Source organism: Salvia hispanica, chromosome 2 (genome assembly GCF_029641045.1).
Source record: "Salvia hispanica isolate PSC_SH4W2 chromosome 2, Shi_PSC_v1, whole genome shotgun sequence".
Classification (NCBI taxonomy): Eukaryota; Viridiplantae; Streptophyta; class Magnoliopsida; order Lamiales; family Lamiaceae; genus Salvia; species Salvia hispanica.
In genome coordinates, this window is record NC_142693.1 from 53,532,562 (window position 1) to 53,676,740 (window position 144,179).

The 144,179-nt window shown below is 37.4% G+C and overlaps 7 protein-coding genes, 1 long non-coding RNA gene and 1 pseudogene across 15 annotated transcripts in view; 5 read left to right on the plus strand and 4 right to left on the minus strand.

Moving 5' to 3' along the window:
• Positions 1-49,938: 49,938 nt before the first annotated feature.
• Positions 49,939-54,687, plus strand: LOC125205898 (tRNAse Z TRZ4, mitochondrial-like). Its single transcript, XM_089064134.1, is given in 13 exon segments — positions 49,939-50,160; positions 50,982-51,071; positions 51,136-51,180; positions 51,564-51,627; positions 51,730-51,773; positions 51,857-52,249; positions 52,342-52,482; positions 52,484-52,614; positions 52,723-52,867; positions 52,959-52,982; positions 53,115-53,479; positions 53,565-54,084; positions 54,305-54,687. Coding segments are annotated over 13 exon segments (2,367 nt in total). The 5' UTR covers positions 49,939-50,028; the 3' UTR covers positions 54,578-54,687.
• Positions 54,688-61,124: 6,437 nt separating this feature from the next.
• LOC148932638 (uncharacterized) lies at positions 61,125-65,850 on the minus strand. Its single transcript, XR_016135236.1, has 3 exons — positions 65,560-65,850; positions 62,147-62,871; positions 61,125-61,405 (listed from the first exon to the last, which is right to left on the minus strand). It is a non-coding gene; the product is annotated as an uncharacterized LOC148932638 (long non-coding RNA).
• On the plus strand, positions 63,779-65,259 carry LOC125197329 (UDP-glucuronate 4-epimerase 3 pseudogene; annotated as a pseudogene).
• Positions 65,851-68,117: 2,267 nt separating the features above from the next.
• On the plus strand, positions 68,118-110,968 carry LOC125217599 (protein TIC236, chloroplastic-like). 4 transcript variants are annotated; one of them, XM_089066230.1, is made up of 24 exons: positions 68,118-68,622; positions 93,784-95,288; positions 95,657-95,855; positions 95,969-96,028; positions 97,972-98,076; positions 99,001-99,141; positions 99,320-99,382; positions 101,241-101,471; positions 101,572-101,655; positions 101,743-101,900; positions 102,026-102,539; positions 103,341-103,508; positions 103,626-103,685; positions 104,059-104,181; positions 104,950-105,225; positions 106,157-106,222; positions 106,361-106,492; positions 107,461-108,285; positions 108,373-108,653; positions 108,774-109,030; positions 109,374-109,612; positions 109,749-109,940; positions 110,269-110,541; positions 110,635-110,968. In XM_089066230.1, the coding sequence occupies exons 1-24, from the start codon at positions 68,608-68,610 to the stop codon at positions 110,779-110,781; spliced, it is 6,114 nt and encodes a 2,037-aa protein (XP_088922356.1). In that variant the 5' UTR covers positions 68,118-68,607; the 3' UTR covers positions 110,782-110,968. The 4 variants fall into 4 exon arrangements, with proteins under 4 accessions (XP_088922356.1, XP_088922355.1, XP_047975087.1 ...); XM_089066229.1 differs by having other exon boundaries at positions 68,118-68,325; XM_048119130.2 differs by lacking the exon at positions 68,118-68,622 and having other exon boundaries at positions 92,993-95,288; positions 110,635-110,788; positions 110,821-110,968.
• A 1,171-nt stretch (positions 110,969-112,139) lies between these two features.
• Positions 112,140-115,335, minus strand: LOC125213067 (glycolipid transfer protein 1-like). Of its 2 annotated transcripts, none has more exons than XM_048113434.2 (7): positions 115,206-115,335; positions 114,534-114,663; positions 113,479-113,534; positions 113,246-113,376; positions 112,926-113,061; positions 112,476-112,607; positions 112,140-112,371 (listed from the first exon to the last, which is right to left on the minus strand). In XM_048113434.2, the coding sequence occupies exons 2-7, from the start codon at positions 114,649-114,651 to the stop codon at positions 112,336-112,338; spliced, it is 609 nt and encodes a 202-aa protein (XP_047969391.1). In that variant the 5' UTR covers positions 114,652-114,663; positions 115,206-115,335; the 3' UTR covers positions 112,140-112,335. The 2 variants fall into 2 exon arrangements, with proteins under 2 accessions (XP_047969391.1, XP_047969382.1); XM_048113425.2 differs by lacking the exon at positions 115,206-115,335 and adding an exon at positions 114,993-115,108.
• A 4,609-nt stretch (positions 115,336-119,944) lies between these two features.
• LOC125214038 (rab GTPase-activating protein 22-like) lies at positions 119,945-127,166 on the minus strand. 3 transcript variants are annotated; one of them, XM_048114893.2, is made up of 12 exons: positions 126,963-127,166; positions 126,608-126,710; positions 126,032-126,127; positions 125,035-125,138; positions 122,784-122,980; positions 122,410-122,532; positions 122,235-122,323; positions 121,427-121,532; positions 120,807-120,904; positions 120,410-120,673; positions 120,240-120,323; positions 119,945-120,152 (listed from the first exon to the last, which is right to left on the minus strand). In XM_048114893.2, the coding sequence occupies exons 2-12, from the start codon at positions 126,701-126,703 to the stop codon at positions 120,138-120,140; spliced, it is 1,272 nt and encodes a 423-aa protein (XP_047970850.1). In that variant the 5' UTR covers positions 126,704-126,710; positions 126,963-127,166; the 3' UTR covers positions 119,945-120,137. The 3 variants fall into 3 exon arrangements, with proteins under 3 accessions (XP_047970850.1, XP_088919561.1, XP_088919560.1); XM_089063435.1 differs by lacking the exon at positions 126,963-127,166 and adding an exon at positions 126,788-126,894 and having other exon boundaries at positions 122,410-122,516; positions 122,783-122,980; XM_089063434.1 differs by lacking the exon at positions 126,963-127,166 and adding an exon at positions 126,788-126,890.
• Positions 127,167-131,389: 4,223 nt separating this feature from the next.
• On the plus strand, positions 131,390-134,240 carry LOC125201700 (tRNA(His) guanylyltransferase 1-like). Its single transcript, XM_048099917.2, has 13 exons — positions 131,390-131,534; positions 131,599-131,730; positions 131,799-131,843; positions 131,954-132,114; positions 132,208-132,266; positions 132,348-132,410; positions 132,607-132,872; positions 132,960-133,091; positions 133,172-133,216; positions 133,284-133,450; positions 133,577-133,662; positions 133,824-133,937; positions 134,011-134,240. The coding sequence occupies exons 1-13, from the start codon at positions 131,431-131,433 to the stop codon at positions 134,188-134,190; spliced, it is 1,554 nt and encodes a 517-aa protein (XP_047955874.1). The 5' UTR covers positions 131,390-131,430; the 3' UTR covers positions 134,191-134,240.
• A 7,269-nt stretch (positions 134,241-141,509) lies between these two features.
• Positions 141,510-143,171, plus strand: LOC125206137 (large ribosomal subunit protein eL14y-like). The gene is made up of 5 exons (XM_048105432.1): positions 141,510-141,634; positions 141,712-141,813; positions 142,353-142,482; positions 142,564-142,676; positions 142,946-143,171. Exons 1-5 carry the CDS (start codon positions 141,632-141,634, stop codon positions 143,000-143,002), a joined length of 405 nt encoding a protein of 134 aa, XP_047961389.1. The 5' UTR covers positions 141,510-141,631; the 3' UTR covers positions 143,003-143,171.
• Positions 143,172-143,863: 692 nt separating this feature from the next.
• Positions 143,864-144,179, minus strand: part of LOC125201061 (casein kinase 1-like protein 11) — a 7,642-nt gene continuing 7,326 nt past the window's right edge. For both annotated transcript variants that reach the window (XM_048098954.2, XM_048098952.2), the window contains exon 14: positions 143,864-144,179. This exon is cut by the window's right edge and continues 125 nt beyond it. In XM_048098954.2, the coding sequence (XP_047954911.1) occupies positions 144,044-144,179 (136 nt within the window). In that variant the 3' untranslated portion in view covers positions 143,864-144,043.

Below are 144,179 nucleotides of genomic sequence, written 5' to 3' on the forward strand. Positions count from 1 at the left end.
CATAGAACTCAAGAAGTCTTGAAATGCTAGAGGATTGAGAGAGAAGTGAGAGTTTGTGTGGAAGAGTTAAAAAAAATGAGCAAATATAGTGTATAAATAGAAAACCAAAAAAAAAAAAAAAAAAAAGAAATTCGGTGGGGACTTGCGGCTCGGCCCGAACACAATTAACGCCGGGACGGGCCGCAACCGATGCGGCCCGGGCATGGATAACGCCGGCCGGGACGTGACGGAGGGAGAGGCCCCGGGACGCAACTGCGTCCTCGGGACCGGCCCGGGCCGAGCCGCAACACCATCCAACGCTGAACACGGGCCGGGACTCGCGAGTTGCGGCCCGGCCCCTATGCATTATTCATGCTCTTACATCTCCATCAATGAAGTGGTAAAAATTTATAATTATCATATTTGCCTTGGTTTTATGAAAAATCATTCGTCAAAGGGGAAGATATTTGAGAAAGTATTACACTTTATGTTTTAGAATGCATTTTGTATTATTTTATTTTTAAAAATCATTTACCTTTAACACGTACTACTTACTTTTTTCCCTTTGCAATATGTTACTTTTTGAAAAAATATATTTCACCTTTTGAGAAAGTAAATAGATGATATACCTCTTTCATTATTTACCTCACATGCAATTCGTGTACCCTTTTCACCTACATACTTTCTCTGTCTAATCTATTTTTATTAATTAAAACTAATTTTCATCTCTCATATCTTGAAACAAATATACTAGTACCAAATAAAAAATATTTAAATTTTCTTATTTAGATTAAAAATTGTTTTTTAACAAATACCCGTACTGCATGGGGATTCCATTTCCGGGTCTTACATTCCTCGCTGCCAATTTGGTTTTTACCCTTTTACTTTTCCATTTTCACCTTGTCTTACTCTGTTTCACAATTTTGTCTTGCTTCACTCAAATTTTAGAAGTTTAGCTTTTTATTTATTCTGAAAGAGGGCAGAGGGGATTTTTTTTAACCGGGTGAAAAACTTTGGTAAGTTTTATGTGAATTAACATTTTCCTATACTTGTATAGCTAGATTCCAGTGAAGATCTAACTTGCCTTTTTTCTTTTCCTTAATAAAAGAAATAGTTCAAATTTAATTCCGATCTCTTCTTTCTTTCTTTGTTGGGTTACTTGTCATATTCATTTTCCAACATTTCAGATGCTGCAATAATATCAGTCTTTCAGTTTACCGAAAATTTTCAATTTTCAATTTTCAATCATTTGAAATTTACAAAGTAGTGATAAATCATGTAATAATGACAAATAATCATTAATCTTTTTTTTTTTTTATCTCCACCAAATGTATTTTGTAATTTTATTTCGACTCAATCACAATGCATAGGAAAACGGTAATAGGATTAACTAATTTCTAGAGTGATTATATCTTTCACTACTTACCTCAAACTAAGCATACAAATAGTTTCATTTTGTGTACGTTTATGTTCTGTATATTGTGGTTAGCACAAAGATCCAAATTTATTACTATAATTAAAATTGAGATGAAGAAAGAGAGAATATGAAGAAAAGGCATAGTGGAGTATTATGTAGAAAGATAAATTTAGCCATATTTCCCTCATCTTTCGGATGGTGATTTAATTTTACCTAGAGTTAATTTTGTAAATAAAGTTTGTCTTACTACACATTCTGATTCGGGATGTGGTGGATTATTATTTTGTAATCGACAGGATCTTCTTATTCGAATGTTCCTTTTTTAACCTTCTCAAATAAGAACTCCAAACAACGCCTTTAATTTTACTATAACAGGTTCTACTCAAATCTGGAAATGATAATACTATTAATTTGTGAATTGAGATAGTGAAAGTTTATATGTAGAACACAGAAGTCACATTTTGAGTGAATAACACCATGGATTATAAAGTGCACTTGACAATTAGAAATAAATATAGGAGATGAGATTACAATTAAGGGAAATTTGGTCAAATTTTAGTTCAATCTTGTGAAAATCAGTTGAAATTTTTATAAAAAAAAATTTAGCTGATTTTCAAAGAGGGGGGGATACATCAAAAGACTAAACTACACAATTTTGTAGCAACTTGACCAAATAATAATTTGTAGTACCATGTGAGCATCAAAAAGTGGTCATATATAAATAAATATCTATTTTATTTTAAAAATTATAATTAAATTATGTTAACAAAGTTAATATTATTGGGCGCCCCAAAATGAGCACCATGTGAGTGTCCCTTGTCTTCCACGTTGTCTCCTTTTATGTTATCTCACTTATTTTAAAGAGTGAATTACATAACTGGTATCTGATCTTTCACTTTTGTACAAAAATGGTACCTGATCTTTATTTTATATCATTTTTGGTACCCCATGACAAAAATAATCCTAGATACTAAACATGTGATTTTTTTTGTTATGGAGAATATTTTTGGAAATTTCAATTAAATAGAATCAAATTTGTGATTTTTTTCCTTCCTTTCTTATTTCTTTTTTTCTTCTTTAGTTTATTTTTCTTTCTTTTTTCTTCATTTTCTTCTTTCTTTTTAGTATTTTATCTTCCTTTCTTCTTTCTTTTTTTTTTCCTTAGTTTATGTTTTGTCTTTTTTCTTTTCTCTTCTTTTTCTCCTTTCTTTTTAGTGTTTTATACATACATCTAATTGCATTCATAATATAAATCAATAACAAAACACCTAATTAAATTAATTATTAAAGTAATTAAATCAATTGAATGTTTTTAATTAAATTATTTATACTTATTTTAGGATTGAAACACCTAACTAAAAATATTCAACTCTTTATCATATGAATACAATTCACAATTTTAGATTTTGATTAAGTCTCTATTGAATAGTTATTAATTTAATATAAAATAATACTTAATTATTATTTATTAATTACTACTAGTTTTTACTATTATAATAATAATATTATTATAATAATTAAATATAATTATAACTATAAAGATTAAATAAATTTAAATGAAATTAAAAAATAAATAAATTATTAATTTATAACATTAAAATAATAATAATAATATTAATTAATAATAATAATATAAAGAGTGAGAAGACTGAGAGAAGGTATTATAATATCACTTTTGGTACTAGTTTTGTCAATGTCCAAAATACTCTTTATGACATAAATGGAAAAATGAAGTTGTTTAGAGGGTATTTTGAGGTGAAAATTGCATCAGGTACCAAAAATGTGATTAATAGGTACCAAAAACGATATAAAATAAAGATCAGATACCATTTATGTGCGAAAATGAAAGATCAGGTATAATCGTTTATGTAGTTCACTCTTTTAGTAATTAAACGGTTTTATGATATGTGTAATTCATTTGATAAGACGATTTGAGTTTTATTGTGATTGTAATTAAAAATCATACAAATTATTCAATTTAATAACCAATCAAAAAATACAAATTATTTAATTATCATAGTAGCTACTGATCATTTTGTATTTTACCTACGAGATGTACATTAAAAAGGATTCATTAAATACATCTACTGTACAATTAAAATACTTGATGGTACTTAATAGTTATTGCAACGTGATTTAAAATTCACTTTGAATAGTTGTTTACTAGAAGTAATAGCTATGAAAAATGGACAAAAGAATACGTGACCTAACATGTTTTACATTTAATTTTTATAAAGAATTTATAAAGAATTGAATAATAAAAGCGGTCAAATGTATACGAGTCATAGCGTGTTTTTGGTTCAATTCTCTTAATAATTACTCCCTCCGTCCCGGCTAAGATGACACATTGCTTAGCCGACACGAGATTTTAGAAGTTATTGGTTAAAGTGTTTAATTGGAGAGAGAGAATGTGGGTGTAAGTATTAAAGTAGAGAGATAAAGAAAGATGAATATTTTAATAGGAGTGAGAAAAAGTGATTGAGTGTATTAATTGGAGAGAGAAAGTTACCAAAAAAGGAAATGTGTCATCTTAGTTGGGACAAACTAAAAAGGAAAACGTGTCATCTTAAGCGGGACAGAGGGATAATATATGTTTCAATATGATTTCCATATGATTGATTTGTAGCATAAATTATTTCACTCGGTGTACTTATATAGTTATTATAGTAGATAAAAAGAAATGATATATGCCCTAACATGTTTTTCATGTCAATTTTCAAGAATTGTTTAGTAGAAGTCATAGCTATATAAATGCACCTTCTTCTTCCACACAATTCTACTACAACTGCAAATATCAAAAAGACTTCTTTATTCACTCATAATCTCTTCATATATGCTAAGTTTGCTCCAAATGTTGAAGAGGAATAACATGGCAGCATCCGCAGCAGCACATAGGCATCATAGTACTTAAACTTTCCAAACCGAACACATCGTCCAAGCTCATGCCGCTGGTCATCGTGCGGCTGTTGTTCTGGTAGATGCCGGCAAATATGTAGACGACAGACCTTATCCTTTCCCATTGTTTCCAGAGTTCCTCGGACTTGTGATTCTTCGTACCATCCGGCTTAAATACTTCGTAGCTCGTCAGGATGCGAGCCCACATGCTGTCGGTGCTCTGATTAACCGAATGGGATCATCTACGACCGAGACCCAAGCCTTTGCCAGAGCAGTGCACTCCTCCGGTTTCCAAACCGACCTCCGTCCCTCAACATCCTCCCCCTCCTCAGCCGCCTGCGATGACTCACCCTCAACCCTCTTGCCCTTTCTCTTCTCCCTTCTCGCCGAACAACTCCCCATTCCCCTAGTATCACTCTCCCTTCCCCGCCGCCCTACCGTCGGTTCCCTCCCAGTGGGCTGAGGAGTCTGTTCCATCATCGGAGAAAGACCCAACTCTTCCAGTGAGAAAGAGTTGATGTCGGTGTACTGAGCCTCCGGTGGAGTAGGGTCCTCCCAACCACCGGTCAAGTGATCCAAACTGGGCTGATAGACATTGTCCCCAAACGGCGATTGGGGGACCCCCGGTCTACTGCCTCAGGCAATCACCGGGCATGCCACCCATGCCCATTCCCATGCAGCCCCCTGTTACGGTCACAAATTATAGAGAGGAGAAGAAGCTCGGGTCAATCGGCTCAATTGATATGCCAGCTGGAGGACTACGTCAGCTTAAACAGAAATGTGAGAGAAAGAAAGTTGAAGGGTCTAAATGCAAATGAGAGAGAAGGAAAACAGATTAGGTGTTGTGTGCGCTGAGCGCTTGGGCTAGGATCATAGATCCAATGCATTATCTTAGTTTAATTTTCGTCATTGTTCTCCTTATCGTTTCCTTTACGTAGAGTACTCATTGCTCTTCGTGATTATATCCATATTAAGCTCAATTTATGCAATTGGGTGTTCCTGATTTGTGTTCTTATAACTTATGTTATAGTATTGGGTTTTGCTGTGTTGATTGGGTGTTGATTTGTGCGGATTGGTCTTGTTGTGGTGTGAATTGTGGAGTTGTTGTGTCAATTACGCGGTGGATTGTGCGTATGTGTGATTGAGCTTGCGATTTCAGTTCTTCCATAACTAAAATCGCAACACCCCCCATCGCATCCCCCCATCCCGCTGGGCATGCCGGGCATCCCTCCGAAACCCCACGAGTAAACCCCCCGTAGTACCCTGGATATCCACCCATACCCATTCCCATGCCGCTCGGCATGCCACCCATCCCGCCCATTTCGCAGGGTCCCCCATCCCCTGGCAATATCGCCGCCCGTTCCACCGGCGTTTTCCCCACCTCCACTGGGGAACGACGATGGTGTTTGTGATTCGCCAGTGATGGGAGAGTCACTGTCGCGATCAATTATTTTCTAAAGAAATGAGAGTAGAGGAAGAGATACTCGTTAAAACAAGTGGTGTGAATGAAATGAAGTGCAACCAACCCTATATATAGAGTTGAAATAAAATAAAAAAATGCTGGACGTTAGCCAATCGCTCGCCGCATAATAGGCGGTTAGCAATCGGCGAGCAATCGGCTAACGCTTATTGTCCGCTGATTACCACTCGTCCATCTTCCGGACGTCCGTCAGGTTCCCTGCACCCAATAGCGGACGTCCGCCACGCCCTTCCCACTAGCCAGTGGCTAGGGCGTGCGGACGCCCCTTATTATGGATGCTCTTAAAGTATGATAAATGTTTGTTGATATATTTTACATTCAAACATATTAATGCTTAAATTTGTTTTCATAATCATATTGAAATTTTATAGCTAATGGGTTGGAATCCAATAAGAATCCGATGATTTTGGATTAAGTTAAGATTTGGGTTTTTTTTTAGTTAAGGTTTGAGTTTAGGTTTTTATTGGGTTAGACTCTTGGGTTAGGGTGTTGGGTTTGTGAAAGGTACGGTTTATGTTCGTAGTGTGTTCAGAAGGAAATAACAGTTTCCCTAGGTCCAGCAAATCCACTAGATCACGCGGTCTAGGAACTCATTGGTCGCAGGAAATCCTGGTCGTCGGACACACAGAGCACTTCTTTCAAAAAAACCCTCAACCACTTTACTAAACCTAGTATAGGGAAGTAGGGATCGATCCCACAGAGAAGGATGCGTAATACTCATGTTCAAAGATTTGGATGTGTTTTTGGTGTTGGCTGCTGCCACGCATTTTTTCTTGGGTTGAGGAAAACAAATTAAACTTGACTTGGGAATTTTAAAACTCCTACGCTAATAACTAGACCTAGGCGAAATAACAAGAGAACGTTACGAGAAAATAACTGCTCAAGCACTAGATCTAAGAAAACTACTCCACTTACCTAGACCTAGGAAACAAACTGACTGTGGGGACCATGACTGAAAAAAGCAGAGTACGGACGAAAAGCTGGCAAAATAACTATCTCTCGTACTAACTAACAGCGACATCATCTTCTACAATCAAATTGCGTAAAAACTCATAAGGAAATCAACATGAACGAAATCAAAACAGAGCAACTAATTCTAAGTCAAATTAATGCATAATCAACGAAGAACTGAACAGATCTGCAGACGCTAGACGAAGTAAAACAGAAAACAAGAAGAAAACTCAAATCCATCTAACAACTTTCTTTTCTCACTTCGAATCCAACCTCAGACGCTAAATCCACTCCGGATCCAAGCGTCCAACACGAACTCCAACCAACAGAAACACTTCATCACTTCAGATTCGAACAACAACCTCCAAACAGTCAATAAACCACAGATCTATCTCCAAATTCCCATATCAAACACCACAATATCAAAATAAAACAGAGATCGACATAATACTTGTAAAAATAAACTTCCAGCAGCGAGATCTACGTAAATCAACTTGAAATTTAACAACTAAACGCAAATCAACCAAAGCGAAAAGGTAACGAGTAACATCAACATCCAAGTCGACTCCCAAAAGTGAAGTTCGACAGCAAAAAGAGTAAAACAACTGAAATTAAATGAGATTGTATCTTCGTCCACACTCGGACGGTGTTGCAACTGCGAAACTTCTAAAGAAAAGTAACCCTTCGTACCCGACTACCCCAGATCTCCCATTCCCAAGTGTGTGTAATGTGTGTGAGCTAAGAAGAGAGTGAAAAAGTGATATGATGTGCGTTGCATGCTCTTCTATATATAGGCGTTGGAGTGGGCCCAGCGAGGTATAGATAGACTTTGATGCCCTCAGCTATTGACTTCCTCTGTCACGCCTTCTTTTCTTTTAAATCCTGCTCACTTTACTTCATTCCTTCGCTAGACCATCTCCTTCAGTGTTTCCTCGATCTAGCAATTTTTCTTCACACACCTGGCTTAGGAAACATGTTAGACCCAGCAAATTATAACGCTTTTCACCCTATAACCCTATAACCGATGCATGAAATTAGCCTTATCAAACTGCTCACACTTAAACCATACTTGTCCTCAAGTATAAAGACAAGAAAAGAAAAAGAATAAGGCGAATTTCGTGCAAGGTTATCTCTTGACCGACTCCTAGACCTAGACACAAAGAAAAACTTAAAAAGTCTAATAAAAACATACAAACACATAAACACATATACATGAGCTAGCTTCAACTTTTAGGCATCCGTCCCCACAAGATTAAGGTCAATTCAATAGGTTGCACTCCTCCAAATAGGCCCTTTCCCTTCCTTTACCTAGCCAATCTGTCAGCTTGTCAAGATAGCCTTCTACTTACCCGATTGTTGGATTCACTCGATCACTCATTCCTCACCAGGGATGTTAGGATCGATTCTCTCTTAAGTTAATGCTACACCACTGAAGCGTCGGGTTATGAGAGTTCCTCCTTTCTTGGGTCAGGCTACTATCTTTCCTGCCTTCTCCCTCTGGACTTCGTCCAGCTTATTCCTCCTTTTTTTTATATTTTATTATTTTTTCCCCCTTTTTTTTCCTGGACTTCGTCCAGCTTATTCCTCCATTTCTTCTCTTTTCTGGACTTCGTCCAGCTTATAACGCCTTACCCTGGACTTCGTCCAGCTTATAACGCCTTACCCTGGACTTCGTCCAATTTATACCTTCATAACCCAATTCCCATTTTTTTTCTCCTTCACGGCTCTTCTCCCTAAGCATTCAGTGGTGGCCCTTAATCATGTGTTAGCTCGAAGTTAATTAAGGCTTATAACTCACTATTATAGTAGGACTTCACAACTAAGTAAGTAGAGGCATCCTCCATCGTTCTCGCTTCACTCAGATTAACTAGGCTTATTTAAGGAAAAAGCTTCTAAGTTGAAATGCCTCTTATTGTATTCACTGGCTCATGCGACAACACTTAGACTTACAGACTTTTAATATGCAGACAAAGTAATGCATTGACTCCTCTCCCCCTCCCACTTCACTCAAGCTTGTCCCCAAGCTATCGTTGTGAAGGGGGGAACAGAGAGATCAATGCAAAATAACAAAACAGGTTACAAAAACAGAAACTTCTCACACTTAGACCAAGCATTGGGCTAAGTGGGAGAAAAACACAATAAAACAGAAAACACAAGAAAAGCACAACAAAACAGAAAATATAAACTTCTCACACTTAGACCACGCAGTGGGCTAAGTGGGAGAAGACACAACAATTATAAAACACACGTAGATAACAGGAATAAAAAAAACCAAAGGAACGAAAAATAAAAGTTACTTGGTCAAGAGATGGTGGTTCACTTCTAGGGCTGGCTCCCTCGAGAGCCAGACTGGGGCGGGATTTCGGGTCGGGTCACTCTTACTTTCTTCTTTGCTGGCTGCTCCAGCTCTTCTTCCTCCTGTGCTGCTTGTTCGGGTACTAGCTTCCTCACTATAGACTTCGGTTTAGATGGGGCTGGAACTTGTTTGGGAACGGCCGGGGGAATCAACTGCTTGAGCGATTGCCTGACGGAGGGACTGCTCTAAGTGGGCTGCTTGAATTCACTGCTGGACCCAGGAGTTGTCCTCGACTGGGTCAAGGGGAGCGTCTGCTGCATCCACTTTAACATCTTCATTGAAAGCTCCACCGCTTCCGTCATTCGCTCATTCTGTTTGGCGCACTTCACCGCCAAATCAGCAATGTTGCCCCTCAGGGTCTTCACTTCCTCCCGATTCCCCAAAAATTCCTTCCTTATCCCACCAAGCTCCTTAATCATTTCTCTCCTCATCGACTGCATTTCCTTCTTCACGTCCTGGACTTCCTTGCGTAGCTCTTCAATCTCTTCACTTGGCATGGCTTCCTCGGCTTCCTCCGGCTCTGCTTTCACCTTATCTCCCAACGAGTAGAAGAGAGTCTTGGTGCCGTGAGTCTGCAGTAACCCCTTGTTGAAAAAATAATCAACACTGAACACTTCTGGGGGTTCGCACATGACTACCAACGGAGCGGCCTTGGCAATTTTCATTTATATGTTCCTCTGGAGGTAAGCGCCGATGAGGTGGCAGGTGTACATATGACGCGCAGGGTTGCTCGTCATTTGGTGGCACACTGGCGCCAGCCAATATCCTAGGTGCACCTTTACGCCTTTCGCCATGCACCATGTAAAGTAGAGGTCGGTAGTGGTGAGAGCTGAATTCGCGGCACCCATCAAGTTATAACTGACAAATGTCTGAGCAAAGCGGAGAATCCGGTCTTCAATGTGGGAGGCCTTGGAGTAGCTGGACTTAAACGTCCCTGACTTGGGGTGCGTGATCAGTTCCCATGCCGTCTGTACCTTGAAACCAGGTGTGTTCTTCGGCAGTCCAACCATCCTATCATTCCACGCCCACTCTTCATCCTCGGCTTGGGTAAACAACCCCATCCGCAGAGACCACTCCCGAATGCTCATCTCATACTCCTCATTAAAAAGCCTGAATGTGATAGAATCCGCGTCGAGATCAGTGGTATTCTTCAAACGAAAGGTGGAGAAAAACTCCCTTGCTAGATCCACTGGCACCCTCTCCTGACTGTGCTGTAACAGCCACTCAAATCCTATCGATTGGATACAGGCGCGGAATTCCTTATCACATGCAATCATTTTAAGCTCCCTCGAGTTGTACTGCTTCCCTGACTTGGCCATCTTCCCGGCGCTACATCTTTCCTTGTACACTGCGATCCTCTTTTGGTCGTCGAACTGCCTCATCTGCTCTAACAACTCTTTAGTCAGCCAGACTTTCGGACGTCCTGGAATCGGTTCTTCTTCAGCTTCCTCAGAGTCATAGATGGGTTCAGGGATGGGCTCGTCTTGTTCCTCGACAGAGGGTTCCTCGGTTATAGGGGAAAGGGTCTCCTCGACCTCCTGGACGAAGGGAGCTTTCCTAGACCGGGTGGATGAGGTCGCAGTCGCCTTTCCTTTCCTCGCCCTTTCCTTGGTCAAGCGGCGCTCCTCTGCCTCTGCTACGTCAGGAACTAAGTCATCGACTTCATCGAGGAGGCTCCTCCTGGTGCGCCTCCTTTCTGCCCTCTCATCAATCTTCGGTTCATCTTCATCCTGGTCGCCTACCAGGTCCACAATCAGTTTCAGCCCCACCTCGGGCTCCGGTGTTCAGTCGTGAGTAGATCTGCTTCTTCCAATAGCTTTTCTGGGGTTACCCCCTCTTCCACGAACTCAGAGGTCGCACCCTTGAAATCAACTGGGGTCTCATCCCCAGTTTCCATAGGGGTTTCCCCCTCAACAACTTTCTCTAAAATAGGGGTTTCCCCCTCAATCACACTATCCACAATAGGGGTTACCCCCTCCACAATTTCATCTAACACAGGAGTTTCCCCCTCACGAACTTCATCAGAAATAGGGGTTTCCCCCTCACAAACTTCCCTACCCTCAAGATTAGGGTTCTCAGTTTCTTGCCTTTCTGTCTCCACCATGGTTTCGTCGTTCGTTGATCCGTCACCCTCCGGTCGTTCGTGTGTTGCCTCCTCTTCCTCCACCTTTTGTGAAGCGGTTTCTGCATGTTGAGATGTAAAATCTTGCGGTCCTTCTTCAGGAAGATTTGCCGGTTGTGCAACCGAGTCTGCCGGAATCGTCAGTGGTGGTACGACCGACGCAGATGGCATCAGGCTAGCGGCGAATAAGGCATACACCTCCTTTGCTTTCTTGACGCTTCCCAATTTCTGCGTCAATTCCGCCAACAAGGTTGGGTCGTACACCGTGCTTTGTGAACTTCTGGTGCGTTGGGTAGAATCCATCGGTGCAGATCTGAAAAATGAGAGAAAAAACTGGTCGAATTTGGTTAGGGTTTAGTTTCTAGAGAGAGATAGAGCAAAAGTAGAGAGAAGGGAGAGTAAATCAGATTTTCGTCGATTTGGGATAATTGGAGAGAGAAGGGCGACGGTTGCTTTTCTGATGAAAAGATGGTGCGGTTGCAGGCATGATGTAAGCAACCGTACAACTTCCATAATTATCGGCCAGATTTTGAAATTCAAAATATCTTTTTCCCTCCTTGACCCCTTCCTCCAGGCTTCCCTTGACTTCTCCCTTTAGATTCTTCTCTAGCTGATTCCCTTGACCATATCCTATATAAAAAAAAGGAATGAAGGTTCCAGACTCCTAGGTCAAGGTTAGAGTATAAACTATCGGTCCCCTTCGGAGTCTGGTGCTTCGAAAATATTTTTGGATTTTCCAAGTTTGAAAAGCAATTAAACTATTTACACACTTTTTGTATTCCCGAGATTCCCTGGTTCAGTTTGTATTTTCAAAATTGTTAACTTACTCCTTGACCCATGAATTCATCGGGAATATCCCCCCGTCTGTTTAGGCGATAGTAGGGAGTGCATGTAGTGGAACTTCTGTTGGTTCACGCAGCGGAAGAGCATGTAAATAAATCACATAATAATCAGATCTATTTAGCAGATTATTTAGACAAAATCTATTCGCGTAATTATCACATGTATCATGCTCATAACTTGAATTAATCATGCTTTAAGAATATTGAAAACCTAAAACATGCTTTTCTACGGAGTAGAATAATACCTAATTAATTCTCCAAAGAATTGAAGATGGCTAGCGACTTCTCCACGTGTAGCTTTAAGTACTAGACCACAAATCTTCTCTCTGGTTCCCGAACTGTACTCTAATATCAGTGTGGGCTGATCTTACTAGAATACTAGGACTTAAATAAAGAAGACAGAAGAAATCCTTTTTGGAATAGGACTCAAATTCGAAATCTCCTACAGCTGGGAGAGATCGAAATTTTCGAAAATTGCAATATGAGATATTGTGTATTTTCTGTCTCCTTTATTCTCCTATTTATATTAAGTTCCTTTTGGGCCCAGACAGGGATCTATGGAAGGCTTTGGATATGGGCTCATCCAATTTACTTTTTACTAATTAAATTGAACCCACAATTTAATATAAGTTATAATTGGAATATTACGAGCAGCCACTACAGAAGTAATATTGAACTCTCCCCATCCAAATCCGAAATTATAAGTAATCCGGGTTTCCGTTTATCTTTCATTTCCCGTGCTTAAGATTAATATGTCCATTAATTAATTAATGTCTGCTATTGACTTAATTAATTAACTTCTTATTAATTCCAAGAGTGGACTTAGCATGAAACACTCATTTATTATTCATAGAGTAATCATACTCCAACTAGCTAGGTTCCGAATAATAAAACTTAGTTTCGCGCTCCTCTTGAGGACATTATCAAACGAGACTCACCTCGTGCACGATTCAATATAATAGCAATCCTAGCACCGCTAGATATCGATCACCACTGCCCAATATATCAGGATAATTGGGCTACGAAAAACCCGCACCATTTGATAAGTCAAAGCAATGCATAATCAATACCGTATGCTCAATGCTAACCTACATTGATTAAGAAATAAATATTTATCAAGACCTCGCCTTTCAGTAGATAGCCCAAGGCAAGTCTTGCTGTTAGATCCGTTCAGTGCTATACCACACCAATGTCATCTTATTTCAGTAAGGCTTAGAAATATACGGACTGACATTGCAACCTTTCTCGATGGGTAGTCTAATTCCATCTAGGTTGTGAAATTCATATTTTTCTTTGTTTAGAACTGACCGTATTACCTTAAAGTGGACGACGCCCACAACCGGTCTACTAAAACAAAGACTTAGACTTTGTTAAGTTAACTTATACATTTAAACATGCATTAACATCCATTAAATGTAAAACATAACAACATCATGACAAAAATAATCTGTTTTATTCATTGGAAAATAAAATAAGAGTTTTACAGTATTCAATCACTCGAAACGTGATTTCTAGTATACAAACTCTAACAATCTCCCACTTATACTCAAAACACTTTCGAGTATACAAAATGTGCTAACGTCTAAATCTCCCACTTATACTGAAAGCGGATTGAGGTCTTGAATTAGTCGAACTCCCATTCCTTCAACATGGCTTTCATACGGCTTTACCGCTAACGCCTTCGTGAAAGGATCTGCCAGGTTGTTTTCTGACTCAATCTTGACCACTTGTATGTCTCCTCTCTGCACTATATCTCGAATGATATGATACTTCCTCTCTATGTGCTTGCTCGCCTTATGAGCCCGTGGTTCCCTCGAATTTGCCACAGCACCAGAGTTATCACAATAAACGGTGATGCGCTTGGGCATATTCGTAACCACACCTAAGTCCAGAAGGAAGTTCTTAAGCCATACAGCCTCCTTTGCAGCCTCCGAAGCGGCTACATACTCGGCTTCCATGGTAGAGTCTGCAATGCATTTCTGCTTTACACTCTTCCAAACTATAGCTCCACCTCCTAAGGTAAACACATATCCGGAAGTTGATTTTCTCGAATCCAGATCAGCCTGAAAGTCTGAATCTGTATATCCTAAAGGACAGAGCTCGGCTGCATTGTAAACTAGAACATAGTCCTTAGTCCGATTAAGGTACTTGAGTATGTTCTTTACGGCAGTCCAATGTCCTTGGCCGGGATTTGATTGATATCTTGCTACCATGCCAACAGCAAAGCAGATATCGGGTCTAGTACAAAGCATAGCATACATGAGACTACCAACTGCCGAGGCATATGGTATTCTTCTCATCTCTGCTATCTCAGATGCTGTCTTAGGACACATCTCTTGAGACAACTGGATGCCATGTCTAAAAGGTAGGAAACCTTTCTTGGCATCTTGCATGCTAAAGCGTCTAAGTACCGTTTCGATGTAAGATTCTTGGGATAAGCACAACATTTTCTTACCTCGGTTCCTAAGAACCTTGATACCGAGAATGTGTCCCGCATCACCCATATCTTTCATCTCGAACTGGCTGGACAACCAAGTTCGCACTGATGACAACATCTTTTTATTGTTTCCAATTAGAAGAATGTCATCTACATACAAAACTAAGAACACAACATTTCCTTTTTCAACCTTCTTATACACGCAGCTTTCATTAGGGCATTTTTCGAATCCAAACTTTTGAACAGTTTGATCGAAACACTGGTTCCATGATCTAGATGCTTGCTTGAGACCATAAATGGCCTTCTTAAGCTTCCAAACCATGTGTTCCTTGCCCTTCACTACATAGCCTTCGGGTTGTTCCATGTAGATGGTCTCCTCAAGACTCCCGTTTAGAAACGCAGTCTTAACGTCCATCTGCCATACTTCCCAATCCATGTAAGCTGCTATAGACAAAAGTATACGGATCGATTTGAGCATGGCCACTGGGGAGAAGGTCTCATCGTAATCGATACCTTCCTTTTGGGTATACCCCTTAGCCACTAGTCTTGCCTTGAAGACTTTAACTCGTCCATCGGGTCCACGTTTACGTTTGTATATCCACTTGCTCCCAATGGCAGTACAGCCTTCGGGTAGGACAGACAAATCGTAGACGTCTTTGTCTAACATAGATTGTAGTTCCGAGTCCATTGCTTTCACCCATTCGCAATGATCGACATCAGCCTGCGCCTCTGCAAAATTCCAGGGATCCAGTACATTGCTGTCCGAGGAGTGATCCATACACTCACCCAAACCAATGTATCTATCGGGCTCATGAGAGACCCTCCCACTGCGGCGCGGCACTACAATATCTGGAGTATTAGTTGAAGTTTCTGGAATTGTTGTTACACTTGGTAATTGTTCTTGGTTAATGGAAGTTGAAACTTGAGTTAGCTCTTCTAGAGCAATCTCACTGCTGGACTTATGATTCATTACATAGTCTTCCTCTAAGAATGTGGCATGAGTGCTCACAATCACTTTCTGATCTCTGAGACTATAGAATTCATAAGCTTTCGTTCCTCTAGGGTATCCTATAAACACGCAAACCTCAGTCCTAGATTCCAGCTTAGTTGGATCCTTTTCCAATACATGAGCCGGACACCCCCATACTCTGAGATGTTCTAGATTGGGCTTACGCCCATTCCACAACTCATATGGGGTAGTAGGAACAGATTTAGAAGGTAAGACGTCTAAGAGATAGTTTGCAGAAAGCAAAGCATGACCCCAAAACGAAACAGGTAACCGTGCATAACTCATCATCGATCTGACCATATTTAATAAGGTCCTATTCCTTCTTTCAGCCACGCCATTCTGCTGGGGTGTGCCCGGCGCAGTCGTTTGGGATTCAATCCCAGCTACCGATAAATAGTCCAAAAACTCGGCACTTAGGTATTCGCCTCCGCGATCAGATCGCAGGCATTTGATACTCTTACCATGTTGCGTCTCTACTTTAGCCTTAAACTCCTTGAACTTGTCAAAAGTTTCAGACTTGTAGCGCATCAAATAGATGTATCCGATTTTCGAGTAGTCATCTGTAAAGGTGACGAAATATCGAAAACCGCCCCTTGCCTCGGTTGACATTGGTCCACACACATCAGTATGAATGAGCTCAAGTACTTCTTTGGCCCTATTCCCCTTTGATCTAAAAGATCTCTTAGTCATCTTGCCTTCGAGACAGGACTCACACTTCGAAAACGGTTCCTTCTCAAGACCTTTAATAAGATCTTGATCAACCATCGCATGAATCCTTCTTTCGTTGGCATGACCAAGTCTAAGGTGCCATAAGTACGTTTCATTCATTGAAGTTGAAGGTTCTTTTCTTTTCTTAGAAATTTTCGATGTAGCATTGAGTTCTGATTTACGTTGATTAAATTGTGTAGAAGTGATCGTGTACAGATTGTTTTCCATGATACCGCGACAGATATAAGAACCATCTTTCTTAATAACGCAATTGTCATTAAAAGAAATCGAATATCCATCATAAGACAATTTAGAAACTGAAATTAAATTTCTTCTAAAAGAGGGTATCAACAAAACATTCTTCAAAATCAAAAATCTATCACTAGAAAAACGTAAATAAACGTCTCCCACTGCAACGGCCGCCACTTTCGTAGCGTCGCCCAGCTGGACCTCTATCTCACGATCATGTAGCCGTCTTGTCACCTGTAGCCTTGCCCTTTTTAGGACAATCTGGCTTCCAATGACCTTTCTCTCCACACTTGAAGCATTTTCCAGTTTGCTTCTTGTCACCCCGCTGTTTCTTCTTTCCCTTAGCATTGTTGACTGCTACTTGGTTCGGTGCCTTTTTCTTTCCTCTTCTAGCCTTAGAGCCAGAGGAATTAGGCGCGATACTCATCATAGCTACTTTAGCTTGAACCATAAGGTCCTCCGCCGACTGAAGTTCAGTCAGCAACTCTGCTAAAGTATAATTCCGTTTGTTCATCTCAAAGTTGAGCTTGAACTGCTGGAAGCTAGGGGGAAGACTCTGAAGGATTATAGTAACCTGGGACTCGGGATCGATCGTCCCTCCCAATACCTCAATCTGGTTGAGGTGACTCATCATCTCGAGGACGTGTTGCCTCACAGACGAGCCTTCCTTCATAGACTTCGTCATGATACTCCGAAAGGCTTGAGACTTAGCCGTTCGATTCTGAGTACCAAAAAGATTTGCGAGATTTGTCATGATCTCGGCGGCAGTTTCCATGGCAGAATGCTGATGCTTGAGTACTGATGACATAGAAGCCAACATGTAGCACTTAGCCATCTCATTCGCCTTATGCCACCGTCTATGCGCATCTCGCAATGCTTGGCTGGCACTAGCAGCCGGGACAGCTGGGCGTGGAGTAGTGAGTACGAACTTGTACTCTTCTGCTGTGAGAACGATATCCAAGTTTTGTTTCCATTCGATGTAATTTTGGCCTTCGAGTTTGTTTTCTTTGAGAATGGCAGAAAGAGGATTAAAAGACATCTTGACGAATTTTATTGCACTGCAAACAGAAGATTTTACTATTTGTCATAAACTTATGTAAGGAAATTGAGTAGATTAACCATAAAACTTTTCAAAATCTTACAACAGCAAAATTAATAAATTGTATCCTCCTCAGGAGGTTAATACGCATTAAAATTTCGACAATTTACTGGTCACAACACCGACATATCAATAGCTTCCTCCTCTGGAGGTTGACATGTCAAATGCTTCCTAAGCACGACCACCTGGTTTAGCATTACAGTATTTTATTTCTACAACACACTCCCATAACAATGTTCATGTGTTGATAACAAAATCAAGCTATCTCATAAATTCCGATTGAACCCTGAAACTCGCAATTCCTTAGGATTATTGTCCCTACTCTGTAGGTGGCGATAATATTAGGAATCACTTTCTAGTTCACTCTATTCATTATTTGAGAAGTCCGCCCTTATGAACTTACTGTTTTCGTAGGATTATTGTCCCTACTCTGTAGGTGGCGATAATATTAGAAAATCAGCTTCACAAAATTTGGCAGTCCAACCGATGGAGACCATATATAAACCATTAGTTCATAATTATCGCTTAGATATTTGGGTTATGGTTTTAATTAATTATCCTTTAGCCTTAAGGCAGATTAAGACTAATTAAATTCTGTTGGTATTTAATTTACTGGATAATTAAATCTTTTATAATCTTTAATATCTTAATATAGAAACTATTAATCTAGAATTTAATTCTCATTCATGTCTTACTATAAGATATATCTAAAATAAAATACATTATTTATAATCTTAATTAGACATGAAAAATCAAATTCATATAATTTCCAAGTTCAAGATTAGGAAGAATATCAATTATATTATTTAATGTATTCTTATATATATCATATCTTATAATAGATTCTAGATATATATTATAATTAGGAAACTATTAAATTATTCTTATCTATATCATCTAGGATATAAAATATTCATAGATATAGAAAATAATCCAAATATTCCTAAAATCTAGGGAAATCTTCCCAAAATGTTTTATTTCATTAAATAATATTATTTTTAATGATATCTATTAATTAAACAATTAAATAATCATTAAAATAATCTTTCGTCAATCTCTAGAGATTCGAGGTTGGCACGAATCTACACAACGAAGATACGAAGATATCCCCGGAGATTCTCGCCGGGACGGCGTGTTCGCCCCCCGACGACCGCCGGAAAACCCGCGCCTTACGGCGCGCTCTTCCTTCTCCCTTCTTCCTCCCGGCGGACAACCGCCGAGATTTCACCCTCCGTCGTCGTCGAGCCAGAAGGCGCAGCCAGAGCCACGACCTCCCGGCGATCTCCCACTGCCCGACGAGCTCGCGCGCACCAGCAGCCGGCGGCTGCTCTCGGTTGCGCCTCGCTAGGGCTGGGTCGGCTAGGGTTTCGGTATTAGGGTTAGGGTTAGGGTTTTGCGAAGAAGACCGGCGCCTCGGTGGTTCTCGGACGAGCCACCGTGCCAGGCTTCCTCCGTCCGACGCGTCTGGTGCCGCCTGGGCTCGCGGTCTCGATCGGCGGCGCGCGCGAGCCCCTGCTCGCATGCGCGTCGCCGCGTGATCGCACGTCCTCGGCTCCTGTCGCGTCGCATCGCGTTTGATCGGGGCCGGCTAGGGTTTGGCGGGCTTGGCCGGTGGCGCGCGCGAGCCCTTGCTCGCCGGCGCGTCGCCCCATGCCCGTCGCCCTCGGCTCCCACTCGATTGGCAACCCTCTTCGATCGATCATAGCGCAATTCGTCCCGGCGCAAGCGCCGACGAATCGCACATCTAGTTCGTTCGAATAATTCAAGTTCTATGATTCGAATGTTCTTGAGTTCAACATGCATAAACATAAAAAATAAAAACACAAGAACATGCTTCGTAATCAATCAAGACATGCATACATGAATTTCGCGAAATTTAAATCCAAATAATCAGAGCCAAAGACTGGCTCTGATACCAATTGTTGGTTCACGCAGCGGAAGAGCATGTAAATAAATCACATAATAATCAGATCTATTTAGCAGATTATTTAGACAAAATCTATTCGCGTAATTATCACATGTATCATGCTCATAACTTGAATTAATCATGCTTTAAGAATATTGAAAACCTAAAACATGCTTTTCTACGGAGTAGAATAATACCTAATTAATTCTCCAAAGAATTGAAGATGGCTAGCGACTTCTCCACGTGTAGCTTTAAGTACTAGACCACAAATCTTCTCTCTGGTTCCCGAACTGTACTCTAATATCAGTGTGGGCTGATCTTACTAGAATACTAGGACTTAAATAAAGAAGACAGAAGAAATCCTTTTTGGAATAGGACTCAAATTCGAAATCTCCTACAGCTGGGAGAGATCGAAATTTTCGAAAATTGCAATATGAGATATTGTGTATTTTCTGTCTCCTTTATTCTCCTATTTATATTAAGTTCCTTTTGGGCCCAGACAGGGATCTATGGAAGGCTTTGGATATGGGCTCATCCAATTTACTTTTTACTAATTAAATTGAACCCACAATTTAATATAAGTTATAATTGGAATATTACGAGCAGCCACTACAGAAGTAATATTGAACTCTCCCCATCCAAATCCGAAATTATAAGTAATCCGGGTTTCCGTTTATCTTTCATTTCCCGTGCTTAAGATTAATATGTCCATTAATTAATTAATGTCTGCTATTGACTTAATTAATTAACTTCTTATTAATTCCAAGAGTGGACTTAGCATGAAACACTCATTTATTATTCATAGAGTAATCATACTCCAACTAGCTAGGTTCCGAATAATAAAACTTAGTTTCGCGCTCCTCTTGAGGACATTATCAAACGAGACTCACCTCGTGCACGATTCAATATAATAGCAATCCTAGCACCGCTAGATATCGATCACCACTGCCCAATATATCAGGATAATTGGGCTACGAAAAACCCGCACCATTTGATAAGTCAAAGCAATGCATAATCAATACCGTATGCTCAATGCTAACCTACATTGATTAAGAAATAAATATTTATCAAGACCTCGCCTTTCAGTAGATAGCCCAAGGCAAGTCTTGCTGTTAGATCCGTTCAGTGCTATACCACACCAATGTCATCTTATTTCAGTAAGGCTTAGAAATATACGGACTGACATTGCAACCTTTCTCGATGGGTAGTCTAATTCCATCTAGGTTGTGAAATTCATATTTTTCTTTGTTTAGAACTGACCGTATTACCTTAAAGTGGACGACGCCCACAACCGGTCTACTAAAACAAAGACTTAGACTTTGTTAAGTTAACTTATACATTTAAACATGCATTAACATCCATTAAATGTAAAACATAACAACATCATGACAAAAATAATCTGTTTTATTCATTGGAAAATAAAATAAGAGTTTTACAGTATTCAATCACTCGAAACGTGATTTCTAGTATACAAACTCTAACAACTTCGTCCACAACACACAACTCAGAATTATCCCTATAGACTTTCACTCTATGACCATTGACAAGGAAAGGAACAGAGTTCGGAGCACTTCCCTGGATCTCCACTGCTCCATTTGCTCGGATGCCGATGATGGTATATGGGCCGATCCATTTAGACTTCAGTTTTCCTGGCATTAGCTTGAGTCGAGACTGAAAAAGGAGCACCTTCTGTCCCACATGAAGTTCCTTGACCCGGAGATTTTTATCATGCCATAACTTCGTTCTTTCTTTGTACCACATGGCAGACTCAAATGACTCCAGCCGAAGTTCCTCCAATTCTTGCAATTGTAACTTCCTTTCTTCTTCGCAAGCTATCGGCTTTATGTTCATTTCTTTCACTGCCCAGTACGCCTTGTGCTCAATACCAACAGGTAAGTGACACATCTTGCCAAACATAAGTCTGTAAGGCGACATCCCAATAGGCGTTTTAAAAGCAGTTCTGTAAGCCCACAATGCGTCTCCGAGTCTCTTGCTCCAGTCCTTCCTTGACGGATTAACTGTTTTCTCCCATATCGCCTTGATCTCGCGATTAGAAATCTCTGTCTGGCCATTAGACTGAGGATGGTATGGAGTCGACACTCTATGGTGAACACCATATTTCTTCATCAAAGCCTCGATGGTGCGATTACAGAAATGAGTCCCTTGATCCGAGACGATGGCCCGAGGAACTCCATATCTGTTGAAAATATTGGCCTTCAAGAATTTTGCCACCTCCTTCGATTCGCATGTTATGGTGGCCTTAGCTTCTATCCACTTAGACACATAGTCCACTGCAACCAATATATATGTATTTCCATAGACGATGGGAACGGTCCCATAAAGTCCATTCCCCACACATAAAAAATTTCGCACACGATCACCGGGACCTGAGGCATCTCGTCTCTCCTTGAAATTCCCCCCGTCTGCTGGCACCTCTCACAACATTGGCAGAATTCAAAAGCATCCCTATTTAGCGTTGGCCAACAAAAAACCGTTGTCCAAGACTTTCCTCGCTGTCTTCATTGGTCCAAAGTGGCCTCGACATGCTAACGTGGGGCAATGAATTAACACATCTCTTTGTTCCCATTCGGGAATGCAGCATCTAATCACTTGATCTGAGCACATTTTCCACAGGTAAGGATCGTCCCAAAAGTAATATTTAGCTTCACTTCTAATCTTCATCCTCTGGGCCCGGGAAACTTCGTCTGAATTTGGCATCTCTCCTGTGACCAAGTAGTTCTGCTCAAGTGATCAGCCACTCTATTTTCCGTTCCTTTCTTGTCTCTTACTTCCCAATCAAACTCCTGCAAGAGTAACACCCAACGGATTAATCTCGGCTTAGACTCTTTCTTAGCCAGCAAGTACTTAATCGCTGCGTGGTCCGTGAAAACTACAACCCTTGACCCAAGGAGATAGGGTCGGAATTTTTCAAACGCGTATACGACAGCCAACATTTCCTTCTCCGTGGTGTCATAATTTTTCTGAGCCTGATTCAGCGTCTTGGAAGCATAGAAGATCACATAACTTTTTCCATCAATTTTCTGTCCTAGGACAGCTCCCACAGTGAAATCGCTCGCATCACACATTATCTCGAAAGGATGGCTCCAGTCTGGTGCTCTGATAATTGGTGCTGATACTAACATGTCCTTAAGCAACTGGAACGCCCTTTCGCATCCTTCGTCAAAGACGAATTCAACATCATTATGTAGCAACCGAGTGAGTGGTTGCACGATTTTTGCAAAATCCTTGATAAACCTCCTATAGAACCCTGCATGGCCTAGGAAGCCTCTCACCTCTTTTTGGTTCGTAGGGTATGGTAATTTTGATATCACATCCACCTTTGCTTTGTCCACTTGAATACCCCTCTCAGAAACCACGTGACCCAGGACAATGCCTTCAGTCACCATGAAGTGGCATTTCTCGAAATTCAACACTAAATGCTTCTCTTGGCATCTCTGTAACACTAGATCAAGGCTGGCTAAACAAGTATCAAATGAGTTCCCATATACCGTGAAATCGTCCATGAATATCTCAATGCATACTTCCAACAGATCCGAGAAAACGCTCATCATACACCGTTGGAAAGTTCCCGGTGCATTACACAATCCAAACGGCATTCTTCGGTATGCATATGTACCAAAGGGACACGTGAATGTGGTTTTCCCTTGGTCCTCTGGATTAACGTAGATTTGGAAGTAGCTGCTGTATCCATCAAGGAAACAAAAGTACTGTTTGCCTGCCAGTCTCTCCAGCATCTGATCAATGAAAGGTAAGGGAAAATGATCCTTCTTTGTGGCTTCGTTCAACTTCCTGTAGTCGATGCACATCCTCCATCCTGTCACTAATCTGGTGGGTACCAACTCATTCTTTTCATTCTTAACAACCTGTATTCCAGATTTTTTTGGTACCATATGGACAGGACTGACCCACTAGCTGTCAGAAATGGAGTAGATGATCCCTAGAGCAAGCAATTTTAACACCTCCTTTAGGACCTCCTCTCGCATGTTCGGGTTCAGTTTCCGTTGTGCATCTCGATGAGCCTTCGCACTTTCTTCTAAACGAATGTGGTGCATACAAAGATCCGGACGTATTCCCACCAAATCTGAGAGAGTCCATCCTATTGCTTTCTTGTTTCTTTTGATGACTTCCAATAACTCCTTCTCTTGCTCCTTGGTCAAGTTGCTGTTGACTATTACCGGAAATGTCTCATCTTCCTCCAAGTAAGCGTACTTGAGGCCCGGTGGAAGTGTCTTCAGCTCCTTTTTTGTTCCATTCGTCTCCTGGGGCAAGGGATTTTTGTCTTTAATTTCTGGTAAGGTCTCCTTCCCAGACCCAAGAGATTTTTCCAGACTAGCCACATAAGCTGATCCCTTAGATCTAGCTGACTCAAGGCTTCTGCAGAATTCCATAATGGCCTCTGTGAGTTCTTCATCTGTCAATTCTGCTGTGTTCATTGCTGCACACCATCCTACAACTTCTCTGTCAATCGAATGGCTCAACTCCGAGTTGTCGATTTGTTCCTGTATCAATTCCGTCTCAAGATATTCTTGGACTAAAGGGTTAATAACATCAATAGCATAGAGATTCTCAACATCTAAAGGCCTTTTCCCTCATCTATGCTAAAGGTATACTTTTCCCCGTTATAATCCAAGCAAATTGTTCCATCAAAGACGTCGATTATGGTCTTAGCAGTACGCAAAAATGGTCTCCCTAAAAGTACCCCACTGGACTCAGCAGACTCATTATCATTCATCTTGATCACATAAAAATCAGCAGGATATAGAAAATCATGCACCTTGACTATAACATTTTCCAACACTCCTTCAGGGCAAATGCAAGTTCTATCTGCTAACTGGATCACTACCTTGGTAGCAACCATTGATTTGGATCCATGTATTTTGTGATCCATTTCCCAAGGATTTACCCAATTTGTAGGTGATTGATCTAATATTTTTGTGAAGTAGATTTTCTATTGTATCAATAAAGGCAATCCAACAAAAAATAAGGCAACTAAGATGAACAAAGAAGGAAATAACATTGGATAGGGTGGAAATTGTGATACATAGTCATTGATGAAGCAAGCTAAGGCAGTTACAACATAACTAACATGCATCCATGGCTAGATCTTCTAGGGAACCACAAACCTCAAAGCATACCTCTACTTGATCCATGCTTGAACTAGCAATTGATGGAAATCCCATGCTTGAACTAGCAATTGATAGATTCAAGCAACCTAAATCTAGGAATTGGATAGAAACCCTCTCCAAGAGAAAACAAAGCTCTCAAGCATCTAATTTCATCAAAGTCTTAGGAAAATAAATGACATCAAGAGGTATTTATACTATGGGTCCAAAAATAGAAAGTTGGCCCACAAAATCTTAAAAATCGGCATAATCGCCCGGTCGGGCATTTTTCACATGCCAAAATGCCCGGCCCGGGCGTTTACCCTGTCCCCGGGCGATTTTCACAAGCGAAACGCCCGGTCGGGCGTTTTTCCCGAAGCTCCCGGCCTTCTCTGCGCGACTTCCGTAAAACCGCCATAACTCCCTCATTCGGACTCCGATTGGGATGTGCAAGATACCCACGCGAAGCCGTTTCCAAGACGAAGACAATGGTGGTAGTTTAATAGCTTTCGGATGTCATCTCAATAGGACGATTTCCAGTTGAATCCAAGTGTAGTTGAAATCCTTGATGCACGGCTTCCATGATCGTATCATCCTCCCCTTCTTGGTAAGGATTTGTCCTCAAATCCGAGCCGTATCTATTCATTGCCTCATCGGGAATCCCTCTAGCTTTGTTGGACCATTGGCTTGTCTTCTCTTTCATCCTTGGGCCCCAAGCAACCCATGGCTCACGCCGAAATGAAGACCCTTGACGTCGAGCACCCGTGGTCATATCAACCATCCTCACCCCAGTCAACTTCTTATAGATCGAAAGTGGTAAAACATTTATTGACGCCCCTAGATCACACATAGCATGCTCAACCTTGATATCCCCTAGAGAGATGGGTAATGTGAACATACCTGGATCGGTGCATTTTGAGGGCATCCTTCTCTTTTGTATCACAGCAGACACAGTCTCCCCGATCAAAATCTTCCCATCTGGCTTGGTCTTCCCTGCAATAAACTCCTTGATAAACTTACTGAAGGCAGGCATTTTTAAGGCTTGCAAGAAGGGCAGGTTGATTTCCAACTTGCTAAAAATCTCCATGAGATCCTCTGTATCATCCTTTTTCTTCTTCGCCTCCCCGCGATATGGAAATGGTTTTGCTCGCTTTACTGCATTTGTGGAAGTCCCAGCCTGGGTTTCATCAACTCCCTTGTTTCCTTCCTTACTCACTTCCTCAGGTTCGGGGTCTAGGAAGAACGGGTCCCTTGGTCGAGGTAGGGATCCCCCTAAATCTCCCTTCTGGAGGTCTTCCTGAACAAGGATTTCCCTGGGTCTAGCGCCTTCCTCTTGATGCAGTTGACTCTGTTTCCCTTCGTTATTCTGCATAGGTACTTCCTCATCAATTTCAAACGTCGGCCCTTCATAACCCCGCCAGACCTCAAGGTGATTTGACTAATGTTTGCTCGGTCCGGCGGTTTGACGGTAGCAGGAAGTTTTCCTTCATTCCCTCGCATCTCATTCAAGGAAACTGCGATCTGAGAAAGTTGTTTTTCCATCATGTCCATGGCGGCTTTATGTTCAGACTGAGCATCTTGTAACTTGTGCACCATGTCATTGTTGGAGTGTAGGTTACCTTGCATGAACTGCTGTGAATTCACTAGATCATGGACCATGTCATCCAAACTCCGCTGTGGTCTGGAGTTGAATTGACCAGAATTTGGTCCTTGACCTTGGTTCTGACGATAGTTGCCTTGATGATTGTTGTATTGGTTGTTCGACCCTTGATTTCCCTGATGGTTATTGTACTGGCTACCAGACCCTTGATGATTTGGTTGGGAATTCTGGTAGTTTCCTTGGTTGTTTCTCTGATGAGGTGGCACATAGGAGCTTCCTGAGTTGTTCTGATTCCTATTTCCCCAATTAGTCTAGACCTGATTCCTGTACCCCAGCTGCAATGGCCCTTCTTAACCTTTCCCTAACCAGTTGGACTGCCTCTCCGGAGGGTGTGCATAATTCGTGAGCTGAAGTGGAGGTGGCTGGCCTTGATCATGGTCAGTCCATCTGAAGTTTGGGTGAGTCCTCCATGGAGCGTCCCTCTGTCTTCCTTAATTCCAACTTCCATCGGGATTCCAACTTCCCATCGAATTTGCCTGAGCTTGACACTCCCCTTCGCAGGGCTGACTGTAGTACGGTTGAAGTTGCCTTTCCTCCTGACCAGGGGGTTTCTCAATTTCCACTGGAGCATGCGGATTGTACTTCTCAATTGCAATTAGCAAGGCCTTTTCCAGTTTATCGATCCTATCTTCCACCTTCTTGTCTTCTTGTTCCATTACTGCATTAGCTGATCCTCTCCTCAGTATGCTTCGCGGGTTATCATAAGCCTTCTTCGCCTCGATCAGCCTACCCAAGGTTTCCCGAGCTTCACTTGCCTTATTTTTGGTAAAATTTCCCCCGCTCGAGGAGTTCATCAAGTCCTTTGATTCAGGGTTTGCACCTTCGTAGAACAGATAGTAAGTCTCCGCTTCTATCATCCTGTGGTTCGGACAAGCATCCAACAGCCCCTTGAAACGGGACCAATAAGAACTCAGAGACTCATCGTATTCTTGTTTGCACTCCTGAATCTCCTTCTTCAAGGCATTCGTCTTGTTGGATGGAAAAAAGTAATCCAGAAATTCTAGTTTAAAATCCTTCCACGTGTTGATCGAATCCGGTGGAAGCATTAGCAACCAAGTGTTTGCCTCCCCTTTGAGAGCAAACGGAATTGCTCGAAGACGGTAGTCCTCCTCTGTTGCCTCGTTGGGTCGCTTTTGAATGCTGCATAGTTTACTGAACTCGTTCAAAAATTCATAGGGGCATTCGTTCCTATGCCCAGAGAAAGTAGGTAGAACTCCAAGTACATTCGTCTTGATATTGATCGACCTCCGTCGTGGGTTCGAGACTATAGCATGAGCGGGTTCACCGTCAAGATGTGCGGTGAGCGACCCCTATTTTCGGATCGGGATCTAGCAGATGAGCCATATTTGGGTTCTCCTCCTCCTCGGTCTCGGAATGCTCTGGTTCTGTTGACGACCCTGGGTTCTCATCTGTCGACGAGTTCCACTCCTTTTCACTTTCTGACTCGAACGGGAATGGATCCTCCGTCCTCAATCCTGATCTGGTGGTGATGGTAGATGTAGATTCCTTGACTCGCCACTTGTATTTGCCACTCCCTGATCCAGATGAGCTTGCCCAACTTCCAGATTGGAAGCCTGCTTTCATAAACTGTCAAGGAGAAAGAAAATAACAGAAATTAAAATATTTACTCCAAATCCTTAAACGAAATAACAACAAACGCCATTCATCCCCGGCAACGGCGCCATTTGAAAGGTACGGTTTATGTTCGTAGTGTGTTCAGAAGGAAATAACAGTTTCCCTAGGTCCAGCAAATCCACTAGATCACGCGGTCTAGGAACTCGTTGGTCGCAGGAAATCCTGGTCTTCGGACACACAGAGCACTTCTTTCAAAAAAACCCTCAACCACTTTACTAAACCTAGTATAGGGAAGTAGGGATCGATCCCACAGAGAAGGATGCGTAATACTCATGTTCAAAGATTTGGATGTGTTTTTGGTGTTGGCTGCTACCACGCATTTTTTCTTGGGTTGAGGAAAACAAATTAAACTTGACTTGGGAATTTTAAAACTCCTACGCTAATAACTAGACCTAGGCGAAATAACAAGAGAACGTTACGAGAAAATAACTGCTCAAGCACTAGATCTAAGAAAACTACTCCACTTACCTAGACCTAGGAAACAAACTGACTGTGGGGACCATGACTGAAAAAAGCAGAGTACGGACGAAAAGCTGGCAGAATAACTAACTCTCGTACTAACTAACAGCGACATCATCTTCTACAACCAAATTGCGTAAAAACTCATAAGGAAATCAACATGAACGAAATCAAAACAGAGCAACTAATTCTAAGTCAAATTAATGCATAATCAACGAATAACTAAACAGATCTGCAGACGCTAGACGAAGTAAAACAGAAAACAAGAAGAAAACTCAAATCCATCTAACAACTTTCTTTTCTCACTTCGAATCCAACCTCAGACGCTAAATCCACTCCGGATCCAAGTGTCCAACACGAACTCCAACCAACAGAAACACTTAATTACTTCAGATTCGAACAACAACCTCCAAACAGTCAATAAACCACAGATCTATCACCAAATTCCCATATCAAACACCACAATATCAAAATAAAACAGAGATCGACATAATACTTGTAAAAATAAACTTCCAGCAGCGAGATCTACGTAAATCAACTTGAAATTTAACAACTAAACGCAAATCAACCAAAGCGAAAAGGTAACGAGTAACATCAACAACCAAGTCGACTCCCAAAAGTGAAGTTCGACAGCAAAAAGAGTAAAACAACTGAAATTAAATGAGATTGTATCTTCGTCCACACTCGGAAGGTGTTGCAACTGCGAAACTTCTAAAGAAAAGTAACCCTCCGTACCCGACTACCCCAGATCTCCCATTCCCAAGTGTGTGTAATGTGTGTGAGCTAAGAAGAGAGTTAAAAAGTGATATGATGTGCTTTGCATGCTCTTCTATATATAGGCGTTAGAGTGGGCCCAGCGAGGTATAGATAGACTTTGATGCCCTCAGCTATTGACTTCCTCTGTCACGCCTTCTTTTCTTTTAAATCCTGCTCACTTTACTTCATTCCTTCGCTAGACCATCTCCTTCAGTGTTTCCTCGATCTAGCGATTTTTCTTCACACACATGGCTTAGGAAACGTGTTAGACCCAGCAAATTATAATGCTTTTCACCCTATAACCGATGCATGAAATTAGCCTTATCAGTTTGGTATGCTGAAAAGCATGTTTCGAGCAAGTTTCGCTCGAATAGAATCTTGCTTGTATACGTAAAACTCTATAATCCACTTTTAACCCGATTCAATTTTATTCGAGCAGTTTCGCACGAATAGAATCAGTATATTATTACATTGTGTTTGTTTGTGAATTTATAAGATATTTTATAAACATTTAAATATATAAGAAGCAAACAAAGTCAAGTCTTTTGCTTTGTAGACTGGTTGTGGGCGTCGTCCACATTAAGGTAACACAGTCGGTTCTATGCAATGATGATTTGCAAAAGAGAAAGAAGAATTTCATAACCCAGATAGGCTTAGACTACCTATCGTGAAAGGTTGCAATGTCAGTCCGATTATTTCTAAGCCTTTCTGAAATAAGATGACGTTGGTGTGGTATAGCACTAAATGGATCTAACAGCAAGACGTGTCTTTATGCTATCTACTGAGAGATTAGGACTTGATAAAATACTATTTCTTAATCTACATATGTTAGTATTGAGCATACGGTATTGATTATGCACTACTTTGACTTATCAAATGGTGCGGATTTTTCGCAACTCAATAATCTTGATATATTGGGTAGTGATGATTAATATCTAACGGTGTTAGGATTGCTATTATGTTGAAACATGCGCGAGGTGAGTCTCGTTTGATAATGTCCTCAAGAGGAGCTCGAACTAGGTTTTATTATTCAGAAAACTGGCCAGTTGGAGTTTTATCGCTATATGAATAATAATTAAGTGTTTCTTGCTAAGTCCACTCTTGGAATTAATAAGATGTCAGACATTAATTAATGGACATTTATATCTTAAGTGCGGGAAATAAATAATAAACAAAGTGGAAACCCGGATTACTTGTAATTTCGGATTTGGATTGGGAGAGTTCAATATTACTTCTGTAGTGGCTGCTCGTAATATTCCAATATAAGCTTGTATTAAATTGTGGGTTCAATTTAAATAGTAAAAAGCTAATTGGGGGAGCCCATATCCAAAACCTTCCATAGATCCCTGTCTGGACCCAAAAGGAACTTAATATAAATAGGAGAATAAAAGAGATAGAATAATTAATTATTGAGGGAGAAAAACTGCGTCCACTCCTTTTAGAGTAGGGACGATTTTTTCTTTTATTTCTCCTCCGTGAGATTCTCAGCTCCTCCTCCCTGAGGAATTTTCTGTCTTCTTTATTCGAGTCCTAGTGTTTTGATGAGATCAGCCCACCCTGATATCGAGGTACATTTCGGGAACCAGAGAGAAGATCTGTGGTCTAGTATTGAAGATCATCACGTGGAGCAGGCGCGAGCAATCGACGATTCTTTGGAGAATCAAATCGGTAACTCTAAACCGTAGTATTCATGTTTGAGATTTACTTTCTATGAGCATTGAAGAGGCCCTCTTGTCAGGTTTTCGTATGTAATTTGGAATGTATCCAACTGATCAGGAAGAGATTCCCGACCCAGCTGAGTCGTTGGTACGACAACCGGGACCTGGTTTCAAACAAGTTTCCTCAACCCACTTCTACTGATTAGTATAGTGGAGGTAAGGGTCGAATCCCACAAGGATGGACACGTTCGGATAACTGCGGTGACTTTCCTAGGTGTTTTTGGTTAGCTACCACACTTGGGTTGAGATTTTATCTAGGCAAGAAATAAAGGTGGTACTCTACTGACTAGTAGGCGTGAAAATAACAGGCATGTGGTGGTGTTCGTGAAAATAGGAGACAAGGTGTCTCAGAGGCATATGAAAAGTAGACAGTTACTAAAAGAGGAAATTTAGACAACAAGGGTATATCTGGTGGCTAGGTGGCTCTCTGACAGGTCTGGACAGTACAACTGAAAAGTAGGGAATAAAAGCAAAAGTAACTTAAAAGTAAAGTGGACCAAACTAAAGTTGATTTTGACGTTTTCTTCTTCACCAAGTATTAACAAAAATCATATGAACACAAACACCATAACTAAACTCAGATTCATAACTTCAAACTCAAGATCCATTGATTAAAATGCTCAAACTTAAAATGAACGGTGAAACTGCTGTTTTACTTCTACTGACTAACATGCAAGGTGGTGATCACAGCGCAGAACAGAAAGCTCATGCACGAAAATTAGAATGGAAACATGACTACAACTTCAGATCAACAATTCTAGACAAGGAAACACTTAGAAATTAAAAGCAGCAACTAGATCTAACTTTCCTAGGCAAAATGAAGCAAACTCAAACCAAAGGGACATTCGGAATAGAAATTTCATAGCTTAAACGTTTGTTCACCAAGTACTTCAAAAGGCAACAAAGATAAATGTTTGCGACAAATCCAACGACGAAAACAGGTAAAGATTAAACTAGAAAGCAAAATAACGATTGTTTTGCCACTTCGGGCGATGATACTGCTATACTACTACGGCAAACTGGCTGGAACGGTGGATTGATGACTTCTCCGGCAGACTCTTGGACGTCAAGTGACCATAGCTGTGGCGAGGAACGAGAGATTGGACAATGCTGAAGGACTGATCTTCTAGAGAGAATTCTACTAAGTGTGTTTGAGAATCGAGAACTTAGAACTCCTAACCGAACTCTAAAGAACCAACTCTTTTCTCTCTCTCCAAGTGGCTTCTTTTATAGGGAGGCTTGCCCTTGCTTTTAGGGTAGACTTCCTTCACGTTTTGACTTTTCTGCCCTTGTTAATGATCATCCCAGCTATCCTTCTCCTCCATCTCGAGCCTTTTCTCTGGCATGCATCATGGTCAGTATTGCACCCTTCTGGCGCCCTTTTCACTTGCGTCACCTGAATCATCTCCTACTGACTTGGATCCTTTAATCCTGCACACTTGAGCAACTGTTTTGTAGATAATACATGCATTTCATGACATACTGACCAGTAACCAAGGCTTAGAATACGACTTATCAAACTGCTCACACTTACCACATATTTTTCCTCAAGCGTGAAGACAAACAAAAAGAAATAAGTCGAATTCGAGCCTGGTTACTCCGCCTGACCGACTTTACCTAACTAACAACGACACAAACACATAACACATATAGTTAACTTAAACATATAGAACAGGCTATATTTTCAACCACCCTTCCCCTCGAGATCAGGTGCAATCCGGCCTTAGGCAGCCTTGAACTTCCGCCGCCCCCCTTTTCCTCCCCAGTCAGTATATCTGCTTGTCAGGACCACCCAATCCTAGGCCAAACACTGGGTTCAGTCAGTCACTCATTCCTCACATGGGATGTTAGGACTGTTTTCTCTCAATGCTAAACCACAGATGTTTCGGACTCAGATCTCACGTGCAGCTCCTGAAGGTCTTTAAGGCTTGTAACGGGGCTATTGGTTTGAAATGCTTGGGGTAGTTGTCCCTAAGGCTCTAGGGATCAAAAACTAACTACTTATTTGATGAGGGAGAACTGTGTGCATTCGGGCTTCTGGCTAGGGCTTCTTCTTTGGCTGGGCAATTTCTGACATTGGCTTCCAACTGGTCAGTAGCTTCCTTGTGGCTTCGCCACCCTTATTCCTTCTTCCTCCTTTCTCTTTTTGTGGTCAAGTATCTGCGACCATTTTCTTCGGTTTTCTTTCCTGTGGCTTTGCCACCCTTATACCTTCTTCTATTTTTTTGGATCTGGAATTTTTCAGATCGATTTTCTCCTTCTTTCTTTTCTTTTCTTTTCTTCAGCTGGTTTCTTTTGTATGTCCTCCTGGGCAGTTACCTCCTTGCCTTATGCCTTGCACACACACAGTTCCAGTGGTTGATGGGTCATTTCGGGGTATAGATCAGGTTAGAAAATGGGGTTCTAAGGATAGGGTTTTTTTTTTGGGGGGGGGGGGGGGGGGGTTTCCTACTTCCTTCAGGGTTTGCTACACGCGGTCACCTTGCCCTAGACATCATGTGGTAGCCACTCTTTTTTTTTTTCAGTGTTTAGTGGAAAGCAGTTCCACTTTGGGGCTTCTAACTCACCTTTTAAGAGGGCTTTCGTGTCTGACCTAAGGGATGGGTTTTTCCTTCATACTTGCATCATCTATACTGACTAGGGGTTACTGGAGGGGGTGGTTTCTGTTTTCCGGCATGCCTTATCTCCCTCAATTCCCCTCACCGTTAGTTCGAGGCAGTTGAGTTTTAAGCCCATTCATTAAAAAAAACATAACACATAATTCCTAGACCTAAACAAATCCTAAGAAAAAAACTAACATGCACTGACTCAAATAACACATATATACTTGTCATACTGGCCATTTGCTCCCCCCTCTCTCTTCACAAGTGTCTGCCCCAGAAACGGGTTGTGAAGTGAAAAATGGGAATGGTTAGTATGACAGACACACATTTATAACAAACACATACTATATCTAAAAACTTCTCACACTTAGACTATGCAATAGGCTAAGTGGGAGAGCTTCAGATATATACATAGATTTACAAAACAGAGCAAAATATTTACAAAACGTGATATATAAACATATAAACTCCTCACACTTAGACTACGCAGTAGGCTAAGTGTGAGGTAACATGCTTATGACATAACACAAAAAAAATATAACAAAACACATGCACTGAAGTAGCAAACCCTCTACTTCTCACACTTAGACTATTGAATAGGCTAAGTGTTATGAATGGGGTTTGCTCACATTTAATACACATAAGTCTACCCATTTAACAGAAGTAAGAAAACAGAAATAAAAGAAAACTAAAAATAAAAAAGAAAACTAACTGGTCAGTTTGGGGGGGGGGGTCGATCAAACGTTCCTCCTGCTCCTCCTTGGCGCAGGGGTCTGTGCAGGTGGTTCCTTTGGTTCTTCTTCAGTGGATTACGGTTGGTTGTCATCTGCCTCCTCTTGTTCATCACCTTCTTCTTCCTCATGTCCGGTGGTTTCCTCGTTCTGTCCTCTATGTCCACTTGTTCCAGCTCCAGTGCTTTTCTTTCCTCTCGCCAATTCCTTTAGGATGCTCTCCATCAGGGTTGTCAGCTTTGCCATCTCTGCCCGTGATTGTCCATTCTCCTCCGCTAGCTCAGTTACTGCCCTCTTCAGATTTTCTTGCCTCAGCCTTTGCGCTTGGTCGATCTACCCAGCTTGCCCCTCTTGGACCTGTTGTGCCCTTCCACCAGGGGCTTCTCCCATCGGGTAGAATTGGGGCACTCCTTCTCTGTAGTATACCAAGTTGGTGCGGACGAAGAAGGGTATATCGAATAGGCCAGGAACGTCGACCATGTACATCGGAGATAGGTCTTCTGCCTCTGTTATGATGATGTTGTTGCGCACGAAGGCTCCTAGTATGTGGCAGAGGGACAAGTTCCTAGTTGGGTGGGTGGCTATCAGGTGGCATTGGTAGGCTGTCCAAAATCTCAAATGCAGCCTCCTACCGCGATTAGCGCACCATACCATGTACAATTCAGTCATGGACGTCTTGGCAGCTGAATTACTCTGTCCCAGTAAGTTGTAGCCCAAGTAGAGTTGCACTAGTCTCAGCATGGAATTGTTGAAATGGGTGGATCTGGATGTAGTGGAGGCGAACTGACCAGCATCAGGGTGAATTAGCTCCTCCCAGGCTTCCTGGGGCTCAAAGTCTATGTGTCTCCTCGGTACCCCCCTCTCTCGACTTCTCCATTCTGGTCCTATAGCCTCCTCCAGGCTACACATTCCCATTCGCACGGTCCACTCGATCAGACTCATGGACAGCTCTCCACCGAATATCCTGAAGGAAATTGACACCTCGTCTAGGTCAATTGTGACTTGGAACCTAAACGTGGTGAAGAACTCCTTTGCTAATCTCACAGATATCTCCGGGTCCCTATTCTCTAACAGCCACTCAAAACCCAATGCTTCCATACTGGCCAGGAAGGAATCACGAACATATAACTCATCTAAAGAGGGTATGTGGAGTACCTTTCCGCATTTGACCTGCTTGCTACTATCTTCCTTGTCGTCAAATGCGTCTTGAAGCTTTTTGGTGTCGTAGTGCTTCATGTCCTCCATAAGCTCATCAGTGAGCTCTACCCTCCACCGTCGGTACTCGATCCTCTCTACCGGAGGGGGGACTAGTCATGGTGGTTGTCGGGGAGCTGCTGCTCATGGTATTCTTCCCGTTCTAGAGAGATATCACTCTCCGAGTGAGAATCCTCGCTGGAAGTGTAGTCGCTGTCGCTTAATCTCCCTATCCCTTCCGGCTCTCTGATCACTATGCTGGCATTGGCAGTGCGCTGTTTCTTTACGGCTTGTTTCTTCTTGGCAGGGGCTTTCCCTTTTCTCTTTCTTTCTTGGATGTACTTGGCTTCTTCAATTTCCATTGCCTCTGCTTCTTCGTCTGCTTGTGTTGAAACGTCTTCCTGGGTGGTAGGCTCGGTCACCACACGGGTACTAGTATCACTTCTTGTCGCCTCCTCCCGACCTACTGACTCTGATGCGAGGTCCAGACCCTCAGCCACCCTGTCAGCCTTCTCCTTCTGGTCAGTCGGCATTGATGATACTGTCCCTATTGCCATTTGGGTGTCCTTCTGGCTAGCTTTCGAAGTCTCCTCCCCAGGTTTTGTAGGAGTAGTCTTCTCGTCTTCGCTAGAGACCTCCATTGCATCTGTTGCTGTGTTTGCTCCTGCCTTGTTGGACTTCCACTTTCCTAAGCATCTCTGTGACACTCTTTGGGGTTTCTGCCTTTCTGCCTTGGGGTCGTTCTTCAACACTAGCCTCCTCTTTACTGGCTTTGGTTAGTTACCACTGAGGTTTCCTCTTGATGTGTTTCTGGTTCTTTCCTCTCCTCCTCAAGTTGCTCAGCATTCTCCGGTTGTTCTTCTATCGTCTCCTCCACGGATTGTTGGACTACCCTCTCCGACTCATCTGCTTCCATGGTTGTTTCCCCCCTTTCTACTGCTTGGGATGCGAGGTTCAGTACCTCAGCCACCCCTTCAGGGTTTACCACGATCCTATCTCCCTTGCTCAAAACCGCTTGGAACTCATCATCCGTCATTAACCCTTGCTTCTTGGCCATTTCGTTCAGGTCTATCTCCTCCTTCTCTGCTTCATCCTTCTAGCCCTCGCTTACTCCCCCTCCGCTCTCCTTTTCCAATGTTTCTCCCCAGTTGGGATCTTGATAGGCGGAAAGAGGGCTAACTTCGAGCGGCTCTGTTTGTTGGTGTATGGGAAAAGGGTGGGAGGGTTCTGATTGTGCAGTTACTGTTGGGGAGGTCTTTTCGGATGTCGGATTTGAGGTTTTTGGGGTGGTGGTGGGTGGGTTTACTGTGGTGGCAGTTGGGGTAGGGTATGGTGTCGCCGGCATTCCTCCGGTCGGGCTAAATTCGGCCAGGGTCGCTGTCCAATCTTTGTTCGGGTCTTGTTGCCTTAGATACGCTGCCAGTGCATCTAAAGGAACCATTGTCGGAATTTGTGTCGTCGGCGTTGGCTGTGATCGTTGTGGACTTGGCGTCTGCGATTCGGATGTCGCTCGGACTTCTGGCGGGTCTTCGCCGGTGGTAGATGCTGGGTTATCGGTTGCTCTTCTCTTTGCCATGGCTTGTATCGGTGGTGGTTCTCTTTTTCCGGTAGTGATTCACGGTGGTTTTCGTAGTGGGGTGGTAGTTTTCGGAGTGGGGTGGTGGTTGTGGGTGAGAGAATGCAGGTAAGGGTTTGTAAAGTGAAGGGGGGTAGGCGGTTCGGTATTTTATAATGGGGTGGGCAGTTGAGGGTTTTGACCGGTTGTGGGCGGTTGCCAGGTTGCGACGCTTCGGGTGGGAGGCGGTTGAGCATTCTCGCAGCTGATTGGACGTCTTCTGTCACGTCTCTGCTCCACGCGCCCTCCCAGTCTCTGCACTCGCCTGCAAAGCTGCAACACCCAAAAAGTCAAACTTCACTCATCTCCCCCTTTTCAATTAGCTAGAAATAGAAATAAAGCAAATAAATGGCTCTTAAATATAATTCAGAGTTTCACCCAAGTGGTATCCTCGTGGTCAGTACGGACTCTGAATTAATATTTAAGATCCGAAAATCTTTTTGGTGTTTTTCCTTCTTGACTTAAGTTAAATTACTAAATATTCACAATATTTACATAGGGTATTTAAAGTTTTACCTGGTCAATAAGCACAAATCATATTACGTTGACCAGGTGGAACTCTAAACCCCTTTTCTACTGGTCATTTAGATGCTATTGAGATGTAGTGGAATTTCTTCCACTACACACATCTCTTCATTTTCTCTATATGTTTTTAATCTATGCCCATTAACGACAAAAGGTTTAGAGTTGGAGATACTCCCTGAAATCTCGACCGCTCCATTAGCACGTCGTGCAGTGATAATGTAAGGTCCTGCCCATTTTGACTTGAGTTTCCCAGGCATTAGCTTCAATCTTGACTGGAAGAGTAGTACTTTCTGACCAACTTGGAGATCCTTGGTTCTCAGATTTTTGTCGTGCCACATCTTTGTTTTCTCCTTGTACCACATGGCTGAGTCAAACGACTCCAATCTGAGTTCTTCCAGCTCTTGTAGTTGTAGCTTCCTTTCCTCTTCACAGGCCTTAGCATCCACGTTAACCTACTGAACTGCCAGTACACTCGGTGTTCAATTCCTACTGGCAAGTGGCACATCTTCCCAAAGACGATGCGATAAGGGGACATCCCGATAGGAGTTTTGTAGGCTGTCCGATATGCCCACAGAGCATCCTCCAACCTTGTGCTCCAATCTTTTCTGGAGGGGTTGACTGTCTTCTCTAAAATGCTCTTTATTTCCCTGTTTGAGATCTCTGCTTGCCCGTTGGCTTGAGGGTGGTAAGGACTAGATAGGCGGTGATGAACTCCGTACTTCTTCATCAATGCTTCAACCGTTCGGTTGCAGAAGTGAGTCCCTTGATCGGAGATGATTGCCCTTGGTATCCCAAATCGGCTGAATATATGACTCTTGAGGAACTTGGTAACTTCTTTAGATTCACAAGTGGTTGTGGCTTTGGCTTCTATCCACTTTGATACATAGTCAACTGCCAGCAGGATGTAGGAGTTCCCATAAGATGAGGGAAAAGGACCCATGAAGTCCATACCCCAGATGTCGAACACCTCACAAACAATTACTGGAACTTCCGGCATTTAGTCCCTCGCGGAGATCCCACCGGTCAGTTGGCAACGGTAACAGCCTTTGCAGAACTCGTATGCATCTCTGTTCAGGGTTGGCCAGTAGAATCCGCTATCCAGCACCTTTCTGGCAGTCTTCCATGACCCGAAATGTCCTCCACATGCCAAGGAGTGGCAGTGCGTTAGTACATCCCGTTGCTCCCAGTCAGGAACACATCTCCTTATGACCTGGTTGGTTCCTGCCTTCCACAAGTATGGGTCGTCCCAGAAATAATACTTTGCTTCGGCTCTTGATCTTCATCCTTTGAGCCTTTGTCACGTTTGGCACTATTGGTAGCTCTCCCGTCACTAGGTAGTTGGCCAAGTCCGCATACCAGGGTTCCTGTCCTACTTTCTCCTTGCCCTTGGTTGTTGCGTCCTGCCCAGTAAGCCTCATCACTTCTTCCCAATCGATCTTCCTTGCGGAGAAAATCACTTCACACAAATGCTCTTCCGGGAATCGATCTCTCACGTCCTCACTGTTCCCTTCTTGTATTATTCTGCTCAAGTGGTCTGCTACTTTGTTTTCAATCCCATTTTTGTCTTCTACTTCCCAACACCCATCTGATCAGTCGGGTTTTGACTCCTTCTTCGCAATGAGATACTTAATTGCCGCATGATCAGTATAGACGATGACTCTGGATCCCAGTAGGAACTGCCTGAACTTTTCGAATGAATAGACAACCGCCAACATCTCCTTCTTGGTGGTGTCATAATTCCATTGGGCTTGATTCAAGGTCTTAGATGCATAGAATATCACGTACCTTTTCCCATCGATCTTCTGACCCAGTACGGCCCACACTGCATAGTCACTAGCATCGCACATCACCTCGAAGGGGTGATCCCAGTTAGGAGCCTGAATAATCGGTGCAGAAATCAATTTTTCCTTAAGGAGGTTGAAAGCAGCCTTGCAATGCTCGTCGAAAATGAACTCCACCTCGTTCTGGAGAAGTCTGGTAAAGGGTCGGGCAATCTTGGCGAAATCCTTGATAAATCTTCGATAAAATCCAGCATGGCCAGAAAATCTCTTATTCATTTCTGATCAGTAGGGAAGGGTAGTTTGGATATGACATCCACCTTAGCTTGATCCACCTGGATTCCCTTTTCTGACACCACGTGTCCTAAGACAATTCCTTCTGTAACCATAAAGTTGCATTTCTCAAAATTTAAAACCAGACTCTTTGCTTGGCACCTTTCTAGCACCACATCCAAATGTTGCAAGCACGAGTCGAAAGAGTCTCTGTAGACAGTGAAATCATCCATAAAGATCTCTATACAATCTTCAATCAAATCCGAGAATATGCTCATCATGCACCGTTGGAAGGTACCGGGGGCGTTGCATAAGCCAAATGGCATACGCCTATACGCATAGGTTCCAAACGGACAGGTGAACGTGGTCTTTTCCTGGTCCTCCGGGTTAACGTAGATTTGAAAGTAACCACTGTACCCATCCAAAAAGCAGAAGTACTTCCTCCCAGCCAGTCGCTTCAGCATTTGATCGATGAATGGTAGGGGGAAATGGTCCTTCCTGGTTGCAGTGTTCAGCTTTCGGTAATCTATACACATTCGCCATCCAGTGACTAGTCTGGTGGGCACTAGCTCATTCCTCTCATTCTTAACCACCTGGATCCCTGATTTCTTGGGGACCATATGGATAGGGCTGACCCATTCACTATCTGGTACCGAGTATATAATACCCAGTGAGAGTAACTTCAAGATTTCCTTCAGTATCTCTTCCCGCATGTTTGGGTTCACCTTTCTTTGAGAATCTCTATGTGCCTTGGCTCCCTCCTCCAGCCTAATGTGGTGCATGCAGACGTCCGGGCTTATCCCCACCAGGTCCGTAAGGCTCCATCCAATAGCCTTCTTGTTTTTGCTCAGCACAGTTAGTAGTCTTGCCTCTTGCTCTTCAGTCAGCCCGCTATTGATGATTACAGGGAACGAGTCTTCCTCCCCGAGGTAGGCATACTTAAGGTTCGCTGGCAACTTTTTCAACTCCACTTGCGGGGGTAGTGTGTCTGTAGGTAGAGGGTTCTTTTTTGAATCCTCCTCTTGCTCTTGTTCAGCATTTGATTTTTTCTCCATACTGGCCAGTAGCAAGGCCCCTACGGATCCTGCTAGTTCTGACTTCTGACAAAATTCCGTAATTGCTTCTTCGATCTCCTCGTCAGTCAACCCTCGGCTACTGATCAGATCACACCATGCAGCTGCTTCCACATCAGCCTGGGCATACACATCCAAGGCTTGGAGCTTTTTCTGCAATAATTCGGTCTCAAGAAATTCTTGGACTAAGGGGTCAATTACATCAACATAACATAGATTTTCAGAATCTATTGGTTTTTTCATGGCTTCATTGATGTCAAAAACAAATTTCTCACCATTAAAGTCAATGCAGATTGTCCCCTCAGCCATATCCACAATTGTCTTAGTCGTTCTTAAAAATGGTCTTCCTAACAATATCCCGCTAGACTCCCTAGCTGCTGGTTCACTCATTTTAATTGCATACAAATCAGCGGGATAAGTAACGTTTTGTATCCTGACCAACACATTTTCTAACACACCCTCAGGATTTATACATGACTTATCAGCCAGTTGGATCAACACCCTAGTTTTGACAACTTTACCCCCTTCAACCGATTATAAATGGATAACGGCATAACATTGATAGATGCTCCTAAATCACACATTGCATGCTCGATTTTTACATCTCCAATTGTAATGGGTAAAGTAAACATACATGGGTCGGCTCTCTTGGGTGGTAGTTTCTCCTGTACAATAGCTGACGCTATCCCTTCCACCATGATTTTTCCATCCTCATGGGCCTTTCCGGCTATGAACTCCTTTATAAACTTCCCCAGAGGGGGCAGTCTCACGGCTTGTAGGAATGGTATGGTGACATCCAGCTTTCCAAAAATCGACATGAAATCCACAGGGTTTTCTTTCTTCCTCTTCGTCACAAACCGATATGGAAACGGTTTTTCTCCTTTAGCCTCTCCAGTTAGTCCTTGTGGACTTTCCCTTGGTGCCTCCTGGTTTGAGGTTCCGATGTGGGCATTGCTCCTTCCGGTTGTGTTTCTCCCTCCTTTCCTTCCGCAGTAGGCTTCTCGTTTAGAAAAAACGGATCCTCCATCTGAGGCTGAGGCCTCTTGAGTTCTTCCGCTGAGATGGTGTCGCTCAGCACCCTTTCTCTACTAGACTTCCCAATAGGGTTCTTGAGTTGAGGTCCATTATAGGCTGTTCCGGACCGCAGTGTAATCTTACTCACATTTGCCTTTTCAGGTATATGGACTGTAGATGGGAGTTTCCCTGAGTTCCCTTTCATTTCGCCCACCGAGTTAGCGAGCTGGGCCAACTGCCTGTTCATCATATCCATATTTGCCCTATGCTCCTTCTGGGCACTTTGCATTCCTTGCATTGTTTCATTACTGGACTGCAAGTCGCTTTTAATGCTCTGCTGCGAAGCAAACATCTCTCCCATCATGTCTTCCATAGACCTCCTCGACCTGTTTGGGTGATGGAATTGGTTTGAGCTCTGGTGCTGGTTATACTGGGGTGGTGGGTTTGACTGGTAGCCCGAGAAATTTTGTTGGTTTTGGTTCTGTGGGTACTGATTATACTAGGCAAGAGGGTTGTACTGGTCGTGGTTGTTCTGGTACTGATTTTGGTTTTGGTTGTGGCTGTTATGTTGAGGCCCTGGGTTAAATTGGTTCTGGTTTTGGTTCTGGTTGTTTCGCTGATGGGGTGGCACATAGGCAGGGTTCGGGTTCTGGTTTTGAGGATTTTGGTTCTGAGGATGCTGGTTTCTTCCTACCCAGTTAGACTGGTAGTCAGGGTTTGTTGGGCCACGGTTGGAATTTTGATTCGGGTGGGGGTTGGGTTGATTTTGAGCCTGATTTTGGTTCTGATTCTGATTTCCATCTCCCCATCGGAAGTTTTGGTGGTCCCTCCAAGGTGCATCCCTCTGCCTTCCAGGAATCCAATTGCCGTTGGAATTGTAGTATCCTGCGGCATTTGCTTGCTCCACATCTGGCGAGTTGTTCGGCTGATCATATGGTAGTTCCGGGGCCTCTTTGCCTCCAGTCGGAGAAGGTGGTGGAGTGCTCTGCTTGATTGCAGTCAGCAACTCCTTCTTTAATTCCTCCATCTTCAAATCCATCCGTTCCTCCTGGTCAGTAGCCGAAGCACTTGCTACCCTTTCTCTGCTGTACCCATCCTTTGCGTTGTCGTACGTCTTCTTCGCATTCAATAGCTTGCGTAACACCTTTTTGGCTTCACTGACTCTCAACTGGTTGAAATCGCCTCCGGATGATGAATTCGCCAGATCCTTGGTCTCCTTGTTCATCCCCTCATAGAAGGTGTGGTGCACCTCTATCTCCTTCATGCGATGATTGGGGCATGACTCCAGAAGACTCATGTACTTCTCCCAGTACTCGCTCAGGGTTTCATCATATTCTTGCCTTAAGCACGATATTTTCCTCTTCAATGCACTTGTCTTTGAAGACGGGAAGAACTCCGCTAGGAAAACTGACTTGAAATCGGCCCATGTATTGATGGAGTCGGCTGGCAGGCGCATGAACCAGGTGTTGGCCTCTCCCTTTAGGACAAAAGGTAGGCCCTTCAGTTTGTAATCGTCCTAGCTTGCTCCTGTTGGCCGCCTCTGCGCCTTACAGATCTTGCAGAACTCATTTAAGAATTCGTAGGGTCCCTCGTAACTCTTCCCACAGTACGTCGGTAGGATTGCAATCACGTGGGGTTTCACATCACAGGCGGTCTGGCCTGGGGTGACCACTATGGCTTGTGGGGGATCTCCGTCGGCGTGTGCAGTAAGTGTTGCAAGCTCGGGATCGTCCTCACCTTGGTCAGCCATTCTCACTAGTGTTCTTACTGGTTGGGGTGGAAGCTCCGGGAGTTGGTACTCTAGATCTTCTTTCTCCTCGTCGCTGCTCGTGCCTAGGTCGGACAGTGCTGTCGACAGGCCAGAACGAGTGGTAACGAGTATTGTTCCTCGGGGAAGTATCCTTGGTCTCCACTGGCCAGGAGCCGAGCCACTTCTCATAAACTGAAAACAAAAAGAAAAGGAAAATTATAAGCAGTATGTACACCAAAAAGATCACACACAATAACAGGTATGAACGCCATCCATCCCCGGCAACGGCGCCATTTTGAAGAGGTCCTCTTGTCAGGTTTTCGTATGTAATTTGGAATGTATCCAACTGATCAGGAAGAGATTCCCGACCCAGCTGAGTCGTTGGTACGACAACCGGGACCTGGTTTCAAACAAGTTTCCTCAACCCACTTCTCCTGATTAGTATAGTGGAGGTAAGGATCGAATCCCACAAGGATGGACACGTTCGGATAACTGCAGTGACTTTCCTGGGTGTTTTTGGTTAGCTACCACGCTTGGGTTGAGATTTTACCTAGGCAAGAAATAAAGATGGTACTCTACTGACTAGTAGGCGTGAAAATAACAGGCATGTGGTGGTGTTCGTGAAAATAGGGGACAAGGTGTCTCAGAGGCATATGAAAAGTAGACAGTTACTAAAAGAGGAAATTTAGACAACAAGGGTATATCTGGTGGCTGGGTGGCTCTCTGACAGGTCTGGACAGTACAACTGAAAAGTAGGGAACAAAAGCAAAAGTAACTTAAAAGTAAAGTGGACCAAACTAAAGTTGATTTTGACGTTTTCTTCTTCACCAAGTATTAACAAAAATCATATGAACACAAACACCATAACTAAACTCAGATTCATAACTTCAAACTCAAGATCCATTGATTAAAATGCTCAAACTTAAAATGAACGGTGAAACTGCTGTTTTACTTCTACTGACTAACATGCGAGGTGGTGATCACAACGCAGAACAGAAAACTCATGCACGAAAATTAGAATGGAAACATGGCTACAACTTCAAATCAACAATTCCAGACAATGAAACACTTAGAAATTAAAAGCAACGACTAGATCTAACTTTCCTAGGCAAAATGAAGCAAACTCAAACCAAAGGGACATTCAGAATAGAAATTTCATAGCTAAAACGTTTGGATCTTCACCAAATACTTCAAAAGGCAACAAAGATAAATGTTTGCGACAAATCCAACGACGAAAACAGGTAAAGATTAAACTAGAAAGCAAAATAACGATTGTTTTGCCATTCCGGGCGATGATACTGCTATACTACTACGGCAAACTGGCTGGAACGGTGGATTGATGACTTCTCCAGCAGACTCTTGGACGTCAAGTGACCATAGCTGTGGCGAGGAACGAGAGATTGGACAATGCTGAAGGACTGATCTTCTAAAGAGAATTCTACTAAGTGTGTTTGAGAACCGAGAACTTAGAACTCCTAACCGAACTCTAAAGAACCAACTCTTTTCTCTCTCTCCGAGTGGCTTCTTTTATAGGGAGGCTTGCCCTTACTTTTAGGGTAGACTTCCTTCACGTTTTGACTTTTCTGCCCTTGTTAATGATCATCCCAGCTATCCTTCTTCTCCGTCTCGAGCCTTTTCTCTGGCATGCATCCTGGTCAGTATTGCACCCTTTTGGCGCCCTTTTCACTTGCGTCACCTGAATCGTCTCCTACTGACTTGGATCCTTTAATCCTGCACACTTGAGCAACTGTTTTGCAGATAATACATGCATTTCATGACATACTGACCAGTAACCAAGGCTTAGAATACGACTTATCAAGCATGGAGTGGTCTAGTTCATAGCAGACATTAATTAATTAATGAACATTTATATCCTAAGCGCGGGAAATAAATAATAAACAAAGTGGAAACCCGGATTACTTGTAATTTCGGATTTGGATGGGGAGATTTCAATATTACTTCTGTAGTGGCTGCTCATAATATTCCAATATAAGCTTGTATTAAATTGTGGGTTCAATTTAATTAGTAAAAAACTAATTGGGGGAGCCCATATCCAAAACCTTCCATGTCTGGGCCCAAAAGGAACTTAATATAAATAGGAGAATAAAGGAGACAGAATCATTCATTAATTTCTCTACAAAATTTCGTTCCTTTCTCTCTATAGAAGGAAGCGAATTTTTCTTGATTTTCTCCTCTGTGAGAATATCAGCTCCTCCAGCGTGAGGAATTTTTCTGTCTTCTTTATTCGAGTCCTAGTATTTTGATAAGATCGGCCCACCCTGATATCGAGATACAGTTCAGGAACCAGAGAGAAGATCCGTGGTCTAGTATTGAAGATCATCGTGGAGAAAACGCGAGCAATCGACGATTCTTTGGAGAATCAAATCGGTAACTCTAAACCGTAGAAATCATGTTTTAGGATTTATATTTTTCTAAGCATGAATTATTTGTGTTCCAGCATGCAATTATCTATTTAACATGTGAATTGATTAATCGCATAATCGGTCAAATAGATCCGTGTCGGATTTATTTGTTTTGTACATGTCTTCCGATGTGCAAGGGGCACCAAATCCCAGCATAGGGTTTAGATTTAAGGTTTAGGAACTAATTATATGTTGTTGATGTGTGTTTGCAATTTTCGTATTAGATATCAACATGACTATAATTAAATATATTAATTATAATAAATAATTTTTCATTCAATATTTGTGATGCATAGTAATTTGATACTCCCTCTATCCCATACTACTTGTCACATTTCTTTTCTGCACTCATTTTGGGAAAATGATAGTTAAAGTTGAGAGAGAATAAATTGAGTGGGAGAACAATGTATCTTCTCTACATTTTCTCCAACTTAATTTATTATCCTCCCACTTTGAAACGAGTGCAGAAAATAAATGTGTCGAATTTCCTAGGAACGGAGGTGGTATTACTTTAGAAGAAAATACAATGTGACATGTATCGCACAAGGCAATGATACTACTAGAATTTAGAATCAATAAACCAAACTACAATATTCTACTTTATACTATATACTTCTAAATAATAAATAAAGTTTATAGACTAATAAAATGGTAAAAACAAATAATGTGATGTACAAAATAAAATTGGACGTACAAATATTCCAAAGAATAGATGAAAGAAAAAGTGTTGTAAAAAATGTAGCTAACATAATTACGAATTTAATGCATAAAACTCCTATCAAATGTTTGTTATGTCAACAAATTATTGGAAATTCCATTTTATTTCAACTATCATTACAGGTTAGTACTCCCTATGTCTCATTAAAGAAGATTCATTCTCCTTTTTAATTTGTCTTAATTAAGATGACTTATTATTAAAAATTAGAACATCTTTCTCTCTACTTCATTCTCTCTTTCTTATTTTACTCTCTCCACTTCATACATAAAATAAAGTTTGCATAAATTCTCGTGCCGTCCAAGGAAGAGAACATCTTCCTTGGAACCGAAGAAGTACAATTTTATTTTGTAAGCTCAATATTAGACGGAAGAGCCTCAATTAATTTCTCACCAGAAAATCAATACTTATGGCAAATATGTACTAGTAATTGTATATTTCAAATTGTAAATTTTAATTCAGTTTACAAATTACAAGTAATACATACATACATATATGTATGTAAAGGGGAGCGTTAGGGTGCTACCACCTCTTAAAATAACACCATACCATCATTCTTAGTTAATTATTTGTACACGTGGACGAATAATAAGCTGCCATGTGGAAAAAAAAGGTAAAAACACGGCCATCAATATGCAACACTGTATATAGCAATTTTTCTCGGCCAGCAATATCCAACACGCTATACAACAATCTATAGATTGTTGTGTAACGTTTATATTATTGTTGTGTAGCGTTTATAATATTGTTGTGTAGCGTTTATAATATTGCTATATATGTGGTGTCACGGTGTCACTTTAAGAGGTGTTGCCATTTTAACACAAACCTGTATGTAAATTCAAATCTTTATTAGCATAAAATTAAGAGGGTTGTGAAAGATTTGGAGGATACTCCCTCCGTCCACGAATATGAGTCTCATTTTTCCATTTTAGTTCGTCCACGAATAGGAGTTCCGGTTCATAATTACCATAAATGGTAAAAAGGCTCCACATTCCACTGACTCATTCCACTCATATATCATTTAAAACTAATATGTACAAGTGAGACTCCTATTCCAATAACTTTCTTCTACCCACTTTTCTTAACATTTCTTAAAATCCATGCCGAAAAGATATGTGACTCTTATTCATGGACAGAGGGAGTATTAATTAGCTATCCTCGTTAGACTTGGCTTGACTGATCATGTATACCTCTTTTCACCTTCTTCAAAATCTCTTCTTTTCTGCCGCCTCTCCTTTTAAGAGTATCTCACCAAATTCAAAATCATTTTAATATAAATATCACACTAAATATTGATTTTACTCAAACCATTTACACTAAACTCAAACCCAAAGAATATCTCACCCACTTACTTTTTATTATTTTCAATCATACCAATATATTTATAAAAATTTACACACTAACCTCATAGCACTTTATCAATAACTTAAACTAAATTAATTAATAATTATATATGAAATCTATTATTTATTAATTAATAAATTATTTAGAAATAGTATTTATTTAACTAATGAATATGTACGTGGAGTTGTGATTAATGTTAAAATATTAAAGACCCAACTAGAGACCAAATTAGGGTCATTAGATCTAGGTTTATTACTTCATTCTGGTACGTATTACCTTGAAACTACAATATATTTTTACTTGCTTCTAGTAAATTTTGAAATGATTCAACACATGCTTCATTCGAATTCATTGAATTAATATTTTACTTTATTCACTTTAAAAATACAATATATTCCAGTGGGTTTATTGTTTCATTGAAAAACGTTATTATTTCATTGGACAAAGTTTTTACTTCATTCCAATAGGACTTCAAATGCTTCTGCACATATTTCATTCAAATAGTTTATTACATCATTCTATGTGCTCATTACACCATTCAATAAGACTATCATTCCATTTTGTTGCCAGCGTTGTGATGGCAGTGGTGATAGACATTACAGAGAAAGAACGGCACGCGACAGGAAAACCGCATGTACGTACTTGAATGAAGTAATAATTCTATTGAAATGAAGTAATATATATTCTGGAATGAAGTTAAATCCTCCTAATATATTATGACTTATTTGCTATGGGTTGAAGTAAAATAGGTTCGTTATGAAGGCGAAAATAATTTATACATCATCTCATCCATAAAAACTAGATCTAAAAACTCTAATTTAATATAGTTATCTGATTTTGTAATAAGGAATGAGTTTGCATATAACGAGACTCCATGTACGTGAGTATTAATTCAACTAATAAAACAATAGTCTTTATATTTACATATCTACATGAGGTATTATTAATTTAACTAATAAAATTGGATTATATATTTTTGGGAGCAAAACACCGTTAGTTTATTTAGTAAAAAAATACTCCATAGATAAACTTTTTCCATATATTGAATAATATTAATTAATAACTAATTAAATATCAATAAATTAGGTTATTGTTTCATATCTTCTTCTTTTCCACTAGCATTCTTAATTTCTTCATGTTTGGTTGACGGAAAAGTAAAGTTGCAAAGGAAAAAAATAATTTCTAGAAAAATGAATCCCGAGAATATGATTTCTAGTAACTTTACTTTACTGTGTTTGGAAAATATCAAGATTTTAAATTTATATTTAATTTAAATACCAAACTAAAAATATACTTATTATTTTTTATTTATAAAAAAGAATAATAATATAAAATTCTTAATAAATTATTAATTATAAATAATAATTATTATTATTATTATATTATTATATTTATTATTAGAATAGATAGTTTAAATATGGATTATCCATCATAATATACACTAATATAATTATAATTATAGTATGAAATATTATACTCATTTATTATAATAATAATAATAATAATTGGTATTATAATTATAATATTTACGGATATTATAAATGAATAGATTTAATAAATTAAAATTGCACTATGACTTTATTAATTTATTATACTGAAATTAAGTATGATTTATAATTTTAAATTAATTTTAAAATATTCTAATTAATAATATTAATAATAATAAAACTGTACTATATTGCATTAAATATGTAAGAATCCTAAAACTGAGAAAATGAATAACTAAGAAAAGCTAGGATTTAGAATCATGGAAAGTTGTATTAATTTTCCTTGTTCTCGAATTCTGATTACTTTCCTAGTTTAATTAAAAACCGAAACAAACACAAGAATTTAAAATTTAAGGAATCGGATTACTTTCCCAAACAGAATCCTGACAACATGACCATTAATAGAATTGGTTTTGTACTTATCAGAGATAAAATTTTCCATATATTGAATAATAGTATTAACTAATTAAATATTAATAGAATTAAATTAGGTTATTGTTCCACATCGTCGTCTTCTTCTTCACCACGACAACATATGCAATGCATGCTTTCTTCAAAAACCTATAATAGAATTGGTTTTGTTAAGTTTTATTGGAGATGGTCTAACCTCCTCAAAATCTCTCCCTTTCCGCATCTTTCCCCTTTTCGCTCAAAAAACGAATTTAGCAGGAACAAAAGTGGTTAAGAGAGAGCATTAAGAAGATGAAGGGTGGAAGTGAAAAAGGCGGAATCTTGGCGATGGGCTTTAATAGGAAGAGGGCTGAAGGAAGGGATGAGAGCGCTAGGCCGAAAAAGCTGCAGCTCAATCCTTTTAATACCACTGCTTATGTGCAGGTAAAGCCAAATCGATTCCATTTTTTGTTCTTTCTGTTTAATTGATTTTGCTAATGGACTTAATTTATGTTTTATCATCACTTTATTGGAGTGAAAGTTTCAATGATGATTAATTTGCATTTGCAGTTAAAGTTTAATGCTTGCTAAATTTGACTAGGATTTTGTTTGTTTTCTTGGAGCAGCTATGAATAGTGGAAAGACATACTGTAGTATATTTGGTTTCTGGTGTTCCATCATGGATACTTTGAAATATGAAAATTGATCGGGGAAACTGGGACAAATTGTAGGATATTTAGTTGTATATGTGCTAAGATTTTGTTGCTTTAAGGAATGCTTAAATACATGCATAAGAATCATTAATTAAGCTATAGTATAACTGTCATCCCACAATCCCAATGAGCACCGAGTTTGAGATGTTTCTTCTCTCAATCTATATAAGAGGTATCTTTGCAGCCGAAAAGAACAGGTAGCTATGAATGTGGGAGAGGATGGACATTACGGTATATGAACGAGTTTTCATGATTTTTTCCCAGTTTTTGGAAGGTTTATCTATGAAGTTCCTTTGTACAAACTAAAGGTCAACAAGAGAGCAAAATGTGTCTAACCCTGATGAGCTAGTCACGGAGAAGGACTATTTATTTTTCTCCTTTAATGCATTTTAACCTATATCATGAAAGTCCAGTTACATTATATTATACTTCAGCCATACGTTTTTACTTGTGTGTGTCACGGTGCACTTAGATTTAATAGTATGGTCTACTTTTTTTGATAAATAGAGTATTATGCTTTCATATCGATCAATTTGTCCATTTATCTTGCAGATCCTTGGAAACGGAATGGATACACAAGACACATCCCCAACAGTCCTGCTGTTTCTTCAACATAAAAGATTTATATTTAATGCTGGAGAAGTGAGCTTGTTTAAATTCTTGTATTGCGTAAAATAATTCCCATGTATCTTATACTTGTTTACAGGGATTTGAACGCTTCAGCACTGAGCATAAGATCGGATTCTCGCAGGTATCTTTTGAATAAACATTTACGTAGCTTCTTCTCTTTTTAGCAATTCTACAGATCCTTATGTGTCAGTCAAATTTCTCCAGATTAGTACTCCCTCCGTCCCGCTTTAGGAGTCCCGGTTGATCAATTTTGGGCGTCCCGCTTTAGGAGTCCCGGTTGAGATAAATTAATTAAAAATGCCTACAAAGTGTTAAAAGTGGGTCCCAACATCCACTAAAACTAATAAAAAAGTGTTAAAAGTGGGTCCCAACATCCACTATAACATTTATTTATTGGACACTCAATTAAAAGTGAGTCCCAACATCCACTACAATATCTATTTACTACACACTCAAACACTCTTTTCTTAAAACATGTGCCCGACTCAACCGGGACTCCTAAAGCGGGACGGAGGGAGTAACATATTTCTCTCACGTGTCTGCTCAGAAACAGCTGGTGGACTTCCAGGTAACTAGCTACTGTATTTCGTATTGTACAGATACATGTGATTCTACACCAACTACTTTCCGTGCTAGAACCATCGTGACAACGTTTACTCTTTCACTACAGGTTTCTTATTGACCCGGGTGGGCTTGGGAGTCATTGGAATGCCTGTAAGTATTATTTCTTGTGGAGTATTAAACTTAGTTAAATCGTGACTGTGGAGATTTAACTGTAATTGTTCTTTGCGCCAAAGGTCAAGTTGTGGGGCCCCTCCAACTTTGAATATTTGATTGATGCTATGCAATCGTTCATCCCCAAGGATGCCAATGTTAGTTCGCATAGCTTTGGGCCATCACCGAGTATGGTGGTGCAGAACTTGGATAATCCTTTTGTTCTGATCGACCACGAAGAGATCATAATATCCGCAGTACTCTTGAGACCGAATTATGAAGAACCAAGTTCTCCTGAGCCTATTAAAAATGTGACGAAGCCGGGTGATCTCTCTGTTATTTATATTTGTGACTTGCGAAAGCTTAATGGAGAATTTGACCCTGAAAGGGCCGCTGCTCTCGGATTAAGACCCGGCCCAAAATGCGACTCGCTGGTAGATGGGAATCCTGTAATGTCAGATAGTCAAGATATTATGGTAGATATTGCTTATATCTTGTATCTTTTTAGTTTTCTGCTTCCAATCTTCTGCATATTTCAGCCTCGTGCCCAATGTGGTTTGATATTCAGGTACACCTAAGTGACGTAATAATGGGTCCGTCTGTTCCTGGTCCTATTGTCCTTTTGGTCGACTGCCCAACATTGTTGCATTTCCGGGATCTGCTGACCGTGCAATGCCTCGCTCCGTATTATGTAGATTCAGCGCACGATGTAATAGAGGGATTCCAAGATTGTGAATTGCGTAATTCATCTGACTCCTCTGAGCGTCGCTCGGACAGATGATTATCGAACGTGGATGTCAAAATTCGGAGCAGCTGAGCATATAATGGCAGGACATCAAATGTTGGTTTCTCTAAATATTGAACCTTTCCTGACTTTCTGGATTTTTGTTGCTTTTTCGACTGCTTCTTCGTGTTTGATCTCTTGGAGCTGATGCATTCGTCTCTGCAGGAACAATATACAGGTGCCGATTTTGAAAGCTAGTACTAGGCTCGCAGCTCGTCTTAACTATTTGAGCCCTCAGTTTTTCCCGTCTTTGGGTTGCTGGACACCGCCGAACATGGATTTACCATCTGAGACTGAGGCATCACATGAGGTACGCATGACAATATTTTCAAATCATGCGATTGTTTCCTAATTAGACTATTCTCTGTTGTTTACTCGTTATCTCGGTTCTATTCAAACAGATTTCGGCTGAGAATCTTCTCAAGGTATGCGAAATCTCTACGACGACACCCTTTTTTTTATTGCGTTGGATAGATGGTTTTTGCCATATAAAGTGAAGCAATTATAGCTCATTTCTACTTGTTGATGATGGCTCTGTACCCTTGCTATATAAGTAGTTTAATCTGCTTCCCTACGAGAATATGGGGCTCGACAGATCAAGTATACCGAAACTAACATCTCACTCCGAGATCATTCAAGAGCTATTGTCAGAAATTCCGGAGGCTAGAGACGCCTCCGAGAATGTGACCCGTTTATTGTCGGATTGTGCGAGTGTGACCGAGGAACCATGGTTGCTCGAAGATGCTGTCCCTAGCTGTCTCGAAGATATAACCAGAGAAGACATGGAGATTGTTCTTCTTGGTACCGGTTCTTCGCAACCCTCAAAGTATCGAAACGTTAGTTCGATTTTCATCAATTTATTTTCCAAAGGAAGCATACTCTTAGATTGTGGTGATGGAAGCTTGGGACAGCTAAAGAGAAGGTTAACACTGCACCCCTTTTCTGCATTTGAGATTTTTTTATCCCGGATCGTCTTTCTCTTACCCCGTGTCATTGATATGTTGCAGATTCGGAGTCCAAGGTGCGGACGAAGCTATAAAAGGTTTGAAATGCATCTGGATTTCGAACTTCAACGCAGATCACCACACGGGCCTTGCAAGTATCCTTGCTCGACGACGTGATCTGTTGAAGGGATCACCACATGAGCCCGCCCTCGTCGTTGGCCCGTATCAGCTCAATTGGTTTCTGAGCGCCTACCAGAAGGTCGAGGATCTGGACATGCGGTTTCTCGACTGCTCTCATACAACTGAAGATGCATTGGAGGCTTTTGATTCGAACAAAGGGAACCCGAGCAAGGGCGTCGATTCATCTCTGTGCAAGATTCTCGGAGAACTTGGATTAGAAGCGCTGGTGAGCTTCTCCGTCAATCATTGTCCTGGAGCTCATGGCGTCGTGCTGCAGGCTGCGAGCAGGATCAACAGCGCCGGTAAAACCATTCCCGGCTGGAAAGTCGTCTACTCAGGCGTCACCAGACCCTGCCCGAAACTTGTTTGGGCTGCCCGCCACGCGACCGTGCTCATTCACGAGGCAAGTCATGACACTACTACTATTACTACAACATGGCAAATACTTACATACATCCGAGCACATTAGTCTCTAATTAGAAATTAGTAGTTAAGATGGATGTATGGTGCACATTATTCTCTAATTAGAAATTAGTGGACTCATTAGTCTCTAATAATTGTGTGAAGGCGAAAGTGTGTCTATTTCAGTATGCTCTCTGTGATCTCGGTTCACCATTTTGCAGGCGACCTGCGAAGACGGGATGATGTACGATGCGGTGGCTCGGAAACACAGCACGACGACAGAGGCAGTGGAATTGGGGAATTATGCGGGTGCGTATAGGATCATACTGACTCATTTCAACCAGAGATACCCGAAGATCCCGGAGTTCGATGAAGCAGGGCATATGCACAAAACGTGCGTCGCGTTCGACATGATGAGTGTCAACTTAGCGGATGTTCATGCACTGCCAAGAGTGCTGCCATATCTCAAAGTTCTGTTTAGAGGTGAAATGTAACATCCCAAAATTTCGAACCCTAATTTTAGAGCCGTAAAATTCTTATTGATGACGTGGGAGACGTGAATTAATTGATGAATGAATTTATTGCATGAGTTCTTATAACCAAGTTGTGTCTAGGGTTGAGGTTTGGGTTGAAAAGTCAAACTCGTTGAGTATATGACGTGGCTTGTGAATAATTGAATTAAAGGTGAAATTATGTGGTGAATTATTTGTTTAAGGATGAGTGAGATTTTTAGGATATTTCCATAAATAATATAACCACTTTTATTCTTTTTGAAATTTTCGAACCCCTTCATTTTATTGGAGAAAATCCTATTTTTCCGGATTTAATTTAATTCTTGGGATATTTATCCAAATTAAATCCAAAATCCAATTATTCTCTATTTCCTAATGAGAAAAATGGACACCCTAATTATTCTAGGTGATTTTAGAAAATCACCTATTTTTGGGAAGGAGGAATTATTTTATTTGTTTAAATTGATCCCTTATTGGTTTCCTTCCATACCTAAAATTAAATATTCTAGTAAATCTTACCATACCTCAAGGAGATCTTGCCATATCTTATTTTAGTTAATATTTAAAATCCATTCCTTATGAGAGAGCCAAATTACACGCCTATTTCCAATCTTAGGTGGGAGAATTATTATTTTATTTTGCTCCATGATATTTTATTCTACTCCGAAAAATATACCAAACAAAATCTTGGCTAAATAAAAGCCATAATTTCTGAAAATTCCAAGCCTTGAAACCCTAGTTCACGTTTTTTTTATTTCTTCTTCTCTACTCCACAATATTTGTTTTATTAAATTGTGGAGAATCAAATCTTCCCAAATATTCTATTTAATTACCTAAAGATTTTATTTAACCCTATAAATAAGAGCAAAACCTAACCCTAGCCCCCAAAGAAATCGCCCCCCACCCCCAAACCACACGCCACTCCCTCTATCTCTCAATTTTCTTCTATAATTCTTCATCTTTTGAGAAGAGTTAGAGTTTGAGCCTCAAGATTTTTTAAGAATCAAGTCTCTACTTTGTTTCTACCGTTCGTTTTGACAAGAAAAGGTACCTATATATTAATCTTTCTTCATCTAACCGATTAATCAGTATTCTTGAAACCCCATGCATCTAGATTGAGTGAAAGTGGGTTAAATGGTATATGGAAAATGTGTGTGCGCGTGTGTGTGTGTGTGTGACACGGGAACGACCCTCATGTGTGACATAAGTTGATGTTAGATCTAGGATTGTGGAGTGAATAAACATATATGATGAATATGTCTTGGTTTGAATGATAAACGTAAACTGGATCGGTGGGAAAAAGGGGAAGCGTTGAGACATGCATGATTTAAGAGTTGATGTTGAAACTGATTCGTGATATGTGCCTATGCGATTAAAAGGTGAAACCTCGGTTGCGAAGCCGGATAACGAAAGAGAGAAACGTACTTGAAACCTAAGCAGTCGAGGTGGGCTTTATTCTTAAACTCTTTTATGTTGTAAATTTGTGAATGTGGAGAGATAAGGGTGGTTTAAACTGTTATGCCATGCATGTGATTATTTGTGATGATGTTGTGCGCCTGATGCCCAGTTTGAGAGTTCGCTCCATTGGGCTATAGGGCTATGGATATGTATAAACGAATTCGGGTCTGAGTAGGGCCGCAAACACTACCAGGCTAGTGTACACGGTGGGATCGGGAGCCGTCCTTGCTAGTCGGCCGGTCTCGTGGGCGAAAAGTGTGGCCACACTTTCGTCGCACTATGGAAAGGTTGTGATTGATGGATTGTTGAGAAAGTTGGGAGTTGTTTGACTGACCATTCTAAGAAAACATTTTTGTGATACTCGATGATATATATTTTGATAATTGTAAAACTCGAGTTCACTATGGTAAGGGTGGCATAACTAATAAAATATTTTGGCAACAAGTTCACTGGGTATTTCAAAATACTCAGCACTGCATGTGTTTTCCTTATGTGCAGGTTGAACGGCGACGAGCGGTGGCGGGTGTTGAGCACTTTAATTAAATAAGATGGATGTTTTGAACTTCGAGTGTAGTTGTGTCTTCATACATAGCTTCACTTTCTCTTGGTTCCTTCCGCTGAATTTTTGAAACTTATTAGTATTATTTGGCTATTTTGAACTTGTTCCCTTTGGTTTAGAAGATTGAGACATGTTGTGGTTTTTTTGTTGAATTTATGTCGAACCCTTGATTCTTGATCATAGTTTATGGTATCTATTCTCCATTGATTTTCTAGGTTAAACCGTTGACTTATTGCTTTGATAGTTCGTTTAATACCTTGGTCAAATCTCTTTAAATGAAACCCTAGCCTATGTTTTATTTCCTTTAAGTCCGTTTTGGTAGCAGTCGCCGTACTTATTATACCCTAGAAATTCGGGCCGTTACAATGACTGTTTAGAGATACTGCACTTGTAGCTTACTTTTGATATTTTTTATATTTAATGAAGCCATTGGAATAGATTAGTTAGTTAGAGCGTATGGCTGAGGTTCAAGCCCTCCTTTTAGCGTCTTTGAATTACAATATTTTTTCAATTTTTATAAATATAATTTTTAAAATTATTTATGATTTAGCAACAACTTAATCATACACATAAAAGTTTAGGGTTTTATCCATAATATAATAATTGTGGTCGATTTTCAGTGATTTTGTGAAATTCCCGATATGCTTCATTTTTTCATTGTGTAATTTTACAACATTATTAACCGTGGCCCAGATTCAAGCACCAAGTCCCCTCCACGTCATCATTCCCTAATTTTCAGGCTCATGCCTCAACTTTTATAACCCTGCAGTCCCCATCCAGGCCCCAACTATAAAATTGCACTATTCACAACTTTTTGAAAGCTTTGAGCAATTAAAGCACTTGAAATTCATAATTCATTCGAAAATTTAAAATTATAAGCATAGAAATTTAAAATTTAAAAAACACATTAAAACATAAAAAATTTATTAGAAAAATTATTTTTAAAAAAATCAAATTTGCGGCTTGGGTCCGGCCTGAACCCCCTCCAACGCTAGACCGGACCGCGACGCGTCCCGTCCCATGTGCGTGTAACGCTGGGCCGGGCCGCAACCTGACCCGGCCTCAGGCCGGTGGCTCGTTCCCAAGCGCGGCCCAAACCCGTCCTGGACGCGGGCCGAGACCCAGGTGCGGTCCGGCCCACCTGCGTTAACTATGCTCTTATAGACCACGTGGGGGACTTGGACATGAATTTGTATATCTGTACAACTAGGATTACATGTAAAATTGAGTAATGATATAGGGCAAGTGTCCATTAAGTACATAACTAGAGAACAAATCACAACCACAAGATCAAGAAAATCAAGGGCTAGTATTAACACATGTGATTTTCGAATTTGAAGGAGAAATCAGTTCACTCTATCACAGATTTACTTCACTATAAGAAGGCGGGGGTATAATGGACATTTCGCAAATAAAATTAGGCTTAACATTTGAATTAATTTCTCATTTACGGAATTCATCTCCCGCCATCACTCCTCTTCCCGTCTTCTCTTCCTTTTCTCAAAATTTCGTCGTTGCAATTGCTCCAGTCTTCCCGTCGCTGCAATCGTCGTCGCCTCATTTCGTCGTTGTCAACATTTTGTTGCCTCCATCCGTCGTCGATCATATGGATTCAAATCAAAAAGATTTTTCAAAATGTAAGTTGTTCTACTAGTTTATTCAACTGATTTAGATTTCTCATTCCGATTTCAATCCATTTCTTCACTACAGTAACACTTTGATTAACAAGCCTTCACTGATATTTTTGAGTTTCAAAGCTTTTCGTTAAATTAAACGACTGTTGTTTCATTGATTCAATTTCTCATTTATTTTCCCCCTGGTTTTTCGGTCTGCGTCAATCGAACTATATCTTCTGATTCTTAAGTTGAATTATTTACCGAAAAATCGGATGATGAATCGTTGAATCTAGGGTTTATGATCCGAACTCTTCCGTTGAATTGAAGAATCCGAGCCATTTCTCATTTTTTAAATGATAAATAATATTATGGATTGCATTTTATAGCTCATGATCGGGATTTTAAGTTGCTTCGTCTTGTGGTAAACCTAGCATGCTTATAGTGCTTTGTTTTTCCATTTCAGTGAAGTAAAACGTGTTTAGAGTGAAGTATTATAGTGTTAGAGTGAATTGTTTGTCATCCATGCCTATTGTGCTCTGTTTTTCCATTTCAGTGAAGTAAAACTTGCTTAGAGTGAAGTATTCTGGTGTTAGAGTGAAGTGTTTGTCATCCACGCTTATTGTGCTCTGTTTTTTCATTGAAGTGGAGTATTCTAGTGTTATAGTGAAGTGTTTGTCATCCATGCTTATAGTGCTCTGTTTTTCCATATCAGTGAAGCAAAACTTGCTTAGAGTGAAGTATTCTAGTGTTAGAGTGAAATGTTGTCATCCATGCTTATAGTGCACTATTTTATTATTTCAGTGAAGTAAAATTTCCTTAGAGTGAAGTATTTCATGATTAGAGTGAATTGTTTGTGATTCATGCTTAAAGTGCTCTATTTGTTTCATTTCAGTGAAGTAAAACATGATTAAAGTGAAGTATTCTAGTTTTAGAGTTAAGTATTTGTGATCCATGCTTAAAGTTCTTTGTTTACAATGAATTGTTTTGGTTATATAATTCATTCTATTATTAATCCTTTTCATTTGAAGTAAACGTGCTTAGAGTGAAGTGTTTGTGATCCATGCTTATATTGCTCTGTTTTTTCATTTCTGTGAAGTAAAACGTGCTTAGAGTGAAGTATTCATTTATTAGAGTGAAGTGTTTGTGATCCATGCTTATATTGCTCAGTCTTTTCATTTCATTGAAGTAAAATGTGCTTAGAGTGAAGTATTCCATGGTTAGAGTGAAGTGTTTCTGATTCATGCTTATAGTGCACTACTTTATCATTTCAGTGAAGTAAAACGTGCTTAGAGTGAAGTGTTTGTGATCCATGCTTATATTGCACTATTTTATCATTTCAGTGAAATAAATGTGCTTAGAGTAAAGTATTTCATGGTTAGAGTGAAGTGTTTGTGATTCATGCTTATAGTGCATTATTTAATCATTTCAGTGAAGTAAAACGTGCTTAGAGTGAAGTATTCCATGCTTAGAGTAAAGAAGTGTTTGTGAACCGTGCTTATAGTGCACTATTTTATCTTTTCAGTGAAGTTAAATGTGCTTAGAGTGAAGTGTTTGTGATCCATGCTTATAGTGCACTATTTTTTTTCATTTCAGTGAAGTAAAACGTGCTTAGAGTGAAGTATTTCATGCTTAGAGTGTACTGTTTTGCCATTTGAGTGAAGTATATTATGCTTACAACGAATGAAGTATATTGCATTTATAGTAAAGTATATATTGTTTAAAGTAAATTGTTTTGGCTGTATATTTAATTTTATTATTAATCCTTTTTTAATTTGTGTAAATGATAGGACAATTTGTTAATCTTTCGAAAGCCGCTAAAGAAAGACGAAGAAAAAGATCGAGAGTAGCGAAGCAGAGGCTAAGTTGATGATTGAAACCTTGGCGTTTGAAGGCGAAGATGATACCATACTGATATAGTTCTTAACATGTTTCATTTAGTCCACTATAAACCATATTAGGTTCATTTAAATTCAATAGTCAATTCATAACTAACATTGATATTCTGTTTAAATTTTTTATCTCTTTAGTTCATAGTTATTTAGTTTCAGTTGATTTTTACTAGTAGCTATTTTGTTATAAATGAAATACTTGTTATTTATCGTACATAAAATATAGTTCACGAATGAACTTATATAAAACAGTGAACTAATTCGCACTTATAGTGAACCCAAAAGTAAGTTTGCAATGAAATAAGTATGTAAAACGAAAAAAAATAAGTTTCCAACGAAACAAAACTCATTTACAGTGAACTAAAACATTTAGAAAGTGAACGAAACACATGTATGCTCATGCTTACTTCACTATATGGTATATAAACTTCACTACATGGCATGCTTACTTCACTATATGGTATATAAAATTCAGTATATGACATGTTTATTTCACTGCATGGTATGCTTCACAATATGATTCCCTGTAAGCATTATATACATCACTATAAGCATAGTATAATTCCATGTAAAAGTAATATACTTCACTATAAACAAATACTAGTCACTATATGCACAATATACATCACTATATTCTCAATATATATCACTAGTACACTAAAAATATACTTGTTCACAGTATTCACAATATATATCACTATATGCTCAACATACATCACTGAAAGCATATACTAGTTCACTATATGCTTAATTACTTCATTAATGGAGTAAAATACAACCAAGTAATTAGAAAACTAAGTAATTAATAGAGTGCAACAACCAAGTTTTTTGGGAATAGAAACATATATCATGATATATGTGGGAAAGGTAAAATAATTTCGTAGCATATTAAAATTTTGCTTGCATTATTTATGGTTAAGGTTCCAATGTATTGGGAAGAAAATGTATGAATTATTAGCTGCAAATATTAAATTCTTGGAGTAATAGAATATAACAGCCTTTTACATAGCCGTTGTTTTATGGTTGCAAAACTGCTTGCAAATATTTATAGTTGAAGGAACCGAACCTTTTGGGAAGAAAAAGCTGTTTAATTTAGGAAATGGAAAGATTTAAATTCTATTTGTAATAGTATGTTTAAGAGCATCCCCAACGTGGATGGGAAGGGCCGCAAATCGCGAGTCCCGGCCCGGGGCATGCGTTACACGGAGGGGAGTCACGGCCTGGGAAGGTCCCTGGGCTGCACTTGCGTCCCTGGGCCGCTCCCGCTGTCCGCTTTCAGCTGCAGTGTCTAAAATGTAAACATGCATAATTCTACAGTCAGAACTGATCATTTATAGATAAAGGAAACACAATGGATTGAGGTTATTTTTATTGAAATATCATCCCCGTCCCAGTAAATCAATAGCACTTTCACATAATCAGCAATAGCAGTTCTACACTTCACACAAAGCATAGACTTATATTGCACCAAAGTAATAAAGTCTGCCTCCTGGAGTAGCCTAGGAAATTAGTTTTACTTGCTTCACAAGTCCCATGAAATGGTAGAAGAAAGATTGACACTAATAAGTAATCACCTATAAATTTGAGCTCTGATGGCTATATAACAAGCATAAAGCCAATGTTAGATATATATACACCAGACTAGAATTTCAATAAGGTCGTCAGGCTTAAAGTTTCAGTTAGTGTCCCACCCTGCAATGTTCTGAACATGCACCGGAAGAAAAATGGAGATGAATGATCCTTAAGATCATTACTGATAGTCTGATAATAATACTGGTAGAGCTATTTTTGTAATGGAATATCACAAAGCAATACTAACTCATAGAAATTCACTAACAGAATAATACATCCGACGTCATTAGTCCCCCCATAGATTTCCGCTGTTTGCACGAGTCTAAAAGTCTTATCTACTGATCTGAGTGCTAGAATAACATAGAAACAACAGCTAGTACATTATATAAAGACCTTAAAGTTTATTCTTGTTAATCTGTTAAAGAACTATACACAAATTAAAGATTAAGACACTTACCAGTGCCAATAAGCAGTTCTTTAATAAGGGACAAGCACGATTTGGCAAAGAATTCCCGATTGACGCAGGAGAATCATTAACAGGATCAATCAGTCTTTTGAAGTTTGATTCTGCTGGAATGTTCATATGATTCCTCAACATTTTTCTCATCCAGGTGACAAGAGCCAACATAATCCAGTTCAACTGTCAACTGATGAAGAAGGTACTTTCCTTTCTGAATTCCCTCAATTTCCGTTGACTCAAAAAGTTTAAAGAATGCAACAAGTGAATATTTGGGGAAGCGAAAGAGAATAGGCAAAAAACATAGGCCACGAAGCTTAGATAATTTCAGTAATATTGAACTATGTTCCTCCAAAATCTTGCGCTTGAAATCAGAAATGGCTTCTGCAACATCATAAATCTTCAGGACTCTCTGGTCAACAACATCAAAGACACTCTTTCCCTCGAAATAGGAGACAAAAAATGTAAAAACATCATGAAAAACGACGGAGCATATCCTTTGAATAACTTCTGAAGCAGCAGCTCGACATACATCAACCAGACCTAATATGCAGGCCTTGGCAGTCTCAAAAGCAATACCATCAATGTCTTCTCCCCACTAATCATGGTGATGCATTGGTTATGCATATTTATGAGGGCCTTCCCAGCAGCTTCAAGAGCAGCAGGGAAAAATGAAGCATAACGTGGTATGTACTCTGCTACAAGACGTTGTACACTAGCAAATCCTGCATCAAAGCAAAGTGATAAGTGTTTGCTTTACCAAATCATGGAACATAACACAATAGGACTGCTGTAGCAGACAGTATATTAGGGTAGTGCAGATCACTCAATATTTTACTAGGAACACAAAATATAACTTTGCCATGAATAAATAGACATTAAAAACGGTGTTTTATGAGAAACAGATTTTATAATATAATGGACACGATAAATCTTCATACGACAGTAAGACACAAATGCTTCCATCATTTTCTAACCATGGAAGATCAGTTAAACCATTCTCTCTATCTATAGCTCTATACAAATAATTATTGCTCATATCGGTCGTAAGTGGGGAGTGTTACACTTGTTGCTTGGTAAGCAGTTCAATCCAAGTGGCAAACAGTCACAATCTTTTGAATACATTCAAAATCGTGCAGCCTTTACTCATATACTATAATTTATTTAGAGCTCTACCAGCAACTTACAAGCTCTGCATTGGTGTTAGCCAAAGCATGTCAAACATCTAGGACTGCCAACAAGAGAGAGCACCTAATCAATACTAAAAACTAGTGCAAGAAAACATTCTAATAACACAAGATTAATCAACTAAATCAGCAGGAAAAACATGTAGAAACAGATGTTAAAACGAGCAAAACTGATTACAAATTGCAAAAAACTATGTCTCAAACATTATTCCAATTGGGAGCAAGTGCGAAATCATCCTTTGGGGAAACTATAGCCATAAACCCTAAAAGGTTCAGATTTTGACTCTAAATTGATGCTCCAAAATTAAAACGAATAGGACATCAAATACTCATTCACTTAGCTTCTATGACACAATTAAAACCTAAAATATTGATCTGGGAAGAAGACTCGACAGGAGGCATAAATGTTGAAATCCCTACCTCCAGCGGCAGTGATCAAAGAGTGATAAGCTTCTACCAATTCCGGGTCGATGCACAGCTTTATTTCACTCGAATACATTGCGAATTCCTTCCTGGTTCCACCGCCTCCGGACGATTTCATCATGAGACAAAGGCGGCAAGGTCAGTGGCCGTTGAGGCGGCTCTTGTTGTGGTCGTACAATCTTCTCTTTTTGAGCGGTTGCTCAGCCGCGGCCATGGCACATAGGTGATCAGGATTTATTTGGGGCAATTCTGTAGATTAGAGCGGCAAAAGAAGTGGTGAATTCCAAAGTGGAGGGGGGATTTCTCAAAACATTCAAGGAATTTTCAGTGGAGAGTGTCACAGATGAAGCACTTTGAGAGTCCATAAGATGGAGAAGCCTCCTTACAATCGGCTGCGGCTGCAATCTTCAATAGCTAAGCTCGCTTTTTGGTCTTTAGTATTTCTTGGAATGATGTTCGTATTCTTTTATAGATCACCGTCTTCATCAAACCCTGCCCCCTCAGATCGTAACTAGCTCATATGCAGGCCCTGATTTCGAGAAAAAGGGTTAGACAGTCTGCTAAACCTAGGACAAAACATGCATGGCGAGGCAGGCGATGCTGGAGCGAAATGGGGTGTACATTGTGGAGGGAGGGGGATATCAATGATGGTGCATTGTTAGCTAAGCTTTTCGATATCGTGCCTTTCACTCATGTTATGCATCTGGCTGGCGTGCGTTTTGCTATGAAGAATCCTAACTCGTATGTGCACAGCAACATTGTTGGCCTTGTTAGTATGCTCGAGTTTTGCAAGAATGCGAATCCTCAGCCTGCTATAGTTTGGGCATCGAGTATGGACTGAACACGAAGGTGCCCTTTTCCGAGAGAGATAGGACTGATCAGCCTGCTAGTTTGTATGCAGCTACTAAGAACGCCGGTGAGGAGATTGCACACATGTATAACCACAGATATGGGCTTTCGCTGACAGCGTTAAGGTTTTTCACGGTTTATGGACCTTGGGGCAGGCCGGACATGGCTTACTTCTTTACCAAGGATATCTTGAAAGGGAAGTCTATTCCGATCTTCAAGGAGCCTAACCATGGCACTGAGGCGAGGGCTGTTTAGCTGCTCTGGATACTGGCAGTGGTGGCAAGAAGTAGGGGAAAGCTCAACTGCGCGTTTATAATTTGGGGAACACGTCTCCTGGTGAGCATTTTGGAGAAGTTGCTTAAGGTGAAGGCAAAGAGGCTGGTCATGAAGTTGCCAAGGATGGTGATGTGCCGTTTACACATGCTAGCATAAGCTTGGCTGAGACGGAGCTTCGCTATAAGCCCACAACGGATCTGCGTACTGGATTGAAGAAATTTGTTCAATGGTATCTTAGTCACCAAAACGTCACTCGTAATACATGAAAGAAGCAAGGGAGACACTAGACTAGGAACTACTTAAAGATAACGAAGAAAGAGTAGTATAGTATCCAATTTAGGGAAATGATCAGAATTCTATTGCTTAGTGTTTGTAGAATTAAGAGGAATATTTAACCAAGAAACCTTAACATCATCCTAAGAAGATGATTCTATACACTGTAACACCCAGATATACACAAGAAGTCATGTCCATTCCCAAAGCATAACAACCTTCTTTTTCACAAGCAAAAGTTAAATGAACAAACTCAAGAGTTAAATGGTTTGGGAAAAAATATCATCTTTGAAGCAAATTCAACATCCTCACTAGAACCAACAACCAAATTAAAGAGATTTACAATGTATTATACTCCACAGAAGTAAGAAACCAAAAAAAGGAACAAACTCAAGTACTCAACACCTCATTTTGAGTAAACCGCAAGTGACACCGCCCAATGGCAAAACCCTTTCAAGAAAGAAATTCGCGGAACAAAGTCATTGCTGAGAATCCTGCCCAGGCTGGGAAGGACATTCCCTTTCCCGTTCTTTCTCCTACTCAGAAAAAGTCTATTGAGGAGGACTTGTAAGTCATCTCGTTTGAAAACGGCATACATTCACTTTTTTACTAAAGTTATTTGTAGATGTGGCAGTTACTATATTCACTACTAATATTATTTTTAAAATTCGACAGATACTATTGCAACCATCCTGATTCCAGCGATCCTGATTCCAACGATATAAGCTATCCTTTCTCCTCTGTATCGGAAATAGAAGACCATTGGGAGACTGCTCACGGTTTGCCCAAAAAGATTTACCTGCAAAGCAGCCATTGCCACAAAACCTACAGTGCTTTTTTTCTTTTTGGGCAAACCGAGAGCAGTCTCCCAATGGTCTTTCATTTCCGATACAGAGGAGAAAGGACAGCTTGTATCGTTGGAATCAGGATCGTTGCAATCAGGATGGTTGCAATAGTATCTGTCGAATTTAAAAAATAATATTAGTAGTGAATATAGTAACTATCACATTTACAAATAAATTTAGTAAAAAAGTGAATGTATGTAGTTTTCAAAAAAAATGACTTACAAGTCCTCCTCAATACTTTTTCTGAGTAGGAGAAAGAACAGGATCGGGAATGTCCTTCCCAGCCTGGGCAGGATTCTCATCAATGACTTTGTTCTCCTGCCGCGAATTTCTTTCCTGAAAGTGTTTTATCATTAGGCGGTGTTGGCGCCGTTCGTGGCTTGGATTTTGGCCGGGACTTGGATTCCGGAATGGATTGCGACCCTTGCTTCCACCCTTGCTAGAGAATTGCCGGCTAAACCCTGAGGATGGAAGTATTAGCAAATTACTTACTCCATCCATAGTCAATCATTTACAAACAGTATAAGCTGAAACTTATCCACCAACAAACAAAATATTATTAGCAAATGTGTGATGATCGATGTTTTAGGTGAATGAAGGCATTTTTTGCCATGAGTTTCTTATCACACAACAGTTTGCTGCATTAGAATTTTGATGGGAGTTTTTTGGTCACATATGATATATATTTCGAAGTACTATTAATATGTTTAGGAGAAGATGTAGAGTGTGATTAAACAAACCAAATGAATGCAAATTACTAATGAGAAATACGCATTTTAGAATCTTAAAAAACCTGAATGTCTTATAAGAGAAATTGCAGAAATGCGATTGAACAAATGAAATGTGTACAAAATATATACTGAAATTATGTAGTTCTATAATGTTAATATATGGCGAAAATAAAAAAAAATTAATCAGATATGGAAGCTTGTTAATATATGGCGAAAAATAAGAAAAATAATCAGATTTGGAATTAAGCTTGCAATTGAAGGAGTATTAGCAAAGATAAACCTAAAATGGATCGGTCAACAGGGTTGACACTATGCTCCTCCTGCGCAAACCCTCGTAAACCCTAAATAGGCTGCTGAAATTGGCCCAGCCCATTACTGAAATCAAAACCTAAGCCCACAAAAAACTTGGCAAAATCATATTACAATCCAGTATCAGGCATTTTTTTTAATAATGATTTTCATGTTATTATTATTATTATTATTATTATCATTATTATTATTATTATTATTATTATTCATCTTCATTTTATCAATTTTGACAGAAAGATAATCTGGATTCTTTTTAATGATTTATTTTATTATAGTTATGTTAACAACCAATCGCATAATTTCTTATCAGTAATTCAGTTGTTGGATCGATTTCTATTAAATTTTGTAGATACTATAGCATAATTTCTTCTTCCAAGAAATGATATTTCATCATTTCATCATCTCTCTTTAGTGACAGATCAATAAGGCCTAGTGTAGCTATCGAGTATACTTCATTTTTCTTCTTTTTATCTATAAATATCATAGAGTAGATGTTGGGCTGCGATTCTGCATTCCTTTTTATTTCAAATTGAATCTAGAAATCTCATATTGCAGATAAAAAAAAAAAAGTAGAAATTATGGCGGTTGCACTTCTTATACCGGCCAATAATTGATGCATTTATTAATTAATTCAGTTTTAACTTTTAAATCAAAAGCAGATTTGATGGACCATGCCTCACGCTTAATCAACGATTTGAACCCAATTAGGAGTATAATAATTCTATTTATGATCTCCCAAAGGGAAATCCACTGATACCTAGCTAGGATCTTCACTTATAAAATTTAGTCCAATTTTGAATTATATATAATGCTTACACATATAATGTTATACTAATGAAACTTGAAATGAAAAATAATACTCTCCTTAAAATGGGCTAACTGAGACACCATAAACACTTTTGATTGAATGAAACAAGCTATTGAAAGAAATGGAAGATGAGTAAATACATCATTAAAAAGCAATGACCAATTTCTTAAAGTTCAGTTTTTTGTGGGGCACATTACATGTAACATCATTAACAACAAACACACTGTTTAAAATACAGTGAACAATTTCCTTAAGTTCAGTTTTGGGACCTGCATTTCCCATCGAATGAAACAGAAAAGAAGCGCTAGTTCTACGCGTCTGAGACACGCATTGGGTAGGGTTACGTACAACTCAATCGAGAACTTTTTGAGCAGGACGCGAAGGAAAGGAACAGAGGTGTCATTCTGCTACCTTAATACCTGTTAGGTAGACTTGAGACTGGATGATGCTACCTCAGTACCACCTATCCCGAATCCAGGTATTACCATCAGACCGACTTTAGGTTTCTCATCGCCATCTTGACATCTTCTATGATAAAATCCTTCACAACACTCTCCTTATAAACCTCCGATAACTCACTGTCCTGCTTCACCTGAAAAACTTTAACTGGAGGATCGAATGAATGTGCCAACTGGTGCAAGAGCCAGATCACCTTAGCTAATTTCATAAAAGCCTGGTAAAAGGATGTCCTCGGATGCCCTCCACCAACTATGTAGTTTCGTTGATCTAAGTTCCCAAAAAATGATGCTTCCACCTTTTCATGGACAACAGCGAGGTACTTCCTCTGGCAAAACATTCCAAACATTGAATCTGGATTCTGGGCCACAGCATCAAGTGGATCCATTTCCCTCAGACTTACTCCTGATATAAACTCTCTCTCGTCTCAGTCTGATGTTTTGGTTTCATGCCTAAGCTCTCATCCTGGAACCCGATAAACATTCTCTGGCAGATTTGAGTGAAGTGTTTGTCATCCATGCTTATAGTGCTCTGTTTTTCCATTTTAGTGAAGTAAAATTTGCTTAGAGTTAAGTATTCTAGTGTTAGAGTGAAGTGTTTGTCATCCATGCTTATTGTGCTCTGTTTTTTCATTGGAGTGAAGTAAAACATGCTTAGAGTAAAGTATTCTTAAAACATGCTTAGAGTAAAGTATTCTCGTGTTAGAGTGAAGTGTTTGTCATCCATGCTTAGTGGCGGAGCCACATGGGAGCAAGGGGTATGAGTGTACCCCCAAATATTTTGTTGTTAATATTATGTTATTATTGTATTGCAGCACAAAGTTGCTTGTGGCATGGTGGTCAAGCGCATGGTATACATACCCGTAGGCTTGTGTTCGATTCCTACTTGGGGCAGCAATATTCAATGGCGTATGCTGTTTTGTTACTATTATGATGTATCACGGAAATTCTATTGTTTTACTATTTAATTTTATCTCAATGAACTATTTGATTTTGCTTTTATCTTTAACTACTCACTTCGTCCCGCTTTAGCAGTCTCATTGACTTTTCTGCACTCGTTTTGTGAAAATGATAATAAATAGTTAAAGTGGAGAAATAATAAAGTAAAAAAGAGAATAATATAAAGAAGAGTCTTATCTACATTATTCTCTTTTTTACTTTATTATTTCTCCACTTTAACTATTTATTATCATTTTTACAAAACGAGTGCAGAAAAGTCAATGGGACTGCTAAAGCGGGACGGATGGAGTAGTTTTTAATGCATTTAACTTTAATTTGAATTATATTCTTTAGGTGGTATCAAAATTGACAATTCACTTAGCTTAGAATTTTTATTCTATTTTATCTCAATAATCTATTGCAATATATTTTTATCTCTATCTAGTTTTTTTTTGTGTATTTTATATATTCTTGATGTGATATAAAATTTGAAAATTCAATTAGACTATTTTCTTTTTCAAAAATTAGGTATATATTGCATTTTTTACTTTTTTAAAAATTATATTCTTAGTAGTCTAATACATGAATTTGACTTTCTTTTTCATTTTTGACAATAGATGGTTTGTATATTTTTATATTTTATTTTTTATTTCATTTACTATATTTTAATGATTTGGTATAATTTAAAAGTTCTAAATTAGATAGTTTCCTATTTTATTATTTTATTTTATGGTTTTTGGAATATAAACTGTTAGTTTCATTATGCTACTATTTCTTATATTATTTTAAATATACAATGTACTCCCTCCGTCACACAAAAGATGCCACACTTTCCTTTTTAGTTTGTCCATGTCACATTTTCCTTTTTAGAAAAAGTTTTCTCTCACATGAATATAAAAATTATATTTTCTCTCACCATTTAACACACAAAACAAAACCTCCTAAAATCTCGTGCCGTCCCACAAGTGTGACATCTTTTGTGGGATGAATGGAATAATATTTATTGTATGATTCGTACCCCCAAATTAGAAGTCCTGGATCCGCTACTATCCATGCTTATAGTGCTCTGTTTTTCCATTTCAGTGAAGTAAAACTTGTTTACAGTGAAGTATTTTAGTGTTAGAGTGAGTGTTATTGTACTATGTTTTTTCATTTGAGTGAAGTAAAACATGCTTAGAGTGAAGTATTCTAGTGTTAGAGTGAAGTGTTTGTTATCCATGCTTATAGTGCTCTTTTCCATTTCAGTGAAGTAAAACTTGTTTACAGTGAAGTATTCTAGTGTTAGAGTGAAATGTTTGTCATCCATGCTTATTGTGCTTTGTTTTTCCATTTCAGTGAAGTAGACAGCTTTTAAGGCCTTTTATGTAGTAATTTGAGTTTATACAAGCTACCAAACATGCCCTAAAAGAATGGATATTATTTGTCTTTGCCATAGTAAATTGAGTAATTTCTGAGATTATGATGTAAATATTACTCACTATGTTTTTATAAATGTTCTATATCTTAATTTATTTATTTCCAAAATTCCATCTATTTTGTTTAGTTCCTTACAAAAGGAAGAAATAACATTTGAACTACAATGCTCGTGGTATCAAAGAGCTGTTTTTTGCTTCATGAAAGATTAGTTACAATACAGAATGAGCTAGTGTGTCTGAACATATTGAATACACCAAGCAAAAGTAGACGATGGACAAAGATCATAACTCATAAAACATTTTGAATTGAAATTAGTTAACAATACAATCTTTCCACTTGCATAAATTATTATAGTAGTAACTTTAGACCGCTTGTGTTGGATAATAATGTGACCAAAGAGGTAAGAAACAATTGTAAAATCCATTCTCTTGAAAGATAGGTGGAATACTACTAATAGTTATTCTACGTATAGTGAGTTCTCTTATAAACCTAAACCCTCAATTTAAAATGCATCATTTGGCATATAAATTATCGTATAGAATTAGAAAGAGAAAAAATCTACTAGGAGCTGCACATGTAAACGGACTACTTGATGTTATATAACCCCATTAAATTAATTAAATCAGTAATAAAAATGAGTTTTTATGATAATATGACTAGAGTTTATGAACATGATTTAGGATTATAGCTCCTTGATGATTGGATAAACGATATTCAAAGGATAATTATGTGTGTTTACTAATAATAGTATTTCATGCCAAAAGATTAATCAATTTTTCATTGATTGCTTCTAAATAGGCATGTTTATTCGGTCGGTTCCGGTTCTAACCGAACTGGTTGACCGATTAACCGGTTTTAAATTTTCATAAATCCTAGAACCGGAACCAGAACCGATCGGTTCCGGTTTGGAATTGGCCGATTAAGAATCGGTCGATTCCGGTTCCAAACCAGAACCAATGTGTAATTTTAATCCGAATTTATTTATAATTTAAAATAGTTCTATACTAAAAAAATAATGATTAAACATCTAGAAATATAACAAATAATACCTAAAAATAATATAAATACACAAAAAATAAAAACCAACAATACAATAATTCATATATGGATAAGAGTAATGCCAAGTGTAGTAGGTCGGACTAGTTTATGTTAGCAATTTATTAATACAAAAATAGGAGTTCTAAACTTTAGAAATTTTTTTAAAAAAATGAGTTTTAAAATTGAATTCCATTTCCCCTTTTTTTGGTCAAAAATATATAGTACAATAGAATTTCCAATACTAATTGATCTTGTTGTGACTTTTTGGTTTATAACGGAACAGTTAATAAATTATCCACAAACATGTTAAAATTGTATGTTAAATGAATTGTTACATAAATTTGTTATAAAGTTAAATTTCTATCATATGAATGATATTGTATTTGTATAAGTTCTTTTGGAAATCGAAAACAAACTTCAATTAAATTAGATTTATTAGTATATTAAATTATAAAAAAATAAAATTGAATTATAATCGGTTCCGGTTCAGAACCGGAACCGGTTTTATATAAAAAGTTGGAACCGGTACCGGAACCGGAACTGATTTTTCCGATTTCGGTTCCTCAATTAATCGATCGGTTCCGCTTCCGATTCCAGTTAACCGAGCATCGGAGAACCGTTTAAGCACCTTACTTATAAATGTATATTTATTAGAATAATATAATACAAACCACGTTTTGCAACAGAAGTTTATAATGTGCATCTTGATAAGTCAACTTTGGGTTGCTTGTCCATTTTGTCTAGATATTAATTAATCTCATGCATGGTACCTCCTACAATCCAAATATTAGTATAAAATTAGTTACTTGATATTTTTTTAAATTGACTAAAATAGTACTGCAATTATGCTGATATCACATTTTGTAATTAATTAATAGTATATATACGTAGCTTATTTAGTAAAGCATTATAAATTAAAATCATATGGTATGTTATACGTACTGATGTACATATGTGATTGGTAATTCAAAATAAAATAATATCAAATCATAGCTTATGTTATCTTCCTGGCTAGTTCCTATATTCGATGGTAGGAGTATAATCTAATACTAATTCCAACGTGTTTTTCATTTCAATTTTTATGAATTGACAAGAAATGGTTAGTGGAAGTAATATTTAATTTTGTAAACAGTCAAAAGGATACAGGTCATAACGTGGTTTCCATTTCATTCTTTTAATAACTCTCTGTTTCAAATTGATTGGCTTGTACCATAAACTATTACACTTGTTAAAAAAATTATATTTTCCCCATCATGCTTTTGGTTTATTTTTTTTAGAATTGTCAAGTGGGTGCTAGCTATAGAAATACACCTCTTCTCCTACACAATTCTACTACAACTCCAAATATCAAAAGTGGTGAAATTTGAAACCTAAACTTTCTTCACTTCTCTCTAAATATGCTAAGTTTGCTCAAAATGTTGAGAGGAATAACATGGCAAGCATTACTCCTCCGCCGCCGATCTCCGCTTGGGAATCCGCCGACGCAGGCCGTGCTAGCTGGGTTTATGGCGGTGCCACGGAGAGCACAACGAAATCTAATTCCGAGCACGAGGATTGTGCAATGAGAAGAGTAAGGGAAACTGAGAAGGCTGAGAAGGCCGAGAAGATCATGCACATCATTTGTTGGGGTCCCAGTAGATAGAGTTTTATTATATATATTTAGATTTAGATTTTAAAATACACGATTTTTTGACATTTTCTAAAAAACTCAGAATTCATACACTTAGATTAAAAAATAAGAGTTCAGAGGAAAATAAAAAAATATTGAAAGTTCTTGTAATTACTCTAGCAAAGAGCCTTTTAATTAACTACTCAATCATGAAGATGTTCGTTTTTTTTTCCCAAGTTTATATATAGCCATTTCTATGTAGTATTATTGTAACAGCCCGACCTCCTAGGGTACAATAAATGCGGCGACTGCTACCAAAACGGATTTAAAAGAAGTGAACAAAGGCTAGGGTTTCATTTAAAGAGTGTTGACCAAAAGGTTAGAAAGAAGAATCAGAGCATTTAAAGCAAAAACTTAACCTAGAAGCTTGAATAAGGAAAAAGGAAGGTATCACAAATTACGATCAAGAATCTCAAGAGTACGACATAGTTTCCAAGATAAAAACCACAAGATAGTCTGAGGCCTCTAAACCGAAAGGAGAGTGCAAAATATTCGAAATAAGCACAAGTGTATCAAAAACTCAGCGGAAAACGACCAAGAGAAAGAGTAGCTATGTATGAAGACACAACTACGCTTGAAGTTCAAAACAACCATCTTAATTAATTATCATGCTCAACACCCACCACCGCTCGTCATCGTTCAACCTGCACATAAGGAAAACACATCCAGGGCTGAGTATTTTGAAATACTCAGTGAGCTCATTGCCAAAACATTTTATAAGTTATGCCACCCTTACCAAGTGAACTCGAGTTTTAAGCAGTTAAAAGAGAAATATCACGAGTATCACAAAATATATTTTCCATAGACTGGTCAGTCAAAATAACTCCCCATTTTTCCTCAACAATTCAAAAGTCACAATCATTCCATTGTGCGACGAAAGTGTGGCCACACTTTTCGCCCACGAGACCGGCCGACTAGCAAGGACGGCTCCCGATCCCCTCGTGTACACAGCCTGGTAGGGTTTGCGGCCCGTACTCAGACCCGAATTCGTATAAACATATCCATAGCCTGATAGCCCAATGGAGCGAACTCACAAGCTAGGCTCAGACGCACAATATCACAATAAAACAGACATAGGCATGACATAACAGTTAAACCACTCTTATTTCTCCACATTCATAAATTTGCACATAAAAGAATTTAAGAGTAAAGCCCACCTCGACTGCTTAGGTTTCAAGTATGTTCTTTCCTTTGTTATCCTGCTTCGCAACCGAGGTTTCACCTTTTTAATCACATAGGCACATATTCACAAATCAGATTCAATACAAACTCCTAACTCATGCATGTCTTTACACTTTCCCTTTTCCCATCGGTTTATCTTGAAATTACCAAACAAAGATTATGTTCATCATATAAGTTTCATTCGCATCTCAAATCTAGATCTAGCATCAACATATGTCATACAAGAGTGTTTTGCCAACACACAACACACACACACACACACGGCGCACACACACACACGCACACATGCATACATATTTCCATATCCCCTTTTATCCCACTTTCACTCAAACAAGATGCATGAGGGTTCAAGAATACCGATTAATCGGTTAGAAAGAAGAGGAATCGAGTAGAAGAAGAAGATTAATATAAGAATACCTTTTTTGAGAAAAAACGAACGGTAGAAACGAAGTAAAGACTTGGTTCTTCAAAAATCTTGAGGCTCAAACTCAAATTCTTCTCAAAGGATGGAGGATTAATGGAGTAAAGTAGAAGAAAATTGAGAGAGAAGGAAAAGAGGGAGGGGGGGCGTGTAGTAGGGTGAGGGGCGAAGATTATGGGGCTAGGTTTAGGGGTTTCTCTTATTTATAGAGCTCAAAAGATCTTTAGAATATTTGGTAAGATTTTATTCTCCACAATTAAATAAATATTGTGAAGTAGGGAAGAAGAATTAACAAAAATAGATCCTAGGGCAAAATCCTCTAGGTTTCGAAAATTAGGCTCCTAATTAGCCAAGATTTCGTTTTGAATATTTCACGGAGTAGAATAAAATATCACGGAGCAAAATAAAGTAAAAATCCTCCAAGTATATAGGGTAGTAGGCGTGTATTTTGGGGTTCTCCCATAAGGAAAATATTTTGAATATTAACTAAAATAAGATAAGGCAAGATCTCTTGAGGTATGGAAAGATTTGGTAGAATATTTAAATTCTAGGTATGGAAGGAAATCAAATAAGGGATTAACTAAAATAAAATAGTTCTTTCCTTCCCACAATAGGTGATTTTCGAAAATCACCAAGAAACAAAGGGGTGCTCGATTTTTCTCAATAAAATAGGGAATAATTGGGTCTTAGATTTAATTTGGATAAATATCCCAAGAATTAAATTAAATCCGGAAAAATAGAATTTCTTCTTCAAAAATCAATGGGTCGAAAATGGCTAGTATTTAAGGAAATTTTCTCTTATATTCTCATTCACCCTTAAACAAATAATTCACCTCATAAATTAATAAATCACATGACATATCATATAATAAACAAGTTTGACTTTTCAAACTTCCAATGCAAACCCTAGACTCACTCGGCCATAGCATCTCATGCAATAAATGCATTCATAAATTAATTCACGTCTCCACGTCATCAATAATAAATCTTAGGGCTCTAAAATTAGGGTTCGAGAATTCGAGAGGTTACAATTATGGCCAACGCCATAAAGATAAATAAATAAAAGTGTGTTAATTTAAGGGTTTCATCCATAATGCTTTTCATCATCTTGATTTCACATATATTCAACCACTCGCATTCATCTAACTACGATTTGAAAGTAGTTAATTGGATTAGCAATAGCTAATTAATTACTTCTAATTAATTAGGTTTTGATTTATTATGCTAGCCCATTTTATTGTCTTGAGCACTGCCTTATCTTTATATATCAGGTAACTAATCTCGTGTCAATGGTTACTTTGTAAGCATACTTACAAAATTTAAATTTGTGTTGAATTTTGTTAATAACTTAATTACTATGCTATGACTTTTAATAGTACTAAAAATCGATTTGTTTCAGCGATTTAGTTTTGTATCAATAATAACCTTAGCTCGAAGAATACAATGGTATCGTGAGTAGATTTAATCAGTCGCATTAAGAAAAAGTATTTTATTTTAAACATGCTCAAACGAAAAACTACTCCAAAATACCTTAACAAAACACATCAACAACCAAAAAGACCAACACACTCGCCCAATAACCAAAAATGCAAAAACTGTTGGAATCTATGCCCGGTCAATAAACTTTGACCAATTATAATTTCAACGAGATATTTAATTTTGTGAAATTAAATAATATAGTGTCGATCTACGTTCGGAGTAGATGACCGTGGTATATTTATTTTCTCAAATCCGATTCCCGGTGAGAGAGAAATAATGGATTAAAGTTGTGCAAAATTGCAAACTTAATGAGCTATGAGAGAAGCTTAGGGAATAATTAAGAGAGTTAATTATCCGACATTGGAAGTTACAACCTTATTAAACTAGTATTTAATAAGAAGGATTATTACATGTAATAATTATAGTGGACTAAGATGGGCTGTAAGAGCCCACACGCGCGCGCATGCGCGCGCCGCGAGCCCGAGCCCGTGCCCGTGTCCTTGGTCTAGTTCTTTTTAGACCACCACCGTTTCCACGTCAGCGAGCCAAGCGGGATGCCACCTCGTCAGTATGACGCAGTAAGCCAACATGGCTGACACGTCATGAACGAATCTAGAAGCTTCTAGATTCAGACTCTCAGCTCTGTAACGCTTCGTAACCGACGACCGTTACGGTCTAGCATTGATGACGGCCATTATGGCCGTTGACCCCCTGCAGTGGACCGAGCCTATAAATAGGCTAGCCATTCTAGCATTCTAGACACAGAAACTAGAATTCCACTCTCCATCATACACTCTCTCCTCCCTCTGCATTGTTCTTCTGTCGAAGTTCTGCCCTCTCCTCCATCCAATTCGCCGGAGCTCTGTTGATAGCGGTGCTGCTTCACCAGAGACGCAGCCATTTTATCTTTGGGGACGAAACGTCAATCTGAAGAGCACTACCGGGACGTATCTCGTCTTGCGGAAAGAGGCCTCCTCGACTCGGCTAAATTCCTTTTTCAGTTTATTTGTTTCGAATCTTCTTTTGTACTTTCGATTCAGTTAGCTCTTTATATTCATTCTTGTAAGTCCTAAAACCTACAAAAAACAATCCTAAACTCAACGACACTCCAACAAAAAGGCAAAAGGTAAAGCAAGAGGATAGAAGAAACAACAAAAAACATATGCAAAACAAAACACTTCATCTATCAAGTTCAGAGTTTCTGACTAATGTCTTCATATTTCTCGCTCACTTTCTAATGCATATCTCAACTCATCATAAGTTTGGCCTCGAGAGAAGGGAAAATTGGGGCACCAACTTGCAACCAAGTTCTTAATTAAGTTCTCGATCAAATTGGGTATAAAGCCATGAAAGTCAGGTTTTATTTCTACCATCCCAAATGGATCACGCAAGCATATAAAATGGGGCGATCTACTTCCTCTTCTCAAATAGTCACATTTTAAGTTACATGCTTTCTAAATATTATCACGGAGTGCGTTATATTGCTAACTATTAAGTTGCTAACTCTGTTAACTCATCAATACAGTGCATTAAAAATGTCAACACGGTGACATCAAAATGTCAACACATAATATCAACACATTATATTGAAGTTCAACAAAATTATATGGTGACATTTTAATGACATCGCGTTGACATTTTTTATGCACTGGATTGATGAGTTAGTAAGTTAGCAACTTAAGAAAGTTAGCAATTGATCACACCCTTTGTTATTACTATACAACTACAAGGATAAATAAATATTAGGCGAGTTGTTGATTAGTTTGTGACTAATTGATTTTTTAAGACTCATCTCTTTATTCACCTAAACCCTACCAAATGACAGTAGGGGTGAGAAAAATACCATGACTTTAAATATTTAATTTGATTTCAACTTTATGGAATTTTAGATCAAACCAAATTTATGGTTTTTCAAAATTTGTACTCCCATAAATTAAATCCCAACACAATTACTGTTAGGATAAAAATGAACCAATTTAATATTTAGCATTTAAAATTATAAAATATACTAATGTTTGAGCCAGAATCATGACAAAAGGGTTTAATATGAATAACTGTATTTGTGGGCATGCAATTTTTATCACTCTTGTGTTTACTTATATTTCATGCGAAATGATTGATCAATTTTTTATTGATTGCTTCTGAATATGTACTTATTTATCAGAATAATATAATACTCCTAAAAACACGCTGGAGTATAGCTTGTCAATTACTCCATAAGTAAGTTTATGACATGAGTAATAGGTCAACTATTTGTTGCTTGCCCATTTTGTCCATTTTAAAATGTATATAAGTTCTACGATTTTATTTAAATTGACGACCAAGTGTAATTCTGTTGTTTCTCTGTTTTATTAAATTGACGATCTAAGTGTAATTTTGTTGATAAAATATTTTTTAGTAATTAAACGGTATTATGATATATGTAATTCATTTGATAAGACGATTTGAGTTTTATTGTGATTGTAATTAAAAATCATACAAACTACTTAATCAATCTAATAACCAATCAAAAATACAAATTATTTAATCATAGCTACTCATTTTGTTATTTTACCTACGAGATGTACATTAAAAAGGATTCATTAATTACATCAACAATACAAATAAAATATTCGATGGTAGTTAATAGTTATCGCAACGTGATTTAAATCCACTTTTAATAGTTGTTGATTATAGAAGTGATGGCTATGAAATATGGCCAAAAGAATGCGTGACCTAACATGTTTTACATTTAATTTTTTAAGAACTTATAAAGAATTGTTTTAAGAAATAGTTAGTGGTAGACTGGTAGTAACATTTAATAAAGCGGTCAAATATATACGAGTCATAGCGTGTTTTTGGTTCAATTCTCTTAATAATTACTACTATATGATTCAATATGATTGACATATGATTAGTTTGTAGCATAAATTATTTCACTCGGTGTACTTATATAGTTATTATAATAGATAAAAAAAATGATATATGCCCTAACATGTTTTTTATGTCATTTTTCAAGAATTGTTTAGTGGAAGTCATAGCTATATATAAATGCACCTTCTTCTTCCACACAAATTCTACTACAACTACAAATGTCAAAAGACTTTATTCACTCATAATCTCTTCAAATATGCTAAGTTTGCTCCAAATGTTGAAGAGGAATAACATGGCAGCATCCGCCAGCAGCATCACTTCTTCTCCGCCATCCATCTCTGCTTGGGAATCAGCCTACGTCGGCCGTGCTAGATGGGTTTATGGCGATTGTACGGGAAAATCTGATTCCGAGCATGAGGATCGTGCAATGAGAAGAGCAAGGGAAGCTGAGAAGGCCGAAAAGATGATGCACATCATTTGTTGGGGTCCCGCTAGATAGAGTTTTGTTGCTATCGTAGATATAGCATAATATGATAAGAAAGCATATTCTCGTACTTTAAAATAGTAATATTAGTATTTAGTGTGTAATTGAAGATGACGTGCAATATATTATGCTTTAAATAGATTTATGATATTGTGAATTATTAATAATTGTAATTAGAGATAAATGATTTGCTAGTGTGCGACAAATCTAATGCTGAGTTATAAGGATATCAATCCATCTAATTCACTCGGGATCGAGCCAACTCTATATTGCATTTTCGAACCATTCAATTATGGATTATTAATTCGTTGTGTATAAATTATCAATTTTATCGTAAATTTTGGGGTTTGGGGCTAATCACGCTCGATATATTCACGGTTTCTTTTAACTAGTACACTTTTCTTGTTCTAATTTTATAGTCCTTTTAACAAATAAATACACTTATAAATTAGTAGTACATAGTAGTAATAGTACTAGTAGTAGTATTACTTGAAACAATATGCAATTCTAAGCCCCAAAATCGTGTAAGATGAAATTGATGTGTGCAATGGATATCGTTGATGGGAAAGAAAAAGTGATGTTTACAAATACTTAGAACAAAATCTAATAATATGGGCGTTAGCCGATCGCTCGCCGCACAATAGGCAGTTAGCGATCGGCGAGCAATCGGCTAACACCTATTGTCCGCGGATGACCGCTCGTCCGTCTTCCGGACGTCCGTCCTGTTTTCCGCACCCAATAGCGGACGTCCGCCACGCCCTTCCCACTAGCCGGTGGCTAGGGCGTGCAGACGTCCCTTATGGATGCTCTTAGGGGGCGTTCAATTTGCAAGATTGTATCCGAGATTAAATTTGTTGTGTGTTTGGTTCATGAAATTCCACCCCACAACTTAATCCTAGATGGATAATCATGAGATAATTAGTCATAGCTAACCCCTTATGACTAAAATAATCTCACAACTCAATCCTAGATGGTATCTTGGTATTATTTTATCTTGCAAACTGAACACAGTATGATAAATGTTTGTTGACAAATTTAACATTCAAACATATTAATGTTGAAATTTGTTTTCATAATCACTTTGAAATTTTATAGCTAATGGGTTAGAATCCAATAAGAATCCGATGGTTTCGGATTAAGTTAAGATTTGGGGTTTTTTTAGTTAGGGTTTGAGTTTAGGTATTTATTGGGTTAGTGTCTAGGGTTAGGGTCGTTTAGATTTAGGGTTTAGGAACTAATTATATGTTGGTGATGTGTGTTTGCAATTTTCGTATTAGATATCAACATGACTTTAATTAAAAATATATATTAATTATAATAAATGATTTTTCATTCAATATTTGTGATGCATAGTAATTTGATACTCCCTCTATCTCATACTACTTAACACATTTCTTTTCTTCACTCGTTTTGGGAAAACGATAGTTAAAGTTGAGAGAGAATAAATTAAGTGGGAGAAAAATGTATCTTCTCTACATTTTCTCACTTAATTTATTATTCTCCTACTTAATCATTTTCGCAAAATGAGTGCAGAAAATAAATGTGTCAAGTTCCTTGGAACATAGGTGGTATTATTTTAGAAGCAAGTACAATGTAACATATATCGCACAAGTGAATGATACTACTAGAATTTAGAATCAATAAACAAACTACAATATTCTACTGTATACAATATACTTCTTAGAGCAACCGTAGCGCTGGCTCTTTGCCAGCTTGATCTCGTCTCGCCGAGACGAGCTAGCATCGAGCCAGAGCTGCAGGATGACGTCGCGTCGCGTAGCCCCCAATCGAGAGGAGGCTGGCGAGCTCCCATGCGGTCGTGACGCTCACTCGTCGGCCCGCGAGGAGGCGTCGTTTATATCCGTTGAAAAATAAAATTAAATAAAAATTATGAAAAAAAAAATCTCCAAAAATACTAGTCGTTTATAGCCGTTTTTTCCAATATTTTAATTTGTTTTCTATTTTTTTAAGCCCCCAATCACTTCTATAAATATCAAATCGTTCCCACAAAGTATCCACAATCATGATGTTACTTCTTATTCGTGCAAGAAAGAGATGTTGAACGAATCAGCAAACAAAATGAGTATTGGGAATTTTTAACATACCTTACATAATATCTCAATGTTCTTTCCAATAATCTCATTCTACTAGTGCTACGAAGTTAGTAATATTTTAAACGTAATCCAAATATTAAAAGTTCATTTAGACTCAATTAAGATGATAAGGTTATAAGGTAGTTTCCGTTGTCGGTGAACTTATGAAAAAATATGTCAGGGCAGCATTTAAGGAGACATATAGCATTACTTGGAACTATGCTCTCATAAAATCAATGACAATCAATATTTAGATATCATTTACATAGTTAATCAAACATGCATTAGCGACTAACCCATGTCAAAATTTCGTTAATCAATCATTGACCGTCAATGTTAGACACTTCCTCCGGTGACGATTTCATTTGTTTAGAACTCGAATTTCAAAAAGTAAAAATTCAGGATCGAAAAGATATTTCGACCATATGTTAAGAACCAAAAATGGACTTTACCCAAAGCGAATACATCATGATGTTACTTCTTATTCGTGTAAGAAAGAGATGTTGAACGAATCAGCAAACAAAATGAGTATTGATAATTTTTAACAAACCTCATAATATCTTAATGCTCTTTCTAATAATCTCATAATACTAGTGCTACGAAGTTAGTAACATTTTAAACGTAATCCAAATATTAAAAGCTCATTTAGACTCAATTGAGATGGAAATGTCATCGTCGGTGAACTTATGAAAAAATACGTTAGAGCAGCATTTAAGGAGACGTATAACATTACTTGGAACTATGCTCTCATAAAATCAATAGTTAGATATTATTTGCATAGTTAATTAAACATGCATTAGCGACTAACTCATGTCAAAATTTCGTTAATCAGTCAATGACCGTCAATGTTAGACACTTCCTCCGGTGACGATTTCATTTGTTTAGAACCCGAATTTCAAAAAGTAAAAATTCATGATCAAAAAGATATTTCGACCATATGTTAAGAACCAAAAATGGACTTTACCCAAAGCCAATACATTATGATGTTACTTCTTATTCGTGCAAGAAAGAGATGTTGAACGAATCAACAAACAAAATGAGTATTGGGAATTTTTAACATACCTCACATAATATCTCAATGCTCTTTCTAATAATCTCATTCTACTAGTGCTACGAAGTTAGTAACATTTTAAACGTAATCCAAATATTAAAATTTCATTTAAACTCAATTAAGATGGGAAGGTTATAAGGTAGTTTCCATCGCCGGTGAACTTATGAAAAAACACGTTTGGACAACATTTAAGGAGACGTATAGCATTACTTGGAACTATGCTCTCATAAAATCAATAACAATCAATAATTAGATATCATTTACATAGTTAATTAAACATGCATTAGCGACTAACCCATGTCAAAATTTCGTTAATCAGTCATTGACCGTCAATGTTAGACACTTCCTCCGGTGACGATTTTATTTGTTTAGAACCCGAATTTCAAAAAGTAAAAATTCATGATCAAAAAGATATTTCGACCATATGTTAAGAACCAAAAATGGACTTTACCCAAAGCCAATACATCATGATGTTACTTCTTATTCGTGCAAGAAAGAGATGTTGAACGAATCACCAAACAAAAAGAGTATTGAGAATTTTTAACATAACTCACCTAAATAATCTCATTCTACTAGTGCTACGAAGTTAGTAATATTTTAAACGTAATCCAAATATTAAAAGTTCATTTAGACTCAAGTAAGATGGGAAGGTTATAAGGTAGTTTCCATCGTCGGTGAACTTATGAAAAAATACGTTAAAGCAGCATTTAAGGAGACGTATAGCATTACTTGGCACGGTTGACCTGGGACAATCAATAACAATCAATAGTTCGATATCATTGAGTATTGATGAGTTCATACGACAAAAATCCCTAACTTATATAGCCGGTTAGTTCATACGACAAAACACCTTATAAAAACAAAAGCTCATGTCTAACATAGCAGTTTAATTCATAAAAAAGTCACAAAGCAGCCCGAAATGAAAGATTGACCAACACATATTGTGGAGACCAAGCAGTGTGTGTCATCAAAAACAGGACAAATCTTTCATTTGTTTTCTCCAAATATGACAATCAAATTTATATAATCATCCAACACAAGTCCAAAGAAACTTAAGTGAATCACTTCCCTATCCTCCTTTTAACCCCCATTTTTTTGCCATTCCCAACATTACGTCTTGATGAAACAAATTTCATGCACCAATGTGGACGCTCACGAACTTCATCTCAAAAACCAGTAATTCCTCTATAATAAATTCATAATGATGAAAGATTAAACCAAACATAATGACAAATTGAAAACCTCAAGCTAAACTAAGTGCAAAATCATCCATAAAAACAGATTAAACAAGGAAAAAACAACAAAAATCACAATAAGGAAAACGAGAAATAGAAGAAACCGAATGGAATTAAAGCTTATAGAGTTGTCGGGAGCAGGGGAAGAAATCTGGCGCTCGAAAATTTGGGCGACCAGATTTTTGCTTCTAAACATTTTGGGCATGTTTAGGGTTTAGTATGCCTAAGGAACGACAATATGCGGTCGACGAGAAAGTGTGGGGTTTCTGTAGCGAAACGGAGAGTGTAGGGTTCTCGTTCATAGAGCGATGGTTTCTGGAGCGAAATGGAGAGTGTAGGGTTCTTGTTCATAGAGCGACGATACAAATGACTGGGGATGAACTGAATAGCAGCCTTTTTTTTGTTCAAGTGTTAAAATGTTCAGTGTTTTTAATTTATATTTTATTTTCAAATTGAAATAGTTAAATCCAAATTAAATTAGATAATTTTTACATAGTTAATTAAACATGTATTAGCGACTAACCCATGTCAAAATTTCGTTAATCAATCATTGACCGTCAATGTTAGACACTTCCTCCGGTGACAATTTCAGTTGTTTAGAACCCAAATTTCAAAAAGTAAAAATTCATGATCAAAAAGATATTTCGACCATATGTTAAGAACCGAAAATGGATTTTACCCAAAGCTAATACATCATGATGTTATTTCTTATTCGTGCAAGAAAGAGATGTTGAACGAATCAGCAACAAAATGAGTATTGAGAATTTTTAACATACCTCACATAATATCTCAATGCTCTTTCCAATAATCACATTACATTTTAAACCTAATCCAAATATTAAAAGTTCATTTAGACTATTAAGATGGGAAGGTTATAAGGTAGTTTCCATCGTCGGTGAACTTATGAAAAAATACGTTAGGACATCATTTAAGGAGATGTATAGCATAACTTGGAACTATGTTCTCATAAAATCGTCTAGCACGGTTGACCTGGGACAATCAATCACATTCAATAGTTAGATATCGTTGAGTACTAAGAGTTCATACGACAAAAAATCCCTAACTTATATAGCTGGTGAGTTCATACGACAAAAGTCCTTATAAAAACAAAAGCTCATGTCTAACAGAGGAGTTTAATTCATAAAAAAAGTCACAAAAGCAGCCCAAAATGAAAGATTGACCAACGCATCATAATAAAGCAGAATATTCAGGCTATCGTGGAGACCAAGCAGTGTGTCACCAAAAACAGGATCGATCTTTCATTTGTTCTCTCCAAAAATGACAAACAAATTTACATAATCATCCAACACAAAATACAAAGAAACTTAAGTGAATCACTTCCCTTTCCTCCTTATAACCCCTATTTTTAGTCATTCCCAACATTATATCTCGATGATACAAATTTCATGCACCAATGTGGACTCTCACGAACTTCATCTCAAAAACCAGTGATTCCTCTATCATAAATTCATAATGATTAAAGATTAAACCAAACATAATGCCAAATTGAAAATCTCAAGCTAAACTAAGTGCAAAATCATCCATAAAAACAGCTTAAACAAGGAAAAAACAACAAAAATCACAATAAGGAAAATGAGAAATAGAAGAAACCGAATGGAAATGCATAATCGGTAAGAGAACAGAAGGGAAAAAATGTGGTGAAAGTAGTGTTAGTGGATTGTGGAGTCCATATTTAGAATATTGTACTATATGATTAGTATTGCTATAAAACTTTTCATTTTTTAAATTAGTCTAATTTTGGTGGACGGTCCAAAATGACAAAACTTGTCTATTTTTTGGACGGAGGGGTATTACATGTATTTAGTGTTCGACTTGACTTGCTTTTATTGAAGTTAGAGTATGCTTTTATCTAAATTTCTATCAATTGGTTATTTATGGTTAAGCTTGACTTGTTTTTATTGAAGTTAGAGTATTCTTTGTTCAATTACAATAATCTCTTATTCTGTAACATCCCACTTTTTCGAACCCTAATTTTTGAGACGTGAAAATTTTTGCATTAAATGCTTTTAATGCTATGATATATGTGGATTAAATGATGAATAATTTATTGCAATATTCTTTGTGACCTAATTGCGATATGGAGTTAAGTTTGAGTTGAATAGTCAAACTTGTTTAATATATGACGTGGCTATTGAATAGTCAATATTGTGGAAAATATGACGTGGTCGTGGAATGGTCAAAGTCGTTGGAAAATGTGAAGTGGAGGTGAAATTCGAATACTTGAATATTTTGATGCCGGGTGAAATAATATTGTGGTGAATTATTTTCCTAAGGGATGAGTGAGAATTTAATAGGAGCATTATTTAATTAAGTGGAAATTTCGACCCCTCCTATTTAATGGAAAAGAAATCCTATTTTTCTTGGATTTAATTATTGCTTGGGATAATTATCCAAATTAAATCCAAAGTCCGATTATTCCTTATATAATTGATGAAATTTCCGGCCCTTATGTTGTTTCTAAAGGAGATTTTCGAAATCTCCTATATTATGGGAGAAGGGATTATTTTATTCTATTATTTGATCCCTTATTTATTCTCTTCCATAAATAAATTCAAATATCCTAGCATATCTTGTCATATCTAAGAAGATCTTGTCATATCCTATTTAAATTAGGATTTTAATTAAATTCCTTGTGGGAGGAATGAAAATCACGCCTATTTTCTTTTAATTGGGGAGATTTATTATTTTTATTCTACTCCGTGATATTTTATTCTACTCTGTGAAATATTCAAATTAAATCATAGGCTAAATTAAAAGGCCTAAAATTCGAAATCCCCTATTCTCTCAACCAAATTTAACGTCACTTCTCCACCAAATCTCCTCCAAATCTTGATTTATTTAATTATAGGATTATATCTTGCACTCTATAAATAAGAGTGAGAAACCTAACCTAGCATCACAAAATCACGCCCCCCACTCCCAAATTTCGATCTCTCTCTCTCTCTCTCCCACTCTCTCTCAAATTTTTCTTCTAATTTCTCCATTAATTCTTCATCTTTTGGAGAAGAATTGAAGTTGCAATTCAAGAATTTGTTGAAGAATCAAGATCCTATTTGTTTCCTACCGATTGTTCTATTGAAAAGGTATTTTTATTTTGATCTTCTCTTCTTCTACCGATCAATCGTTGTTCTTGAGTCCACATGCATTTAGATTGAGTGAAGGGGAAAACAATCAATGAATTTGGGATGCATATGTGTGTGTGACCGTGTGTGTGTGTGTGCATGCCTCGGTATGCGTGCACACGTGTGTTGCGTGTGTGTGCGTGTGTTGAGCGTGGGAAACACTCATGCGTGACACGATTTGATGATAAATCTGGAGTTGTTGTGCGAATAAAAGCGATATGATAATCGTACTTTGATTTTGAATGATGATATTGAAAATAATCGATGGGAAGAAGGGAAACGTGAGAACATGCATGATTTTGATCAATGATTGAGACTTACTTGAAATACATAAATAAAAGGTGAGAGCTCGGGATCTCGGTGCGATAACAAGAAGAAGAACGTGCTTGAAATCTAGGAATCGAGGTGGGCTTTATTCTTAACTCTCTCTTATGTTGCAAATTGTGATAGTGGAGCAATAAGGGTGGATTAAACTGTTATGCCATGCCTATGATTATTTTGGATATTGTGTGTGCCTGATGCCTAGTTTGCGAGTGCGCTCCATTAGGCTATAGGGCTATATAAACGAATTCGTGTCTGAGTAGGGCTGCAAACCCTATAAGGCTAGTGTATACGGGAGATCGGGAGCCGTCCTTGCTAGTCAGCCGGTCTCGTGGGCGAAAGTGTGGCCACACTTCGTCGCACCATAATATTGTTGATTGATGAGAAAATGGGAGGTACTGTTTGACTGGCCAGTCCATGAAATATTTTGTGATACTCGATGTTGTCTTTTAAACTAAATGCTAAACCTCGAGTTCACTATGGTAAGGGTGGCATAACTATTAAAACGTTTTGGCATGAGTCCACTGAGTATGTTTAAAATACTCAGCCCTGCATGTGTTTTCCCTATGTGCAGGTTGAGCGGCGACGGGCGGTCGGTGGTGTTGAGACAGCTGAATTGAATAAAATGGGTGTTTGGAACTTTGAGTGTAGTCGTGTCTTCATACATGGCTTCGCTTTCTCTTGGATTGCTTCCGCTGAATTTTTGGGAAAACTTATTATCTTTGGTTGATTTGAACTTATTGGAATATTGGGAAATATTGCGTTTTGTTGGAGCTTCAATAAACCTTTGACTTTTGAGCTTAGCCAATGTTATCTATTAAATTCTAATTTTTCGTATTTAAGCCGTTGACTTGTTGCCTTGATACTTCATTAAACACTTGGTCAAATCTCTTTAAATGAAACCCTAGTCTACATTCTTGTTGCCTTAAGTTCGCCTAGGTAACAGTCGCCGTATTTATTATACCCTTGAAATCCAGGTTGGTACATATTCCTTTCATAGGCTGATGTGGTTTGAACTGTTCAATCAAACTATTTAATTAAGCCCGTCTTGAGCTATGCTCTACTCTTGATTGAGTTGGATTTAAGATCTTTACTCATAAAAGATAACTCATACGAGTGTGCTGATAACCCACACAAGGGTGCCAATAACCAATGCCTAGATTTCGATAACCCATATATGGTGCATAGCATAACTATCATACCAACACATGACACATCAATAGTATAGTAATACATAATTATGACGAACCAGCTATATCCAATAAGATTGAGATACAATTAATAGATTCATATTATATTCTATCATGTACTATTCATATTTATAATCACATAATCCATATCAAAACCTTACTATCACAAATCAATTACTAATCATTTATTTTTGGATTTTCAATTATAACATAATTAAATAATCAATGTGTTCCATTTAAATCATTCGACAGTAATTAAAACTTAAGCTGTTAAATATTTTCCCTAATATTATTGATTTACAATTAGTAAATGAAAATGTTTTCAATTGAAAGAATCATTTTATGGTCCATTTGGTTTGAAAAATTAAATCTTATGATTGAATATATATAGAGTTGTGATCAATGTCGAACCAATTTTAAAGACCGAACTAGAGATCAAATCTGGGCCATTAGATCTAGTTTTTTTAATGAGATGTGCTGCTGTGAAAATTTTTTCTACTTCATTACTAGCTCGTTTTACTTCATTGTATAGGTTTATTACTTCATTCTGTATGTAATACCTTGAAAATACAACATGATTTTACTTGCTTCCAGTAGGTTTTGAAATGATTCAACATATGCTTCATTCAAATTCATTGACGTGGGTTTTTGCTTGATTAACATTTAAATATGCAATTTATTCAAGTAAGTTTATTACTTCATTCAGAAACGTTATTACTTTATTGGATAAGATTTTTACTTCATTCCGGTAGGACTTCAAATGCTTCTACACATACTTCATTCCAATAATTTATTACTCCCTCCGTCTCACTTTAGGAGTCCCGGTTTACCATTTTTGGGTGTCCCACTTTAGGAGTCCCGGTTGGAATATTCCATAAATGGTATTAGGCCCCACATTCCACTAACCTTTTTCCACTCATATTTTATTATAAAACTAATACTCCCTCCGTCCCACTTAAAATGCAACATTTGGGAATCGGCACGAGATTTTATGTAGTGTTGTTTTGTGAGTGAAAGAAGAGAGATGAAAAAGTAGAGATAGAGTTGTTTCCATTTTAGAAAACGTTTTATTTTTAATGGGACAACCAAAAAAGGAAAACGTTTCATTTTTAGTGGGACAGAGGGAGTATAAAATAGTATGACACACATTCCACTATCTTTTTTCACCAACTTTCCTTTACATTTCTTAATATCCGTGCCAACTCAACCGGGACTCCTAAAGTGGGACGGAGGGAGTATATTATTCCATGTGTTTATTAAACCATATTAGCGCCAAGGCGGTGGTGATAGATATCGTAGAGAGAAAGAACGACACGCGACGACGAAACCACATTTACGTACTCGAATGAAGTAAAAACCTACTAGAATGAAGTAAAAACCTACTAGAATGAAGTAATATATTCTGGACGAAGTTAAATCTTCGTAACATGTTAGTATGACTTATTTACCTTCGGATGAATTAAAATAGGCTCGTGATGAAGGCGAAAATAATTTATAAATTTCTGTATCTTATCCATAAAAAACTAGATCTAAAAGCCCTAATTTGGTAGGGTTCGGTGGTTCAGTCTTTAAGAGTGGATTTGTGGATAATGGAACTCTATATATATATATATATATATATATATATATATATATATATATATATATATATATATATAGGGGAGCACTAGGGTGCCCCCTTATTTAGAGTCACAACGTACATCCAATCTAGTACTGCCATGTGGCACAAAACATGCAATATTTTATACACAAAAATGCAATCTAGTTGTATATGCATTTTCGCAGATTGCATTTTTGTTGTATGTAAATTGCATTTTATAGTGTTGAGTTTTGCATTTTCACATAAATTGCATTTTTTATTGTTAAGTTTTGCATTTTCACATATAAAAATGCAATCCGTCTATATATAAAATGCAATTTAAACAGTCAATATCTAAAATGCAAAACTTAGCAATAAAAAATGCAATCTGCATATAACAAAAATGCAATCTGCCGAAATTCATTTATAGCTTCTACAAATGCGTATTGCATTTTTCTGTATACAATATTGCATTTTTCGTGCCATGTGGCAGCACGTGGTTGGATGTACGTTGTAACTTTAAAATTAGTTGTTATACTAGTACACCCCTATATATATATATATATATATTATATTTGGTTTGCGAGACTGAATCTCACAATTTAATTTAAAATGGATAATTATATGATGATAAATCATACACTTCAACTAAACTAATCTTACAACTTAATCTTAAACGGATAGTCATATGATAATGAGTCATAACAACTGAGGTCATCCACATCCTTATCTCTTATTCATCTCTTAATCATCTCATTCTTTAACTATTCATGGGCCCCCTACTGTACTTTTCACCTCATCTCTTAACTAATAGACAACACCTGCATCCCTCCATCTCTTAACCATCCCATCCCTTAGTTATTCATTCAATTTCATTTTTTATTTTTAATTCCAACAAATTCAATTAATAAAAACAAACTTCATTAAATAAAATAAAAGTTACAATTTAAAAGCCTAAAAAATAAAAAAATACATAATTTAAAATCCTAAAAAATAAAAAAAATACATACTTAAAATCCTAAAAAAAATTAAAAATACATAATTTAAAATACTCTAAATTAAATTATGGAAACTACTCCGCCGGCGGTCCCAATGACTGCGGAGCATCTTCACGTTGCGGCAAAAGGTCTTCTTCGGCCTTCGTGCGTTGTAAAGTTCGGTGACTTTTTCCTAGAAACACAAGCGGGTTTGTTGATTCCCGACGACAGGATCATACGAGACGGTGATCCAAGCGTCGTACAGAGCCAACGTCTCCTTTTGGCTGTATGGATGACGGCCAGCGTCCACCAGAACCTCGTCGTCGCCCTCTTCCTCCTCGGCCACCTCGGCATTGACGCCGATCCTGCCGGAGCCTCCACCTATCGGTCGGTATCCCAAAGTGCGTTCATCCGAAAAATTCTCCGGAATTTGGGATAATCCCGGTGATTGCCCGTACCTCTCGGGGGAGGGACGAGAGTATGCATCCACATCAAAATGTGTTGTTTGGTACGCCGCCGGAGTCGTCGAGCCTTGGGTGCCCGACGACGAACCAATATCGGTAGTACCCAAAAACGTTGTACATGCCCGCCCAATCGCCAAACGAGTTCAAGTCAAACCTGTCGGAGCCGCGGCCGCCGCCGCCGGAGTTTCCATCGCCGGACATTTTTTCAAAAATTAGAGAGAAAAGGGAGAAGATATTTGAGAGAAGATATTTGAGAGAAGAATAGATGAGTGTAGTGTTTGTGTGTAGAATGGAGAATGGAAGATTAAGGGAGTATTTATAGAATATTAAAAGAAAATTTTTTAAAAAAATTCGACCATTTGAACGGTCATATGACTGTTTGTAAAAAAAATTTAATTTTTTTAATTTTTTTTTTATTTCGAAAAATAGGATTTAAAAAAATAATAATAAATATATGACGTCATAATTACAACGCCCACTCGCGGGCCAGCGAGTGGGCGTCACGCCTAGCGCCAGCGCGCGCCACGTGGCGAGATAGCTCGTGCCCAGCCTCTTCCGCGCGCGACGAGACGTCCCGTCTCTGCGGGACGAGATGCGTTTTGCAACGCGGTCTCGCCGCCGACCCGTCTCGGCGGGACGAGATCGAGCCAGTGGCGAGCTGCGCTGCTGATGCTCTGAACGACATCTAATTGGAATTAATATTGTGTGTGCCAAACAACAAGATTTCCGCTCCTATTTTTGCCTTTCTTGAATAGTCTCAATTTTCTTAGCTGATTGATGAAGTGTTGACTAGTATAAATACAAGCGAAGGTCCATTATGTACGTGTTTGATAATGATAATACATAATCAGATACTCTATTCGTCCCATTAAATATGAAATATTTGGTTTTCAGCGTGGGATTTTATGTAATATTGTTTTATGAGTTAATTAATAGAGAATAAAGTAAGAGAGAGAAAATAAAGAGAGTGTTGTTTTCAATTTTAGAAATGATTCATTTTTAATAAGAGAAAAAGAAAAAAAAAATTATTTCATTTCTAATAGGACAGAATCAATATTTAAAATTTAAATTATGCAAAAAAAAAGTGTAGATCAGAATCCCAGAGGCCAAAACCTAGATGAGGAATGATCGATTTCGTGTGAATGAAATCGACGTCAGATTATCACGAAATCAATCATCTACAGCAGAGGAAGAGTACACAGCAACATCAACAGCAAGTCAATAAGCAATGCAGCCACAAAACTTGTATTATTAACCACACAAACGCATCTCAATTTGTGATGTTCCTTCTCCTTCTGTTTGGCGGCCGCCGCGTTCTATTTCTTCTTCGTAGCAGAAGCCGCCTGCTTGAGCTGATGAGTTTCGGAATATACTGAGGTAATGAGTCTCGAACTTCGCAGCCCGTTTATTGGGGTTCCGCTTAATTGCACTACGTTTCAAGCAAGGAGCGGTAGAGATTATGCTTATCTTAGGGGAGGAGCTGCACGAAAGCCCTCCAGAAATGGTTTATCGTGTAAATGTGCCAAAAAAGTTGATTTTGTATTTTATGGTAACAAATTGAAGCATTTTTGTGGGAGAAATGCTGAGCTACTTTGGAATAAGTTGGAATTGCAGAGTGGTCGAGTGATCAGTTCCGTTAGGGAGCCAATTGTGAGGAATGAGAGACTTGTCAAATTTGTGACTCCGCTATGGGAAGAGGGTTTATTTCTGTTCAGGTGCTCCGTCTTCTTTTCGGTGATATCTGGGGTGTGCTTATTGGTTTGGTATGGGCAGTCGAAAGCGAAAGTGTATGTCGAGGCCAATTTGCTGCCATCGGTTTGTGCCCTGTTGAGTGATCATCTTCAGAGGGAGCTTGATTTTGGTAAGGTTCGCAGAATCTCGCCTTTAAGTATTACTTTGGAATCGTGCTCGATTGGGCCTCACAGTGAAGAGTTCTCTTGTGGTGAGGTTCCCACTGTCAAGCTGCGTATTCGTCCGTTTGCAAGCCTCAGAAGGGGGAAAATAGTTATTGATGCTGTTTTGTCCAGTCCAAGTTTGTTGGTAGCACAGAAAAAGAACTATACTTGGTTGGGAATACCCTATTTGGAAGGAGTACCACAGAGGCACTTGTCCGCTGAAGAAGGAATTGATCATCGTACAAGAACAAGGAGACTTGCAAGGGAGGAAGCCATGGTTCGCTGGGAAAGGGAAAGAGATGATGCAGCTAAATCATCTGCTGAGAATGGTTATATCATTTCGGAGTGTGAATCTGTCCAACCCGAGGATGACTCTTTCAAGGAGCATATGGCTCGACCAACAAGGACAAGGCTAGGGACTCTCGATACTTTCCCTTATACAGATGAGAAATTGCAGTGGAGAGACCATCACTGTATGGATGCTGGTGTAGAGTATGATTTGAAGCATGCTGATTTAGAGAGATCATTTGGTGCAAAAGTTTCAAGCCTTGAAAACAGCATGTGGTCCAGGATAGTGCCTGGATCTATGAGGCAGAAATTCAAGAGGAAGGCCAATTGTAGGGATTTATCTATGAGTAATATTGCTTCTAAAAGGCGACTCCTTGAATGCAGTGCATTTGCAGCTTGTTCATTTTTCAAAGGAAAATCACTGGGAAACTCAGGAAGCTGTGCTAATGGATCTGTATGCTTTGATTTTCCTAGGATGGATTCTTCCATGAGAAGCAGTGATGATGCTGGTCCTTCTTATTCTGCGGGGACCCAGTTCAAAGAAAATCAGAGAGCTATGGATCATGATCTAAAGGTTGACCGTAGTGTTGGTGGTAAAAACGTTGAAGTTGTTGAAGATTTACTGACAAACAAGGATGTGTTCGAAGCGGACAACAAACTGAAGACTGATTTTGTTTCTAGAGTAATTTTAGAAATTCCATCTAGGAATCAGATGGATAGAGCTCGAGATCCATTTCTCTTTACTTCGAAGAGACTTAGTAAATTTACAAACTCTGGTGATAAATTTTCAACAGTAAAAAGTGTAAGAGGAATAACAAACACCAACAATTGTGAAACAGATAATGAATATTTTGAAAGAGATGATACAATCCATGCTGATGTCAGATTGGTCAAGAAGGTGAAGAATGTTGAAGGTGACATTTCGGATACTCAAGGCTTTGGTGCCTTGGGTAGTTCTACTATTACTGAAGTTGATTCTTCAAGTTCATCTAGCATTTTGGGAAAAGTTGCACCAATGGGTTTACAATCAAGCCCATCCCCTGCCCTTAAAAACATCGCATACGTGTGGTCTCTTATACTTGACAATCCTTGGCAAAGGCTGAAGTCGGAGATCAAAGAGGGATTTGAACAAATATCCACAGAAATAGTCGACGAGATGGGTGAAGTAAATACTTCAGGCATAGAGAAAATGATTCCTGTAGTCCTTGACTCGGTACATTTTAAAGGCGGCACTCTTATGCTGCTTGCATATGGTGATGCAGAACCAAGGTAATAATAGCGGTGTGAAGGATCAATTCAAATTCCCGTTTGCTGCCTAGGCTATTTCATAAGGAAGTCATCAATGTATCATCATCATGTTCTTTGGAGCGTATGATGCTTGGCTTTACTCATCTGAAACTATACTTTTTTCGTTAAAGATTTCAAAATCCTAAGTATCTTTTGATATAGTATCTTGCTTGTCTTTTTCAATTGAAAATACATTTTTAAGGAAAAAAATTGAAACGTTAATTATATGGTCGTTCATCCTCTATTTGAGTACGGATCATACGTTTATAGCCATGTCTTATGCTGATTTTCTTACAGATGCGGGATTCCTTACTCCAAGTATTTGGTTGTGATTGTTGTTCCTTTTATAGAGAAATGGAAGTTTCCAGTGGGCATGTGAAGTTCCAGAATCACTACGGGCGTGTACATGTGCAGCTTAGTGGAAATTGTAAGACGTGGAGATCAGATTTTATGTCGGAAGACGGTGGATGGTTGTCAACTGATGTTTACGTTGATATCATTGAACAGAAATGGCATGCCAATTTGAAAATTGCAAATCTCTTTGTTCCAGTAAGTCCATTGAAAATGTGAACTTCTAGAATCTAGCTTCATTTACTTTTGAGGAGTATATGCTGTCCCCATCTCAACCAGACTATCCTAATATTTATATCTTTGTGTTTTAGCTTTTTGAGCGGATATTAGACCTTCCGATTTCATGGTCTAAAGGAAGAGCTAGTGGCGAGGTGCTTCTCTGACTTCATAATTTCTCTTCTAAATTGAATCTAGTTACATGTGATAAGCATAACCCCTTCATAGTGATGCTGGATTTATGCTAATAAGTAGTAGCATTATTATTTTGTTATTTTCATATATACAAATCTGTAGACCCATACTAGATCCATCTTTATGTTTGATGTAGCATTTTAGTTTTGCATGTAAAAAGCCCAAAAAACTGATGATGTTACAGTTACTCATAATTTCTCTTGATTCAGTTTCCACTTTCTCTTTCTGTCTGATACATAATTATGTTGTTGGAGTTGTTTGAACCCATGTAGTTGCACTACTGGGTGTGGGCGGTTGATTTAGGATAAGGTTTGTTATTTGTTAACTGAAGATAATTGCTCTGGAGCTATTGCGGGGTAAAAGTTTATATGTGATTTTTGTCTTTGTTATCCCCTGTCCAACAGAGGACCCAAATTTTGATCAAAACAGAAGTTTGTATTTTTCCTGGTCTTTGAGCATTTGACATTTCTATTGTACCAGGAAAGTTTATAGTCCCCACTCCCTAGATGTTCAGTATGAAGGAAAATAAGTTCAGAAAATAAATTTGTCTAAGAAACAATACAATTTTATAAATTAAGAGTGGTTTGTTTACTTCTGGTCATCAGAGGACTCTAATCAGAGTGAACAAAAGTTTGTCATATTTCATGGTCGCTTGACATGTTAGTGATACCAGGAAACATGTGCTGTTCAGACTGAAAAAAAGTAGTTGCAATATTAAATTTCTCCAAGAAACAGCACTGGATGTGGAATTGTTTTTTATTTCAATCAAGGAAGTTCCATTTTTTGTTTTTGAGTTGGGGGATGGTGGGATTGAGATTTGTACCTTGGTCACTGACCCAGACAAAGGGGAGGAATATCATTAATGTACATTGCTTATGTCAATCAAACAAGTTTTAAATGTATAATGATTTTCAAGATCTTATCCTTGACTAGATATTTTTTTATGCACACTGGGCATGTCATCTCAGAACTCTGCTACACAGAATTATTCTTGAATAACTCACCTCTTTCTAAACGTGACTCTTTAGGAAAAATTAAAGATTCTACTCAATAATTAAGTGCATGCAAGCAGAAGAGTATGGAAGTACTCCCTCCGTCCTGCCTCAAGTGTGGCACTCCTTTTGGGCACGAGATTTTAGGAAGTGTTGTTTAGTGGTTAAATAAAGAGAAAATACAGTAGGAGATAAAAGAGTAGAGAGAAGAGGAGAAATAATAAAGTAACAGAGATAAAAAAAAAGTGTTGGTTTTTTCCAAAAAGGGATATGCATCACTTTAGTTGGGATAGCCCAAAAAGGAATACAAATCACTTGAGGTGGGACAGAGGGAGTATATTTTTTAATAGAATTGTTTATGTATATATGTATGATCATCAGTCTGAAACTCTTCCCCCCTTGTACTTCTTGGGTCCAGAAACTGTTTCATGGTAATTTTCCCTTTCACAGGGTTAGTTTCTTGATATAAGTTTGTCATAGTTATTTTTTGTATGCCATGAAAATCACTGGTTCGTTTGTCCATTTTCTAAAGTAAGCTGATGCTAAAGTGGGTTGAGTTCATCTTATTGCAGTGCTCAATAGTTAAATCCCTTTCCTGTCAATTGTCAAAGCTTATGCTTACCTACTTATGCACTGACCAGACATCCAGTACTCTTCTGTTGTTTCTTTATTAATTAGCAGACTCTTCAGAAGACACGAAATACAAAACTAGATTGTCTTAAAGTTAATAATTCCAAAATGCCACGTCAAAAGATATTTAGGGTCATTTTTGTTTATTTAGATTGCCATGTCCTATGACATTTCTCCCAACTGGTTCGTGATTATAAAATTTTCTTAGAAGGAAAGTTCTGCCACAAGATGTCATAAAATCTGATGAATGTTATCTGAGCTTGTACGTCGGTTGTTAACAGATTCACATATGCATGTCAAGAGGAGAAAGCTTGCCTAATCTTCATGGACAACTTGATGTGACAGGGTTGGCCTTTCACATATATGATGCTCCATCAGCATTTTCTGTACGTTGCTACTATTTATCCCTATCTTTTTTATTACGTCTCTTATTTCTTGGACTGTTTTAGGATTGTTTTTGTTCATCAGATTAGTAAACATCATTACAGCTGTGTTACGATGCTCAGTGGTCATGAAAAATTATTGCATTTGCAATCAGATGCATGATCAGCCTTCTTTCATTCTCGATCTTAAATTTGTTATCTGTGATAAGAAGTTACTATGAAATCAATTGTGTCACGTCTTCCAAGAGGATTTTATGGTTTGGATGAGTTGAAGCTCGTCGTATTCATAGGGTTAATTATTGTAAATGTCCTTCCATAGAGCCTTATCTGCTTTGCTAGACATGTCTACCATTTACTCCTTTTTCCTAAACAATAATATAACCAACCTCCTGTGGAACCTTACATTGCACATCTATGTGATTAGTGGTCAGACAAGATTGTCTGTGTAAAATTATAAATAGAAAATACATATAAAGAACTTTGAATTCGGTAAATTAAATTTAACCTGCAGTGTTTGAGTATTATCTTATAAATGGAAAATAGCACCACAAGATCGACATGCTACTGCTTAAACTTCTTAAGTTCTACTCAACTACTCATACTCCAGTTCTTGTAGATCTCTCATATTAATCTCAAGGTGTAGCTTAAAATATTAGTTACTTTCTCGAATATAATTTTACATTCTGTCATGTCAGATGAATGATTCCTGTATTGAGATTGAATGATCAATAGTATCTCATGTCAATTTCTTTAAGTACATGAAATGGCCTGGTATTTCTTATGATTGCCTATTCAATGATATGAAGAATCAGAAGAGAAATTTGAGTTGCTTCATTGCTTATGTTTCAATTATTGTCGTTGTTGAAGTATCTTTTTCCTACCTGCTGTATGGATATTTTAAAGGTTATACGCCACTATTGTGTACAGGATGTTTATGCAAGCTTGTTTTTCCGAGCCCAGCGGATATTTTTGCATAATGCCAGGGGATGGTTTGGTGATATTCCTTTAGAAGCATCTGGGGATTTCGGCATTGATCCAGAGCAAGGAGAATATCATGTAATGTGTCAGGTATATCAATCTATTGATTCTCTTTTATTGATGAGAACATTGGATACAGTTATAATAATCTGATTGATGCGCTTCGGAACTGAGCGCTGGGATTTGCATTCTCTGGAGCGGTTTTTATTTGCTTTCCTCTAGAAAGCTGAAATTATTGACAATGTGATACTTCATGTTTGCATTGCAGGTTCCATCAGTAGAAGTAAATGGTTTGATGAAAACATTCAAGATGAAGCCACTGTTGTTTCCAGTATGTGTCTCAATTTTCCTCTAAATGATTAAATTCATTAGTCTTTTGAATATTGATGCCTTTCTTAATTTCTTCTTTCTGTTTGTCATCATAAATGTATGTTTGTTTGCACAACCACTAATTACTACGAAAATCCTGTTCTGAGTTCTGAATTTCCAGAATGGAGCAAGTAGTATGATATATGAAGTTCCCAACCTGTTAAGCTTTACCAAAATACCAGTCATTTTTACTGATGGATTGTAATCATGTTGCTGTTATGTATATGTGGCTGTTGAATGCACAGCGTTTAATTTATTGGTTGTATTTGGTTTAGATCTTTCAAAATCTAAACCAATCATACCTGGATCATCAATAATTGTTATGTAGAGTGTGAATCAATCAATCAAATCAACACGACTACTTTTACAATCTTCTGGATTATCTACCCTGCTACATGGCGATGTTAGGTTGTGCTTAACTCCACCTATGGTGTCATATGACTCATATCATAGAGATGTAGCTTGTGTATGTGACTCTGATAGAGTGAGCATGTAGAACGAAGAAGAAAACAGAATACTGTATGCTCCTCTGAAGGGGCCAGGAAGACGCACCAATCTCAACTAAATTCATTAATAGAGATGATCCCTAATAACAGAAAGGAGAACCAAAAATATAGACTAACAAAACCCTAATCCTAGGCCCATGCAAAACAGGCTTCATTCCTTTACTTGGACACTACATAAACTGACTCCAAATAATTAAAGGAAATACTCTTAGTTACTCCCTCTGCCCCCCATTAATTGGCACCGGTTGACTTGGCACAGGTTTTAATAAATATAGTGGAAAGTGGGTGGAAACAGATAGTGGATTGTGGGTCCTACTTTTATATATTAATTTTATAATAAAATGTGAGTGGAATGAGTTAGTGGAATGTGGGGTCCATTACCAAAAGTAGTAAAAAGTAAAGATGCCAAATAATGGGGGACGGATAAAAAAGGAAATTGGTGCCAACTAATGGGGGCGTAGGGAGTAATTCAGTGCTACTGTGCGATTCCTGCGAACGTAAACCTTCTAGGGACACACTCAATCTCACCTGGACAGCTCCTATGTCTGTTCGACCATGCCCCTGCCGCACAACATGGCTTTTCCTAACATGGTTTTGATGCCGAGTTTCTCTTTTTTGTGGGTTCTAGACCTCTAGTCGTAATTGTTCTACACATTGCTGCTATTGACTTGTGCTGTGCCCATAAGTATATGGACCTAGGGTTTGTCTAGAATTTTGTCAGTTTCCCTTTTCATAGGACTATGGTTTCCTAAGCTTCACCATTAAGAAATATAATCTATAGTTTCACAAATACTTTGCGGCCTCTTCAGAGGAGAATTCAGTTCTTTTATCTGTTATTTTGTTGGCTTCATATTCTCAATCACCTTACCTCTATCAGATTCTAGGTCCCTGAAAGTAAACACTGAACCATAGCACAAAGACTCCTGTCTCTACCACTACTACAACTAAATTTTCTGTGTTGTTACCTTTATCAAAAGTAAGCAATCGTTACTCCATACCCCTATTTCCTCATGAAGTCAACCTAAAAACCATTACCTGTTTGCATTTGCAAGTACGTAGACATAGTGCTGAAGTACATGCATAAATGTTTATGCATAAACTTGGTTTGCGGACGCATGTATCTATCTTCTGTTTGTTTTTATGCATTGTTGACTATCTTTTCCGCTAATTGTGAGAACTCTTCTATTAGATACTCCTGGATTGATTTTTCGCTGAGCATTGGTCTTGGTCTATTTCCATTTCCTGGTGCCACTTTATTGAGGTTGGCCCTCCCGTTTTTCAAAACCAACCTAATGAGTTTTCACCATTCACCAGCTGGCAGGATCAGTAACATCTGTGTTCAACTGTCAAGGCCCCTTGGATGCTCCTGTTTTTGTTGGGAGTGCATTGGTCTCGAGGAAAATTATTCATTTATCTGCTGATTCTGCCCAATCAGCTGCATATGAGGCAATGGTGATTAATAAAGAGGCTGGAGCAGTTGCAGCTATTGATCATGTTCCACTTTCCTATGTTTCTGCCAATTTTACCTTTAACACTGATAATTGTGTGAGTAATTATTAAATAGTAATCAGTGGTTCATAGTTTGACGAAGTTCTCTATCTTTTTTCTAACAACACATGCTTATTTTCCCGCTTGCATATGGTAGGTCGCTGATCTGTATGGCATCAGAGCTACACTTGTTGATGGTGGCGAGATTCGTGGAGCCGGGAATGCATGGATTTGTCCCGAGGTAGAAGTATAGTTAGTTTATTTTCTTCCTTAAATTACACTTAGGTATTTCGGGTTTGATCTAACGATAATAAGCGTATTATTGTAGGGTGGGGTTGATGAGACAGCAATGGATATCAACTTTTCAGGAAACTTGTGCTTTGACAAAATTGTGCATCGCTATATACCTGGTTACCTCCAAACTATGCCATTTAAGTTAGGGGATCTGAATGGAGAAACAAAAGTTTCTGGCTCATTGTTAAGACCGTAAGATTTCATGCTGTCTCTTTGTGTAAGTTGATGGAATCGGCTATCTTGTCTAGATAGACTGATATTTCCTGGAGATGTTTGTTCACAGGTTTTGTAAATGGGAAATTTCTTTATGGATGTAGGAGATTTGATATCAAATGGATTGCTCCGAAAGCGGAGGGGTCACTTTCCGACGCCCGTGGAGATGTGATTATCTCACACGATCACATTTGTGTTAGTTCTTCATCTGCTGCTTTTGAGTTGTACACAAGAGTGCTAACATCATATCCTGATGAAAACCAGTTATGCTGGACAAAGAAAGTGGTTAACATGCCTTTCTCTGTCGAAGGAGTTGAACTAGATCTACGGATGCGCAATTTTGAATTTTGCAACTTGGTTTCTTCCTATACATTTGATTCTTTGAGGCCCATTCATTTGAAAGCAACTGGAAAAATTAAGTTTCAAGGGAAGATCAACAAGAATTCCCACAGCCAAGTTTCGCAGTCTGATACAAACTCAGAAATGATACCAAAGGAAGGTGATGATAATGAAAAAAGTATTTCTGGTGATATTTCAATCTCAGGTCTAAAACTCAATCAATTGATGTTGGCTCCTCAACTTGCTGGAGTGCTCAATATAACATCTAAGGGTATGAAGGTTTGTCTCACATCCATTTGCTTGATGAATAGTTATTATTTTAGGCTTAATCATGTTTTGTCCCCAACTTTTAGCATTTTTTATAGCGAATGATGGTCCACAACATTTTTTATTAGAGGACTTATGTGATGTTGCTGATGTTAGGGACTTTTGTGACGTCGCAAATGTTAGGTTGATATCTTAATTATTCCTTTTTCCCATAACACGTCTTTTAGTGAGTCAGGGGGGTCTCAAAGAGAAATGCTAAATCTGCTGTATTAGAGGACTGATTCATTGTTCCGTTGCCGGATTATGTTAAGTGGAACGAAAATCAAACTTTTCGCAAAGTTGAAGGGTCTCAATGAGAAATGCTACATGTTTTGTATTAGAGGACTTCTGTGATGCCTCTAATGTTTGGTGGAACTTCTTTCTATTGTATAATGATGCCATGTAGCTGGTGAGGGGTTCAAAAATCCACCAAAAAAACCCAGATAGCCAACCTAATGTTCCATCACCGAATGATGACAAGCGAGACATGAAATTTTATTCTTTGAGAGAAAAAATAAGCTGCGAACTTTTTTTTTTTTGAAAATGCTAAAAGTTGATGACTCAAAACATGATTACCCGCATTTCTTATTAGTAATCCTTCAAGACTCGATATGTTGGCTCTAGATACTCATGCTTAAAATGGGTTCAGCTCTGACATGTGACTGCTAGCTCAAGTAGCTGGAGGATGTGTTTAGATAATGAGTATCTTCTCCGTATATGAAGCCAAAAATACCGATAAATCTTCCAGTATCTCCTTTTTTTCCGGTCATGCAGTTGGATGCTACTGGCCGGCCAGATGAAAGTCTTGCGGTTGAAATTGTAGGACCTTTGCAATCTACTTCTGAAGACAACCTTGCGGGAAAATTGCTCTCTTTTTCTTTGCAGAAAGGTCACCTGAAAGCTAATGCCTGCTATCGACCACTGCACTCAACTACCTTAGAGGTCCATTCTACTGTTTCCTAGTAACTTCCTTTTCTTTAACTTATATTTCCTTGTGACTTTTTACCATGCACAGATTTCCTTGATACTTATACAATGTGTTTTTCCTTGTGCAATCAGGTTCGCCATCTGCCACTGGATGAGCTGGAGCTAGCATCACTCCGTGGAGCAATTTCAAGAGTAAACTTCTTGTTGGAGTGCTAAATAGTATTTTTGGTGCCACTGGTTATAGAATGCTTTGAATTTTTGTTTATATATATGTATTTGTTATTATTATTATTCTATTATATTAGACTCATTACTTTGTTTAGTTATTCTTTTTAAGTTTGCATATTAACTTTTCCAGAACTTGCCTAGGTTATTGGTTTTTTTCTTTTATTTGCTTACCTGTGTTACTGAAAAATGTTTGTTTGATTTGACTGGATAAATAGCAGTCTTAAAGTGGAAAAATGCTAAGTATTATTCCCACACGAAGTTTGTGAATAAGTACTTATTGTGTATGTTGAGCAGAACCTCTTATCTTTTATTTTTATTAAAATTTTCCCATTTTTAGGCCGAGCTGCAGTTAAATTTTCAAAAACGAAGGGGACATGGTGTATTATCTGTTCTTCGCCCAAAATTCAGTGGTGTGTTGGGTGAAGCTCTAGATGTGGCTGCCAGATGGAGTGGGGATGTGGTCAGTACCTTTGTCATATCTATTTCAAATTCTCTGGTTTTTGTTTTAGATCCTCACTTCAAGGACTAGCAACAGTTCTTTGAAATTACTGCAACTTTTGGTTAAGGATATTACTGTTGGCAATAACTCCACTGAAGACATTAGGTTGTTGTATATATTTAATGTTTAATTATAAGTTTAGTTTTAACATATTAGAACTCCATCTTAAATGAGCTGGAAATGTGAGTTTGCTATTATCTACTTAATGGAGAACATAATCACCTCCCCCCATGATAAGACAAGGTAGACTTTTGCTATGTATTGAGAAATTTTGAGAAATGGAGCTGTGCTGACCGTCTTAACATTTTTCTTTTGTCTTCGAGAGGGTATAAGATTCTCTTTTTGAAAACCTGAGAATATTGCAAACCTCATTTGTGCTTTATCAGGTCAATTTGGCTGGCGCCTGGAAACAAGTTGCATTTTGTATTTTTCCTTGAGGCAGATTGGGTTCTCAATAAGAGGAGCACAGTAATATCTCATGAATTCGTTATTTTTTAATAACATAATATGATTGAATATAAGGCACAGGTTGATTTTGTGTATCCTTGGGCTAACTGATGTAGTTGAATTGTTTTGCTTTGAACTGTACACCGTACTAGTTTTATGGATTGGTTGATTAAAAAATATCATATTGCATAGCTGAAGGAAGCATTATGCTGTCTTTTAGTCTACATAAATAGAATAAGATGGTTGATCATATTTGTTTCTGGTCTATTCATAATTTGATAGATCACAGTTGAACAAGCAATCTTGGAGCAGAGCAATAGCAAATATGAACTACAAGGGGAGTATGTATTGCCTGGTTCCCGCGACCGAAACCCGGCTGGAAAAGAAAAAGGCAGCCTGTTTCAGAAAGTAATGACTGGTCATCTTGGGAGTATGATCTCTTCTATGGGTAGATGGAGAATGAGATTAGAGGTCCCTAATGCTGAGATTGCTGAGATGCTTCCGCTTGCTAGGCTTCTTTCTCGAAGTTCAGATCCTGCTGTTCAATCTAGATCGAAGGTTGTGGCTACTTTTGTGATATCTCGAAATATTAATTTGTGTTAAACTGTCTCACTGCTAACTGTGAGAGCAGCCCTGCCATCTCTGCCAGAAACTTAATTTACTTATGTGGTGACATGCATGCCCTAAACTCGTTAAGCAGTGATTAGCAGCCCTGCCATCTCTGCCAGAAACTTAATTTACTTATGTGGTGACATGCATGCCCCCTAAACTCTTTAAGCAGTGATCTAGTCATGGTAACTATATTTGAATAGATGAACTTATATATTGCTTGCATTGGTTTGGAAATGGCTCTCGATTTAGGGACTTCAGATGATTTATCAATGTCAGTTTTTTTGCCCGTGATTTGTATTGAATTACCACCTCATCTTAAAGCTTAACACTGTTATTTAGTTTTTTGCTATTTTCAAAACTCCCTGTGCAGACATATTACTTTGTATTAGTCTTTGCACATGAAAATCATTTATTAATTGGTACTCCTAGTAGTTAAACTTTTAGACATGGTTTTTTGCTTGGAATGGAATGATCACCTCATCTAGAAGCTCTTAAGTTGTTAAAGACATATACCGTTTTATATTTTTTCTCTTCAACCATTTCGATGGATATCAGATGAAAAAATAGTGTCAAGGGACAGTATTAAACATGAAATTTTAAAGCTGGTTTACTGAGTTGATAACTGTAGACTGATAACATGTTCTCTTGAGGTTGACTCCTTTCTGTTATTTGAATTGTTTGGAGGAGTTTCTTTGCCTCATGATACTTTTGCAAGCCTTGATTGTGAAATAACTAGTCTAGCTTTTATCAGTAGTAGCAAATTATCCCTTTACCCTATTGATTCTATTTCCTATTTTGTCTCCATTACTTTTTCTAGTCTAACAATACACTTGATGAGTTCTACAGTTTTTAATATGCACGTCCTTTTCTTATACAGGATCTTTTCATACAAAGTTTGCAATCAGTTGGAATGTGTGCCGAAAATCTTAAAAAGCTGCTCGAGGTACGTTTAACTTGCAGAGATATTAAGTTTTTATCTACTGGAATATCTAGGGCCCCGAAATTGGAATTACTTAAATGGTGTTTCCTTGCTCCTGTTCATTTTGTTCTCAAATTTATCTAATTTTGTGAAACCTTAAAGGAATTTCATGGTCATTGTGCCACATCGTATGAAGTTGTACTGGACGATTTTGACCTTCCCGGTTTAGCTGAACTTAAAGGTCGCTGGCGTGGTTCTTTGGATGCAAGCGGGGGAGGCAATGGGGATACAATGGTAATAACTCTGACAATTTCCACCTTGTGCTTTCATGGGTGTGATAACTGTGTAAAGTTCTTTTCTTCAATCAGGCTTCCCATCCAAGTTTGTAACTAAGAGCTTCTTTGATATTGATCAAAAGATATGGACAAGAAGTAGATTAGTTTAGGATTACTCTTTAATCTAGAATTTTATCTTTATGTTTGGACTTTGGAGTCTAGTTATTAATTCATGTTTATCTCTAGTTAGGATTTATTTTCAATTGCAAGTAGGATTGGATTGGGTTTGTTTTTGGAGATTTAGTTTGAGTAGGAGTCTTATGAAAGTCTCTATAAATTCTTCTCACACATTTGAAGAGAGCTATCCAAGGGATCAAATAGTTGTGTCCGGCAAGTGCCGTGAGGTTGGACTTTTGCCTTTCTTGGTTAAGGATTAAACCCTTCCGTTTTATCTATTTTAGTTGCTATCTTTCATTCCATAATCCCCACATCACATTATTATACGTTGGGCAATTTATCTTGATTCATTCAGCCCATTTATCATGCCTGTAGTGAGATATGTTTCGTATGCACCCGCTTAATTAAGTGCCTTCCCTGCACCCATCTCTATTACTCCAGCAGCCCTTGTTATTTCTTGTGGCTCTATAAGCAGCTTGTCAGTTCCAGCACCTTTCGCTCTATATCATTCTCCTTGCCACTTTTTAGCACAGAAGCATATATTCTTCATCGATCTTCACTCTGCTGATTCCTTTTCATAATCCAATTAGCCTCATGTTCCATTATCAAAATCTTGTAATTCTGTTTCTATGCATCCTCATCAGTCATGGGTCTCTTGCTTTACATATAAAAATTTCTAGTGACTATTGAGCATAGTTGAAAGATGTTCACAAGGAACTAACTGCAATAAGATTCCTTTCTCCCAGTTTGAGCGGCTGATCCATGCCAATTTTTAACCACATAACTGATTTTGCTCCCTGTCTACTTCAGGCGGATTTTGACTTTCATGGAGAGGAATGGGAGTGGGGAACATATAATACCCAGCGTATTCTAGCAGCTGGTATGTACAGCAACACTGATGGTTTGCGTCTTGAGAAAATCTTCATCCAGAGGGACAATGCCACGGTTCATGCAGATGGAACGCTATTGGGCCCAAAGACAAATTTGCATTTTGCTGTTCTAAATTTTCCTGTCAGCTTGCTTCCAACTTTTCTTCAGGTTATCGAGAATTCAGCTACCGAAGCTGTTCAATCTCTTAGGCAGTTATTAGCACCGATCAGGGGCATCCTTCACATGGAAGGTGATCTTAAAGGCAATCTTGCAAAACCAGAATGTGATGTCCAAGTAAGGCTCCTGGATGGGGCAGTTGGGGGAATCGAACTTGGGAGGGCTGAAGTTGTTGCATCTTTAACCCCAACCACCCGCTTCCTATTTAATGCTAAATTTGAACCCATTGTTCAAAATGGCCATGTACATATTCAAGGAAGCGTTCCTTTATCACTTGTTCAGAGCAATATGCTGGAGGAAGAAAGTGCAGAAAGGGATAGGAATGAAGCCTCATGGATGCGAGATTGGGACAAGGAGAGAAATAAAGCATCCGGTGATGAGCCGAATGATCGAAAGGGATCCAGAGATAAAAGTCAAGAAGTTTGGGATACGCAATTGGCAGAAAGCCTCAGAGGTTTAAACTGGAACTTGCTGGATGCAGGAGAAGTTAGGATAGATGCTGATATCAAAGATGGTGGCATGATGTTGCTTACAGCTTTATCTCCTTATGCTAATTGGCTCCATGGCAATGCTGAAGTTATGCTTCAGGTTGATACAGCTGTTCATAACTTATGTTTATTTAACATAATACAGTATTTAACATCTTTATATTGGTTGATTTTTCACTTTTTTCAGGTAAGAGGCACAGTAGAACAACCATTACTGGATGGCTCTGCCTATTTTCACAGGGCAACTGTGTCTTCACCTGTGCTTCGGAAACCAGTCACCAATTTTGGAGGAACAGTGCTTGTAAATTCAAATAGACTGCGAATTCACTCATTGGAGGGTAAAGTTAGCAGAAAGGGAAAATTGTCACTAAAAGGGAATCTTCCGTTACGTACAAGTGAAGCATCTATCGGTGATGGACTTGACCTAAAATGTGAGGTTCTGGAAGTGCGTGCTAGGAATGTCTTGAGGTACTTTTTGTTCTAAAAGACAGGGCTTCTTCCTGTCGTGGTTTTCAGTAGGGAATCTATGTGTGTTTATTGTGTGTTTCTTTCCCTTAATCTGATCTACATAAATCTTGTGTATCAAAGTGGTCAGGTGGACTCTCAGTTGCAAATTTCTGGGTCAATTATGCAACCAAACATATCTGGAAAGATAAAGATAAGCCAAGGAGAAGTTTATCTGCCACATGACAAGGGTAGTGGAACTGCACCGTTCATTAATGATATAATAAATGAACCAAGGCCTCCAGCTGGTGCATATGGTCGCATGGTTGCTACAAAATATGTCTCACGTTTTCTCAACCTAATACCAGCATCGTTAAATAGCCCTTTCCAGCTTTCACCTGGTGAGTTTGAGTACTGAGATTTTGTAGCTGGGATTTAAGAACTTTGAATCAGTGTAATTTCTGCTTTGATGTAAGCCTAAAGATTTGCATTAACATAATTTTTTAGCGAAAGTTGCTGCTGGCTATATTACAAGGAAATGAATTGACTTTTTATCGGAAGGACTTTTTATTGCACCTCCTAGATTTAAAGTACTACTTTAAAGCTGTTACATCTAATGCTTTGACTAAATAAATTTCAAAGAGACTTTGGTACCTATATCATGCTGTATCAAAGTTTTTCATGCAAATAAAGTACCTTAAAGCTGTTACATCTAATGCTTTGACTAACTATGACTATTTGCAGCTGAACATGATGAAGCTGAAAAGGAGATGGTGCAGGTAAATGGTAAGCCGAAGCTAGATATTCGCCTTTCGGAGTTGAGGATTGCTCTTGGGCCTGAGTTGAGGATAGTTTATCCTTTGATAGTTAATTTTGCTATTAGTGGAGAGCTTGAATTAAATGGTCCAGCTCATCCAAAATGGATTAAACCAAAAGGAGCTTTAACATTTGAGAATGGTGATGTGAATCTTGTCGCGACTCAGGTAATCTTCATATACTTTTGGAAGTCGCTGAAGTTGCTGGTGCAATTCGGTGGTTTTTATGATCTATGAATGATATTATTAAAATGTAATGTTTTGATGTGTGTTATTTATTTAATTTTTTGTGTCCTTAATTTAGGTGAGGCTTAAGAGAGAGCATCTTAACGTAGCAAAATTTGAGCCTGACAATGGACTTGATCCTGCGTTGGATCTAGCCCTGGTAGGATCAGAGTGGCAGTTTAGAATTCAAAGTCGAGCTAGCAAGTGGCAGGAAAAACTGGTAGTGACTTCAACACGTTCAGTGGAGCAAGATCTCCTTTCAACAACTGAGGTAAATCCAATGCTGAAATCTCAAGTTCTTATGAAAGATTGTAACGAGCACATTGTAAAACTTGTATTGTACTTTCATGGGAAGGAATAAATGGTCTATTAACATGTGCATGTAGATGTGAATGGATGACTAATGTCTTTCTGCTGTCATACACTAATGCATTTTTATACCTGGCGTCTACACGTCATCAGCCAGTTTTTCTTGATGCCGGAATTTGTTGCTATGCACATTCTGTCAACACAACCTTTGCTGCCTTGGATAACTTTATGCTGAATTATGCATATCTGTCAGCATCTGAGAAACTGAGCTGTTGTGTCTAATTGAACAGGCTGCTAGAGTCTTTGAGAGTCAATTAGCTGAATCAATATTGGAAGGTGACGGCCAGCTTGCTTTTAAGAAGCTTGCTACTGCAACGCTCGAGACATTAATGCCAAGGATAGAGGGCAAGGGAGAATTTGGACATGCACGGTGGAGGCTGGTGTACTCTCCTCAGATTCCCAGCCTGCTCTCAGTTGACCCCACAGTCGATCCTCTTAGGTCTCTAGCTAGCAACATCTCGTTTGGAACGGAAGTTGAAATTCAGCTGGGAAAGCGTCTTCAGGTTGGTTTCACTTTCTCAAAAGAAAATAACATATGCTATTCAACACGGTCTTGTCACTGCGGTTCAAGGATTTACCGATATGTTTGAATGCAGGCTTCTGTTGTAAGGCAGATGAAGGATTCGGAGATGGCTATGCAGTGGACGTTGATCTACCAGCTGACAAGCCGTCTACGGGTACTGCTACAGTCGGCTCCATCCAAACGTCTTCTGTTTGAATATTCTACAACTTCACAGGACTAGGATAATACTCCATTATACCATGAAAATTAAGTAGAATTTAGCTAGGTAGGGGAAGTAGGCCTTCAGCTCCAAAGCTGAAGATTGTTCATGTTTAGTTTTATTCTTTGACAGTGTATATTCATTTCTTGTAAATATTGGTTCTTTGCTCAAATGAAAGCTGTAAAGGAGAGCATATGGTTGAAAGGGATTGTGGCTGGTTTCAGTATCAATCAGAAAATAGTTAGCATACAATGTGACAGCAACAATGCTTTGTGTTTAGCCAAACACAAAGTGTGTTCATGAAAGGAGCAAACATATAGATGTGAGAATACACTTACGAAGATGTGAAAAAAAAATCAAGGTAATTAATGTGACATAGATCACAATAAGCTGATATGTTGACAAAAGCTATACCAACTATCAAATTTAAATATTGTTTGTGCTGAAATAGCTTGAAGGTGGAGATTTGTAGAAATGAATGTGAAGAATTCAGGAGATAAGAGATAAGGTGATCCAACCAATTCAGCTAGGAAGCAAACTAGCCGTTTGAAAATATATCAAATTAATCGAACCACGTATTCATATTCTTAGTTATTGTTCTCGATTCATTTTCAAGCTATTGTTCCTAAGATTTAAAAATTACTTATTTTATTTATACAAAGTTATCTAAGAGCTAACGAACCAAACATTACCATGCTCAAATTTGGTTCATTAGAAAACCAGTTTCCCTAAATAAACTCAATCGAGTCATTTTCAATAAGAAAAAATAATCCCGTAATTGATGGATGGCATTAAATTTGAAATGAAATTATAGTTTTGCATTGAATTGATGGAATATATTTGCTTGGTTCTTAGGTTATGGCCTTTAAGCATAAATTTTTATTTTCTCCGACTAATGTATTACGCATAACATAAGATTTTAATATATTATGATAGGGGTGCATTAAAATGACAACATTCTTAAAATGACACTGTGACACCACGCTAGACTGCAATATTATATATGCTAGAGTGCAATAGTATAAACGCTAGACAACAATAATCTACAACAATCTATAGATTGCAGTCTAGCGTATTGGATATTGCAGGCCGCGTCACCTTGTAGTTTAGAGTATTGGATATTGCAGTCTAGAGTATTGGATGTTGCAGTCCGCGTAAATTTACCCTTGCAAATTTTTTATGATTGCCACATGACAGCTGATTATTCATCCACGTGTTCAAATAATTGACTAGGAATGGTGGTATGATGTTATTTTAAGATGGGTTGTCATTTTAACACATCCCTATTAGGTAATATGATATGTTTTATTCACAACTGGTACACAAACGTCAAAAGAGACGATACATTCGAGCAAAAGTAAAACCAAGATTCAAGAGTATAACTAAAGGACAATATTTTCACATTAAACTGAATTTTCAGATAACTGAAACCAAGTAAGAGTACATAACTTGCCGAGTCAAATGTTACATATGCATTAAGATGTAATATGTTATGTTTAATTTATCAGCATTCGTATAGCAATATAGTAAATAATTGCCGCGGGTGATAATTTTCCTCACATCATTCATCCAAGTCTAAGATGCCTTTAGATCATCCAAGCCAACGCTAGCCTGTCAAAGGGAGAACAACATTTCAACAATATAGAAACACAAAAGACAGATACTAAGGGAGTTTGATTTGAAATGTAAATATGTTTCACAGCCAGAGATCATACCAAGAATTTGTGGTTCTCCTCAAGAAATGGTGAGAAAGTGGTGCAAAATTTCTCAATATCACTATTAGCATCACCATCTCCAGCAACAACGTCCAAAAACTTTTTCCTATCAGGAGCGAGCTTCATAGCAAGCTGAAATTTAGGTCCATAATAAGCTTTTGTTAAGGTACAATTGAACTACTTAGAAAACTTGGAACATGCACAAATCACAAGTTTCGAATGCGAAGATTCAGAAATAAAATAGTATCAGAAACTAAATTATCAGGTTTCTGAGTATATAAAGTAGTAACAGATTTCAGTTCCCTGCATTGACATTCTCTGGTTGTATATGATCTTAATTAACAAGAAAGCACAGAGAACATTCCACATGGGCCATCAATACCCAATTCACAAACTCAACTAAAGCTTGGAGCATTTTAACTGTAAATAATAAGCATTGAGAGTTCTTACAGAAAAACTTGAACTAGCCAGCCAACCATGCCACTTTTTCAGGGTCTTCGCATAGGCATCACTACATGCTTGAGACATAGACCAGTCTTGATGATGAATTAAATTCCGAAATAACTCTACCAAGAAATCCATTGCCCTACAAGTTACAAAGCTCTTATGTAAGTCTCTTTGTAAGTCAAATAAGTAACAAGAGATTACATGCATACTACTGTAAGTCTCTAACATGTACATTTAAGCAAATGAAGATATAAAGGAACACTAGCAAGTCAATTTGGAATTAATGAGAAGAGAGAAAGTAATTGATTTTGTATCATCTCTACCTTGTCAACCACAGGAGGCCATTGGTGCAACTAGATGAGCCTTTAGCAGTCTTAGCATCAACTTCTTCTTGTACCATAGTGTATAGATGGATATACTTTGTTGGATCTGACAAATATTTGTTCTCTAGTCTCTAGAGTTCAAGAGGTGAAGATGTGATTTGGTATAAGACTATATCCAAAGAACATTGATAATGGAAGTTAAGTATGTGAACTATAGACGTAAATCATCTTACAGTTATATTGCCTCCGATGTCAGATTTGACAATTGCCATAGCAGCTCCAAATTTTTCTGCAGACATTCACGGCTAGTTAAATCTTACTCGGCAATTTCTTACCATCACAGGAATATTTATATTTTGAAACATTTTAGAGCCATGGGATTATTGTGACTTACTGAGAAAATAAAAAAAATGTGCCTTATGACACACACCAAGTGCTTATTACATCACCCAAACATTTTACAATTTGCTTCATGGTAAATTGACTTGAAAGATTTACATAAAAGTCTGTTCAAGTTAAGAACCCTGATTTGATGTTGAGTATAGTCCCCTTAACTCATCCATTTTTGTGACAGAATGAATATTATTTAAGATCCATCATCCATGATGGAAACTGTATCAAAACGGATCTACGGATCAACTAGTTTAAATGATTGCATACATATATACATTTATATGGTAGCAAAGGAATAAGCAGCCACTATCCAAATGTATGCACCAAAGAATCCTCAATCCCATGCAACAAACCAGAAACCATAAGAAAGAGACAATGTGGGGTTCAAACTTGTGACCTCAGCTCAAGTTCCTAGCACTACACTAAATCTCAACATTTAACATGACATTTTTACGGTGCAGAAGTAAATAAGGACCCAAACATCTAACAGCCGATTTATAATAATAAATGCTGGTGGCAAACATCAAAACCATAGTTAATTATAGTCTGCAGGTACTCCCTCAGTCCCATAAAAATATGGGAATTTCCATTTATAGAAGTTTCCACAAGTCATTACCCATATACATCAATTTATTTACAACTTATACCACGATGGTATGGCCCACCATTACAACCCATTAAACACTAATAATAATATGAGTCTCACCATCCACTGACACTACTTTAACTACCCTTCTCCTCATCTCTCTTACTTTACCAATTGCGCATTAGTTCCCGTGATATGCAGGGAGTAAAACACAATTACACAAATAAACAAATGAATGTCTCCTAGTATATTAAAAAAGTGCAAAACTCAAAATGTACATTGGTTCAGCCTAAACTTAAGAGAAATTACCGATCACAGGTAAAATAAGCTTGCATACATCCAAGAATGGCTTGGTTAGCATTATTCCATCTTCCGACTTAACATGCTGCATTCCTTCCAATGCAGGTCTGAACACCGTGCCCTCCATTTCCGTCCTTTACTGCATAGAGTAAGCAAAATTTCCTTACAAAATACAGAGAAAATAGAAAAACGGGCAGCGGTCACTGCAACCCTGGATCTCAGAGACTAATAAGAAACTAATGCGCCTAATTTCACATTCATCTTGAATTAAACTAGAGTGCCTAATTTCACATTCATCTTGAATTAAACTAGAGTGCCTAATTTCACATTCATCTTGATTTACAGCTGCTTATATTAACTAGATCTCCGAACTCCAAATTACTAGATCAAAAATACACACAAGGATCCCAATTCAAGTGACGTAATTGAAATGTCACTGATGCTTATGGTTCAGAAGAATTGACCGACCAGATTGTTCTCAAAATCTTCTCAATCTTAACCAAAACATAGCGTGATTAACATCCGTTAGCTCAAAAGTAGACGAGAGATCGTGATCGTTGACAACAAGCAACTAGCATCTAATCAAATTAAAAAGAAGAGGGACAAGCAAACAATATCAAATCAACAAACATGAAAGATAAATTGGTGAAGAAATGCAAGGGACTAGAGATTCGAGCGTGCCTGAGAGATTGGGGAGAGAGTAGATTCTGCAAATTATTAGCAGTGTCGTTTGCAAATAGGAGTAGCTTTGATGAAACGCTGCTCTGCTTCTTTCGGTTTTATTCTACGGATCTGCGTCCCTCTTATTTAGAGCATCCGCAATGGTACATAGGCCAGCAATAGGCCAGCAATAGGCTAGCCATTCTCTCTCCTGCCACGTCAGCAACACTAAAAAATCCACCTGCCACATCAGATTTAGGCCAGCCATAGGCCAGCCGTAATAAAAATAATTCAAAATATACTACATTTACGAAATTAAAATCACGATTAAATTACCGAATTAAATTTACGAGACATATACGGGAAAATTCATTAATTTTATTTTTTTAAAAAGTATATTAACTAAAAATAAAAAAAATTGCATAATAAAAAAAAATCCGGGCTTCCACACACGAGCCACCGCCCCACTCTACTCCTCACTAATTTATTAAAAAAATACATAAAAAAATGTTAGTATGCCACAATGGCGGCTAGCCGATCGGCCAGCGCTATTTTTTATTTTTTTTTTAATTCTTTTTTAATTCTTTTTTTAATTTTTTTTTTAATTCTTTTTTTTTAAATTTTTTTTTATTCTTTTTTTTATTTTTGAAAAATTATATAAACGCGATTTTCTCTATCTCTAAATTTCTGTACAAAAGCAACATCTAGCGATGGACAACAACAACTAGCCCAATACAAAATTAAGACCTAAAACAAAAACATGTCATACCGTTCGGCTAGCGGCAAACTATAACGGATTCAAGGCATACTAACATTTTTTTATGTATTTTTTTAATAAATTAGTGAGGAGTAGCTAGCCGGTCGCTAGCCGACCATTGCAGATGCTCTTAATGAGCCAAAAATATCAGCAATATAAATAATATTCCATTGTTCCACTGTACGAGTCACATTTGATGAAAAAAAATTAGAAATTGAAAAAATTAGTTAAATATGAACCGAAATAAATGAGTGCACGCTTGGTGGTAGTTATAAAATGAGAACATTCTCAATTCGTTCTTTGTTGAAAAGACAGTACTTCATCCGTCCCATATAAGAAGATGAATTTTATTTTATATCCACCCTATAAAAATAGTTGAAATCTATTTATATGAATATTTTTTTCTTCTCTTTTATTTTATTATTTATAGGCTCCATCATCTACTAAATTATTTCAATTACTTTTATCTTCTAACTTACTTTTACCAATTATCCTCAAGGGGAGTGATCAATTGCTAACTCATCCCTTAGTTCCTAACTATAACTAATTTAAGACCATAAGATTTTAGAAATTTTGTGGTCTACAATTTGCCATGTGTAATTTCGTTTTTCATTTTTTAATATTAAAAAGATAATAGCAATTATCAAATTTAGGGTTTAGAAATATAATGTCAATACAGTGTATGAAATACATCAACACGAAGACATAATAATGTCAACACAATTTCATATTGACATTTTACAAGCATAATATTGACATATTATGTAAGGTGTATTGACCTAAATCTGTTCGTAAAAAATACGAAAATTCAAAAAAAAATGCAAATTTTTTTCAAATTTTGACGTCGGAACATATGCATGTAGTATATCGTTGGAATCCTTATAAAATTATCTTTAATTTGATATATGTTATATGAATTTAAAGTTATAGGATTTCTTTTAAAAGTTAGTTATAACTAACTTGACATTAATACCCCTATTGATTTTTATTAGAATTAATCCTATAGCCTTATTGACGTTTTTTGTTGATCGTATTGACATTTCGTGGTTGATGATCCAAGCCTTTAATTTGAATATCTAATGGCTATTATTGAGTTGTAGTTAACAATTAAGCATTAAGTTAGCAATATAACACTCCCCTTATCCTCAATTAGCTTATTTCTATGGAACGAAGAGAGTATGTTAAATGGAGGGTATTTACAATATGAAGGAAAAAAAACTAAAGTAAGAGAAAATATTACTACATAAATAGACTAATTTTACCATTTTAGATATCCACTAAAATTAGATCAGTTCTAAATATGGAAAGTTTTAAACAAATACTAACCATACATATCATTCTAAATGTGGACTACACAATCTACTAACATTACTTCCATCACATTTTCCCTATGTTTAGATTTCCTATTGTGGAGAGAAACTAGGGGTGGCAAAATGGGTAGCGGGTAATGGGTAATTCCCATCTCGACCCGCTACCCGGCGATAACGGGAAATGGGGCGGGATCGGGTAGTGTGTTTTAGAGTTTTGCGGGTAGCGGGTATACCCACTACCCGTACGGGTATACCCGTTAGTCCCGTTAATACCCATATTATTAGTATTAGAGCCATATATCATTTTTAATACTCCCTCCATTCCATATTAATAGAGGCGTTTCAAATAGTTAAATTAGAGAAAAAAAAATAAATACTTAAATAATAATAGCCATATACACATTCATTTTGAAAAATTAAAAATAAATAGTTAGAATGGAGAAAAAATAAAGTAAGAGAGATAATAATGTAGAGAAGAGTATTTATATTATTATTTTTCCAAAATGAGTGAAGAAAATGAAATGATTCTAAGAGTTCTTTTGAAACATTTTTATATTCCGACGAACATACAATTGAAAACTCATCGGAACTAGCTATAGAGTCCCCTCACTTTTATTCTTAATCTATTCAAAGTTTACCATAAATATTAATTAAGTAAATTAGGGAACATTAACGATTATTATGGTTTTCAAATTTTTTATTCGAATTTCGGGTCGGGTACGGGTACCCGCAATGCCGGGTACGGGATACCCGACACGGGTATCGGATAATCCCGGTATATCAACCAATTTAGCTAAAATCGGTGCCAAAGCTCATCACCAACAACGACTGACATGAGTATGTGTTGTGTGGTCCAACTTGAACAACAAATAAACATCAAGATCGATCGATAATTCACAGTCCGTTTCACATGTCCTAGCGATTAGCTTGTCCAGTGAGGAGCTCGCAACCTCGGACTTCGTCTTGCTTGATAGGAAGCGAGACCATCAATGAGTAAAAATTTGAATTTAAATATTAGAGTTTTAACATTAATGGTATTTGATCTTTCATTTCGCACGTAAATGGTACCTGATCTTTATTTTATAGAGTATCCTTTTTAGTACCTAAAAATCACATATTTGGTACCTGATACAATTTTCACCCCAAAATACCCACTAAACAAATTCATTTTTCCATTTGTCATAAAGGGTATTTTGGGCATTGACAAGACTAGTACCAAAAGTGATATTATAATATTTTCTCTCATTCTCCTCACTCTTTATACTATTATTATTTTATCAATATTAATATTATTATTATGATGTTATAAATTAATTATTAATTTATTTTTTAATATCATCTAAATATACTTAATCATAATTATAGTTATAATTATATTTAATTATTATAATAATAATATTTTTACAATAGTTAAAAACTAGTAGTAATTAATAAATAATAATTATTATTTTATATTAAATTATTAACTAATCAATATACTCTTAATTAAAATTTAAAATTGTGAAATTGTATTCATAGTGATAAAGAGTTGAATATTTTTTGTTATATGTTTCAACCCTAAAATGAGTATAAATAATTTAATTAAAAATATTCAATTGATTTAAATCTTTAAATAATTAATTTAGTTAGGTGTTTTGTTACTGATTTTTATTATGAATGCAATTAGATGTATGTATAAAACACTTAAAAGAAAGAAGAAAAAGAAGAGAAAAGGAAAAAGAGGAAACATAAACAAAGGAGAAAAAAAAAGAAGAAAAAAAGATAAAATACTAAAAAACAAGAAGAAAGTGAATAAAAAAGAAAGAAGAATAAATTAAAGAAGAAAAAAAAAAAGAAATGAAGGGAAAAAATCACATATTTGGTTCTATTTAATTGAAATTTTCAAAAATATCCTCCATAACAAAAAAAATCTCATGCTTGGTATCTAGGGTTATTTTTGTCACGAGGTACCAAAAACGATATAAAATAAAGATCAGATACCATTTATGTGCGAAAGTGAAAGATAAGGTACCATTTATGCAGTTCACTCTAAATTTTAATCCTCCCAAATATGATCAAAATCTACTACTCCATCCGTCCATCAGAACATATACTCTTTTCTTTTTAATCCGTCCCACAATAATATGCACTTTCCAATTTTCGAAACTATTTTCACTCTAATGAAGTGAGACTCATTTTCACTAACAATATTTTTATTACTTTTTCTCTCTATATCTCTCTTACTTTAACAATTTTTATTAAAATCCGTGCCGAATCCAAAGTGCATATTCTTCGGGGACAGAGGGAGTATTATTATATTTAGACTTGATTCTTAGAGTTAAATGTTCTTAGTCCATCTTAGACCAAGATTGTAGCGATTGCATCGTTGCTTCTTTGGATCTTTTGGTGTTTCTATTTACATATGAGTATTGATCTTTTTAATCCTTGAAATATGAGTAAATTGATCTTTTTAGTGTTGACCATTTATTTTTTCCTTGTCCAAGAATGACAAAAAATAGCATGAATTATTGTGATACTCCAAACATGTGAACATATAGTTTGGGGATTAAATGAAAGAATGTTCTTATGTAGAGGGTTAAAAATAGACACTATAATAAATAGACACTCCATTTCTCTCCTTCAAAATGATCATTTTCTTGAACGTCATAATTTTAGGTAGAATTATTAAGCTCACTTTCATTTCTATCATCACAAGTTCAACTACAACGAGATTTATATTTCTATAGACAATAACGATCAGGCAGTTCTTCAAATATGAAAAACAATAAAATAGAATTGGAGTGATACGAATACAATGACTTGGGATCAAAATTTTATGTACCAAAAAAGCTCAAGGAAATGTAGGGGAGCCATGAGCAAAATGTGCTCACAATAGACGAGGCCACGTCACGACTTTTTCGACTGCATCGAATAGGAAGCAGTCAGAATCAGAAAAAAAAAATGGATGGATCAGTGCATAAGTGAGGATGAATATAGGATAAAGCTTGCCTTGCTTAAATACTTCTTATGAACGCTCAATGCCTCTTTTAATGCTTTTTTCGCGTCCAAATTTCCAGTGATTTCGCCCAAGATCTAGAGATTTGTTTCAAATATAGTGAGAAATAACATGCACTAGGTTGAACATGCATCTGTGTACAGAGGAGAAGAAGAAGAAGTACCTGAACGACATCATCCATGCCTTGAGCCTCTCGTAAGAGTCTCTTATTCTTCTTCTGAAGTACACTAGCAACAAGGAACACCGCGAGAGCACCTCTCTGGTCTGTCCATCCAGTTTCTAAATTTTTTCTCTCAAATTTCCCGTACTGCTTGAGCATCTTCTTATGCTTCACTTTACCTTCACCTTGACTACGGGAAGAAGATGCATCCCTTGATTCCTCATATAATGTAAAGATATTTGGATTGTACTCCATCGCCCACATGACCTACATCCACCAAATTTCCAGTTAAGTAACATAGATATTTACAAAATACCATTGGCACAGAATCCTGTTAAATGTGTCCAGTGAAAAAGGTAAAGTTTAGTGAATCGTTTGAATGGATGATAGGAGTTTGTACCTCCCAGAGATACATTGCATCCACAAACGAAAACTCTCTTCGAAACAGAACCATCAGCATACGAATAGCAAATAAATATTCCCCGCCATCCAGCTCCTCTATCAAAATGGAGATGTGGCCTTCAGTCACACAAAGATGAAACATGCATACATACACATATATTATACAGAAGGGGGGTGGGGGTAGCATGGGCTATCACATCGATATGTAAGATTAGCTTTTCTTATGTTTCTTTCGCGTGCAGGAACCAGATGTTAGCTTATTTGTTTAACACCTTTCAGTGTTCTTTTGTTGGGTAGGATAAGATTCCATTGAATGTGCCAGTTTACATGCAGAAGAAAGGCAACATGTTGGAATCACTGCAGAAGCCTTAAATGATCTGGAATTTGCATTGATACATCTTGAACTGGGGTGCATAGTTCTCAGTAGTCAGTGCACCAATGTTCATTATATGTAGCTGAAAGCATCGCCTCATGATGCATAAGTTCCCATACAAACTAAACGGGGACCTTCTAAGAATTTATGGCAGATTTCAATAACTCTCCAAATGAAGATTTAATATGTATTGTCTTAAATTACTTAATGAAGAATGGAAATTCTACAGAGAAAAACAGCCATACCAAGGTGCCGATGGAGTTTTGGGTCAATAGTATTAACAATTTGTGAAAGGGTTCCCAGTTGAGATTGAACACCCATAGCACTCGACGTACACCTGAAGTTTTCCCTCTTCAAAAAGAAAATGGAGAATGAATTACCAATTCAAGACAAGAAGATAAAAAAAACATTATATATCTCAATTTCAGACAAAAATAGAAACAAGCCGACTTGATAATTATTAGCACGTCACTCTCACAGTTGGATACAGGGGACCAAGGTGCAATCGATTATATGTTTTTAACAAAATAGAACAAGTCTACTGAGAGTCTGAGACACATCAAGGACAGTAATAATCCTCTCTGAAAAAAAAAGGACATTGATTTCTGTAAAAAAAAGGAAGAATTGTAATGGAATAGAAAGCCTGTAACTTTGCTTTTTGCAAATCACTCTGTTTTTATGTTATTTCTTACTAGACAATTCTTTTCTTTGTGAGATCATTTTACTTTGAGAGGGAATGAGAAGAATTAGAAAATGGATTGCTGGCTATGCTAGACCGCGGATAAATGGAAATTTCATTGAACTATTTAATTCACCCATATAAGGAAGTTTAAATTGGAAATTTGGAAATATGAAATGGCTATATATTATTCACTTGCTGGACAAGAGGAAGAAAGAGGCACTACGAGATTGTTGACTAAAGGGATCTTAAGCATTCTTTTAATAATTTGCTGCTTTTACTTGCTTCCAAAGTAACAAAATCGTCTCGTGTCAAAACAAAATTGTCTTATGCATTATATGATTCAAAATTTTCAGTGGATAAAGGAATCTTACAAGCCTACGCATTGCTCGCTCAAAGCACCAGAAGGCATCTGCTTCATGTTCGATAAGAATAACCATGGGAGAGCATATATCATTCATTCCTGCTCAAAAATGGAGTATAATACATAAGAACAGGAAAGATCTTTCACTAATAGATATCACACCTCGGTACAGCCCAAGTAATTACCTTGAACATACCCAATATCTTTGTCCATCCAAGCATAGACAGCTAGAATATCCCAAAGCTTTGCCTGATTAGCTTCATTCTCATAGAATACAAGCGTGCGATCAGTCCGTACGACATCCAAACCTAGATTTGTTATATTAGCTCTATGAATCAGCAATATACTGTACAACTTCGAATGCAGGCCAAATGTCAGATAAAACAATAATTTTACAAATGACACTTGCATGAGTAAGCCAAGCATCAGAACCACACCAAGAGGAACACAGGATATCAGACTGAACAAACATTAGGGGAGATAGGTAGAAACAATTATTGTTGACAAATATTTACTTTTAGAAATCAAGATGAAAATCAAGTCATGGCTGAGCACGAACCAATTTGGGATAGGCTTAGCATCCATTGAATCTCCCTTTGGTCTAATTGACCAGAATTTGTGATGGCATAAGTATTGTTTTGAGGATCTGGTACTGGTTGGCCATCATCAGTAACTACAGGCGTTGTGATGAACTTTCCACTGCCAACAGTAGGTACCATCTTTTGACATACAGCTTTCAGTGCATCATACTGTCCCCTGAATATGTATAGATCAATATAATCAAATACACAGTGCACTGATATTATAGCTTCAAGTATCCATATCATATGGTACATAATATTCAACAAATGCAGCCCACCAAGTTGGCAATCAAGTAAAGATATTATCTTAGCAGATTGCGTACTGGACCTTTAGCCTATCACAGTAGGAATTGAGATCATGTCTGGTGTTGAAAGGCAATTTTCGAAGTTGAGTCAAATAAACTAAGTTGTAACTTCAGTATCGCATAAAAATTCATCAACCAATTGACCGAGGTATCATCATCAACAGAACAAAGTATGTTAGCCATGTAATAGAATCTAGACAAAATAGAGCATCGTTTTATTGAAAAGTAGAGGGACACCAACTCCACTCTAAAGAATCACTATACCGGAGTTGATATATTGATGCAAAATTGTTGGTCAGTGTTTATGTGCTCTGACTATTCATTTTTGAAAGCATCTCCTTAGGTTACACCCTGATACATATCATCCTGTCCTTTTCCAGCAGATTTTTCAAGTTTATCTCTAAGTATGTTTAGATCATCTTTTCAATTTTTATGTTTAGAAGCCTTAAAGTTAGTTAGAGTTTTATTTCACGTTGGAGTCTTTAGTAGAATCTATAAAATAGATTTGTGTTTCTTAATTGAAATGTCCTGCCAGCGTTTGCTGTGTGCTGCCCTCTTTGATGTGTGGCTCTTTCGAAGTCATTATCTTATATCGTATTTTCTGTTCAGTTATAATATATTTTTGGGTTTGTCTTTGTTTTTCTTTTTGGTGGTTTTGCTTGTCTTAGTGGTTAGGATTTCTCATAGTCCTTTGAAATATTTCATCTTGAACTAAACGGAAATCAAGTAGTACCATTTTCTTCCATTTAGCCACAAGTTGATATATCTGTTGAGCAATATGATTTTCACAAGTATTGTACGATATGCACAGGCAAGTCCCCTTATTATAATTCCATATCCTTGTGTAGCTGTGTCAACATATTTCAAAGTTTAAAGAAGTAATAAGTTGGACTCGTTACTCAAGAAATGTCTCTGCATAGGACGTCAGCCAAGTCTGGACCCAAGTCTAGGTTCTATATATTTGAATAAATGGTAGTAATATTTATTAGCTGGATGGTCAATAATTTTTTTTTTTCTCAAAGAAGATAAAATTCAATCCAAGGATAAATCTATTAAATGTCAATGGATATTACATGCTGAGAAAATACCAACAAGATCTGCTCCCCGCTTAAAACACAAGGCGGTTGATTTCTGCTGCTGAACGCACACCTCTTATCGACAAATCTGAGATTATTTTAATTTGGGGGCATGATTACCATATCAAAAGGGGCATTTTCTTGTTCGGGACAAAATTAGAATTTATCGGGAACCTTTTCTTAGTACAACTTTGGCAATGGGGCATTCCTCAAATGCGTAACACATTCCGTAAATGCGTAACGTGGTACATGCATTTTGGAAAATGCGTAACCTACTATCATCATAAGCAAACTTCTCCATTTTCGGACAGAACACATTTCCGAAATGTGTGTTCTATGCAATGCATTTAGTTTAAGTTACACATTTAGAATGTTGTGGTCCATTGAATACGAATTTGAGGAATGCGCTATTGATAGAGTTGTAAATAAATAAATAAATAAAAGGTTCTCCTATTGGGAACCTCGATTTCTAATTTTTTTCCCAAACAAGAAAAAGCCATCAAAAGGCAGCCACAGAAAATTTAGAACCGAATTGAGTGGACAGGATTCAGGCAGAACTTGACCCATGTTGCCGTGTATGCAAGGGAAGACAATTATGAAATGGTGCGATATCCTTCTTGAATTTAAAAAAAGGATAATTTATTCTTATTGACATATCACAGTAGAATAATATAGATTAACAAACAAAACTATAGCAAACTATGTCTTTATTTCCACACACTCTGTAAGAGTAGGAGAGCAGGATTTCCTAGTATCATTTTATTTTGTCCAGGCCAAAAACAAGGTACTGCTATAATGCTATTCTAGTAATATTACACAAAGCTATAGAAATGAGGCTACATACATACCTTCTTTGTCGCCTGATATCATTTCTTTCATCAAATGTACTGTTGGGATCAAAACAACCTAACAAGAACTCCCAGACTACCCCTTTAATGGTAGGATGAATCCCCTAATAAAATAGTCAATATAAGAAACATAGCATTTTATCAATATTTCAGTAATTTTATTTTACTGATAGAACTTATAAGCTAGTTAAAACACTTCATTGTACACTGTACCAATTCTACTAAAAACTAAATGTAAGCAGATAATCATTTTCTGTCTAATTTGATATATTTCCCGGAATGTCCTTCCTTAAGGAGTAATTCCAATTTGCATGGAGAATATTCATCAACAGTCAAAAACATTACTTGCACAAGGCTGGACATAAGGTGGTTTCAGTAGAGCTTTTTAACTGTAAGCTTGCCCCAATTGCCATTAAGCAAATGTCTCCAGGCTAAGATACAACTGTAAGTGAAACAAGTATTATACAAGGATAAATCTCTTCTTCTTCCACCATAATTATAACACTCCAGTTTTCCAATTATTTAAGTAGCTTTATTGGAAAGCTATGTTGTGCATAATGTTCAGGCACTCAATGGAATGGATTACATTTATATTACCATTTTAGAGTGATATGATCAATAAATTCTTGGTGTTGAAGCTCGATTTCTTCACTGACGAAGACTGATTACTGAAAACCTATAGAAGGTGATGATTATAATTTTATAATTACACCATTGTGCCATTGTAGACCCCATCAGTCTATCCCAGTGAAACAAACAGGATTTTTCTTGTGAGATAACTTAAGATTCAAACTAGCGATGTTTTCCCAATATAGAAAACATGAAACACATTAAAACGATTGAAATGGCACATTTTGAAGATTCCACAGTACTTGAAAATGGTGCATTTTGAAGATTCCACAGTACTTGATGACAACAAATAATTTGAGGACAATAGCTGTTTGGATCCATGAACACGGAATCTCATGCAAACTTCAATTAAGAAATGCATACTAACCCCTCTTTGGATTCTTCTAAGAATGGCAGCTATATCCAAATGGCCATCCACGGTAAATGCCGCATTCCATCTTCTTGGGCTTAAAGTTTTACCAACCTGTCAATACGCCCATGTAAGTAACTGTATTTCAAAATATGCAGTAGACTTCTAGTGAATGAAAGTAAAATTATCATATGCAATTGAAGCACAGGAAAGCAAGTATTATTTCAATGGACTTCCATGTCCAACAAAGACAGCCATGAATTAATAGTTCGACAATCCAATGCCCATCGCTACCCATAAACAAACTTATTGGGACATTAGTCACGATACGAGTACAACACATCCACATTGACAACCCAGGCTTGCATTAGCACATCAACGTTATGTCCTAAGCTCTCCAAGACTCCAACTCATCATCCAATATGCAAATGTTAAGTTCAAGAACGTTTATCTATCTTCCATAGCTTTTAATTCAGTGAAGTAGATGAAGAATTCATTTAGATAGCTTAAACATCTTCCACCAATAAACACACAGGTCTGAACTATCTAACAACACATCAAAAATTAAAATTTGATCAAGAGATGTGTACATACCCTCGCTTTAAACCGGGTCTTGGGAACATCACCTGCACATTCAGCTCTCACAGGATAATATGAACCCAACTCCTCAGAGGACGACTTGAAAAACATTGTGTTCCTAAATGAGAATCAAAACCGTTGCTTAAACAGAAACTTTTTAACATAAACATCCATGTATCTTCCAAATGTACTTACAAGAGACTATAAATTAAGATCATCACCAACATGATGAATGCAATAAATCAACGAAGCCCCTATATATTTAATTTGCAGCTAGAGTTTCAATACATTAACAAATATGAACCATATAAACAGGGAAAAACTCATCCATAAATTAAACAAGCGCATAAATGTCAAGTATCATTGGTACCTTGTTATTAATATGAGTAATAAATCTCGGCGACGTCGATGCTCATAAAAGTTTGGTTGAATTTCAGGCGAATTTTACAATTAATGCTGAAAAATTGCGATTAGGGTTGAATGAGAAAGATGAAGAATAGAATAATGGTTGATTTGATTTAGTCGTAGACTCGTAATGATGATTTTTGAAAGAAGTAGCTGGTTCTATAATTCTGTTACCGTAACTTTCTTTTCAAATTTGAAGTTTATACTATTTCAATACTTTGAAAATTGAAATCGGACGTCCGATAATTCTCGTTATCTAAATTCTAAATAGGATCCCTCCGTCTCGGCTAAGATGACACATTCCTTTGCCGTCACGGGATTTTAGAAATTATTGATTAATGTGTTTAATTGGAGAGAGAAAATGTGGGTGTAAGTATTAAAATAAAGAGAGAAAGAGAGATAGAATATTTTAATAGGAATGAGAAAAAGTGGTTGGGTGTATTAATTGGAGAGAGAAAATTTCCAAAAAAGGAAATGTGTCATCTTAGTTGGGACAAACTAAAAAGGAAAACGTGTCTTCTTAAGTGAGACGGAGGGAGTAGTACATGAAATATTTAAAAAGTATTCCCTCCATCCAGGAAAAAAATTTCTCGTTTTCCTCATTTTTAAATGTACACAATTTAAAATCACATTTACCTTTTTTTTCATTTTAGATAAGTGGACTCTATCATTCACTTAAATCATTACTCTCATATTCTATTATAAAACCAATATATAAAAGTATTTCATTAATTCATTTTCTTATTTTCCATCACAAAGTCAGACAATTTCTTAAATCTCGTGCAAATTAAAATGGGACTATAATTACGAATGGAGGGTGTACTAGTATATTTTAAATTTTCGACTTATTTTTTAAATATATCTTGAGCTAGCAATTTTTATTTTTGTTCAAAATTATGCAAATCTATTAATTGGTACTTGCGAATTTATCTTGTAGCACAGTTGGCCGCACGGAGATATGGTGATCTTGACGTCACGGGTTCAAACTTCATCATTTGCTGGGAGACTTTCGGCTTTAGTCTGCAAACTTGGTCGAGCAAACAGGATTAGTCGAATTTCGCTAAAGGCGGGTTCAGAATACCTGTGCTCAAATAGGAAAAAAAAAAAAAAAATTGGCTTAAAGTGAGAATTCGATTAATACAGTTCGATCACCTTTGCGAATTAATGCCAAAAATCTCCTAGCGAGTTACGGAGTTTGAACCAGTAACCTCAAGGTCACCATAACTTTGTGCTGCTTGTTGTACTACAACCCGTTGGTAGGGGCCAATTTTTATTCATGAACTACCAATTTTCGTTATCTAATATTCCATTTGTTCCTATGTAGCAACGTCATATTCCTTTTTGGATTGTCTCGTTATAGCTGAGTCGGTTCTTTTTTAGGCAAAAAGCAAACTTATTTAATCTTTCTTACTTTATTCTCTCTACCTATTTCATTTTTTACTTTATTCTCGCTTTACTTAATTAATTTTTAACACAATTTCTTAAATCACATGTTGTTGCAAACTTTCTTTATGAATTGGATCTTAGTCGGCAAAATTCAGAATTTCAAGCTTATATCTAGGCCCCTTTTCCATAGTCATCAAGATTATGTGAGTGCCAACTTTTACAACTCGTTTAATGATGTTGCCTCTGGAGCTAACTTGGAGTACAATGAAGATGTACATGAGCCTGGTTTGGCTATAACTACAATGAAAGATGTTGAGCAACATTGGGGCCCAATTGTTAATTCTCTAGCTGTTAGAAAAATTGATTCAGAGAATCATGTTGCAGTAGCTTCAAAAAAAATTTACTTCATATGACAAAACGGAGGTTACTCTTGTGAACAACTTTGGTAGAATTTCAGAGAGTAGTATCCAAACGGAGGTTACTCTTGTGACATTTCCTGTTGCTGGCCTTCGTGAAGGTACAACAGAAGTGGAGCAAGTCACACCAAATTGGAAAGATAGTAGAATTGTTTGGTAACGGCTCATGCTACACTAAAGCCGCGAAACCAGGTGCCAAAGGCAGATGCTAAAGCTCGTTGTCCAAATTCTAAATTACGCGGGTTATCGGCTAGTGTCGGTGGACATGGAGGCATGAGAAAATGAAAGCTCGAGGGAGCAGGAGACGTAGACAGACAACACCATGGACGTTGCGGCTGATAACATCCATGTGAGTCACCTATGCGAATCTGTGGAGGGCGAGCCGATGACAACAGCAGCGTCACTGCTGAAAGAGTTTCTTCGTGGTAAACCAGCGGTGCAACCGATGGGGCTTCTTGATTGTCGAGTGACTTGGCAGGGTGACACTCCAGTGGTTCAAGGGTTAGTCCGTTGGCCAGATGAGTCAGTACATGTGATGTGAGCCAATTGAAGTGCCACAAAAGAATATCTTAACTTGATCCTTGAGGACAAGGAGGCTCTATGTAACAGCCCGGATTTCTAGGGTATAATAAATACGGCGACTGTTACCTAGGCGAACTTAAGGCAACAAGAATGTAGACTAGGGTTTCATTTAAAGAGATTTGACCAAGTGTTTAGTGAAGTATCAAGGCAATAAGTCAACGGCTTAAATACAAAAATCAAGATTTAATAGATAACATAGGCTAAGCTCAAAAGTCAAGGGTTTATTGTAGCTCCAACAAAACGCAATATTTTCCAATATTCCAATAAGTTCAAATTAACCAAAGATAAATAGTTTCAAAAAATTCAGCGGAAGCAATCCAAGAGAAAGCAGAGTCATGTATGAAGACACGACTACACTTAACGTTCCAAACATCCATTTTATTCGATTCAACTGTCTCAACACCACCGACCGCCCGTCGCCGCTCAACCTGCACATAGGGAAAACACATGCAGGGCTGAGTATTTTAAACATACTCAGTGGACTCATGCCAAAACGTTTTAATAGTTATGTCACCCTTACCATAGTGAACTCGAGGTTTAGCATTTAATTGAAAAGAATAGCATCGAGTATCACAAAAATTCACAAAATAAAAAATCTCCTTTAGAAACAACATAAGGGCCGAAAATTTCATCAATTATATAGGGAATAATCGGACTTTGGATTTAATTTGGATAATTATCCCAAGCAATAATTAAATCCAAGAAAAATAGGATTTCTTCTCCATTAAATAGGAGGGGTCGAAAATTCCACTTAAATAAATAATGCTCCTATTAAATTCTCACTCATCCCTTAGGAAATTAATTCACCACAATATTATTTCACCCCGCATCAAAACATTCACATATTCGAATTTCACCTCCACTTCACATTTTCCACCGACTTTGACCATTCCACGACCACGTCATATTTTCCACAATATTGACTATTCAATAGCCACGTCACATATTCAACAAGTTTGACTATTCAACTCAAACTCAATTCCATATAGCAATTAGGTCACAAAGAATATTGCAATAAATCACTTATCATTTAATCCACATATATCATAGCATTAAAAGCATTAAATGCCAAAAATTTTCACGTCTCAAAAATTAGGGTTCGAAAAAGTGGGATGTTACACTCTCAATGAGGGGGAGTTCATACGAGTATATCTACGGGCATATCGCCAATATCCTTCTACTATAATTTATTTAGTATTGATTTATCGTATCTTTTACAAAGTTTGTTGATTTATAATATCTTTTGCTTAAGATATTATTACATTTGATTTACTAAATTTTGGTAGGATATTATTATATCCACATATATTATAAATATGTGTAGGAAACCATCATATTATTCATCCAATAATATTAGAATTTCCCTTATGTTCTGTCTTTTACTTTGGCACAATTTTATTCCTCGCCAAATCCTAGTTAGCAGTTGTTTACTGGTTGCTCGACAGAATTTCTTCCGCGAACAGACCACCCCTATCCGGCGAGTTATTATTATCCTCTGATACGAATATCCTCATATCATTAACAATCTCAGATAGAATATTCCATAAGTGTTAATAAACCTTACAAGTACTAATCTAAAAGTGGAGTTTTCTAAAAATTTTCTTGAATGCCATATCGTAGTTAAATTAAAATATGTATAATAACTTTTGTTAAGATATTAAAATATCATCGGCAGTTTTATGTTCAAAATTAAATTCATAGTATTCTATTATACAATATGTTTAATGGAGTTTAAAAAGTTAATTATCAATATTATTGTGTATTAATATTGCATACATTAATTAATTTAAATTTACTTGGAGTAAAAACTTTTGATAAACAATTTTAAATCCCATCGGCAATTTCAGAGTATTAAAAATTAAATTCATGGTATATATTCTTTAGCCATATTAAATTATGGATCACTAGTAATGAAGGCCCAAGCCCCATAACTCGTAACCTAGCATCACAAACTGTATAAATAGTCACACTTTGAGAAAATCGTTGCCGCGACTTTGTTTGCCGCCTAATCTTTGTTCCGCTTCTTCCCTCTTTTCTCAAGTGTGCAATATGGCGAATAGCAAGTACAAATATGTGAAGTCATTTGAGGTGGATGATATGATCATGCAGCGCTACACCATCATCATCCATGTTGATGCCCGTGATTTCTGCAGGTATGTTCTCAATCTGAAGCATACTTTGTAGACAAAGTTGTTTAAGATCCCTTCATTCATGTAGGTTTTCTCAATTGCATAATTTTGAGAAACCAAATGATGAGAAAGCATTGGAGTTGATGAATGAGTGTGCCAATGCTGTTTTGAAGCAGTTTCCAGAAGTTGTTTTCTCCTATGGTTACGGTGCTGAGTTCAGGTAAATCAATAAACACAAATCTCTTTCCAATTGTTTGGTCTATGATACTTTTATTTGCTTGTTTGTAGTTTCATATTCAAAAAGGAAACCGACTTCTACAAACGCCGTGGCAGGTGAACTCAAAACAATTTTTACTATAAATTTATGCAAATGAGTTTTGAAGTAGTATGATACAAGATGAGTAGGATGATGATTGCTGACTAAAAGTATACTTAATTTGCAGCAAGATACTCTCTCTTATTGTGTCTTTCTTTACATCCACTTACGTTACCAAGTGGAGGGCTCTTTTTCCTCAGAAAGAGTTGAAATATGCCCCTTCATTTCGGGCTCGAGTTTTTTGCTGTGAGCTTCTTCAAGCTTATCTTTTATGGAGGCAAGAGGAATGTAAGTCAATTTTGTCAGGCAAATGGCACCTGTTTTGTTGTAGTGCTGTCATTGAACTATGTAGAAAATTGAAATTTACTATTCTTTTGGCAGGTCTTTGGCAGCTGATTAAAAGTGGAAAGAGTAAAAAGAAAGCACAAGCCACATTGAGGGTAGGGTAAACTTGAATTTTGCTATTTTCAATTTGTTTGTTTTGTGTAGTTTTATCTGCTGAAGTAGAAATTTGGTTTCAGGGGTCTCTTTACCAGTCTTTTAACATCGACTTTCGCCAAGGTACATGCATTCTCAAGACAAAGGTAGTTGCTAATTCATTTTCTTTGTCCCCTTCTTCGTTTCTGTAGATCTATGCTGAACTGGAGCTGCTATCATACCTAATGATAGGGCTTTGTGTTTGTTGATTTTCAAATGAGCAGAATGGATCGATTTTTGTGCTTATCTAGATGCGTGATTAATACAACTTACACTAGTTAAACTATCTCTTGTTGTGACTAGGTTGAAGAAATTGTGAAGCACAAAGCTGATGGCTCCCCTGTCATAAGACCTAGGAGCAAAGTCTTAACAGTTCACTCAGAAAATATCGCATCAAAAAGATTTTGGAATGAAAATAAGTGTTTATCGGAAGAAGAGCTGGGACAATTTTGTAATGCGTTGAAGAAAACTAGACCTGAGTACATCAAATATTGGAATTTCCAATACGAGAGCAGATTGAAGCTGTCCACCTGGATTGTTGTTCGCATTGATGGCCGTCATTTCCACAGGTTACTAACTTCTTACTTCAACTGTAGCTCCATATTGGGTCAGACAATAGCACTCAGTAGCCCTACTTTGTTTGGATATCATTGTAGCTTTTCTGACGATCATGAGTTTGAGAAGCCAAATGATGCACGAGCTCTCAATCTAATGAATGCATGCGCGGTTGCTGTACTGGAAGAGTTTAGGGATGTCGTTTTTGCTTATGGTGTTAGTGATGAGTACAGGTCATTAATCAGTTTGCACTTCATCTCCCTTTAACTATGTGTGTATGTTTTTGACAAGTTATTTGGTACTTTCTCATCAGCTTTGTTTTGAATAAGGACTCCCGGCTATATCAAAGATGTGCCAGGTATGGTATCTCTTCTATTACGATCTTGTTGTCTGTGTTCGGTAAAATACCTTCACTTGTGGTGCAGTGAGATAGTTTCTTCTGTAGTATCTTTCTTCTCTTCAACATACATAATGAGATGGAATGAGTTTTTCCCGGAAAAAGAGATGAAATACCTACCGTATTTTGATGGCCGTGCTGTTTGCTACCCATCTAGTGAGATCAAAGATTATCTAGCATGGAGACAAGTTGATTGTAAGCTTAGTTTGCCAATCCTCAAAATTCTGATATGACTTGTGTAATTAAATGGAAGCTCCACTTCTAATGCATGTATAAAGAATTATCAAGTTATTCTTGTATATCACTACTCCTTATTTGCAGGTCACATAAACAATCAGTACAATACTTGCTTCTGGTTGCTCGTGAAGTCCGGAAAGAGCAAGGGCGAGGCACAAAACGAGTTGCAGGTAGTCAGGCCTTTAAATAGTTTCCAGATGTGTAAAACGTCCTTGTGATGATTGATAATGATCACATGGATTATTCGAGTCTGTTGTTTGAGGTTTCGACCAAGCTCATTCCATTCTTCTCTATTGGTTCATACCTTGTTTTTCTTATTTGTAATTTGCAGAAGACTCAAACTCCGGAGAAAAATGAAATTCTTGATAGACTCACTGGAGTTCCCAACTATTACGACACATTGCCACCTATGTTCCGCGTGGGTTCGTCCGTTTTCTGGGACAAAGTGAGGACGAAACTTGATTTGATTACTAATTATCTGTGGCATCAAGGCTAACTTGTAGCCTGTGTTTATGTAGGAGACGAAGCTAGTTGTTGTAGAAAATTGCAACATAATCGAGACAGGCTTCTGGGAAGCGCACCCTCAGATACTAGAGAAGAAGGTGGATCGTTTTAAAGCACTTCAAAACATCGTTTTAATATTTTTTATTGCCTCGTCAATGTTAGCATTATTAGTGACTAATTTATTTTCTAATTAATATTTGAAAAAAAAGTATTTAAGAGAAGTCCCAATAGGTGTTTAGAACGAAGTTTTCTTATTCAGAAATATGGTCAGCTGAAATTTATTCATGAATATGAAATACGAATTCTAAACTAGACCACTGAAAATAAATTAATTAATGAGAGTAAACTATATAAATAGTATTTGATCTTTCATTTTCGTACGAAAATAGTACGATCTTTGTTTTATATCATTTTTGGTACTTCGTGACAAAAATAATCTCAGATACCAAACATGTGATTTTTAAGTCATAGAGGGTATATTTGAAAATTTCAATTAGGAGTATCAAACATGTGATTTTTTTTCTTTTTTTCTTTCCTTTTTCTTCTTAGTTTCTATTTCCTCTTCTTCCTTTTTTCTTTTTTTTTCTTTTTTTTTATAAATATTTTATACATGCACTTAATACACATTCATAATAGTATAAAATAAGAACAAAATACTTAATTAAATCAATTATTTAAACTAACTAAATCAATTAAATATTCTTAATTTAATTTTTTTATATCATTTTAGAACTAAAAATCTAATTAAAAATATTCAATCATTTAATATCGTTATAAATTTTATAATTTTAAATTTTATAAGACTATGTTAATTAGTTATTAATAAGATATAATAATAATAATAATAATAATATTTATTATTATATAATTCATAATTTAAATAAATATATTATAATTATTGATTAATTACGAGATGTTTATATTATAATAATATATTAATTAAATATAATTAAAACTATAACATTAGTTAAGTTTGACTTATATTTTGAATTATATTTAAAAATAAATTAAATAGTTCTTGCACTCCTACTATATGCTTTATGTGTAGATACATATATTGATTAAGTATGTGATTATATGAATTAGGGTCGCGTTAAAATAAAATCAACCTTCTAATTCAGAACTTAGAACTATCTCAATATTATGTATTAAAATTATCAACACAAAGACAAACTTTCTCAATAGATTTGTGTTGATAAAATTATATCATTGTGTTGAGATTTAAATTTACATGTTATGTTGATAAAGTTATATCTATATCTATATGTTGAGAAATTTCCAACATAATGTTGAAGTTCTGGGTTCTGAATTGGGAATTAGTTAGCATTTGATTACCCCATATGAATTAATTGCATATCTGATAAGAGATTTCGGAGTAGGAGAAGTGAATCAGTGGTGTAAAATGCAACTATTGTTTACGCATTTTTGGGAAAGAATTATGAAAGATTTGTGCGATCATTTAGAGAGAGAGTTGAAAGGTTGGATGGAATATGATTTTACCTTGAAATCTCGCACCTTCAATTTGGAAAGAACCGTTTAAATTTGCAAACTGGCTATTTTACCCTTCGGGTGCAACTTAATTAAGAAACGATGCAACCAGGTTATGGAATCCACAACACCATCTCAATATCAAAGGACCCAAATAGTAGGATGTTAGATATATAAGAGTGTCCACAGTGGGAGGGTCGCGGCCCTTGGCCCGGAGTCGGCCCACACGCGGTCCCCTACTACCGAGGCGAGAGATGGAGTCGGCCCAGGGGGGGTGGATGAGAGAGAGCCAAGCTCTCGGCCAGGCCGAGGCCCTTGGGCGTGAGGCGCGACTCGCCACTGCACGGGCCGAGAGCTACGGCCCGGGCCATGATTTCAATTTTTTTTCAGTTTTTGTGTTAATTTTAGCATTTTGGAGAAGATGAAGTGGAGCCAGAGAGAGAGAGTGTGTGCGACGGAGATGCAGTTTTCAAAAAAATAATTTAGCATTAGTTTAGGAAACAATCATCTCTTAAAACTAAATCCCTATTAAATTAGTCAACTTTTTAATTAAAGATTGTGATTTCAATTGACATCCTAATTACGGAAATAATTAAAATTCGAATTTTCAATAAATATATTACTTGTAATTGTCAAATTTTTAAAAATTAATTTAGATTATTATTATTTATTATACTCCAATAATTTTTATTCTAGCTAAAATTAAAATGTAATAAAAAATGTTAAGAAAATAATTTTAATTGGTGGCCTGTAAGGCCACCATTGTGGTGACCAAATTTTCATGGGCAGTGCCAAGTTTGTTGAGCATGCCCAAGAAATAATGGCTTGGGTATGTCCAAGAGGGTAACCATTGTGGACACTCTAAGAGTATAGGAAGTGTAGTGCTTACCATTTGTCCCAAAACTCAATTACGTATTTAAGTTATTATGAGTAACCGTGCTTACATATATATGTCAATGTCTTTTGTTGTCTTTCTTATGCAGAAAACCAAGATTTATTTTTTTTGGCAATTGTTCAAGTAGAGAACTATATGCAAATTAATTAGGGTACCATCATACTACTATACAATACAATGACTCCCCTTATCAAGTGTCATAATAATTGAGCTACATATTGATCTCATACAAAAATAATATACTTGAATTGTTTAAAGTTGAAATTCCAATATTATTAAACTCTATATAAATCTATTTTAAACTAAAAGTTGTTAAATACTAAATATAAGTAATTCATTTTTAATTTTTTTTATAAGGGAAATATTCAATCTTAGAAGTTAACATTGTTATCCAGCACAAGGTTCCAATTTCACATTGGAAAAAGATGTGCTACAGCATATATTCCACGCTTATTTCATTCGTTCATTCGTCCAGAATAGTAGTCCTCCGCTTATGAAAACTGAATATTGTAGTCACACCAATTAACAATAACCTAAATATTATGTAAAAACAATTTATTTCCATTTCCTTTCTTTCATTTTTATTCACAACACGGCAACACGGTGCAGTGAATATGTCAATTTTCCACATATGAGATGTTCGAGCCACTCTAGCTAAGAACCACTCTCTGACTCGCCGTCAATGGCACGAAGAACACCCTAATACGAGCTTCTATAGACTCCTAGTCCAATCTTCCGGAGCTGACGACATTGCTAGTGTCATCATATACTCGTCATAAAATGGTTGGAGTTGAATCTTCTGGAGTGAATTTGTATATTTGCGCATTCAAGATGATTCCCCAAAATAAAATGAAAAATAAACAATCGACTTTATTTGGTACCCCATCTGTTCCATGATAATAGAGTTTGTATTCCTTTTTGATACATTCCAACATAATAGAGTCATTTTTATATTTGGTAAAAAGCAATGCACACTCTGTCTCATACTTTTTCATATATCCTACTTTATCTTTTTTGTTACTCTATTCTCAATACTTCACATATTATATATCTATTTCTTAATCTCCGTGTCAAAATGATACTCCCTCCGTCTCACAAGAATATGCATTATTTCCTTTTTAGTTCGTCCCACAAAAATATGCACTTTCTAATTTTGAAAATTCTTTTCTTTCTAACGAGGTGGGATCCATTCTCCACTAACAATACTTTAATTACTTTTTCTCTCTTCCTCTTTCTTACTTTACCAATTTTACATTAAAACTCGTGCCGAACCCAAAGTGCATATTCTTTTGGGACAGAGTGAGTATGTTTCTATGGAACGGAGGAAGTATTTTGGACTAAATTCGTTGCATCTTCGATCCTGAATCAATCCTCTTTTGTGATGAATTGATTGGACCTAATCCTAGAGTCCCGTATTTTGTAATGTTTGAACCCTTTATGTTGTAACAAGGATAGTCCAAATTAGCAAGAATACAACTCCGTATGTATTTTTAGGCAAAAAAAAAAGTCGTTGAAGAGGATTCCAATCAAGATATCTGTGAATGTGCAACGGTACTCAACCAAGAATAGGAAACAAAAGGAACTCAGGCGATTACGTGGTTCGACACTTAGGCCTATGTCCACGGGCAGAACTAGTGCATGCTTTATTTATCAAACAAGCATATGGATTACAAGAAACACTCGATCTCTCACAGAAATTGCAAGATGAAGAACTCTTCTAAACTCGCTCAAAGTCTACTTGCTTCGAGAGCTATCACGCACAATCGAAAGAACTCCTTACTTCACTCTTGATTTTCACGCTTGAATAAATGAATGATTCTCTATGAACATCACGGTATTTATATGTTGTTACATTCACTCTATAAGAAAACTAACCAACTCAACTGCCAAACTAGCTCAGCTCCCAAAATCAGTTGTAATCAACGGCTACTTCCAAATTTGAGTCTTCACTTCTCCAACGGCTATATTTTGGTAATTCACCAAAATGAGTTGTTGATTAGCGCAACCTCTAACAATATCCAAGGGAGTTTTTAATTCATTATCGCATTTAAATCGATTGGAGCCAAATGATAAAGCTTTTGTAATAAATACTGAGAGTGCAGGTTTTCGGTCGAGTGTGTAACTGCAAGAGTGTATCCAACTGATCAGGGTAATATTCCCGACCTAGCTGAGTCGTTGGCACGACAACCGGAACTTGATTTCAAACAAGTTTCCTCAACCCACTTCTACTGATTAGTATAGTGGAGGTAAGGGTCGAATCCCACAAGGATGGACACGTTCGGATAACTGTGGTGACTTTCCTGGGTGTTTTTGGTTAGCTACCACGCTCGGGTTGAGACTTTACCTAGGCAAGAAATAAAGATGGTACTCTACTGACTAGTAGACATGAAAATAACAGGCATATGGTTGTGTTCGTGAAAATAGGGGACAAGGTATCTCAGAGGTATATGAAAAGTAGACAATTACTAAAAGAGGAAATTTAGACAACAAGGTATATCTGATGGCTGGTTGGCTCTCTGACAGGTCTGGAAGGTACAACTGAAAAGTGGTGGACAAAAGCAAAAGTAACTCAAAAAGTAAAAGTGGTCCAAGGCTAAAGTTGATTTTGACGTTTTCTTCTTCACCAAGCATTAACAGAAATCATATGAACACAAACTCCATGGCTAAACTCAGATTTATAATTTCAAACTCAAGATCCATCGATTAAAATGTTTAACTAAAGATGAACAACTGAAATTGTAAACTGTCTCTACTGACTAACATGCAAGGTGGCGATCACAGCGCAGAACAAGGACTTCATGCACGAAAATTAGAACTGAAACATAACTACAACCTTAGATCAACAACTCCAGATAAGAAAACACTTAGAAATTAAAAGCAACGACTAGATCTAACTTTCCTAGGTAGAATGAAGCAAACTCGAACCAAAGTGACATACGAAATAAAAACTTCATAACTTAACGTTTGGATCTTCACAAAATACTTCAAAAGGCAACAACGATAAATGTTTGCAACGAATCCAACGATGAAAACAGGTAAAGATTAAACTAGAAAGCAAAATAACGATTGTTTTGCCACTCCGGGCGATGATACTGCTATACTACTACGACAAACTGGCTGGAACGGTGGAACGATGATTTCTCCGGCAGACTCTTGGACGTCAAGTGACCATAGCTGTGGCGAGGAACGAGAGATTGGAAAATGCTGAAGGACTGATCTTCTAGAGAGAATTCTACTAAGTGTGTATGAGAACCGAGAGCTTGCGAACTCCGAACCGAACTCTTTTCTCTCTCCAAGTGGCTTCTTTTATAGGGAGGCTTGCCCTTGCTTTTAGGGTAGACTTCCTTCACGATTTGACTTTTCTGCCCTTCTTTTATAGGGAGGCTTGCCCCATGCTTTTAAAAATAAATGCTTGCACAAAATTGTGTGATAAGTTGACAATTCAATTGTAAATCACTCCCACAACAAGACAACAACTACGCACTATCAAAATTAGTAGTACATAGTATTAAATAAAACAAAATTATGGACTTTATGTGCTTAAATTATTACTATAATTTAAGTAGTATTAATGGATAGTGAGACCAATAATATTATTAATGTTTGGTAAATTGTAATGGTGGGTCGTAGTGGTATAAATTGTAAATAAATTGATGTATGTGGATAATGAGTTGGGGACAACTTTCTATAAATGGAAATGTCCATATTTTTATAAGACAGATAGAGTATATATCTAATACGAAGTATAGTGTTAGTGTTGTGACATAATAGAGCAATTGTGTAATCAAGACAAAACAAAAACCTTGAGTTGGCTACATCCACGACAGGAAATGCAGAACGAATTATATTCAGATTGTTTTCGGATTACATAGTTATGTGCCCTACGCCTATATTTATAGACACACGAACGACGGGCTAGATCCACTAAGATAAAGAGACTCCTGTATGGCTAGCGGCAAACAATACCTATTTAAGGCATACTAACAGTTAGTATACAAATGAGAAATGTTCTATTCTAATTAACATATTTTCTGAAACGGAAACATAATTATTTCTACTTTATTGTATGTCTTACTTTATTCCTTATCCATTCAATTCACAAAATAAAAACGCATAAAATCTTATGATGAATAAGAAATGCTTCACTTTTAGAGTGAGAAGGGAGAAGTACATTTTTTTCAAGAGTACATAATGATATTGTTTTTTATTTCTATTAAATTATTATTTAGAATTTGCATACATTAAATGAAAATAATATGTCCCATGTATAGCACAGATGTTAATACTAGTTTCTTAAAAACATAAACTCTTTCATTTTTGTACGTTTTTTTCCTAAAAATAGAACCCTTTTATTTTAGGAATTTTTTTCGCTCTATGAGGTGGGATAATTTGCTTCTAACACACTTATTTTTTCTTTTTTTCTTAATTTACCAATTTTGTATTAAAATATACTCCCTCTGTCCCATTAGAAATGAAACGTTTTCCTTTTTGGTCTGTCCCATTAAAAATGAAACGTTTCTAAAAATGGAAACAATACTCTCTCTACTTTTTCTTCTCTCTTACTTTACTCTCTCTTCATTCACTCACAAAATAACACTACATAAAATCTCGTGTCGAAAAGCAAATGTTGCATATTTATTGGGACGGAGGGAGTATGTCATTTCAAAAGTTTCTATTTTTAGGAAACGGAGGGAATATTAGTTTTTGTCAAGATAATATTTCATTCGTTCCGGGATAATTTATGCATTTCTTTTATACACAAAATTTAACAAATTACTCATAATATTTAATAGTTAAAAGTGAAGATAGAAGGAGAGAGTAAACCATGCAAAAAAGAAAAAAAAATGCTAAAAAGGAGAAAATAACTTAACCATCTTCAAACGAAAAGTACAATTTCATATGTTTGGGTGAAAAAACAAATGCACCTCAAATTAAACTAATACATCAATTTTACTCTTCACTGAAATTGTATAGCAAGATATTTATAAAAATACTGAAATACTATAGTAGTAATATTTAATAGTATTTGAAACAATTTTAAAAAATCTCAAAATTGTGGATATATAAAACTAATTAATTCAAAAATAAATACTACTGATGGGCCGACCCGACCTTATAATTTTGTAAAGCCCAACTAACACGCAGAAAAACCTAACCCTAATCCCCATCACAAAATCTGCACTTTCAACCCTTTTTATTTCTCACTGAACACCTGCATCTTCTCCTCCTCCCGCCGCAGATCGCCGCTCATCATGGTTAGTCTCTCTCTCTCAAATGTCTGCGTACATATGGTGATCATCGTTAATGTCGATTTGATTGTGTTACTATGTAGCCGTTCAAGAGGTTCGTGGAGATCGGAAGGGTTGCCCTCGTCAATTACGGCGAGGACTACGGCAAGCTTGTCGTCATTGTCGATGTCATCGATCAGAACCGGGTATGTCTTGTTTCAATTTTTTTCTGATTTCATTTTTTCATCATGTGTATTCATTATGATTAACTGCTTAGGGCAATTTTGTTTTCGTGGTGATTTTCAATTATTACTGTTGTGGTTACCCGTTTTCATCCGCTCGAGGCGATTAACTAGAACTTTTTATTTGTTAAATTTCTTAAGTTAGACTGTGCATAATAGTTTGAAGTATAGAAATACTTTGCTTTCATCACTTCGATATGCAGTTTGTATTGGCAGCTATTAGAGGATTAGTGTTTTTAAAATGAAGCACAATGTTTCATGCTTGCATTGATTAACATGGATTTTGTTCTATTTCTGTTAGCTTCTTTTTTATTTTTATCATTCGTTTTTTACATTTCTTTTTGATGTTAATTGTATATGAGTTATTCATTATTGGCTTTAAGTCACCCTGATGAATGATGTGTTTCAGTATCTGGAATTGTTGTGAAGACTTGTTGTTTGCACTGTTTCTTTTTATCAATGCACTGAGTAGTGTTTTAATTATCTGTTTGCTTGATTGACAGGCCCTTGTTGATTCTTCTGACATGGTACGTAGCCAGATGAACTTCAAGAGACTTTCTCTCACAGATATTAAGATTGACATCAAGAGAGTTCCGAAGAAGAAGGTTCTTGTTGCTGCTATGGAGGCTGCTGGTGTGTATTCAACGAGGAGACCTTTATATCCATTTGATGCTTTTACTCGGGTTATAGTGTAATTACTGATTGCTATTGCAGATGTTAAAGGAAAGTGGGAAAAGAGCTCATGGGGTAGAAAGCTCATTGTTCAGAAGAGAAGAGCCTCTCTCAATGACTTTGACCGCTTTAAGCTTATGATTGCCAAAATCAAGGTTTGAATACATTTTTATACTGTGGCCATTTCAGATTGATTTTCTCATACTAAAAGCACATCAATTTTAAACTGGACAGTTGATGTGATAAGAATAAGGGAAATATAGATATGTCAAAACTAATTTTGCAATCCATATATATCATCGAATACCAACAGTGTAAACTGTTAAATGATGTTAAAAATGGGTTCCCTTTACTGCTTTGTTTCTTGGACATCTACCACTATAGATTGTACAATTCTAATGTATATGTTTTGTGGCTCTTGCAGAAGGCTGGTGTTGTCAGGCAGGAGCTTGCTAAGCTTAAGAAAGAGACCTCATCTTAGAAAATTTATTTTCTGTATTTTACAAGAGCAATGCTTAGGATTTTGGAAATTGTTCTTGAATACTTGTAACAGTAAAGGATGCTCCAATTTTGCCTATTCATGTCTGAACTCGAAAGTTTTATATTTTTGTTTGATGAAATGCTCCCTTGGTGGGGGGCTGTATTGACTATTCCCCTTTCACTACCATCCCACACCCACAAGCTCTATGACTCTAGACAAGTGATAAATTTTATAACTGAGTGTTTTTATTGTTTTTTACATATATTCTAAATTCATTTGTTTTCACTGTGTTTCTTTTTTCTTTTTCGTGTAAATTGGGTGTAAAGTGATCCTTCTAGTAGGTGTAAATGTATGCCATACAGCAAAGGATGATATGATGCAACGTAGATATTAGAAATGTGAAGGTAATACAAGCAGACTATATAAAAAACATAGATGGATGAGTGGACTATGTAAATCGAGAATTGTGATGGGAAAATTATAGTATCCCACGAACACGAGTAGGATATTACATCAAGATTCAACACAGTCGAAACAAAGTTACAGTCTCGCTTAAACTAATCTTATCCGAAAAAAATCTAACCAGCATTAGTATATCCAATTTTGGGTATTGAATCTGCCTCTCTAACGAGCATTAGTATATCTAGTTGGTTGTTGATTTCAGTTACATTGCATACATGGTTTGCCACAATACATATATCACTTTTGCACCTTCATCAATTTAAAAGATTTGCTGCCATATCTTTCATACCTTTGCTTGAATACAACAGATAAAGATCATCTGTTGGACTACGACACATAGGTTGTATCTGAAATCACTCTTCGGGTAAAGATCATCCGTAGCAATCACTTTTCGAAAACTTGAAAAATAGCATTTGGCTAAATTTAAAAATATATAGAAAATGTGTCGCACATTGAGTTCCTTGGATAACTCTTCATAAGAAACATTCTCTCAAAACACATTTCACATTTACAAGGGTATAGATAACGCCCTAAATACGAGGCTGCCATTTGCCAGCTTCGCATTACCTTTCATTCATCTTACTTCCTGATAGAGAGGAACTCAAAGCTCCGTAAGGGATCATCGCGACTGCCTTTAACTGCTGCACGAGAAAAAGCTGATGGTTTATGATCGGTACCGGGTTGAATTCTTTGTGTCGTTGATACACGGCCCCCA

Bases quoted from the DNA above. Each gene is read 5' to 3' on its own strand.
- LOC125217599 (XM_048119121.2), top strand. From the start codon at position 93,217: ATGAGTCTCGAACTTCGCAGCCCGTTTATTGGGGTTCCGCTTAATTGC. The intron at 95,856-95,968 runs GTAAGTCCATTG...TTTGTGTTTTAG, and splicing joins TTGCAAATCTCTTTGTTCCA to CTTTTTGAGCGGATATTAGA. The intron at 110,542-110,634 runs GTTGGTTTCACT...GTTTGAATGCAG, and splicing joins AGCTGGGAAAGCGTCTTCAG to GCTTCTGTTGTAAGGCAGAT.
- LOC125213067 (XM_048113434.2), bottom strand. From the start codon at position 114,651: ATGGAGGGCACGGTGTTCAGACCTGCATTGGAAGGAATGCAGCATGTT. The intron at 113,062-113,245 runs GTAGAGATGATA...TGTAACTTGTAG, and splicing joins GGCCTCCTGTGGTTGACAAG to GGCAATGGATTTCTTGGTAG. The intron at 112,372-112,475 runs GTATGATCTCTG...TCCCTTTGACAG, and splicing joins AGGAGAACCACAAATTCTTG to GCTAGCGTTGGCTTGGATGA.
- LOC125214038 (XM_089063434.1), bottom strand. From the start codon at position 126,819: ATGTTGGTGATGATCTTAATTTATAGTCTCTT. The intron at 126,128-126,607 runs GTATGTACACAT...GCGTATTGACAG, and splicing joins AGACCCGGTTTAAAGCGAGG to GTTGGTAAAACTTTAAGCCC. The intron at 122,981-125,034 runs GTATGTATGTAG...ATACATATTCAG, and splicing joins GATATCAGGCGACAAAGAAG to GGGACAGTATGATGCACTGA.
- LOC125201700 (XM_048099917.2), top strand. From the start codon at position 131,431: ATGGCGAATAGCAAGTACAAATATGTGAAGTCATTTGAGGTGGATGAT. The intron at 131,535-131,598 runs GTATGTTCTCAA...TCATTCATGTAG, and splicing joins GATGCCCGTGATTTCTGCAG to GTTTTCTCAATTGCATAATT. The intron at 132,267-132,347 runs GTAGGGTAAACT...ATTTGGTTTCAG, and splicing joins AAGCACAAGCCACATTGAGG to GGGTCTCTTTACCAGTCTTT.
- LOC125206137 (XM_048105432.1), top strand. The intron at 141,814-142,352 runs GTATGTCTTGTT...CTTGATTGACAG, and splicing joins ATGTCATCGATCAGAACCGG to GCCCTTGTTGATTCTTCTGA. The intron at 142,677-142,945 runs GTTTGAATACAT...TGGCTCTTGCAG, and splicing joins TTATGATTGCCAAAATCAAG to AAGGCTGGTGTTGTCAGGCA.